We start from the raw sequence: 144,179 nt of genomic DNA on the forward strand, positions 1-144,179 counted from the left end.
ATTCAGAAATGCAGTGAGAATGAAATGGACCAAAGAGAAGTAGTTATCCCAAAACAAACAAGCAGAAAACATTTTTTAAAAGGAATCCAAGTGCTTGTGTAACTTTTTGTCAGCTGATAAATGTTAAAAAAAAAAAGCAAGCTTTCAGTTCTCCTAGGACCAAGCATTCATTTTCCCCTAAAGTCTTGCATCTCACAACAGTTGTTAAATGCCTGTTACAAGCATAAATATCATCTCAACTTCTTGTTTCTTCTCTTTCAACAAAGTTTCTGAAATGGACAACTGATAAATAAATAATTATTCAAACAGCAATCCAGGATAAAAGGTGCACTCCTTAAGTATTCCAGGAAGTTATACTATTAAAACCTTTTAGTTTATGTGTCATTCATCCCTGGTCTCTTTCAGTTTTACATAAATACTTAATCCTTCTAATCCCCTGAGTTTTATACTACAGCAGAGCAAAACAAGTGTTTGCCAGGGCCATCTAACAAGCAGCAATTAATTCAGCATCATATTAAAATGCACATTGTGTTATTGTAAGTTGTCACTTTCTGCACTCATGACAGTTTCACAGGGGAGTTGAGTGTTTTTTCTTGTAGTGACTGTATAGACCTCAGTATATATACATATTCACCAATATTTGTCTTGCTTCTTTAACCAGAAACCGAAATGTTCTTTTGTTATACAGACCTCAGTGAAACATGCAGGGGTGGGCAATTCCGGTCCTCGAGGGCTGCAAACCAGTCGGGTTTTCAGGATACCCCTAATGAATATGCATGAGAGAGACCTGCATACACACTGCCTCAGTTGTATGCAAATCTATTTCATGCATATTCATTAGGGGTATCCTGAAAACCCGACTGGTTTGCGGCCCTCGAGGACCGGACTTGCCCACCCCTGACATAGACAGTCCAAAAAGGCTGCTGCTCAGTAGCATCATCTAGGCGAAGCAGTGTTTGAGGACATTTTTTTGCTTTTTCCTTTCTTTTTTTTTTTTTTTTAACCTTTTCCAATGGCCAAAAGGTAAGGCAAAAGCAGGATTTACTCTTCAAAACCACAGGCCTCAAATCCTTCTGCATCAGTCCCCTTTGAAAATCAGCAGCAACAAAACGTGCCTGCTAAAAGCATCCCACTACTTTGCACCCACTATCTGTGAACGCAGCTAAGAGGAGGTGCAATAGCATTCATCCTTTTGAAATGTTGACTCCGCATGCTATATTGCTTCTCCAACCTAAATATACCCCTGGGAATGCCTCTTATGAGTACGCGTCCTTCTTCTCAGGCCAAGGAAGACAATTGTCAGCCAGCTCATTCTACTTGGGTAAATGGTTTTGAGAATTGTGCTCTAATTTATTTTCCCCTGGAAAGTGTCACTTTTCTTTACTGTTAAATAATCTGAATGTTTTGGTCAAATCCCTTCAACCCTCTTCATTCCTTTCTTCCAGTAAGTGTAATTTGCATGCCTTTCACCTTTCTATGTAGGGTAAAAGGCATTTTTGAATCTTTTGTGAATAACCTTATCTGGTTGATTGGAAGCACAATGTTTTTATACATAAATCTTTAGCATAATAAATCTCATGTCATTTTGCACTATGAAATTGTACTTCTCACTGTGTTAAAACCACAACCAAACAAGCCAGTCCTTAAACTATGCATGCTCCATAGAATCACTGATCTTTAGTACAATATATTGTAAAATCCTGTCACATCGTTGAATTGCACTTTACTTAAGTTGTTGTGGTAGGGAAGGGAAAATAAAAATCAATACTTTATGCCATTTCGGAAATTATGTGAGACATGAATTGTTTCAAAATGTCTGACTAATGCTACTAAAATTGTTTGTCACTCTACAAAATAACCCCATGCCTAATGTAGTGGCTACTTTTTGTAGAGTGGAACATTATTTCTACATCTTTTGTGCTCAGATAATCAATGAGTCAAGCTAAGCTATCTAAACACTGAATAAAAACATTGTACAATGGGCTCTTCCAGTTGCTCAGTAGTAGTGCTATACCATGCAAAGCAGAGGATCTGGGTTTGATTCCTGGGTCCAGTGTTCTGCATCCCCGAGGGACGCTGTGGGGGCAAAATTCATCACTCCAGAGGAGGGGGGGTGTCCAAGTCAAGGGACAATGTTAATGCCTAATGGCTAGACTTATAGTCCCCAATTGCAGCTCCAGTGCATTAGTGCAAAGACTGTTGCGGCAATGACAGGGCTAAATCAATTGAGAATAGGATATACAATGGGGGAAAGCCTGATGTAGTAGTGAATGAATATTCATGTCACCAAAGCCTGACAGAGGTCAGTTCTAACTGAGAAGGATGCCCAAAGGAAAAGGATGAAACTGTTAGGCCAAAAAAATATTGTACAAAATAGAAACGGTATCTATGATTTGTGCATCCTTTTAGAACTTCTATACTTTATTATGCTCAACATTATTGCCAAATACTTATTATGCAATTTACCTGAAAAAAAAAAAAGAAAGGATTCTATGTTAACTGCAGTATACCATCTATGAATCTATATCTGAGGTCCCCAAACTTGATCCTCAAGGGTCATAACCCAGGCAGGTTTTCTGGAATAATACAATGAATATGCAGAGATCAATTTGCATACAATGGAAGCAGTGAATCCTTTGAGATCCCAGGGTTTGGGGGGAGAGGAAACCTCAAAGAGATTCAAGCATGAGGAGGTCATATACCTCACTCATAACACCTGCAAGGTTATCCCTCACTCACCATAAAGCCACCATGAGCAGACTGTTATGTAGGAATATAGGCTAGTTTGCAAATGCTAGTTTGGAAAATGAGAAATTCCCTTTAATTCATGACATCATTAGTGAACAACAGCTAGATATTCTAGAATTAACTGAAACCTGGCTTGAGACTGGAGGAGTCCTACCACACAAGTTATGCCCAGCTGGCTTTTCCATTGAACAGGGGTGACTGGCTCTGGTCCTTAAGAGCCACAAGCAAGCCTGGGGTTCAGAACATAAAGATATGCCATACTGGGTCAGACCAAGCATCCCATCAAGCCCAGTACCCCGTTTCCATCAGTGGCCAATCCAAGTCATAAGTACCTGACAAATACACAAACATTAGGCAGATCACAAGCTACTTCTGCTTTTTAATTACCATCATAGCAGTTTATGGATTTCTCCAATAGGAACTTATCCAAACCTTTTTTAAACCCAGTTACACTAACTGCTATAACCACATGCTCTGGCAATGAATTCCAGAGCTTAACTATAGAATGAAAAAGAATTTGTTTTAAATGAGTTACTGGCTAACCTCATGGAGTTCCCCCTGGTCCTATTATGCAAGAGAGTAAATAAATGATTTACATTAACTTGTTCAAGTCCTTTCATGAATTTGTAGACCTCTATCACATCCCCCCTCAGTCGTCTCTTCTCCAAAATGAACAGCCCTAACTTCTTTAGCCTTTCCTCATAGGGCAGCCGTTCCATGCCCCTTATCATTTTGGTCGTCCTTCTCTGCACTTTCTCCAGTGCAGGTATATCCTTTTTGAGATGTGGTGACCAGAATTGTACACAATTCAAGGTGCGGTCTCACCATGGAGCAATACAGAGGCATTATGACATCCTCCATTTTATTTTCCATTCCCTTCTTAATAATTCCTAATATTCTGATTGCTTTTTTGTTTGTAATTATTTGTATTGAGTTGCTGATGCAGACAATACAAATTAAACCATGACCGTAAACCAATTGTACAGTAGCCCTGGTCCTTCCTTCGAATTGCTGAATGAAAGGAATAATACAAAATATAACATATAGCAACTGCTAGTTTGCAATGAGTGCTCTACAACTGACAGCTTAGTTTGGAAGTTTGCTTGTAATGTAACATTTCTCAAGGAATCTTAACACAATAATCATATGGGACCACAAAATATTGACAACTTATGTTTGTTATAGCTCTATCGCCCCTTTTATTCATTTATGCATTCCCTTCCCCCTTGGCTTGGATCCAGATTGAAATGAAAATTAAATATTAAATATTAAGTGATCTTGTGTCTACATCAAATGGCAGTGAGTGTAAAAATATTGTCCATGTGGCATTGAGTTGCAATTGCTTTTTCTATGAGCTGGATGGTATAGAATTTCTTTCCAATAAGTATAAATCCAACATGGTGTTGTTATGCGCCCCGCCCACAGCCATCCCGTGCACGGGACCGCTCACCTTCGGGGTTCCACAGCAGGTCCCAGTTTAGTCTCCCTCGTGTACCTAGCTAGTTCAGCTAGGCCCTAGCGTCCCGCAGCGGCAGTCACCGGGCCTATGGCTGTGCGCCAGGCCTCACACCGAGCCTCGGTGTCCTCAGCATCCCAGGCCACACCACTAGGCACTCGCGCACAGACTAGCCACTCTGATGTAGGCTCCAGGGCAGAGCCTATTTCCGCTGCGCACCCTGATTGAGTTCCTGTTAAAAGGAAGTACCTGGCCTCACTTCCTTGCCTTGGCAATCTGGTCGGTTTGTTCCTGAGATTGCCCTTGTTCGTGTATCTTGCTTGCTTGTCCCTAGTCTCGTTCCACGATCCTTATGTTCCAGTTCTGTTCCTGCTTCCTATCCTGCTTGTGCCTACTTCCGTCTGTTCATCTCCCTGGTCTTACCCCGGACTAAATAACTGGTAAAGACCTCAGCTTGTTCTTGACCTGCCTACCTGCCTGATGCCTGCCTAAGACCTCAGCCTTTTCTTGATCTTGTCTGACCTCCGGCTCCTGACCCTTGCTTCATTGACCACTTCTCGGACTGACCTCTAGTTTCTGACCTTTGCCTGCCTGACCTTGTCCATTGATTCTGGCTCTGTCCCTAGCCTTGTCATCACCATCACTATACTGGTTCTCTCTGCTTCAACATGTGTCCAACCTCTAACCCGATAGTGCTCCCCTAGTCTCAGTGGACACACCGGACTTCCACTCTCCCAGGAGACCCTGCGAGACCCACCTAAGTCCAAGCGGTCTGGGTCCCTATGGGCTCCTCCCGGGGGACCTTAGGCTTCCAGTGGTGAAGCTCTACACTGCCTCTGTCTCCTTCCATATTCCGCCTCCTGGGGCAGTCCCCGCACTGTTCCAGGACTAAGGGTCCACCCCCGAGTGCAACAGGTTGCCAAGGCCATGGACTTGGAGGAGTCTCCCGCCTCCAGGGCCCTACCAGGACTGGCAGCTACAGTAAAGCAACATCACTAAGCCTTGGAGGCTTCTTCGGTACTATGCTTCCTAAAGCAACTCTGGCACTACCTGCACCTCCTAGATACAATGGGGACCCATGTTCCTGTTGTGGCTTCCTTAATCAATGTTTTATGCAAGTTGCACTCCAACCTTCTTTGTTTTTGAAGGAGATCACCAAAGTCACCTTCATCTTGTCCCGGTTGGAAGGCCCTGGCATGGGCCTCTCCCTTATGGGAATGTTCTGATCCCATTCTCTCCAAAATGTCTGACTTCATTGCTCTCTTAAAACAGACCTTTGGAGACCCTGGTCAGATGACTATCGCCAGTCATAGTTTACTCCACCTTCACCAAGGGTCAAGAACCGTCTCTGAATATACAGTGGAGTTCTGAACATTAGCCTCAGAACTTGGGTGGCAAGAAAATTGCTTACAAGCCATCTTCCTAGATGGACTCTCATCTGCTCTAAAGGATGAGCTCTCCATCCAGGAGACTCCCACATCTCTAGAGGACTTGATCTCCCTTGCCGGAAGGATCGATCATCGCCTCCGGCAAAGACGCCTAGAAGTAAAGGATTCATGTTCTTCTCCAGTACACCCTGCAAGTGCATCCTGTACTCCAGCAAAGAATACGGCCCCACCACCTTCCTCCAAGATGGAACCCATGGAAGTGAATCGGGGACGGTTGTCTCCAATGGAACATATCCACCATAGAAAAGAATGGCTTTGCCTTTACTGTGGCACTTCTGGACATCGTCTGCAGTCCTGCCCGGTTCGTCCGGGAAACTGCAATGCCTGAGCCCAGCAGGGGTCCCGAGCTTGGGCGCAACTGTTTCTGGCCCTCAAATTTTGCTCCGTGTGTCCCTGGGCATCAAGGCCCACACATTCGCCACCACTGCTCTCATCAATACCAGAGCGAGTGGCAATTTCATTATGGATGATATCGTTAAACTTCTGGAAATACTTCTTCAACCTTTAGAGGTGAGTCTTTGTATTGCCTCCATCCAAGGAGAACATCTGCCCAGTCTAATTACCCATCGGACCGTGGCCATTCACCTTACAGTGGGTACCCTCCATGAAGAAGAGACATCTTTCTAAGTGTTGAAACACTCAACACATTTGGAAATTCTGGGGCTACCCTGGCTCCAGGCCCACAAACCTCAGTTCGATTGGCAATCCCTGCAGTTGGCACAGTGGGGTCCCAAATGTCAAACCACTTGTCTTCTCCCGGTGTCACCTGTGATATCGGTTTTGAAATCCATAACTCTTCCTGGTCTGCCTCCACAGTATGCCGAGTTCAGTGATGTATTCTCGAAACAGAAAGCAGACACACTGCCTCCGTTATGTAACTTCAACTGTCCGATTGAACTTCTACCAGGCATGATACCTCCCAAAGGCAGAGAACTTATCCCTTGTCACATCCTGAGACCCAGGCCATGTCGGATTATATAAAAGAAAATTTGGAGTTTATCCGACTCTCTGACTCTCCTGCAGGAGTGGGGTTCTTCTTCGTAAAGAAAAAAGATGGTGGACTATGTCCCTGCATCGATTACCAGGATCTCAATGCTATAACGTGCAAGGACCGTTACCTGCTACCCCTTATCAGTGAATTATTCGACCACCTTGAAGGCGTCCGAGTATTCTACAAGTTGGATTTGAGAGGTGCGTACAATTTAGTACGTATCCAACCTGATGACATTTGGAAGATGGCATTCAATACTAGAGATTAGAGATGTGAATCGTTTTCCATATCGTCTTAACGATAGAAATCGTGTGGCAGGAGAAGAAAATCGTGTTTGGCACGATTATTTCGTTGAAAAATCGTTAAAAATCGTTTTTTCCGATTAGTGCGCACTAACTCGAGTTACTGCGCACTAACTCCCCGTTAGTGCGCACTAACTCGATTTAGTGCGCACTAACTGAAAATGATACAAATAAACACTTTCCAGGTCACTGAAGGTCAGTTAGGAATGAATATGTGTTCCTATTGGCTGGCATCCCTCTTATCTATTGATGTTACCAAGGTTACCGCTGAGGTGATGGTTGGGGGGATGGGAAATGGAACTGGAAACTCATGAACACCAACAGAAAATGAAACAAAGTGTTCACACTTCCCAGGTCAGTAAAGGTCACTTAGGAATGAATATGTATTCCTATTGGCTGGCTGTGCTCTTATCTATTGATGTTACCAAGGTTACCACTGAGGTAATGGTTGGGGGGATGTGAAATGGAAACAGTTGGAAGCTTGACATGTGATGATCAGCACTCACGTGACTAGAACTTCTTTGTTTATTATTTTTGTTAGCAGACACGTGCATGTTGAATTTGCCAATCACTGTGCATTTTAGAAAGGTGGTCCTGGCTGGAACTGTACACAGTTCAAATATATGTAATTGATTGTTGGTAAGTGTATTTTTTTAAGTAGCCACACTGGCACAAGTATGTTTACTTTTCCTCCTACTTAACTCACTAGCTCAGCTTTGTAAGAAGGGCTTCTCTGCTTGTGTGTTGTTTTTGTTTGGTGTGAGGAGAGCAGAAACATCAGATCTTTATTCAATCTACTACAGTCATCTCTTATATTAACCTACTCAATTTTTTTAAAATGATTTGTTATATCACTGAATTAATAATTCATTATTATTAGGTGGTGGTGAATGTCTGACTAAGCTACTTGGCTAGTGTAACTGGTGAGGCTAGTGGCAGTTTAGCAGAATTATAATTTATTTGTATTAGTACTGCAGCATTAATATATTCAAGCCTAGGTAGGCAGCCAGTGCACTACTCCTGCAGTCACCTCATTGCTTCCTGTGCATTGCATTATAATATGCGCACACACTGACTCCAGCTTGGGTGGGGACAAGGCAGGTCTCCTTTACTGCACACACTGACTCCAGTTTGGTGATAAGGCAGGTCTCTAGAGATGTGAATCTCCATTTGCGCAAAAGGGCGCCGCCCGTAGACAACACGATTCGACTGCAGGAGGTCGTTCCGGACCCCTGCTGGGCTTTTGGCAAGTCTTGTGGGGGTCAGGAGGCCCCCCCCCAAGCTGGCCAAAAGTCCCTGGGGGTCCAGCGGGGGTCCGGGAGCGATCTCCTGGCGCGAATTGTTTTTTCATAAGGAAAATGGCGCCGGCCATAGCAGGGTGGGTTTTAGGGTTGCTTTAGCGTGCCGGTTTCCCCGCCCTCCCCCCCAATGGACCCCAGGTAATATAAGGCACTTTGGGGGGGTTCGGGAGGGTGGGGGATTTATTTTAAAGGGTCGGGGTGGGTTTTAGGGTTGCTTTAGCGTGCCGGTTTCCCCGCCCTGCCCCCCACTGGACCCCAGGTAATTTAAGGCACTTTGGGGGGGTTCGGGAGGGTGGGGGATTTATTTTCAAGGGTCGGGGTGTTGTGATCTTCCGGCACACAGTGCCCTAACCCTGGCAGGAGGGTGGGGGATTTATTTTAAAGGGTCAGGGTGGGTTTTAGGGTTGCTTTAGCGTGCCGGTTTCCCCGCCCTGCCCCCCACTGGACCCCAGGTAATTTAAGGCACTTTGGGGGGGGTTCGGGAGGGTGGGGGATTTATTTTCAAGGGTCGGGGTGTTGTGATCTTCCTGCACACAGTGCCCTAACCCTGGCAGGAGGGTGGGGGATTTATTTTAAAGGGTCTGGGTGGGTTTTAGGGTTGCTTTAGCGTGCCGGTTTCCCCGCCCTGCCCCCCACTGGACCCCAGGTAATTTAAGGCACTTTGGGGGGGTTCGGGAGGGTGGGGGATTTATTTTCAAGGGTCGGGGTGTTGTGATCTTCCTGCACACAGTGCCCTAACCCTGGCAGGAGGGTGGGGGATTTATTTTAAAGGGTCAGGGTGGGTTTTAGGGTTGCTTTAGCGTGCCGGTTTCCCCGCCCTACCCCCCACTGGACCCCAGGTAATTTAAGGCACTTTGGGGGGTTCGGGAGGGTGGGGGATTTATTTTAAAGGGTCGGGGTGGGTTTTAGGGTTGCTTTAGCATGCCGGTTTCCCCGCCCTCCCCCCCAATGGACCCCAGGTAATATAAGGCACTTTGGGGGGGTTCGGGAGGGTGGGGGATTTATTTTAAAGGGTCGGGGTGGGTTTTAGGGTTGCTTTAGCGTGCCGGTTTCCCCGCCCTGCCCCCCACTGGACCCCAGATAATTTAAGGCACTTTGGGGGGGTTCGGGAGGGTGGGGGATTTATTTTCAAGGGTCGGGGTGTTGTGATCTTCCTGCACACAGTGCCCTAACCCTGGCAGGAGGGTGGGGGATTTATTTTAAAGGGTCAGGGTGGGTTTTAGGGTTGCTTTAGCGTGCCGGTTTCCCCGCCCTGCCCCCCACTGGACCACAGGTAATTTAAGGCACTTTGGGGGGGGTTCGGGAGGGTGGGGGATTTATTTTAAAGGGTCAGGGTGGGTTTTAGGGTTGTTTTTAGTGTGCCGGTTTTCCCGTCCTCCCCTTCCCCTCCCCCTTCCCCCGATTTACGATTTTTTAGATGATAAATCGGAGGAATTGTTATTGTGTCGTGGCTCTAACGATTTTTGACGATTTAAAATATATAGGACGATATTTTAAATCATCAAAAAAACGATTCACATCCCTACGAGGTCTCCTTTACTGCACACACTGACTCAAGCTTGGGGACAAGGCAGGTCTCCTTTACAGCACACACTAACTCCATCTTGTGGAAAAGGCAGGTCTCCTTTACTGCAGACACTGACTCCAGCTTGTTGAAAAGGCAGGTCTCCTTTATATATTTAATCTTATCAATCAATCAGTGGACTGTATTAGCTGCAGCTGGTGATTGATTAAATAAATACTGAAATATCAGTCTACTAAACTAGTGTGTCGTCTTACACTAGACACTAGCCAGCCACTACCCCTGTGTTGGTGCTGGACTTGCACGTGAGCCTTAAATTTATAAACAAATTGTTTGTGTTAGTAGTGCAAGTATAAGTAAATATAATATTATGGGGTAGCCTAGTGTCATTGGCTAGTGGCTGGCTACTAGCCACGCAAGTGAGCCACTAGTCAGATTATCACACAGTGACCTGTCACTGACTGACGAAGTCACTCCCTAACTATTTAACCCTTCTTTATATCTTATCTATTATGTGCTGCTCACTCAGTACACTGCTGTGCCAGCTTACTTGTTGGTACTGGACTGGACTTGCAGCCATAATGTTTTAAAATGTTTGCTGGTAAGAAGAAGAGTGCTACTGGAAAGAAAATTCCAGTCATTAGGAAAAAACTGTGATTTGATGATACCCCTTCTACTTCAGCAAATGTAAAGGAGCAAGGTAACTTGCAGGACAAGGAAGGAGCAAAATCTGGAAAGGTGAAAGTGAAATCTGTGCAGCAGCAGCAAAGTTTATTGATGGATGAAGTGCTACAGAAAGTGCTGAATAGAGAATCAGAGGACTCTGAGTCTGAGGAGGAGGATGACAATGATGATATTCAGGATGAGGAGAAGAACACCACCAATGACAGTGATAGTAGTGATGATGAATCAGATGATGGTAGTCCGATTGTCAAAAAAACCACTGTCAGTGCCAGTAGTATCCTCTCTATTCCTAAACCAGTTGAAAATTTGCAGGTTACTACAACACCAACTTCTGCTACTTCTACTCCTAGTACTTCTACTCCTACTCTGATGACAACACTGACAAGAAATGTCCAGCCTAGAGTAAGGGACAGTAGAAAAACATCAAAGGTTTGGAATCATTTTAATGTTACTGATGATTGGAGATGTGCTCAATGTATCCATTGTAAAAGGATGGTGAGCCGTGGAAGAACTCTTGGACATCTTACTACCACCAACATGAAATATCACCTGGAAAGAGAACATAGAGCACTGTTGCTTGCAGAAGAAGCTGCAGGGAAGCCACAGAAGGAAATTACATCAGAAGATTGTGTGTATGTGAAGCAGAAGCAGTCTTCTCCTTCTCCTCTTCCACGGCAGCAGCGGCAAGCTACTGTTGAGGAGATGGGGTGGTGTCCTTCTTCCATTTCATGGACTAGGAAGCAAGTAGTATCCAAAGTGTTGACACGACAAATTGCTGTAATGATTGCTGTGGATGATCAGCCACTGCAGATTGTAGAGAATGAGGGATTTAAGCAGCTGATGCATCTTGTAGCCCCTGAGTACAAAATTCCATCAAGAACTACATTTACCCGTCAGGTGATTCCTTCCCTGTACTCACAATGTCGTGCTGAAATGCAGATTGTGATGGCAAGGGCAAAGGGAAGGAGCATACATCTCACCACTGATCTTTGGACTAGTAAGAATGCAACACATGCATATTTGTCTCTAACAGCGCATTGGTGGCAGCTGGATGAGGCATTAACTGACAGCAGAAGCACAAGCAGTGGCAGTAGCACCAGCAGCTCCAAAAAGCTTTCTCCAGGATACCGGTGGGCTTTACTGCATGCTCAAGTGCTAGACAAGAGACATACTTCTGAAAATATCCTACAGACAATTCAGGGGATGATGGAAGGATGGAAAGGGCTACTTAGAAGCAGTGATATGGAATGTTTAAATGGATATATCATTACTGACAATGCTGCCAATATGAGTAAGGCTCTGGAGGATGGTGGATTCAAAGGCATCCGATACTTTGCACATACACTGCACCTGGTAGTGAGGGATGCGTTGGGGCTAGGTGCCAAGGAAGTGCAAGGTACTAGTCGTCAAGCCCTGAAGCGGTTGATTGAAAAGTGCCGCAAAATAACTGGGCATTTCAATCGCAGTGTGAAAAGTGGGAAGGAACTCAGAGAAAAACAAAAAGCAGTTAGGGCACCATTGCATAACCTTGTTCAGGATGTGCCTACCAGATGGAATTCCACCTATCTTATGTTGGAGAGGTTGTCTGAACAACAGACACCTCTGCATGACTTGGCAATGGAATCTGAAATTGGATTGGAAAATCCACTTGGATGTCAGGACTGGACAAACATTGCACAGATGGTGTATGTCCTCAAGCCTTTCAAAGAATATGATGAACTGAGTGCAGCTACAGCCACGTTAGGTGATATCATTCCTGTAATATATGATCTGGAGCAGGTATTACAGGAATTTCTGCATCAGACAGATTTGTCGAAGGAAGTGTTGCAGCTTGTGAGATGCTTACAAGAGCAAGTACAGAAAAGGTTGAAACCTCTAATGGAAAAGGATAGCTATATGTTAGCTACTATGTGTGACCCACGTGTGAAAGGCAGTATTGCTCTCAAGTGCAATACTCTTGCATCCTGGACAAATAAGTTGATTCAAATGGTTGAAAAGATTTCAACTCCTCCCACTCCATCCTGCTCAGCTGCTTCCAGTTCCACCAGCTGCTTCCCTCCCATGATGACAACCCATTCTCCTCCCAAATTTCATGCAACTGGTGCTATTTCAAAAGCAAGAGCAAGATGTGTCAGATTTGAGACTGGTGGTGCTGCTAACCAGCAGCAATACCTGCAAGATAAGGTTGCAAAAATTCATGTGAAGGCTTTTCTCTCTGAGCAAGTTCAGAGCATGGAGTCAGATCCTCTGAGATATTGGGCAGAAAAAGCTTCAATGTGGCCTTATCTTTCCATAGTAGCACAACACTTTCTTTTCTGCCCAACCACCAGTGTGCAAAGTGAAAGAGTATTTTCATTGACAGGGAACATTGTGAGTCCACACCGTGCACGTTTGAATCCAGACTTAGTTGAGGAATTGGTTTTCATCAAAATGAACCTTCCGCTGCTTGATAATGTGAAAATTTGCTGTGACTGGGAGGAGGAGTGAGTCTCTTGTCTAGGATGGGGATGCAAGGTCGTTTGGGAACACAGCAGGGTGGAGCATTCAGCAGTAGCACTGCCTCATGATAGAACTGACCCTGCCTCTTCAACTCAGGTGTCTGCTGTGCTGTTATCATCTATCTTGTCAGCTTGATGAATAAGGACTTTGTACGTGCAAGCAAGAAACCTAAGTTTGTGTCTATCAACTGTGTGCGCTTATTTAGCAGCAGTTAGAGAACAGGCAGTTAAAGTATTTTTGAGTTTTGAACATAGTCGCTCTAAGCAGTTAATGTATATGTGATAGGGGCATGGTTTATTTTTCAGGCTGAGACAGTTTATAGCTCAGCTTACCAAACCAGTCCTGGGGATTCCACAGCCAGTTGGATTTTTAGAATATCCTCAAAAAATTATGCATGAGATACATTTGCATATCATGGGGACTCAGTATATGCAAATTTACATCATGCATAAAATCCGGCTTAGTGAGTGGTTATTTATTTGGAAAACCCTGGTTTATAGGGACCAATTTGTCTCACTCTCTATAATAAAGCCTGACCACGTAAGTTAGTGCCTAAATCAAAACCATCTCCAGTTGTGTCATGAGTTACTTAACCTCCCTGTGGTCAGTAAAAGGTTTCTCTGGCCGAGATTTAATTATTTCTCCCTGCGGAGCAGATACATGTTAAGTTGAATTTTCAAGTTGCATTAATAAAAAACAGCATTTACGTGTGTAAATAAATAGCATATACTTCTTTATATACTTAGTACAACATGAGTAAATCTACACGTGTGAAAAAAAGGGATGGTCTAGGTGTTCCCAAGTGGAGGCCAACATTTATGTATGTTAGTTGCTATTTTATAAGAGATTTACTGTATGTGTAGATTTGGCAGCTTTATATTTACTCTCGCTCTTTATCTGGAGTAAGTGATAGTATAAGAAGTCTTAACAGTCAAATCATGACTATGTCGTGGTCTGGGAGAAATGGGGGAAGCTGAGGCTGATCTTGATGAGTTGCAGATGGACTGGAGTGGAAACTGAAAGACTAATTGATAACACTGGTAATTTTATTGCTGTGTGCATGTTAGAAAATCTGTTGACTATAAATCCCAATTTATAATAATTTTAATAATTCAGTCCACTAATATTTCTCAAATTTAAAACATTTTATTAACTACAAAACTATAAACGAAATTAAATAACACTGTTATAAAAATATAACTTTACAATGACAACATACCAAAAAAAAAATTATGTGTTAGCACCCAGTACTCAAGGATGTGGAGAGGAGAATGGCAACCCGAGAGGAGGATCCTGCTCTGGAGCAGAGGGCAGTGGCATCTCCTCCTCATGAGGCATCTCATGAGGATGAGATACCTGTGCCCTCCGCTCCTGAAAGGCCTCCTCCATGGCTGACAGCCTCCTCTGCACATCCTTGACATCTGCCCTGATGCTGTTTACTCCCTGCAGGATCTCCTTCAGTATGCCAAACTGCGCATGTGCAGTGCATACGCAGCTTGGAGGAGATCCTGCAGGGAGTAAAGCAGCAGTGCTGGTGCTGGTGCTGCTGGGCCCGGCTGTGGCTGCCTCCATCCTTTGGGCACTGGCAGTGGCACTGGTGGCTGTGGCTGCCTCTTCTTGCCCTGTAAAGAAATGTAAAAAAATCTACATAAGATATAGAACAGGGGTGGGCAGTTATGGTCCTCGAGGGCCACAAACCAGTATTGTACACACCAGCAAGTTTATAATATTAAAATACATTCAACCCCTTAGTTTACTAAATTGCAGGGTTTTGGAAAAATGAGTTTATAGTCTACAACCTCGGAGAGGGAGAGTGGAGGGATATCATTCTAGATAATTAGAGATAATATTATATAAATATATAACATAACATACATCTATCCCACCCTATATAACTGACTGATCACAAACAATAATTTTGATTTTCTGCCTCAGACAGATACTAGACAAACTACTACTACTAGTACTACAACATACGTACTGGCCCTGTGGCCCAAAATACAAGCCATTAAGCCCGTACACACGTGCTACATTAAAAAAAAATGTTTTTCAGTTCATTTTTTAACATGACACTCTTCTACAGTTCTTCTTCCTCACTCATCCTCTTTCTCCCACTGCCTCCCTCCCCTCTCACAGTGACTAATACCCCCTTCCCTCAGTCTCACATTTATCCCCCATTCACATTTGCAGCATGTTGGTCAATGGTCAGGGCTCAATTATCTAATAATATAATACCTGGCCCACCAGTGACGGTTCCCTCCGTCCTCCTCTGCTGACAGCCACTGGGCCCAGGAAGCCCTGCCTCGTCCCTGCTGGTGTGTGGTTCTGTACGAAGACACAGATCAAATTTCAGAGAACAACAGTTTAAAATTAAAAAAAAAGGAATTGGAACTGACACAAACAATATTAAACACAAATTCCATTACAATTAATTGAATAATATTTGTGTACTTGTGGAGTATTCTCAAACAACCTACCAGGCGAAGGACGCGCTAAAGTCAGGCGGACCTCCTCAAGCCAATCACCCTCGTGAAGTCTCAGATGCCGACCTGAGAATTAGAGGTAGAAAGGAAATAGAATAACATTAATTGATTAATAAATTAATTACAAACACAACATGCCCTACTAGGTTATTTTTTTATGCAATATATAAAATTTAGTAATAAAAAAATACTTAGCTATCTTTTAATGTGGCATTCAAAATTCCCAAATACAAATCCCATCATTTCGAAATGATAAATAAATATAAATAAATATAATACACCACTAACATTATCTCTCACCTTTCTTCTTGAGATCTTCGATCTCACACGGGTAAGAGGCTCTCCGGCAGAACTCCTCCTGGAGAGCCACCCAGGCTGCAGTCTCCCTTTGAAGGTTAGGCCTGCTGCCTGAGGGGGTGTAGAGATGCTCCTCATCCAGGAGGAGTAGCCGGGCTAGGAGGTCCACATCTGCCTGTGTGAACCGTGGCTTCCGGGACCTAGCATCACGATCGGCCTTTGAGGAGGACGGTTGGGCTGACTCCCTATCACGATCCATCTACAATGAGAAAATAAAAAAGAAGATGAAAAAAAGTAAGTTCAGAAGCTCAGAATGCAAAGGGCTGAAGTATCCCACCCTTCACATCCCCCACTGCTGGTATATGGGAGAGAGAAGGGGAAGGGGAGGGGGTGGGGGGAGGTGAAGGGGCAAGCAGCCCCACTCCCTGTGAGGGATGGGAAGGGAGAGACAGCCCCACTCCCTGGGAGGGATGGGAAGGGAGAGACAGCCCCTGAATGCAGGGGCTGTCTCTCCCTTCCCATCCCTCCCTCCCCTCCCCCCCCCCCCACCACTCACCCACACACTATTCACTAGCTGGGACATGGGGGAAGTCAGGAGTGAGGGTCAGGCAGCTCCCCCCTGTCTGTGAAGCCAGCCTCTCACTAGTAATGCAGGGAGGGAGCTGTCTCAGACTTCACCATCCTCCCCCCCCCCCTCACCCACACACCATTCACTAGCTGGGACATGGGGGAAGTCAGGAGTGAGGGTCAGGCAGCTCCCCCCTGTCTGTGAAGCCAGCCTCTCACTAGTAATGCAGGGAGGGAGCTGTCTCAGACTTCACCATCCTCCCCCCCCCCTCACCCACACACCATTCACTAGCTGGGACATGGGGGAAGTCAGGAGTGAGGGTCAGGCAGCTCCCCCCTGTCTGTGAAGCCAGCCTCTCACTAGTAATGCAGGGAGGGAGCTGTCTCAGACTTCACCATCCTCCTCCCCCCCCCCCCTCACCCACACACCATTCACTAGCTGGGACATGGGGGAAGTCAGGAGTGAGGGTCAGGCAGCTCCCCCCTGTCTGTGAAGCCAGCCTCTCACTAGTAATGCAGGGAGGGAGCTGTCTCAGACTTCACCATCCTCCTCCCCCCCCCCCTCACCCACACACCATTCACTAGCTGGGACATGGGGGAAGTCAGGAGTGAGGGTCAGGCAGCTCCCCCCTGTCTGTGAAGCCAGCCTCTCACTAGTAATGCAGGGAGGGAGCTGTCTCAGACTTCACCATCCTCCCCCCCCCCCCCCCTCACCCACACACCATTCACTAGCTGGGACATGGGGGAAGTCAGGAGTGAGGGTCAGGCAGCTCCCCCCTGTCTGTGAAGCCAGCCTCTCACTAGTAATGCAGGGAGGGAGCTGTCTCAGACTTCACCATCCTCCTCCCCCCCCCTCACCCACACACCATTCACTAGCTGGGACATGGGGGAAGTCAGGAGTGAGGGTCAGGCAGCTCCCCCCTGTCTGTGAAGCCAGCCTCTCACTAGTAATGCAGGGAGGGAGCTGTCTCAGACTGGTATCAGGGTTAGGGCACTGTGTGCAGGAAGATCACAACACTCCTGGTATTAATAGGGATAGGGCACTGTAAGAGATGACTGTAGTAGATTGAATAAAGATCTGATGTTTCTGCTCTCCTCACACCAAACAAAAACAACACACAAGCAGAGAAGCCCTTCTTACAAAGCTGAGCTAGTGAGTTAAGTAGGAGGAAAAGTAAACATACTTGTGCCAGTGTGGCTACTTAAAAAATACACTTACCAACAATCAATTACATATATTTGAACTGTGTACAGTTCCAGCCAGGACCACCTTTCTAAAATGCACAGTGATTGGCAAATTCAACATGCACTAGCATTTCAGGTGCCTGCTAACAAAAATAATAAACAAACAAGTTCTAGCCACGTGAGTGCTGATCATTACATTACTTTTTTTGTCAAGCTTCCAACCCTTTCCATTTCACATCCCCCCAACCATTACCTCAGTGTTAGCCTTGGTAACATCAATAGATAAGAGCACAGCCAGCCAATAGGAATACATACATACATATTCATTCCTAATTGTCCTTTACTGACCTGGGAAGTGTGAACACTTTGTTTCATTTTCTGTTGGTGTTCGTTAGTTTCCAGTTCCATTTCCCATCCCCCCAACCATCACCTCAGTGGTAACCTTGGTAACATCAATAGATAAGAGGGCAGCCAGCCAATAGGAACACATATTCATTCCTAACTGACCTTCAGTGACCTGGAAAGTGTTTATTTGTATCATTTTCAGTTAGTGCGCACTAAATCGAGTTAGTGCGCACTAACACGATTTAACAATTTTTAACGATAAATCGTTAGAATTTCTATTGTATCGTGTTCTATAACGATTTAAGACGATATTAACATTATCGGACGATAATTTTAATCGTTGAAAAACGATTCACATCCCTACTAGAGATGGCCACTATGAATACGTAGTCATGCCCTTTCGGCTATGTAATGCTCCTGCAGTCTTTCAGCACCTCATGAATGAGATCTTTAGGGATCTTCTGTACAACTTTGTTGTTGTCTATCTTGATGACATTTTGATATACTCTAAGGACATTGAGAGTCACCGCGAACATGTTCGCATTGTCCTCCAGCAATTGAGAGAGAACCACCTGTACACTAAACTGGAGAAATGTTTGTTTAAAGGCACCCATCTACCTTTCCTAGGATATATAATATCTGACCGTGGGTTTTCAATGGACCCCGAAAAAGTCCAAGGGATCCGCGACTGGCCCCAGCCAGTCAGTCTTCGAGCTTTGCAATGGTTCCTGGGCTTCTCTAACTATTATCAGTTTCATTGCCAACCATGGTTGCCCCCCTCACAGCTATGATTAGGAAAGGGGCCAACACCCGAGTTTGGACACCTCGAGCCATTGCGGCCTTCCAGAGGCTCAAAGAAGCCTTCAGCTCCAGTCTGTGTCTCCATCACCCAGATCCCAAACAGCCATTTGTGGTGGAAGTGGATGCCTCAGCAATTGGTGCTAGATACAATTGGTGCTAGATACAATTGGTGCTAGATACAATGGGGACCCATGTTCCTGTTGTGGCTTCCTTAATCAATGCTTTATGCAAGTTGCACTCCAACCTTCTTTGTTTTTGAAGGAGATCACCAAAGTCACCTTCATCTTGTCCCGGTTGGAAGGCTATGTAATGCCTGCCGCCTGCCTAAGACCTCAGCCTGTTCCTTGATCTCGTTTGACCTCCGGCTCCTGACCCTTGCTTCATTGCCCACTCTTCGGACTGACCTTGCATGGCTGTACAACTTATTCTTGGATTTTGGGATTGATCAACCAAACCTAATTTAGCTTTTTGAAAACAACCAAGAGTGTATCAAAATGGCAGACCCAAAACAAATTAGGCCAAACATGAAACAGACATAAAATTCACAATGTGAGGACATGTGTGAAAAGTGTCTAGTTATGCTGAAATTCTGCCCCACAGAGAACATGGTGGCAGATATATTAACTAAGGTACTGATTTTAAAAAGCATTTACATGCTTAAAATTGGATCGTATATATGTAAATATACTTTACACATGTAAGTGGGCTTTTGAAAATTGATACAATATATTCCATTGAATTGTCCATAGGATTTTCATGTGCAAGTGCACTTTACATGCGTAAATGGCTTTTATTTGATTACTACAATAGTATGTTACATTTACCGGTATGTGTCTAACTCCTTTTAAAATTACCCTTTTTGTTTACAGATTTTTTAGGTGGGAGCTGACACAAGAAGTTGTGTCATTACTAAGAACCTCTGGACTGGCATCTAGTGGAGGGACTGTAATACAGGAGAACTATTTTCAAAGCGAGCAATGGCATTAAGTACTCGCATGGCTGAGTTTTGTATTATCTAAAGAGTTTTTAAAGCAAACACGGGTAGACCAAGATATTCATATTTACAATAGTTGAGTTTTGATAAAACAAGAGACTTTAAAATTGTGCAAAAATCTGTAGATATTAAAAAAGGTGGTTTACAGAGAAGTTTAAAAAAGGATCTTCATGCAAGAGATTTGATTTGCACATGAAAAGATAAATCTGTGTTAACTGGAACTGCCAGGTTTCTAAACTCGTTAATGGAAAGAATATTGCAATTGTCAAGTTGGCAAGAAGGGTCTTAAATGCAGTGGAGATCTACCTAACAGACAGCACTAACTAAAAAAATGATTTTTCATGAAAAAAAAAAAGACCCGAACCGCAGAAAAACGACATTTCCTGCGACGGCCGAAAAACGAAGAACGACACAAACAAAAAACGATTCACATTGCCACATTTATTTGTACACGTTTACACCTGCTAATTGACTCATGCAAATGAAATTGGACTTGTCTATTGTTTGCAGTTTTTGCTTGGGAGGAGTGAGTGAACTGGTTGAGGTTCAGGATGAAATGCTAAAGGGCCTAGTTAAACTGGTAAAGGTATTGGCAAACGTGATTTTCAAAACATGTATAAATTGGAATTATTATGTATACTTGTTATATTTTTATGTACCTAAAGGATACATGCATATGGTAATAAAATAGGTAAAGTTTGTGATTTCTTGCATTGAAAATATTCGAGTGCATTGAAACATGCACATGTACTTTTGGATGCACAGTTTTTAAAATACCAGCATAAATCTCTGCATGTCCACTTAAATTAATAAATGCTATACCAAAGATAGGTTTGAATGTTAGTCTCCATTTGATGATTTCAGTTTTGGAAACATCGTGAATTAATTTGTTGGGTTTTTTTTAGCCAGGATCTGATAACATTTGATAACACTCCAGTGGATAGCTACCATTCTCAAGTCATTCAATACTGAAGAAGAAATAGAGAAACAAAACTGAATATCATCTACATTTAAGGCCAAATTTTCAAAGGCCTGCACACACAAATACCAGCAGTTACACGTGTGGCTGGGCCCTGCACATGCCACATACATTTTCTAAAGTGCCCGGCCACCCGCGTAACCACCGATATGCGCACAAGTGCCGGACCCTAAAAAAGGGGGCAGGCTGGGAAGCGTGGTGTGGGCGGGCAGGGGCGGGGCAGGTTGGGAAGGAAGCTGGCCAGGACAGCGGCCTTTAGCTGCTGTCCTGAGGAAGCATGCGCCAGCCAGCTGCCGGTGCTTGAAACTACTTCTGCTCCAGAGAAGCAGTAAGTAGTGAAATAAAAATATTTAGGTTAGGTAGATAGTGGTTAGGGTTCAGGGTGGACAGGGGAAAGTGAAGGAAGGTTGGGTGGGGAGGGGTTAGGGAACTGGGGGAGGCCCGATTGCATTGTCGCGCATAGTTTACAAAATCCTCCCCGCGCATGTGAGTTGTGGGCTGTCCGCACGTGCTCCTTTTAAAATCAACTCCATAGTCTATAATAAAGGCCTAAACCTGCCAGGAGTTTGTAGGTAGGGTTAATATAGTTATTAGTGATGTGCATTTGTTTAAAATGAATGGTTAAAAAAAGCAATTAATTAGACCATTTTTGTTTCATTTGTGATGCCCCAAAACAAATGGAGGATATTCATTAAATTAAACGAAAAACTTTCACCTCATTTGTCTGTTTACAATTTAAGGACATGGCCCATTTAAAGTTGCTGCTGTGAGACTGGTAACCATAGCAGTAAATCAAGGCCTGTGGAAGCTGGAGCCAAGATGGGAGTAGGCAAGTGGAAGAATGGAGGATCAATTAAGGTAAGCATTTTTTTTAAGTAGCCTATAGCTGGCATCTGGATCAAGTGACAGTGATATCCTCCCACTGCAAGATCTGAGCAGAAGCTTTATTGAAAAGAAATTTGTGAAAAATATCTAGGCATATTTGCAGCAATGACTTTTGTCGTTATGCAGGGTTTTTTTTGGGAATAAGCTATAAAATCAGTACACTAGGATTAAGTCTCAAGAGCTATTACCTGCTATTTGGATTCATTTACAAATTAAAGTTTTTTAAATTTGACTACCTTTATTAACTTCGACAATCTTCACTTTATGATATTCTCCATTTTTTCCCTACTCCTTTCCAAAACATTTATAACATTCTATTTGCTTTTTTCACAGTTACAGTACACTGAGCTGAGGATTTTAACATATTCCTCACGATGACTCCAAGATCCTTTTCCTGTTTATTGACTGCTAATAAAGAACCAGAATTGTGTTTGTGTACCTATAGTTTGGATTATTTTTTCCTATGTGCATCACATTGTACTTGTCCACTTTAAATTTCATCTGAAATTTACATACCCAGTTGTCTGGCAAGGTCTTTCTGCAGTCACTCACAGTTCACTCATGTTTTAACAAACTTTGAATAATTTTGTGTCTGAAAAGTTCATCACTTCACTCATTTACCCTTTTCCAAATCATTTATATTAATGTTGAATAGCATCAGCCTCAGTGTAAATCCCTGGTGCATTCCACTATTCACTTCTCTGAAAATGACTGCTCCTATGAATTAATCAATTACCAGCTTTCAGTAGAATATTATCTCATATCATGATTTTCTAATTTTGTAAGGGGTATTTTTATGAGAGGCTACCAAATACTTCTAAAACTCTTGATGCACTATAGAAATATAGAAACATAGAAATGACAGCAGAAGAGGACTAATTTGTTCCATCCAGTCTGCCCAGTAAGCTTATGGTATTTTCTGCAATGTTGTGTAGGTTACTCTAATCTGTTTTCCAGACCATAAAAGTCAGGGCCCTCGTTGATTGCTGTTGAATCCAATTCCCCATTATGCCTTGCCATAGAAGCAGAGAGCAATGTTTGAGTTGCATCAAAGTATCAGTCTTATTGGTTAAGGGTAGTAACCGCCACATCAGCAAGTTCCCCCCATATATTGACAGGTAGGAGTGGGAGCCTTGAAAAATTTCATGCCTGTTTTGTTTTTGTTCCAGTGTTGGGCCATTTTCATTGCTTTTTAAATTTCCATGTGTTGTTTTTATTTCTAAAAAAAATAATGATAAAAAATCAGACACCCCCCCCCCCCCCCGATCCAAAATGGCACCGAAGGGAGAGGTCAGCGTTTTGTAAGGTCCTCTTTTTCGATTATTAACCCTCGATTTAAAAAACAAAAAACATGCTGCATACGAAGAGGAAGGGTAGGGTACGGCCAGATACCTCTGCACCACCTGTATTGACCCCTTCCCAGCCTACAATAGAGGGTTTTTTTGCGCCGGCTACAGTCGCGACACCCGGTGAGGAGTCCGCGGAGTGTCTAGGATTAGAACACATCCAGGCACTCATAGATGAATAAACATCCCTGAGCCCGGGAGCACCTGAAACATCCTTCCCCTCCTCCCCCCGTTCCAAGGTAAAACGTGAGACCTGGCTGGAGAACCAAGGCAGAGCTTGGCCGGAGGGGATCCGTCAGAGGAGGTGGGAACCGTAATGTGGACTTAGCTGCAGCAGCTCAGACTCTGGCAAGAAGCACAGAGAGCAGCATGGAGGTTGCGAGTTTAGGATGGACAGAGAAGATCATGCCGGGACCGAGCAGACAGACTAACATACAGATGAGAACTCGGTAAACGAATCCAGATGGATAGAAGTTTGCTGAGAGAGTGGGATAAGACAGCCTTACTTTGCAGAAATTATCCAAACCGAAGGTGATTACTTTGGACACAATATGGAGTGCATTGGTGACATTAGAAAATTCAATTTCTTCGATAGCTGCTGCTATCAACAATTCAGAGTTCCATTCAAAGAAATGAACCAATGGTAAAGACGCATGAATCTAAAATTAGAAAATAACTGGTCAAATAACATCAATAAAGGAAGTACAAACAAAACTGATACAAGGAGATAACATTAATACGAAAAGAATTGAAAATCTTGAGGATAAGCTAAGATATCTGAATCTTAGAATACTAAATTTTCCAAGGGTTAAGTTGTTGCCTTTAAAGGATCAATTGAAAGAGTATCTTACTGATGTTCTTTTAATACCTATAGAAGCTGAACCACCTGTTTCAAAGATTTATTTTGCCTCTATACCAAGGAACCAGAAAAATTTACTTTCGACACCGCAAATGCAGAATATTGAATCTGATTTAACAGCTTTTTTGGAAACCTCATTAGAAGATCAACCTGAATTTTGTGGGACCTTGTTGGTATCCCTTATCTTTCCTACCGATAGAGATACAATTCTGAGACTGTTTCTTCGTAACAGAAACAAGTTATACTACGGACAGAAAGTCTGGATATATCCTGATATTACAAGAGCAACACAGATCCGTAGAAAATGTTTCCTAGGAATGGCTCAGGAAGTTAGGCAAAGGGGTGGCCAAATAAATATCAGATATCCTTGTAAATGTTTGATACATGTAGAGAATGTTAAATGTATATTCTTTGAACCGACACAATTGCAAAATTTGTTGGATAACTGCATAGTTATCCAACAAGTATTACCTGACATTCAGGAGAGGTATAAGAGATAAAGAATGGTAATTCCTCCCTAAATTCTTTATATAAACTTCTTATATGGAAGTGTTCTAGCAATATTCTTGGATCTCCCAATTACTTTATGACATTACCAGCAGAAAAAGTATGTTTATTGTAAAACTAAGATGTCAGGAAAAAATGTTTTTTTTCTTTGTTACATGTATTTACCTAAATACCAGTGATGTGAGATAACTGTGTTTGATGTTACTTTTCTGTTTGTAATTTTTGAGAAAATGAATCAATAAAGAATTGAAACACAAAATCAGAGCCCCCACCACCAGCAGATCCCCCCTCCCAACTCCCCAGAACTCATCACAAACACTCGGTGGTCTAGTGTGGGTCTGGCAGCTTTTTCTCACTGCTGGGCTAGTCGCTGCCCTCATTCAAAATGGTGCTGGCTGACCTTTGCTCTTAACTTGTGATGGGCTAGTGGGCAGCCCCCATTACATGGTAGAGAAATAGATGGGCTGCGCCATTTTTCAAAATGGCACCAGCCATCCTTTGCCCCTACCATGTGTCAGGGACTGCCCAATGGCACCGGGGACATGGGCGGGACATGGCCATTCCGGTTCTTTAATCTGAAATCTGCACGTTATGTATTTACATATATATATGCGCACAGCCATATAAATTTCTGCGCAGCCAAACTATTTTATACCATGCAGGTATGTATGCGCATATGTACACATTTATGTTATAAAATAGGGATGGGCATGGTTTTAAAAGTAAAGTGCAAAATGCAGCAAATAAGGCTAATTCATTTCATTCGGGGGGTCCTGAAATGAATCGGGGGCACCCTGAATGAAATGAACCTTATTCGTTCATTTCATTTTAAACAACTGCATCGGGCCTAGGTCTAGGAGCAAAGCTGGGGACTTGCCTTTAGCATAGGCCAAGGCTCAAAGCAGGGGCCATGGCCTGTGCCCTAGGGGGGGATTTTAAATGGGTTACATGCGTAACCCATTAAAACCCGCTCCTGTGCACACCAAACCTATTTTGCATAGGCCTGGCGATACGTGAAAGCCCCGGGATTTTGCATAGCCCCTGGCGATGCATGCTGCCCGCCCATGTTATAAAATCAGGTGTAGATTTGTGCGTGCCAGGTTATGCGCACAAATCTACGCCAGCGCGTAATTCTTAACATTCGGCCCTAGGTGAGGCCCTGGCTTTGGACCTAGACTGAGGTGCTGGCATTGTGCTTGGGTATAAGCCGAGGCCCAAAGCAAGGACCATGGCTGACTCCGCCGAAAAAAAAAAAAAAAAAGATTCATTGGGTATCCTTCAAAGACTGGATTCTGACACTAGGGCCTCAGTCTAGGGAATGGCCCAGGCCCAGGCATGATTCTGTGACCTGACTGGGAGGCCAGGTTCTGATGCCGCAGCTTAGGCCCGGACCTAAGCCCAACACCGTGACCTATCCAGATGACGGTCCTGATGACAGGACCTCAGCCCCAGACAAAGACCTGATGCCGCGACCTGACTTGGAGGCTGAGTCCCGATGCTGGGGTCTCAGCTCAACACTGCGACCTAGCCTAGAAGCAAGGTCCTGATGCTGGGACCTCGGCCTGGACCTAGGCCCATCATTATGACCCAACCTGGAGGCCAGGTCCAGATGCCGATGCCTAGGCCCAGATCCAGGCCCAATGCTAGGGCTTCAGCCAGAAGGCTGGGTCCCGACGCCCAGGCCTCAAAGATCCTCTTTATGCGTCCTCTTCTTTTTTCTTCCCAAAACACAATGATGGTGTCCATTGAGGTTGGCCTAGTCCACCAGACTGGGTAAGTAGGATCCAGGGGAATCCTTGCCCAGGCATTTTTCCAGGAGAGTAGGAGGGAGGGCTTGTTTTCATTTTTTGGCTGTTTTTATTTTTAATTGCTTGATTCGTTTTTTTCAACAAATGAAACAAATCAAGTAATCCACAAACCGAAATTCATGGGGAAAAAAATCTCCTGAAACCAAACAGAAAACCTAAAACAAATTTTTTATCTCTGCCCATTCCTATTATAAAATGGATGAGTCTCTGCACATGTGCGCCTACGCACCAGTATTAAAGATACCGTCACTATGCACAAAATACCAGGGCCCCTTTCCTAAAATAAACAGGGATTGGCGAATTAAAAAAATGCACTTGCTGAGCATATACTTTCACTTACTGTGTCGTATATTGGTTCCTGCATTTCTGCGCAGTAACTCAAAAATTTGGAATAAGAATAAAATTAGGATTTAGAACTAAATTTCAGGGATTTTTCCTTCATTTTCTGGGTACCACGAAATGAGATGAAATAGACAATTTTGTTGCAATTGTTTATTTTGTAATAATCAACTGCCCTGTTTTCTGGCTTGCCCTTATCAACATGCTTATTTGCTTTTAAAATCATTATAATTGTTGGATAACACAAGACTTAACTTTGCTAAATCCATAGCAATTCTTCTCCATTAAATCACGTGTATCCATATACCCAATTATTTTATTCTTAAGCATAGCGTCTATTATTTTGCTTGGCACTGATGTCAGGCTCACTTGTTTGTAGTTTCCTGGATCATCCCTGGAGCCATTTTTTAATATTAAAAACAAAGATTAAACAAATAAGAATGTTGCCCAAAGGGATGGTAACTTTCAAACCGGCACTCGGTCACACATGGGCATGCATGCATCGGCCCACGCCCAGGGATGCAGATATTTTATAAGTTGCTCACTTATATGTGTGCATGTTATAAAATAGCTTGGCTACATGCACGTGTGCCAAATTTTAAATGGGCGTGCCATGTATGTACCAATGCCGCTTCTACCGCTCAAATCGGGGAATTTTAAAAGGGGTGCCTGTTGCCGTTATTCCCAGTTTTACCAGTTTATCCCCAGTTCACCATAGATCCTCCAACCCCACCTAGTTTAATAGCCTTCACCTCCCCCCCCCCCCAGTTATCCCTGACCCTTCAAAACCCACAGATCTGCCTATTTTTCTTTATTTTTTAACTTGCACATCATCCATGGCAGAAGTAGTTATATGGAAGGGGGGTGCCGGATCACGTAATTATTTATGTGCACAAAACCCCCTTGTCTTGTCTAGACCATGCCCATGACCTGCCCCTTTTTGAAAACTTCTGAGATATGCACGCTCCTGGAGGTACACGTGGATTTCGGGAGCTTTTAAAATCTCTGCGCGTGCTCCCAACAAATTCACGCATCCCCTAATTAATACACGCATCAAGCCTTTAAAATTGACCTATAAATTCATATCATTCTTATTAGATTATCAGTTATTCATACTTCATTGATTTGGCTGACAAAATAAATTCACCACTAAAAACACTGCCATCCAAATGAATTTGTTTCAAAAAATTAAAGCCTCCATTATCCTAATATAACAGTTCTTGGGTCAGTGATGGCTTTTCTGCCTTAAGATTTTAACTATATTTTGGTCTTAGCTTCAATGATAGTTGTCACACAGCTTTTGAAGCCTGGCGACTGAACTCATTCTGTCACAGCAGAAAAGTTGATATTTCACACTAGAATGCTAACTGCACTTCAAGGACAAGTCATCTGATCAAAGGGTATTGCAAATCTTCATGGAAGATGACAGATGGGAAATGGTAGTGTTATTTATGTGAATAACTATTACAGATTTAAGATGCTCTTCTGAGCTATTTCACTCTTACTTGCTCACCTTTTAAACAACCCCTAATTCTCTGCATTGCTGTTGTCATCCAAATGGCATAATATGGGTTGTATGTTCATGTGATAAACACCCTGTGTGCTCATGCTCATATTTTTGGTGTGATCTTTTTGTGCTAGACATTTTCTCTTCTTTTACATTGTATGCTAGGCATATTATGGAAGGCATTGATGAATTTCATGCCAAAATGTTGAATAATTGCAAATTTTCAGGTAAAAAAACACAATCACAAAAATGCATACCAATACACCTTGGTAAATTAATTTTAGTTGTGTGTGATGGATTCTTTATCCAAAGGTTTGTATGCAAGAGCAAACAATTGTATACAACTGCCACGGAACAAGAATGAACAGTCCATAAAACAAATATCATAAAAAGAATGGCACAAGCCATAAGAAGAGCCAAGAATCCATAAAAATGTGTATTTGCCAACACGGCGCAGAAGAAAATATTGAAGTAACAAAAAGATTACTTTGTGGAAACAGGGAAAGATTAAAAGACTGCAAACTAATACCAAATAATAGAAGTGAAAACAAAACATACATCTGGGTGTTATTCTGTGGTAGATAAAGCATGCCCAAATAACAAAATTGAAGGGCTACTGTCCTCACTCAATACAATCAAACATACACAATATGTGAGGATTAATTATGTCTTAACATTTCATCCGTTTGTTTTTCACCTTCAGAAATTGGTATCAGACTGCGTGCTCAATCGCTAAGGCTCTTGCCCTATACAGGGCTACAACCTCTTTCATGATGGCAATGGCACTAGAATAGTAATTTTTTTTTTTTTTTTTAGCGCAAAACTTACAGCGCACATGCGCTCAATATATATTCACCACCACTTCCTTATTTTTAAACCTCCCCCTATCTTCAACAACTTTACTGTTTCCATTTCAATAAAATTCCTTTCAAACATTTTTAGCCCCAAGTGTGGCTAATCTTTATGCAGGGTGGTTTGAAGAGCAGTGGTTGAAAGTTAGTCCTTATTTTAATAATATCTTGTTCTGGCGACGCTTTATTGACGATATTATTATTGTTTGGTCTGGAGGAGCAGCATTGTTTGAAAATGTCATCGACTGGCTTAATTCGTGTGACCCCGCTCTCCAGTTTACTCACACTTTTGGAGATAAGGAAGTATCCTTTTTGGATATTTTGGTAACCATTAGATCGGATGAATTTTTCTTTTCAATCTACAGAAAGCCAACGGACAGGAATGCGTTGCTAGAATATTCAAGTCATCACCCGCAACAATTAATTCATAGCATACCTTTTGGACAATTTTTAAGGTTGAGAAGGTTATGCTCAACAACAGCGGAATTTAAGGTTCGTTCTAAGGAGATGAGAGAGAAGTTCTTGAATAGAGGTTACCCAGAGAAAGTAATTAGGAAAGCGTGGAAAAGAGCCAGATGGAACAACAGAGAGCTCCTGTTAACCCCCAAGTGAAATAAAAAAAGAGTAAATTAACTTGCGTATTGCCTTATTCTGCTGGTATAAGGAAGGTGGTAGATAGCATCAAAAAGCACTGGCACATCCTACAGGTCCACCAGGTATTTGCTGAACGGCCATGGGTGGCGTTCACAAGAGGCAATAACATTAAGGATCGAGTAGTTCATTCTATGTTTAAAACATTTCAAGCACAGGAGAGTATAACATTGGGTCATTTCCCATGTGGTGCATGCACCGTGTGTGAGAATGCTTGTTCTAATATAAGCATTCCAATAGAGAAACTACGTTTTTATAAACCTCGGGTAAGGTCGACCTGTATCACTCAAGGAGTGGTTTATGCTATATGGTGTCCCTGCGCATTGGTGTATATAGGGAAAACAGTAAGAAGCCTCAAAACACGTTTGATTGAGCACAGGAGTGCTTTAAAATGTATGAGGTTAGAAGCACCAATGGTGCAACATTGCATCGAACAAAATCATTGTTTTAGTAGTATGAGATGTACAGTGCTAGAAGTGTTGAAGCAGGATATACGGGGAGGTGATTTCAATTTAAAATTACTACAACAAGAACAAAGGTGGATTTTTAAGTTGCGGACCATGGAGCCATCAGGCTTAAATAAGGAGGTAGACTGGTCAGTCTTTATGTAGGCAGTGAGTGCCGATACGAACTGGTAGCAGGCTCTCTTGATTATTTGAGAATTAAGGGCAGGAGGGAACTATAAACATTGAAATGTTTTAGAATTCAGGGTAGGAGGTAACTTTAAACATAGGAATGTTTTAGAAAAGCTCTCCAGAATGCTAGTGCACTCTGAACACAAGAGATTGGCTGGAACTTGAAAGTTTTTCTCTGATTGGTGAGATACTGAAGACAGGGGGAGGTTTAAAAACCAGGAAGTAATGGTCAGTACATACTGAGCATTTGTGCTGAAAGTTTTGTGCTGTGGGGAAGGAACCGGTAATGGTCAGTAAAACGAGTAAGTACCGCTGTGTTGAGCATCTTATGTCTAATAATGTTTGAAAGGAGTTTTATTGAAATGGAAACAGTAAAGTTGTTGAAGATAGGGGGAGGCTTAAAAATAAGGAAGTGGTGGTGAATATATATTGAGCGCATGTGCGCTGTAAGCTTTGCGCTAAAAAAAAAAAAAAATTACTATTCTAGTGCCATTGCCATCATGAAAGAGGTTGTAGCCCTGTATAGGGCAAGAGCCTAAGCGATTGAGCACGCAGTCTGATACCAATTTCTGAAGGTGAAAAACAAACGGATGAAATGTTAAGACATAATTAATCCTCACGTATTGTGTATGTTTGTAGATAAAGCATGAACATAAAAGTAGCCTGCTAATTCTATGAGACTTTAAAAAGGAGTGTGGGATTTGGAAGCAGGGGAGCGGGTAGTTATGCACCAGGAGACCAAGGCAAATGGAAAATGTGGAACTAAACACCCTGGATGCTTTCAAAAGTGAAGGCAAGAAGTTTTAATCTTCAGTATTTGACCGGGATCAAGTGCAGGGAGAAGAAATGAGAATAAGGAGGCAGATGAAAGAGAAGTCATGTAGTAGTGTTCTGAAGGAGCGAAGGTTACTTGATGTCCCCCAGTGTCTGAGAAGCATGGTATGGCAGCACCCATGCTATGGAATCCACTTCCTGAGAGTTTGCTTCTTACCACATGTACAAAGACTTTTGGATCAAGGTATAAAATCTTTCCTGTTTACACAGGAATTTCTATGATTTGGAGCTGTTGTAATGCAGCTGAGCAGATCTGATGCTTGTAATTAGTGATTGCCTCTATTGTTGTTTTATTATACACAACGTAGAGCTTCAGCAATAGGCAACTTAGAAATGCAGTATATAAATGTAGAGAAGAATTTGACAAACCAGTGAGTAATCTTGTTTGGAAAAGAAAACTACATGCAAGCATCAAATTTGAGAGAGAAACAGATTTTAATAATGCTATGAAAGTGAATAGAACACAAATTGGAAATGAGAATAGTAAGAGAAAAGGCAGGGGGTCTAATAGGGAATGCACTGAACATTTTTTTCATTTTGTTTTTTGTTTGTTGTTTGCTTCATTTCATCAACAGTATTTAAAAAGAATCAATCAATCAACAAATAAAAACAAAAAAACAAGAAAAATTAAAAATGTCAGGTCCGCTTCCCCTTTGTCAATGCTTTTGCAGCCATCACTAAAGCCCAAACAGAGTTCCCCTACCAGATTCCCCCAATCACTTATTCATCTGCAGGAGTAAGGGAGAGGAGGAATGCTCAGTTGCTCCTGCCATACCAAGTATCTATTTCATAATGACATCAGTGACCTCTGAGGCAGGCATAATTTTGTTGTACAGAGGTACCTCTGGATTTTAAAAGCCCTGCTCGCGTAAATCCGCCCGGATTTACGCGAGCAGGGCCTTGTGCGCCTATTTTGCATAGGACGCTGGCGCGCACAGAGCCCCGGGACGCGCGTAGGTCCCGGGGTTTTTTGAAGGGGGCGTGTCGGGGATGCGGCGTTTCAGGGGTGGGGGCGTGGCGCCGGCCTGGGGGCGTGGTCCAGGCCTCCGGACCAGCCCCCGGGTAGGAAGACGGCGCGCCAGCAGTCCGCTGGTGCGCGTAGATTTACGTCTGCTTCTCGCAGGCGTAAATCTAGGGACAAAGGAAAGGGGGGGGGGGGGGTTTAGATAGGGCCGGGGGGGGGGGTGGGTTAGGTAGAAGAAGGTGAGGGGAGGGTGAAAGAAAGTTCCCTCCAAGGCCGCTCCAATTTCGGAGCGGCCTCGGAGGGAACGGAGGCAGGCTGCGCGGCTCGGTGCGCCCAGGCTGCCCAAAATCGGATACTGCTTTACCATATTAGAGCAATTGTTGGTGACAAAAAACCCTGCATTAAGACTGCTGGCATTTTCATCCAGTTGCCAGCCCTCCAGCATTTGTCTAATAGCTGCCAAAATATCAGCAGAGTTAATAGAACCATCCGCCAGGTGAGTGTGCAGTACAGTCCATGTGTCCTGTTGCTCCAGCCCCTGTGGTGCTGCTGCCTGCCTCTTCCTCAGCCAGGTCCCACCAATGTACCATCAAAGAGAGGAAGGAGTGTGAGGTGTTTGTGGATCTCCAGATGTTGCTTGTGAAATGCACACTGCTCCCCTGTGCCTTCACTAACAGCACCTGCTATGGCAATGCTCATTCAAATTGAGGATAACCTTTCTGCTGAAAGTGTTCCTGGAGCAGCAGGAAAAGCCTGAGACCCATGTTGTCCACAACATGCAGGGGCTGATCGTCTAAAGCTATCATCTCAACAATAGTCCTAGTCATCACTTTGGATTCTGCTTGCCTCTTTCCCTGTGACAGTGCCACCAAAAACCACCCCATTTCCTCCATTGTGGGCTTAGATATAGATGGGTACTGCTGCTGCCAGCCTGCTACCTGACAGCTTTAGGAACACTCATCCCATTTTTAAATATTTGTGTCCTCTAGCTAGCAGAAGTGGCCTCCTGACTACTGCTACTACCATCCCCAGGTGCATCCATTGCTCCTACCATGTGACAGGGGCTGACCAATGGCTTCGGTAGCCCCTGTGACATAGAAGGCCAAAGACTGTGGTGTGGAAGCAAGTAAAAGAATGACTCACCCAAGCCGCAGAATGTTCGAAGAGAATCGCTGACGCTTATAGGTGGTCAGCTCCACTCTTTAGACCCTGTCAAAAGGTATGGCTAAGTACCAAGCACATTAGACTGCGACTCCCTCACATCGTCTGGCACCAAAATATATTGGACATTTTCCCATCCACCGGAGAGTGGGAGCAGTTACCTACCAGCTACAGTTGCCACAATCCATGGGTATCCACAATACCTTCCACGTTTCTCTGCTGAAGCCACTCGTGCTCTCCTGGCCTTCCCGCAAAGATCCTCCTCTGCCACAAGTGTCCACTGAGACAGATCACACTCTCCAGGTAAAAGAGGTCCTCGACGTACGTGCGCACACGGACTGCCCGGCCCCTTAAAGGGCCAGGGGCGGATCCCAGCTCCTCGGCGCGTCCTGATTAATCTCAGCATAAAAGGAAGTTCCTGCTATCACTTTCTTGCCTTGGCAATCGGGTTGATCACATTGTGATTTCTAGTTTGCCTCTGCATTTCTAGTCTGTGTTCCAGTCTCGTTCCAGCATCTTTCTGTTCCAGCATCCTTCTGTCTCCTCGTCTCCCCAGGTAATACCTCTCGGACTGTCTTCTTGGTACTGACCTCGGCCTGTTCTTGACTACATTGTTCACTTCCTTCCTCTGACCTTCTGCCTGTTTCTACGACCATATCTACTCGCTGCCTGGAACTGACCCCTGCCTGAACTCGACTACGTCTGACTGCTTCCTGGAACCTGACCTCTGCTTTGGCTGACTATCCACGAACTGATCACTAGCACTGACCACGGTACCTTGACTCTGGCCTTGATCCTTGCCATACATTCAGAGAATCTTTTGGCCTTCTTAGGCACCCGGACGTCTGGCCTGAACATCGACTGCGCACCCTTGATCATGGTGGCACACCTCTGAACTTTCTCTCCAGGAGATCCTGAGAGGCCCACCTAAGACCAGGCGGCCCGGGTAACCAAGAGCTCAATCCGAGGGAACCCCGGGTTGCTAGTGGTAAAGCTCCAGCTATAGCCTCTGTCTCCTCTTGTGCTCTGCCTCCTGGTGGAAGGCACTGTCTGGGTCCGACCAGGGAGCCTACTAATCCTGCACTAGGCCATGGGTCTGCCTCCCGGCGCAACATAAATAGCTTTTTAGGAATTTTTCTTTTACACTTGTTTTTTTGTTTTAGTTTTCAATAATCAACACAGTCATCTTTAAAAATGGTATTTATGAAGTCATTTGAAAAGTCCAAAACTCAAATTCAGCTTTGGCTACATTTTCATGGAAAATACTTCTCTTTCTAAAAATTCAACATGATCCCTGCCAACAAAATTCTTTCTCAAAATGATCTTGACATTTTGACATTAGTCTGTATCTGGAGCTCTTCAAACACTTTTTTTAAATAAGCAGGGGCTTCACACACCTGACCAACTGACTGCAATACTGAAAAGATAGATATCACTTTTGAACGTATGGGAATTTTTTAATTTTATGGTCATATGATCAAAACATTAAATGAATGTAAGCTACAGCTCTTTAAATCTTCTTTGTGATCATATGGTCAGCCTCCTCCAACCAGCTTTTGCTGAAGTTCTTTAAATCTCTGTAACTAAAACGTTAATGGAAACATCATTCCTATTTCTCAATCAATGAAAAAAATATTCATAAAGAAGGAAAAATCATTCATAAAAATTAAGAAAATAATTGCTAGGGATGTGGATTTGTTTGAAACAAATGGGTAAAGTAACAAATGATTATTTTTTGTTTCATTTGTGGAACCCTGAAACAAATGGAGTGGTCCCAAGAATGAAACAAAAAATATTTGTCTCATTTGTTTAAGTTTCCTATTCAAGTCTATGGCCCTCTGAAGTCTGGGACACAAGGACCACAGGAAATCTATTCCTGAAAGACATGAGAGAGGGACAAAAAAAATAGCATGGCATTTCCATCAAGCCTTGAAGGTGGGCAACTTCTCCAAGAAAAACAGGAAGAATTCAGGATGACTCACAAACATAGAATTCAAGATGTTTGTCCCCACTGGAATTCCACCTATCTAGTGCTGCAGAGGATAGTGGAGCAGCAGAAACCCTTTCATGAAGCAGAGACAGGTGTTGATTGCCTCCCCCTCCTGCTAGGACATAATGATAGAGTAGTGATGAGGCAGCTAGTACAAATCCTGAAACCCTTCAAGGAGGCCACAGAGGATCTGAGCTCCAGAAGTGCCAGTCTAGGTAGGTTCATCCCCAGAAAAAAATATTCTGGAGGAAGAGTTAGTGTTTCCATGAGCCAGAGGGGGAAAAGGCAGCTGGTGGTAGAAGAGAGACTGAAAGCGCTAACAGAAATCAATGCATATATGCCTGCTAGACTTTGATATCCATGGATGAAAAGGGAGTCTTTCCCTTCACTCACAGCATCTCACATTCATGAAGGTAGCTAGGATGTGTGAACAGGAGTGCCAGAAGCAGAGGTACACTGGTGATGAAACACAGGAAAGAGTGGCCACCTTTGAGAGCAGTATAAGCAGGAGTAGCACCCTGTCAGCTAACATTTCCTCCCCCATCACAATATGACAATGCCACATTGCCTGCAAATAACCATCTCTCCTGACACAAACCACAGCTAATGTAGCAGGTAAGAGAAACCCTCCGATCACCCCAGCTAAGAATACTATCTTTCTGAATCCATAAGAACATAGTTGCCGTACTGGGTCAGACTGAGGGTCCATCAAGCTAAGCATCCTGTTTCCAACAGTGGTCAATCCAGGTTTCAAGTACCTGGCAAGTACCCAAACATTAAGTAGATCCCATGCTACTAATGCCAGTAATAGCAGTGGCTATTCCTTAAGTCAAGTTGATTGATAGAGGTTTATGAACTTCTCCTCCAGGAACTTATTCAAACCTTTTCTAAACCCAGCTACTCTAACTGCCCTAACCACATCATCTGGCAACTAATTCCAGAGCTCAATTGTGTGTTGAGTGAAAAAGAATGTTCTCCGATTAGTCTTAGATGTGCTACTTGCTTTCTTCATGAAGTGCCCCCTAGTCCTTCTATTATCTGAAAGAGTAAATAACCAATTCACATTTACCCGTCTAGTCCTCTCATGATTTTATAGACCTCTATCATAACCCCCCACCCCCAGCCATCTCTTCTCCAAGCTGAACTGCCCTAACCTCTTCAGCCTTTCCTCATAGGGGAGCTGTTCCATTCCCTTTATCATTTTGGTCGCCCTTCTCTGTTCTTTCTCCAGTGCAACTATATCTTTTTTGAGAAATGGTGACCAGAATTGCCCACAGTACTCAAGGTGGAGGCACACCATTAAGCAACACATTATGATATTCTCTGTTTTATTCAGCATTCCTTCCTAATTATTCCTAACATTTTGTTTGCTTTTTTTTAACCAATACAGTTCACTATGACACCTATATCTTTTTCCTGGGTGGTAACTCCTAATATGAAACCATGAAGGACAAGGACACATTTGCGCTAGCATATTGGGCATACATGTACTCAGTTTGGCCAGACCTAGTGAAGCTGGCTCTGCAATATCTTTTTTTTTTTTTTTGCCCACCAACCAGTGTGCCTAGTGAATGTGTCTTCTCACTGCCAAAGGATATCGTGAGCCTTCATTGCTCAAAGCTGGGACTAGAGTTGATGGAAAAGCTGATCTTTTTTTTTTTTTTTAATAAATCTGCCTTTTCTTGGGTTTCCAGATTCTCTATGTAAGTGGCAAGATGACTGAATGCACTCTGCTTACCTACCATGCCAGAGGTTTACCACCTTAGAGGTATTGTTGCCACATGCCTACCTGCCATGGCCCTCATATCTCACCTTAGGAGTCTTGCTGCTACATGCGTATCTGCCGTGCCCCGATATACCATCTTAGGGGGCTTGCTCCTACTATACCTACTTATCATACATAGCAAGTAACAGTATAGTAGTTTTGGTGGCTCTGTGTTGTTCGTTCGATCTCATCCTAGTTCTCCCACCCTATTTGGATACTGATTATACAAGTGTATTGCTCTCAGAAAAAACATGTGAGAAAAAGAAAAAATATTCTCCTCCCAACCCATCTCTTTTTATTGTTTTCCTTCTTGCTATCAAGGCCTGTCTAGCTTGCAATTAACTGTACTCCATGACTCGGTGGTTTAGACATCTTTGGGATGCACCGCACTTTACACCGTGTTGGTTTACACATCTTTGTGCTGTTTATGATGTACCAAAACCCCACACCTTGGTGATTTATATAGCTTTGTGCTGTTTGTGATTCACCACACTGCATGCCCTGTAGGAAGAAACACCTTTGATTCCCTGCTCTGTTCGCTTTGGGGGTTTTGATGCCTTTGTTCTGTTTGTGATTCTCTGTACACTAGAGATGTGAATCGTGTCATCGATCGTCTTAACGATCGATTTCGGCTGGGAGGGGGAGGGAATCGTATCGTCGCCGTCTGGGTTTTTAAAATATCGTTAAAATCGTGAACCGGCACACTAAAACACCCTAAAACCCACCCCGACCCTTTAAAATAAATCCTCCACCCTCCCGAACCCCCCCAAATGCCTTAAATTACCTAGGGTCCAGCGGGGGTCCGGAACGACCTCCTACAGTCGATCTCCTGCCGGCGCCATTTTCCATACGGAAAAACGATTTGCGGCAGGAGATCGCTCCCGGACCCCCGCTGGACCCCCAGGGACTTTTGGCCAGCTTGGGGAGGGCCTTCTGACCCCCACAATACTTGCCAAAAGTCCAGCGGGGGTCCGGAACGACCTCCTGCAGTCGAATCGTGTTGTCTACGGCCAGCGCCATTTTGCGCCGCCATTTTGCACCACCATTTTGAAAATGGCGCCTGCTGAAGACAACACGATTCGACTGCAGGAGGTCGTTCCGGACCCCCGCTGGACCCCAGGTAATTTAAGGCATTTTGGGGGGGGGGTTCGGGAGGGTGGGGGATTTATTTTAAAGGGTCGGGGTGGGTTTTAGGGTGTTTTAGTGTGCCGGTTTTCCCGCCCTCCCCCTTCCCCCGATTTACGATTTTTTGACGATAAATTGGGGGAATTGTTATTGTATCGCGGCTCTAACGATTTTTGACGATTTAAAATATATCGGACGATATTTTAAATCGTCAAAAAACGATTCACATCCCTACTGTACACTAACGGGAAAATTTACAAAGCTGCGTGCGGACATCCATGTGCGCGTGGTTCCTGGTGCACATACATAGACGTGTCGATTTTACATCAGTGCGGGCATGTGCGCGTGGGTGCCAACTTCCGGATGCAGGGGGGGATTTTGTTATACACGTGCAGCGCCGAGAGCAACACTTTCCCCATTTCCGTCACGGACCTATCCTACATATTTTTGTGTTACAACTTACCTGCTCCTCTGAGCAGAAGTAAGTAGCGAGCACTGGCCAACTGCTGATGCACACCACTAGGGCCAGGCTGGCCCTCACCCCATCCCTTTACCCAACCCACCTAGATCCCACTCCTGGCCCTCCCCTTTTTAAAAGCTTGGCACTTCCATGCCTACCAGGAGATACGCAGGGGGCCAGGCCGCTTGGAAATTGAGCTTGGTGCGCATGTGTCCTGGTCTCATGCATATCTCCCAGGATTTGTGCACTCTGAGCTTTTAAAATATGCCCCTAAGCCTTTGGAGTTTGGATGCCTTGTGCTATTTTCTATTCCCCATATTCTACACCTTGTGGGTTTTACTGCCACTCTGCCTTTCTGACATGCCCTTTATGTTCCCCCTTGGCGGTCTTATTGACACTCCTTCTAGCTGCCATGCAACTGATGACCCATCTTGGGAGTCTCCAATCAGCTTGGCTACCATATCCTAGAAGTTTTACCTTTGGAGGCTTTTCTGTCACTTAGACTTGATGCCATACCCCAGATTTTCATCTTGCGGGGTTTTGCTGCCAAATTACAGATGCTACAACTACACTCTACATTGATACCATACCCCTCATTGGGGCCTTTCTACCACTCGGCCTTGCTGCCGTACCCAGACTCTTCACCTTGATGAGTTCATGTCACTATAGATGGCTGCTTTTCACCAATCATGGTGTCTTGGAGTCATTATCCCATGCTTAGTGCTGCTTTGTCCCTCTATCAGTGAATGGGTTTTATTTCTGCCACATTTACTGCTTTGTTCCCCGTTCATGGTGACCTTAGGCATTCATGCCACTTTTGGTGCCACTTAGCCCCTCTTGTTCATGCCACTGTTATGGGGGCCTTCATTTTTTTGAGCCTTAACACTCTGATGATGCCTTGGAGAGTTCCTGCTATTGCTGGTTCCCTTTTGCTCCTTTACAGTGCCTTAGGCTATTCATTGCCACTTTTGGTGCCACTTTGCCACAGTCTTTGCACGTTGACATTCTCTTCCCCCTTCTGATGTTTTCATTAGAATTGATTAGAAAGCCCAAACATTGAAGCTCAAAGTAGGCTGTGTTGCTTCCTCCATTGACTTTTAGGAAATGGAAAAAAAAAATGAAATTGTAATTAAACAAACTGAGATGACCTACCAAATAAATAAATGAACCAAAATGAAAATGTTGCCTCTGCACATCCCTTATTGCCCAATCTCCCTGTTTAAACCAGGCAGAGATATGGGGTTTACATAAAAAAAATCACTCTTCTTGTATTAGCTTTTTTTACTGCACACATCACCTCCGAGAGTGTCGAGAGTTCTATATGGTCTAATATGGTATAACATAAACCAGTGAATATATGTCCTTTCTGAGCATTCCAGAATCAATGTCAATGCTTGATCATATGGATTCTATATGTTGCGTTTTGCCAACATCTAGAAAGGCACATGGTCATATAGCCACATATGTCACACTTGCCATCTAGCAAGCACACTGAAACTTTAAATGAATGGGAGCTCATTCAAGAAATTGAATGATGGAACCACCAAAAGTTTGCAGACAAACTGAGCACCATCCACAAGGAACAAATCCTAGCGCCTGTGATTGACAAGCTGCTTCGTTCTGATGGAAAATTACACAGAATGTACCAATGTGTCTCGTAAGTTCTTTCCTCTCCGAAAGGCAAAAATAGGTTGTGAATCAAAAACTTGACCATTTTGCACTCCAATCAACATTATAAATCAGGCGATGCACATTTTGTGCCTGATCCTAAAATGGAAAGATGCACATAATTTGAAATACAATGGTAATTTATGTACTTTACTCAAGATAGCGCCTTTGAACCATATTTTTTTTTTTTATATAGGATGTGATTATTTTTACTCATGTTCCTTGATGGTTAACTTTCTGCCAAAAATATTTTGTAGGGCAATCAAAGCCTTTCAGAGGAATGAAATTCCAATTATAGATCTCAGTAATCAAAAAGCAATTTAAAAACAATTGACTCTCAAACCTGTATTAGTGATTACAAATCACAGTACTGGAAAACAGGATTTTTATCTGTAGTACAGTTAAATAGTGCGCTGCTGGTATGTGGCATGAGTCAACACTAATAACAGCATAACAAAGCTGAAGTGTTCAAATGATCAGGTAATCAGGATGGCAAAAATGATTTCCAGTGCTTTACCAGGCAATGTAGTACATAATATTGACTCTTGACAAGATGCAGCATGACTGTTCCTGTACATTGACAGATAATAATGATTTACAATATCCTAAAAAATACATAATATCCATTCACTAAAGATAAAATCAACAGTGACATCCATGTATAGGTCAAACTTTGACTTTATAACATTAAATGTATATGAAATGCAGATTATAAGGATTAATTTTGGGTCTAGTCAGGTGAAGTAGTAGCAAATACTATGCACTGTCATTCAGAGAACTGGGATTAATGCTTAGGTCAAACTTTTAATCCCCAGGCCAATTGAGGATGGGGATGCTGCAGAGAGTGTCCACAGGCCATGCAGAAGAGAGTCTGATGTGTTGCTCACTGGGAACCCCTAGTGGCCAGATTGAGGGTCCATGTTAGCCAGGCTCCAAAGGAAATCATGATCTGTGGCCCTTGTTTGAGTACTGTCATCACAGTGGCTCAGCTGACCTGCTGTGAAGAGATAATAGGGAGAAAAGCCATGGGTAGTTGCAAAAGAAAGTGCACTGTAGTCAAATTGAGCTGGAAACCTAAAGGAAAAGGAGGAACCTACTGGGCCAAAAAAATAAAATGGATATCAATTTTTTTTCTACAGGCAAGAATTATACATTAATAGAATATGAAGAAAGGAGTCTATAGAATATAAAACATTATGTATATAAAATATAGAATTATTTCTGTGTTTACCATTGTTTTCTTATCTACTGTAATAAGAAGAACTGCATGTTGTAGAAATTTCTGACAAGATAGGTATAGATAAAATAAATAGCAAATGATATGTTTCTTGAGTATAAATATAGTAAACTCTTTAGTTTGATATGATATATTATAGATGTAACTCAATTTTTTAAGCAGGATATAAATATTTTGTAATACTGTAATATGTTTCCTAGGTAAGATACCACATTTTCCTTGACTCAGTTCATACATCATCTGAATGGAATTATCAAGAAGGTATGCCAAAATCCTAGGGATGTGAATTCATTTGGAAAATGGGTAATCTCAAAGACCTTTTCCAAACTAAATGAATGGATAGGTCTCCGAAAATTTTAATTTACATTCCCATAATCAACACAAGTTTACCAGAATGCCAGCAAGTCTTACTCTGTAGCAAGATAACAATTGCCATTAGTAATGCTTTTAATCACACTAACCAGTTTCCTATTAAATAATTAAAACATAGAAACATGAAGGCAGAAAAATTACATATGGACTATCTAGTCTGCCTATCTGCCCAGTTAATTTAGCTTTATAATTTCTTTCACTCCCTTAGAGATCCCTTGTACTTATCCCATGCTTTGTTGAATTCAGATATACTGATTTTGTCTCCGCCACCTCTACTGGGAGATTGTTCCATGCATGCAGCAACTTCTCTGTAAAGAAATATATCTACCCCCTTTTAACCTCATCCCATGACCCCTCATTCCTTTGAGATATTTAAATGTCTCTATCATTCAGTATCTTCTCTATCTCACCTTTCCTATAGGGTGCACGTTTAGATCTTTAAGTCTATCCCCATATGCTTTAGAACAAAATACCATTGACCATTTTAGTAGCCAACCTCTGGACTGACTCCATCCCATTTACCGTATGTCCTTCTGAAAGTGCGGTCTCCAGAATTGTAGACAGAGTTCCAAATGAGGTCATCACCCCCCTTTTCTGCTGACCATTCCTCTCCCTATAATTTAAAAAAAGCTTCTAATTATATTTGACTTACCTTGTGATAGATCTCCTGATGTTTACTTATTACTAAGGCTTGGTTGAAAGATTTGGACACTGAATTTTTAAATCAGTTATGCCCTCTAGATTATTCTCTGAACTTGTAGCCATATATAAATGGATGTGGTTATGACACTAATTGCATTTAAAAAGTCATTGCAATTTTCATCTACATCTGTTGATATCACCTCACCTTATGAGATCTTACTACTGTCCTCTCAAACATCTGACTGACTGCCCAACTGGTCTACTTTCCTACAACTCCTCCCCTTTGGTTGAGTTGTTAGTTGAGCTGCAATTTTTTTTTTTTACGTCTACTATTGTACTGGGTGACTTCAATCTGTCCTTTACCATCCTCCCATAAGGCATTTTTAGACTCTGTCTCCCTTAGAGTGGGTGCAAATCATTAATTCCCCAATCCATAAACATGGCCATACTTTGGATTTAATTTGTATTAATTCTTCTTTTTTTCACATATAGTTCTCATGACAATTCAATTTAAAGCATTCCCTGATGAGATCAATACCTGTTACTACTGAATGTTACACTACCTTTTAATGATAAATAGTTAACTCAGTATCTCAAACAGTTTTCAATCGGGGGCATTTTGAACCTGACTAGTTAAAGGACAATCTGCATCTCCATCTCGCTGGGTCAAATGTTAATTATTTATCTTTGGCTACTGACTGGGATTAAGCAATAAAAAAAATCTGCTAATGTTAGTCCCTTTAAGAATGTGTAACCAATGTGTATGTAGAAGATGGTACATGGTAGGGATGTGAATCGTTTTTTGACGATTTAAAATATCGTCAGATATATTTTAAATCGTCAAAAACCATTAGGGCCAAGATACAATACCAATTCCCCCGATTTATCGTCAAAAAATCGTAAATCGGGGGAAGAGGGAGGGCAGGAAAACCGGCACACTAAAACCCCCTAAAACCCCCCCCAATGCCTTAAATTACCCTGGGTAGAGCGGCGGTCCGTAGCTAAATCGGGGGAAGGGGGAGGGCAGGAAAACCGGCACACTAAAACCCACCCCCGACCCTTTAAATTAAATCCCCCACCCTCCTGAACCCCCCCCCCATGCCTTAAATTACCCTGGGTAGAGCGGCGGTCCGAAACGGCCTCCTGCTATTGAATCGTGTTGTCTTCAGCCGGCGCCATTTTGCAAAATGGCGGCGGCCATAGACCAACATGATTCGACTGCAGGAGGTCGTTCCAGACCCCCGCTAGACTTTTGGCAAGTCTTGTGGGGGTCAGGAGGCCCCCCCAAGCTGGCCAAAAGTTCCTGGGGGTCCAGCGGGGGTCTGGGAGTGATTTCCTGCCGCAAATCGTTTTCCGTACGGAAAATGGCGCCGGCAGGAGATCGACTGCAGGAGGTCGTTCAGCGGGGGGTCCGTAACCCTCGCTGAACGACCTCCTGCAGTCGATCTCCTGCCGCGAATCGTTTTCCGTACGGAAAATGGCGCCGATTCCCTCCCCCTCCCAGACGAAATCGATCGTTAAGACGATCGAGGACACGATTCACATCTCTAGTACATGGTATACATCTGAACTGCAGAATGTAAAACATACCTTACAACAGCTTGAATGCTACTGGAAAAAAAACTACCCTATGTCAAACCACTATGACTTCCACTGTTCATTTTTAGCCTCCTACTGCTCATTAATCAATCGGACAAAAAAATGCCTATTTTTCCTGCAAGATTCAAGCTTCCTGGAATAATGCCCATGAGCTCTTTACAACAGAAAAGCACCTCACTGTAGCGAACAACCAGAATTCAACCTCAGTTCTGAATTGATGTGAAGATCTTGCATCTTTCTTCTCTAATTGTGTAGCTGATAGCTGTAAAAAATGTATTCCTTATTTTACCAGACCTACTAATGAGAGGTGGATGGGATGAAAACAGAACTATTCTCGCAAGTAACTGAAAATGAAATTCAGCAAGTCATTCTTCATCCTGCCCCTTGAACCCTTGTGCCAAAGTTCTGTTAAAAGCGATCAGTGAAGACATTAGTAGACCTACCCATTTTCCTGAAAAAAAGCATCTGTTCACCCAATATTAAAAAAAAAAAGCTTATGCAAACCTTTCTGATTTTATTAATTTCCATCTTATTTCTCTCAAAAGTTGTTTATTTAAGAGTTTTTATATACCGCGGCACTTTTGGAACATCACACCGGTTTACAATAATACTTAATGCAGCAATGAGCTTTACAAGAAACATGTGAATGAAATAGCAACATTTAACTGGTTTATATTAAAAGTTATGCAAATTATAGATCACACTTTTGATCAGCAATAGTTTTTTTTTTACAGGATTTTTCAGCACTGTTTTAGAGTTTTGATACTATAGGGCACAGTTTTGATACTGGAACAAATTATATGATGGTTCTGTTGCATTCAACACCTTAAATAATTGGATTCTTCTTTCTCATCTGGCCAACAAAGAAATATCTGGAGGTGTATGGCCTGGTTTGACTTGTATCTCACTGATCATAAGCAGCCAGTTAGAACTCCATTTGCAGTTTCCTCAAGGCATATACTTTCTAAAGGTGACCCTCAAAGTTTAGCCTTGTCTGCTGTTTTATTTAATATTTATTTGACTCCAATGTGCAAATTACTTTCCAGCTTGTGGGTATGTTACAAACTTTACATAGGTGGCATTCAATTTTTTTCTACTAACTAACTATGTCTTCCTGGTTTGCTACCTTTAAATTTGTTTCTGTCTTTCTGCCGTTAAGCAATCGTTACATCTCAACAAGCTTGCTCTCAGTGTAAACAAGTCTAAAATTATCATACTAAGTATATTTTCCCCCTTTCATGCCCCATCTGTTTTTAGATTTGAATACTGTGAATTACCAGTCTTAGGGAAGTTCAGAATCTTGGTGACATCCTAGATGCCAACTATCTATGCACGTTAAATTTGTATGCTCCACAGATTAAAACCTCTTCTTGTCCTTAGTGATTTCTGCACAGGGCTCCAGTCCCTTGTGTTCTCTGGTCTTTACTGTAATTCACCCTATACTGGTCTCCTGCCATTAGCTTCCTATCCAAAGAAGGATTCAGTTTAAAATTATCATGATAATCCATAATGTTATGATTGATGGCCCGTGTGGCAAGGCTGCGGACCACCACTCTCACCTACCTCCCAGATGCTGGCCTGGCCCCTCCTCAATGTGGCTGTCTGCTACGTGCCCCCTTTTCCTTGGCCCAGGGCCCCGCTCCTCTATGTCACTGTCACGCAGCTGCAGCCTGGCACGGCTAGTGGCAGGATGCCAGGCCTAGCCTGCGTTCTGTGACCTGATCACCAGCCCCTCCTAGGCGCGTGCTTGGCCGATTCTCCCACATTTAGAGGGCCAGTGGTGAGAACAACCAGGCGGCGCTCTCTGATGTCACCCAGCCAGCCTTGAAAAGGTTGAGGCTGAATCCTATCCAGTGCCTCAGTAATAGGTCATCTTACTTAGAGAAGTTCTTTGCCGCCACATTCCTGATTCTTGGTCCTGGTTCCTGTTCCTGCTGTGTGTTCCTGGGGTCCTGTGTCTTGTTCCTTTTCCTGTTTGGCAAACCAATTCATCACGAGTTCTGGTCTTCATGGCCAGTCTCCCCTTGACTGTCTTCAGCAACTCCTGTGGTCCTCTGTCTTTTTCTTCATTCTCTATCCCCCTGGATTGGATTTCTGCTTGACCCTCAGACTGGACCTTGACATTGCTTGATTACTGTCTGCCATTGACCACTGCCCTCTCTCCATCTCTGAACTCCACCTGCCTGAACCACTGCCTAGACCACAACACTCTCTGACTGCCTCCAACCATAGCTTGAACTTGACTGTCCCTGACTGCTGCCTCCTCTAATTGTTGCTTGCCCTGACTTTGCTTACTTCTCTGTGCTGGCCTGCAACGTCTTCCGCGCAATGGATCATCACCCTCACAGAGGCCTGCACCTAAGACCAGCCGGCCCTGGCACCCGAGGGTTCAACCTAAGGGGAACGTGGGCTGGTATTGGCGAAGCTCCAGTAGGGCTCTGCTCCAGCCATCTCTGCCTGCTGACAGTGGGAACCTGCAGGGCTACTCCCTGCAGGTTGCACCAACTCCGCCTTGGCCCAAGGGTCCCCATCCGTAACATATAAATCACTAAATAATATTTTGTCACCAAACTGCAGATTATGACAAACTCTCAAGCATTCAAAAAGGCATTAAAAACTTTCCTTTTTAGTCATGCCAAATGAGTTCCATAATTTGAGTGAGTCCAGTGACCTGGATATGGGGATTAAAATTTGTACATCATCGGCATATATATAAAACTTAAGATTTAGATTTGAGAGTACATGGCAGAGAGGGAGTATGTAGATGTTAAACAAGGTGGGCGATAAGGAGGAACCCTGAGGAACTCCGAATGGGGCATTTGTTTGAGAGGATTCCTTGTTGTTGATTTTAACCTTATAGCTTCTATTGCTAAGGAAGGAGTCGAACCATCTGAGAGCTGATCCAGTAATACCTTTATCTGACAGCCGGTTTAGTAGGGTATTGTGATTTACGGTATCAAAAGCTGCGGAGATGTCAAGAAGGGCTAGAAGGAATGATTGACCTTTATCAAAGCCGATGTGAATTTGATCAAGGAGAGAGATGAGGAGGGTTTCTGTGTTGTGTTCTTTCCGGAAGCCGTATTGTGAATGGTGTAGTATGCTATGGTCCTCCAGGTAGTCTGAAAGCTGCTTATTTACAATTTTCTCCATGATCTTGGCTATGTTTGTGGGGTTCTCTTATTGTTTTGGGGGAGGGCAGGAAAAACGGCACACAAAAATAACCCCTAAACCCACCCCGACTCTTTAAAACTAATCCCTTAGCTTCCCCCCACCCTCCTGACCCCCCAAAAAACTTTTTACAGGTACCTGGTGGTCCAGTGGGGGTCCCGGGAGCGATCTCCTGCTCCCGGGCCGTCGGCTGCCACTAATCAAAATAGCGCCGATGGCCCTTTGCCCTTACCATGTGACAGGGTATCCGTGCCATTGGCCGGCCCCTGTCACATGGTAGGAGCCCTGGATGGCCGGCACCATTTTTAAAGATGGCACCGGCCATGCAGTGCTCTGTGATTTCGATCTTTAAAATAGTTTCCACTATTTTTCCCACTACTGAAGTCAGGCTCACTGGTCTATAGTTTTCTGAATCACCCCTGGAACCCTTTTTAAATATTGGGGTTACATTGGCTACCTCTAGCCTTCAGGTGCAATGGATGATTTTAATAGGTTACACATTTTACTAATAGATATGAAATTTTATGTTTTAATTCCTTCAGAACTCTAGGATGCATATCATCCAGTGCAGGTGATTTACTTTTTAGTTTGTCAATCTGGTCTACTATATCTTCCAGGTTCACATTGATTTGGTTCAGTTCATCTGAATTATATCACCCTTGAAAACCATCTCTGGAACTTGTATCTCCCCAAAATCCTCATTAGTAAACACAGAAGCAAAGAATTAATTTAGTCTTTCTGCAATGACCTTATCGTCCCTAAAAGTACCTTTAACTCCTTGGTCATTAACGGTCCAACCAACTCCCTCACAGGTTTCTTGCTTCAGATATATTTTTAAACGTTTTTACTAGGAGAACATAAGAACATAAGAAAATGCCATACTGGGTCAGACCAAGGGTCCATCAAGCCCAGCATCCTGTTTCCAACCGTGGCCAATCCAGGCCATAAGAACCTGGCAAGTACCCAAAAACTAAGTCTATTCCATGTAACCATTGCTAATGGCAGTGGCTATTCTCTAAGTGAACTTAATAGCAGGTAATGGACTTCTCCTCCAAGAACTTATCCAATCCTTTTTTAAACACAGCTATACTAACTGCACTAACCACATTCTCTGGCAACAAATTCCAGAGTTTAATTGTGCGTTGAGTAAAAAAAGAACTTTCTCCAATTAGTTTTAAATATGCCCCATGCTAACTTCATTGAGTGCCCCCTAGTTTTTCTACTATCCGAAAGAGTAAATAACCGATTCACATCTACCCGTTCTAGACCTCTCATGATTTTAAACACCTCTATCATATCCCCCCTCAGTCGTCTCTTCTCCAAGCTGAAAAGTCCTAACCTCTTTAGTCTTTCCTCATAGGGGAGTTGTTCCATTCCCCTTATCATTTTGGTAGCCCTTCTCTGTACCTTCTCCATCGCAATTATATCTTTTTTGAGATGCGGTGACCAGAATTGTACACAGTATTCAAGGTGCGGTCTCACCATGGAGCGATATAGAGGCATTATGACATTTTCCGTTTTATTCACCATTCCTTTTCTAATAATTCCCAACATTGTTTGCTTTTTTGACTGCCGCAGCACACTGCACCGACGATTTCAATGTGTTATCCACTATGACACCTAGATCTCTTTCTTGGGTTGTAGCACCTAATATGGAACCCAACATTGCGTAATTATAGCATGGGTTATTTTTCCCTATATGCATCACCTTGCACTTATCCACATTAAATTTCATCTGCCATTTGGATGCCCAATTTTCCAGTCTCACAAGGTCTTCCTGCAATTTATCACAATCTGCTTGTGATTTAACTACTCTGAACAATTTTGTGTCATCTGCAAATTTGATTATCTCACTCGTCGTATTTCTTTCCAGATCATTTATAAATATATTGAACAGTAAGGGTCCCAAAACAGATCCCTGAGGCACTCCACGATCCCTGAGGCCTCAATAGCCAACTTCATTTCAAATTCTCTCTTTGCCTGTCTTATCATATTCTACTCCACCACACATTTCTGGAGTGTGGGGAGTTATACATCTTTTAATGTTTAAACATATTGAAGAAAACATTAACTCACAGACAGCGATATGCAACATGTTGTGACCCTTATACATGCCACATACAACATATATTTTCATAATTTCTCCTTCCTTCCCATTCCTGCCCCACTTCCCAACTCCAAACCCCCCCCCCCCCCCCATACCAGCTGCTAAACCATTACATTTGAGAGGAAAGGGCATTTGAGATGCAAACAGCAAAGTAAAACAACATACAGCATAGAAGACATCAATTCAGAGCACTAACAATAATACTTTTTCATATGGCAAACCCCACTCCCTAAATTAATATAGCTGCAAAGCTGACTCAAAGACACATCGTTTAACACTGTACTTTGGTCCTTAACAGGCAAGTTTTGAAGATTTGCATTCCAAATCCAGAAAGATCGATCGGCACTTAAGCAACTAATCAGTCGCTATTTTTTCCATTAACATTAAATTATGAAAGACATTCCTCCATCTCCAAAAAAGGAGCTTTCTCATCTTTCCACAGCATGAAAATATTGTTTTTCCCTAGCAAACAAGCATTTAGCACTAATAACCTATTACTTTTACCTTGAATTTGGAATGAGGTGGGGCCTTCAAATAAGACTACGTCTGGTAGGAAAGAGATATTTTGCACAAGAATTTGCTCAGAGAAAGCTTTAATTCCATCCCAAAATTACTTCACGTGTCCATCCCAAAATCACATGTCCATAAAACATGACCTAACATCCCTCGATCCTTCTTGCATTTTCAACACACATTGGTGCCCACAAAGCACTATAAGCTCTAGTAGGAGATATACAGGCCCTTTTTAAAAATTTGAATTGCATTTCTCTCAACTCCATGTTTAAAACTAGCATTCAATTGACCCTCTGTAAGCGCCATTGGTAACTCACTATTCTATTTAGAGGGCAGAGAATCGAATGCCAAGGGTGAGCAAATACCCAACAAAGCCTTATATAACCTAGAAAGCTGTATTCACTTGTAGCTTCATTCTGAAAGAAATCATCCACTTGGTCACTAAAAACTCCTGAGAGGATATCAGTCCTAATCTATGAACATAGTGATGAAGCTGCAAACAGGCTAAATTATCCTTAGGCATTAAATCATATTCATGCCACAGCACTTGAAAGGATAACATCCACCACCTGCCGAAGCTGGGTGATACCTTTAGTAGGGATGTGCAGAAGAAAAAAATTTGGTTTGTTTTTCATTTCACTGGAATCCAATTCATTTCATTAGTTTCATAGCAAAAAAAAAACCCAATTCGTTTATTAGTTTCATTCATTTTTTCTTTGCCATTAAAGTCAATGGGGGAAGTATTTGCAGCCTATTTTTGGCTGCAGATTTGGGGTTTCCTTTTTAATTTGGATGAAACTTCTGGGCAGCAATCATCAGAATGGGAAAAGAGCTCCAAGGTACTTAGACTGTGGCAAAGTGGCATGAATAGCCAAAGGCACCGTAAAGGGGCAAATGGGTGAAAGGAGTGGCAAGAGTGCATTAACAGAGGTGCAAAGCTACAGTGAGAGTGTTAAATCATGCCACAGCTTCAAAAGAGAGCACCAATAACAGTTGCATGAACCCTCGAAGGAAGCACAAGAGGCAAAGTGGCAAGACAAGTGGCATCAACATCCTACAGCACAATGAAGGGGGAACATAGCAAGCAGAAAGGGTATCAGAAAAAAACACAAGGCACCGATAAAGGGAAAAAGCAGCAGAAAGACTAGCATCAACACACTGAGGAACCATGATAGTGGCAAGAACACCACAAGAAGTAGTCATCTGGTGTTTGGCAGCAAGGCAGAATGGCAGAAAGTTGATAGGGGCAAGAAGGGCTGGCTGAGTGGAGGTAGTCCAGTCCCTGTGGTGTTGATAGGGGTAAGATAAGAACATAAGAAAATACCATACTGGGTCAGACCAAGGGTCCATCAAGCCCAGCATCCTGTTTCCAACAGTGGCCAATCCAAGCCATAAGAACCTGGCAAGTACCCAAAAACTAAGTCTAAGATAGGCTGGCAGAGTGGAGGTAGTCTGGTCCCTATGGTTTTGATAGGTGCAAGACAGGCTGGCAGAATAGACATAGTCTAGTCCCTGTGGTTTTGATAGGGTAAGACAGGCTGGCAAAGATCTAGGTGTCATAGTGGATAACACATTGAAATTGTCGGTACAGAGTGCTGCGGCAGTCAAAAAAGCAAACAGAATGTTGGGAATTATTAGAAAGGGAATGGTGAATAAAACGGAAAATGTCATAATGCCTCTGTATCGCTCCATGGTGAGACCGCACCTTGAATACTGTGTACAATTCTGGTCGCCACATCTCAAAAAAGATATAATTGCGATGGAGAAGGTACAGAGAAGGGCTACCAAAATGATAAGGGGAATGGAACAACTCCCCTATGAGGAAAGACTAAAGAGGTTAGGACTTTTCAGCTTGGAGAAGAGATGACTGAGGGGGGATATGATAGAGGTGTTTAAAATCATGAGAGGTCTAGAACGGGTAGATGTGAATCGGTTATTTACTCTTTTGGATAGTAGAAAGACTAGGGGGCACTCAATGAAGTTAGCATGGGGCACATTTAAAACTAATCGGAGAAAGTTCTTTTTCACTCAACGCACAATTAAACTCTGGAATTTGTTGCCAGAGGATGTGTTTAGTGTAGTTAGTATAGCTGTGTTTAAAAAAGGATTGGATAAGTCCATTACCTGCTATTAAGTTCACTTAGAGAATAGCCACTGCCATTAGCAATGGTAACATGGAACAGACTTAGTTTTTGGGTACTTACCAGGTTCTTATGGCCTGGATTGGCCACTGTTGGAAACAGGATGCTGGGCTTGATGGACCCTTGGTCTGACCCAGTATGGCATTTTCTTATGTTCTTATGTAGGTAGTCTGTGCTGCTGTTAGGGGCATGACAGGTTGGAAGAGTGGAGGTAGTCTGGACCCTGTGGTTTTGATAGGGGCAAGACAGGCTGGCAGAGGAGAGTTAGTCTGGACCCTGTGGTTTTGATAGGGGCAAGACAGGCTGGCAGAGCGGAGGTAGTCAGGTTGCTGTGGTGCTGATAGGAGAAAGACAGGCTGGCAGAGTGGTGGCTCCATTGGCATCTAGTGAGCTCTTGCTGGTCTTTGAAAATCTGGGGGGAAATAGCAGATATACAAACGAGAACTTTGAAGGCCGAAGTGGAGAAGGTTTCCATCTGAACAGTGGTTCAACATGGGTCAGTGGGTACTAAGAGATAGGCGAGCCCCAGACTAAACAAGGAAAGGGAGCCGGCACCACATCTTTTTCCTCTCTGACTACAACCTCAGATCAGTTGTGGCGACCCACTGAATTGACAGAAGGGCACCACGATGAAGATGATCTTGTTCCATCTCTTCGTCATTTAGTTGATTATTTTCAAAAACACTAGCATTTCCATCAATTCTGGTGCCACTGGTTGGTGAACATGACAGATATCGCTGAGCCACTTTGGTTAGGTGTGGCCAGACAATAGACTTGTGTGCCCAATATGTCAGTGGATCTGTCTCCATGTCCTCTGTGGGCTCTGTGAGATACCGTGTCACTGACATTTGTGCTGGTGTCTCCTTTGCTTGGGTGGACTGAGAGTCCTTCTTGCCAGCTGCTTTCACTCTAGCCTGTGCCAGAAGAGATGCTTTTTTAGGGACAACATGGCTTTGGTGTACTGAAGTTGAGGAGGAAGTACTTGCTGTTGCTGACAGTGCTGCTCCTGCTTGGGCTTGTACTACTCTCTGAAGTGCCTGCTGTTTCCTCCACTGCTTCATGCCTAATCTGTCTCTACCTATTGTGCTCCTCTTCACAGACCTTTCCTAACAGAATGTTCTTCACAAATGTGAGACAATCGGACTCTAGGGTGAGTTTCCCTTTCACACAGGGATCACAGACTGTGGCAAACATGTATGTGTCATGTTTTGTTAAAGGTCCTAATCTCTCTTGCTCCCATTTCTGCAAAAAGTCCAGACAACGCAACACCTCTGCTGTCATTCCCTCTTCCTGTTTAAAGCCCTCCAAATTTTCCTCCAGAATATTAACTATAGGGATGACGTAAGCCAAGGTGGTGCTTCTAGAACTCAGCTCCTCCGTGGCATCCTTGAAGGGCTGCAGGATTTTTACCAGCTGTCTCATGAATAACCAATCATGATGCCCTAGGGGGCTCTGCACACCTATGTCCATTTCCACAGAAATTTCATGAAGTGTTATCTGCTGCTCCACTAACGTCTGCAGGATCATGTAGGTGGAATTCCACTAAGTGCCAAAGTCTTGAATGAGATGCTTGTGAGGCATCCCCAAATCAATCTGATTTTGTTGGAGAACCTGCCCCGCCTTCACACTTCTGTGGAAGAACCCTGCTATGTTCCTGCACTTATGTATTAAGTCCTGTAGGTATTCATTCTCTTGGTGCTTGGACTCCAACCCCAGAGCTGTCTGCACTACCAGGTGCAGAGTGTGCAAACATTGGATGTTCTGAAAGCCCCCGTTGGATATTGCCTTTATCATGTTTGCACCATTGTCTGTGACAAAGAACCCTGCCTGAAGATTCCTGACTCTCTGGTCTAGCTGCCAGCCCACCAGCATCTGTTTGATGGATGCTAGAATATTGGCTGAGGTATGGGCCTTTTCCATCAGGTGGGTGTGCAATAAAGCCCACCTTCTCCCTGATACTTGTTCACTAATAGAGCTGCTGTCTGCCCCTGCCTCAACCAGGTCCCACCAGTGTTCTGTCATTGAGAGGTAAGTGTGTGAAGCATTCATGGCCATCCAGATATTGTAGGTGAAATGCACACTCCCCTCTGCCTTAGCTAACAGAGCTTGGATGCGACTGCGACACTGGTTGTACAGGCTGTGGATGACCTTTCTGCTAAATGTGGTTCTGGAGGGGACTTTGTAATTTGGAACTAAGACCTTCAGCAAATGCTTGAAACCCACATTCTCCACTATCTGCAGGGGCTGGTCATCAAGGGCAATCATTTCCCCTATGCTCCTTGTTACAAATTTTGAGGCTGCCTGCCTCCTTCCCTAAGATAGCGCTACTGAACACCATCCCATTTCCTCCATGATGGGTTGTCGCTTCTGATGCATGGTAAGGGACTGCTGGCCTGCCACCTGACTGCTGGAAGGGGTTGAGGGTGAGCCGGTGATGAGATTGGCTGGCTGCCCGCGTTGCCGCAGGTAAGGAGGGCCCGTTGGAGCGGAGGGCTGGAGGGTAGAGCTTCGCGATCGGCGGGGGAGCCCATTGGGGGGAAGGGTGAGTTTAAAGGGCCTTACCCCGACGGGCTTTCAGCGCCGATTGCGAATACTATCCGAAGATCTGCGAGCTTAGAGAGATAGCTCCTCCCCGTAATGACTGGATGATGTCAACCAGGACAGCATGGCTAAATAAGCCTGTTTACTGATTGAAAAAGGTGCACACACGCAAGAATATGCAAACTCAAGAGTATACAATACTTGCAGCGTTGCACATAGATGTGAACAAGTAAAAAACAGAGTGGTTTAGAGGCCTTTCAAGGTGGGGTTCACACACAAGTTTCAATTTTGTAAGCAGTATACATTCATATGGAATATACTTTTATACCTGCTAAATGACTTGCATAATTGAAATCACACTTGTCTTTTTTCTGTAGGGTTTTTTTTCTTAAGGTGGGGGCTGATCTAAGTGAACTGGTGAGGGCTCAGGTTGAGCTGCTGAAGGATGTAGTTGAATTGGTGAAGGTCTGGGTAAACTGGTGGAGATATTGCTTAACTGGTGTTTCCAAATACGTGTGCAAGTATTTTCAGAAAAGGAGTGTGCGCATACTTTATAAAATATCTGGTCCCCGCCGTAAATTCTGGATTATGCATGCATTGTTATAATTATTATGTGCAGAACTTTATAAAATGAATAGAGGAAGGATGGGTGTTTCTGCTTTACAAATCTATGCATGTACTGAAGCACATTTGCATTCTTTGTGGGGCAAAAATATGCTATGCAGATTATAGAACATTAGCATAAACCTATGCAGGCCTACTTACATGCACAACTGGTGTTTTACTGATTGTTTTGAAAGTTGGGCTTTATACATGCATATCATATTTCAGTTGTGAACAACTAATCTTGATTTGCTTTTCAATCTGTGACAACTTGAACAGGCAATTATCTTTATTAGGTATTATCACCCAACACGCTGACAAATGCTTTCTATTTTATAATAACTGTGCTAAGCAGCAGGAAAACACTGTGAACTAATTAGAATTTAGATATATTCAGCATTATCTTTGTTGGAGCAGTGCATGGCTGCATTAAAATGTATAACATGTATTTTATAAGTTATAAGCTAGCATCCTTGGAAATTAAAGTGATTTATCTTAATATTCTATTGTGTCAACATTGCATTCTATAAACTGATGTATTAACACATTTATGTCAGAATATTTTTCTGAACTTATCTGGAGATAATGCACCAATGTTTTAAGGTCTGTATACCATAAATGAGATAATATTTAATGTCACAGGCTGCTCTTTCTGGGGTTAGAGCCTTCGCTAAATCTTTCCATGTGAGAGCGATCAAGTCCTGTTTAACACAGCTTATACTTCTAGAGATAGGTTAATCATGCAGTATCCAAGTGCAAAAATCAATTGCACAGTTCCAAATTATAGTCCATTTTCAAACTGAGCTTCAGATCCCCTTCACACCACAAGGTTCGACTGAATCTGACTGTTGCCCAACTGAGAAAAGACACATTTCTTGAAAAATACTTTCTCTGCTGGAGGCAGAATGGCAACTCAATATAGATTGTCTTCCTTTCTTACAGCTCAAAACCTAAAAATATCTATGCTGCATCTGAAGTATTTTCCATACAAGAGAAACAGTTTCCTCAGTAAGTCTCTATATTGCAGCTTTATCAAAGTTTATAATAGATTAATGTGCATGGTGGTCATGTAGGGGTATATTTTTATATCATGTCATAGAACACTCTACCCACAATCTGGTGAAGCAAAACTTAGTTTACTAAATGTTGTAAATATATGGATAATAAATCAGCAAAGTAATATCAACATTGAATACAGTATCACAGTAAGCTGTACATAAATCAATACAAGTAAATAGGAGACAGACAGAAATAAAGATAGAACATTAATCAAAGAATAATAAAGAACAAAAGGACGAACACCTCCCTTATATGCCCTCCTTTATATAAGCTAGCATTCATAGGAGATCTGGAGGACTTTTGAGCCTGGGGATTCTGAAGAAAGAACCAGCTAACCGTTCTCTGTTCTTCCTCAGCTCATCCAATTAAAATAAGCAAATACTATGTCTTATATATACCTCTTTGCAAGTTAGGTGCTTCAATTTGCACTTTTATCCAGGAAGGTATTTCAGTACCAGTTCTTTGATCTCCCATTTGGTAAAGAACATCAATTGTTTAACTTATTAGTGTTATGAGAACCGGCCATGGAAGGTGGCGTCCGGCTCCCTCCACCTACTGTTCTCGTGCCGGTGTCCTGGCCGGTCCAAGGACCCTGGTGGCGGCAGGGAGCCGTGGTAGACGTGCTCTGCTGCTTGGGCCCCGCACCGGATTTCCTCCAATGCAGCCTTCTTGGCGCACCCAAGCCCGTCCAGTTCCTTCTGCCTCCCGGCTGCCTTAGGCGCACGCACACGCCTCTGAACTACATTTAAAAGGACCACGAAAGGAGGTGCCCTGGCTCCTCCCTCCTGACCCCAGCCTATATTAAGGGAAGGTCTGCCCCAGACCTTGCCTTGGCTTCCTTTGGCTCCCGTTCCAGTTCCTGGAGGTTCTTGTTTCTGCATTCTGACCCGTTGGACTTGTGACCCACTCTTGATTCTGGACTACGAGATTTGCTGCCTGCCCTGACCCACGCTTGACCCTGGACTACGAGATTCGCTGCCTGCCTTGACCCACGCTTGACCCCGGACTACGAGATTTGCTGCCTGCCCTGACCCACGCTACTACGAGACTCACCACCTGCCCTGATTCATGCTTGTATCTGGACCACGTGCTTTGCTGCCTGCCATCGCCATGCCATACCAGGCCTTCAAGACTTTACCGACCCAAGACCCCACATAAGTCCAGCTGGCCCAAGGGCTCAACCTGAGGGGAACGAGGACTAGCAGTGGTGAAGCTCCAGTGGGGTCTCAGCCTCGCTCTAGCCTCGCTAGCTGACGGTGGGGACCTGTGGGTCTCCTCCCCATAGATAGCGCCAACTCCCCCTCAGTCCAAGGATCCACATTCCTAACTATTAGCTCATGGATACTAGTATTTAGAATTTGATCTTCCCAAGTGATAAGAAATACTAAATGTCATGGCCTTTGATGTTCCCAATGATACCAAATGTCCCTTGGCGGCCAGTCCTACTCTTTATTAGCACATTGGTGCCAGGAAGTCTCAGGAATGAGGGAAGAAATGATAATAGTGTCATGCCTATACCAGCCCTGCACGGAAATCACATGCACTATATTGATTCATACTTATCAATCGTTGGAGTCTGTTCTGATCCATAGCTGTCCATTCACGTTACAAAGTCTTCCGAAGATCTAACTAGTTTGCCTAAAGTTATCCTTACACAATTATCCTAATAATAAACAGCGCATCCCACAGTAGCCTAAACAGCCTTTCTGGCTATCAACTCCCACCATTGTTTGTGATGTGAGTTCATTTTATTTCAAAGCTGTATGGAAAAACTGTTCTCAATACAGCAGGGCTGCAAGTCTCTCAGTATATTCCATGCCTTCCACATCTCCCTGGGATGGAAGATCCTGCAAATCTCTGTCCATGTACTTGAACTGTTTCAGACTGCTTCCCCATCACCGCCTCCATTTCTTTTTCTGCCCAATACTTCACAATGCTTTCCCGCTGCTTAGCACCGTTATTATAAAATAGAAAGCATTTGTCAGCGTGTTGGGTGATAATGCCTAATAATGATAATTGCCTGTTCAAGTTGTCACAGATTGAGAAGCAAATCAAGATTAGTTGTTCACAATTGAAATATGATATGCATTTTAAAAGCCCAACTTTCATAACTGCCCACAATACACCATTTGTGCATGTAGGTGGGCCTGCATAGGTTTTTGCTAATAGTCTATAAACCGTGTGGCGTATTTTTGCCCACCAAAGCATGCAAGTATGCTTCAGTACATGCATAGATTTGTAATGCAGAAACACCCATCCTTCCTCTACTCATTTTATAATGTTCTGCACACAATCGCCCAAATTTTAAAAGCCCGGCGCGCATAAGATTGGGGGGTTATTCGTGTGGCCGGGCCTTGTGCAACCACATACATTTTACAAAGGACCCACTCTTCACTACTCTCTTGAAATGCTCCTGGTGGCTGTACTTCCCTGCTCTTGGCCTGCCCATTCCAGATCAAGTGATCAAGTCACTCCTACCTAGTTTTTGGGAAAGGTAGTTTCTACTGGTAGTTCTAATGTCTTATGTGTATCCTTAAAGAAACATTTACTTTGTAGATAACTTTTCTGTTTTTCTTTTTGTTCCCTTGGGGAAAACCTGTGATAAGATCACTGGCACCCCATCACACTATTAAAGAAGCTTAGACAGAGACTGGTTTTGCAATAATGTCAAAATGTGTCTTGGACTTGTGACATTTAGCTATAAAAGAAAACTATATCAGTTTAGTGGCATGTCTCAATCTAGTTATTTGGAGTAAGTGAACATGTTGAAAGCTGAGACTACTAAACTGAATGTCCTATCCTGAATTTGGATGAGAACATTTCCCCACAAATTTTTGGCAGATTTCTTTCTAACCCATCTCCCATCACAATCTATGCTTTTGAGACCAGCTTAAAAGTTACCTAATTTGTCTCAGAACAACTGGCTTGTTCGTCAACGCAAGTTTGGCAAAGAAATTGAGCCAGACTCAGTAAGAGTTTGTTTTTTTTTTCCTTATTTGGAGGGTAAAAAGCTGTGCAGTTTTATGTGCATATGTGATGTTTGAAAATTGCCCCAGCATTTTGCTGTATAACCCAGTTTTGTGCATACCAGATCTAGGCATTCCAGGGGGCAGGAATAAAGTAGAGTTATTTATGGTTTTGAAAGCATGTGCATAAGTTACCATTTATAACTTATGCTGTGCTTGGAGAAGGCATAAGTTTGTATGTTTTAATATGTGCACCTATTTAGTCAATCACCACCTTTTTCAAAGTGAACTGACATACATAAGTTCACTTTAAAAATACTTGGTAACGTCTGCATGTACAATGTGCAGATAGATTCTACCACTATGCAGGCTGTTTGCAATTACCCACTTTATGTCTGTGGGAAAAATATTTAGTACATCCATCCCAAAGATAGATGGGAAAATGTATTAGAATCTTGGCATCTCTCCCTTGAAACTTGATTTTTGTAGTGAGGTTATTGCACACATCTTAATTGTCTTCTTGGGTCACTTCCATCCACATTTGTGGTGGATCACAATTGGAGATCCAAATTAAACTGTAGTGTCAGTAATGGCTTTTTTAAAGCTAGGATGAAGTCAGGTTTAATTACAGGTACTGTATGTACAGACATTTTTATGTTAATTTTATTTTCCATTTTTCTGTTATTTGTTTAATTTCTGTCCATTTATGTAAAATTAAAAGCAAACAATTGACATTATTAATGAAGAAATAAAAAAAAAAATACATCGGGTCTCCATCAATGCGGGAAAATAATTTAAAAAAAAATCATTCCTGGTCCTCCCCCTATCCCTTGGGACCATATTAAACTCTTCATTGCTTGACATTTTCTTCACAGAGCAGCAATGATCTCCGGTTGCTCCTGGCCTAGTGGTGAGTCAGTTAGAAACGGCACTGAAAGACTGAGGCCAGCGCCTTTGTGTATTTTTTTTCCCATACAGAATGGCACTGGCCTGGATTTTGTACAGTAGCAATTAGTTCCCTAGGGCAGGAGCAACTGGTGATCTCCTCTACCCTATAAAGAACCTTCCAAACAATGAAGAGGGTAAGGTGGCTGACAGGATCAGAGAGCAGGTAATTGGGAAAAGCTGGGAGTCATTTTTTCAGAAAGTTTTCCAGTGGTGTTGGCCTCATTTTCTTTCAATGAAACTAATGAAAACAAATGATGCAGAATGGATGATACAAATGTGCATTACTCTGAAATGAAATGGTACATTTTAGTGAAATGTCCCGTTTGTTTCAATTTGTTTTAAAAAGTAAAGACAAATGAATGAAAAGAAACAAAACTGCATGCTTTTCTTTTGTTTCTTTTTAAAAGTTAAATGGGAAATGTCCCCTTTCTTTTCAAAACTAATGCACATTCCTAGAATTAATAGGTTGTATAAAGATTACACATTTTCATTTTGTTTAATTGAGAGGGGGTTATGGCCAAATTTCATTTCATTGGGATGGGCTTTTGCAATCGTTTTTTTTTTTTTTTTTTTAAATTTTGGCAACTAGCACACACTATTTCTGAATAGTATGCATTATTTGCAATTAGCATGCACTATTCAGAAGTGCGTGCAAGTTCCCAAAATGAAAAACCAGAAAATGTTCAGGTTTTTTTGGAGGCACCAGGGATTTGTTTTATTTGAAATGAACCAAATCAGGAATGTTTTTCTTGGTCCAGTTTCCTTATTTATTTCAAATGAATGCATATACCTAAAATCCATGGTTGTATCTGGACCGAGGTACCAGTGGCTATAATATAACAATCCCATGTGGTGCTTTTTTATGATCTATAAGGTCTTCTAAACGATATCACTCAACTCTAGTGATAGCATCCTTTCCTAGAGATGGGCAAGGTCAATTAAATTTTAATGTAACTACGTGACATGCTTCAAAAAAGAGAAGACTATGATCTAATGATATAAAGGAGACACTATAGATCAGGGTTTCCTAAACTCAATCTTTGAGGGCCACATCCCTGTTATATTTTCAATTGGTTTGCATACCGTGAAGGTAGTACATGCAAATATACATCATGCATATTCATTGTGGAATTCCTGAAAATCCAGTTTGGCTGTGGCCCACTAGTTTGGGGACCCTTGCTGTAGATCATTAGGTACACCATACTTATAACGTTTTAGCATTCAAACTTTATAAAAACAGCATATCGTACTAGCAATATGTTAAATCAGTTTCAAAACAACAAAAAATACTACTATGTGCTCCCCACACTAGTTCTGTTATACCTCCAAAACATAGATTTCTGTCTGGTAGTGTCAGTCCCTGAAGCACCCCCTCTCACTCAGGAGAGACTATGTCCATTAATCCTGTCATATCTTGAAGCTCTGACTAGACTTAACCCTCAAAACCTCAATCCAGGACTGATCCCAGCTCTTCCTGCCAGTTATATAATTAAACTGCTATACAGCAGTGGAATCAGCACTGCTCATTGACTCGATGGAAACCCATATCTGATGATTTACTTATTGCTGTGGAAGGACTTAATTTTTTAGCTGTTTAAGATGCATTACTCTATGCTGAATAATGAAATTTCTACTGACTTCCATATTCAAAGCCGTTTATCCAGATTACTTTTCAGTTACTCAGACAAAAACCTTTAATTGAATATTTCCCCCTCTTTGACTGGCTACATTTTCTCAGAGTAAAATTTAGGGAAAAACAAGAGGGGGGTGGTGTTCTAGGGTGGGGATTAAGTTTAGCCAGGTAGCTCCGATAGTGAGCGCTACCTGGCAAAAATTACATAGGTAGATCTCATTGAGAAAAAAATGATGTCTTAAAGATACCTGGTTAAGTTTGCTTGGGAAATTGTCGACAAGTATATTCAATGATGGATGTACCTGGGTTAGTCCTGCTGAATCTTTTGCTTACAGTTACCTGGGTAAAATCCTGTTCAGCACTGAATATGGCTTGTGAAAATATATGCTAATAACATACAATGCTTTGTTCACCTGCCAGACATGTATATCATTTACTGCATGCTCCGTTATTTCTAATAGGTGTTCTCAATGGCAAGGCTCACATTGTTTACAGCTGGTGCGAGAGTTGATGCAAAAGTTGGTCTTTCTTAAAATTAACACAAACCTAAGGAAACACAACTTACTTCATTTCACGTGTACATTTATAATACAAAATTTCTTTTTATAAACAACATATTAATACTCTTTTACCCCACTTAAAATGCAAACACATCCAATCTGTATAATATCAAACCCACATCATTCACACCATACACACACCAATTGTCATAAAAATCCAACAAAACAGGATCCTATTTGTTTCGCCTCAATTGGTTTCCTCAGGGAATTTCTCTTGAAACATCCACATTTCCATTAATTCACAAATATCTGGTCTATCTAATGAGTTCTACAACATAATTCTTCCCGTATCAACCGCTTCGGTGTCGATATCATTTAAATTCTCTTCAAACACATTTCCGCACACAACTCACTTTAATCCCTCATAGTTCTCTATATATTTCTAATAAGACCCCCACTTCAACTATTACAGTAATGGTACTGCAAATTTCTCCAGCCTGACCATCACAAAGAACACTGTCAACATTAAACAAAAAATATATATCCATTACAACTCTATTAGTCTTTTGGCATATACTTCATCTAAATATTCAACAATCATAAAATCTTATACTTACCCTCATCAAATTCTTTCTCACACCAGTATTTTGCGGTGTTAATTCCCTCTCCAACCTACCGGTTCCACTTTAACACAGAACTGGCTATTCAACCAACACTATTGTATGTGACCTCCTCCTGTCCCCATATCAATATACACGCTCAACTCCTTCTTCGGTCACCCTTCTATATTTAAAACTTTTTTTTCCAAAATTCTTATCTTTACAGTCTTTAAAATATGTATCACATTTCAACTTACAACTAAATTACCGTAAAATGTAGCTCTGTGGACAGTGTTCAGTTTGTCCACTGGCATTAAGTGGCTCAGCATTTGTGAATTCCTGTATGGGTCAGGTTTATAAACTGAGAGGAAAATATAGCTGCAGGAATATGCAGGTGGTTTATGCTGTGATATGTCCTTGTGATTATATTGATATAGGGTACACTAAATGGATGGTTAGTGTACGTATCCGAGAACATTTGAATTGTATTAGAACCAATAAAATACAGGCTCCATTGGTAGAGCATTGGCTTCAGATGGCCTATGTTGAAGATGATTTAAAATGTTTTGTCTTGCATCAGGAACATAATAGGTGTGGGGGTGATGTCACAAAAAACTTATTTTAAAAGAGCAGAGGTTCATTTTTGAGTGGCAAACTCTTGTGTCTAATGGATTAAACAGGGAAATCGAATGGCGGGCATTGTGTCGTGGTTATTGAAGAGTGTTTAAGAGTGACAATGTATTAAGGGTTTTGAGGCATAACCTATCTAATCGTTTTGAAACAAAGGTAGCAAATTAGCTGAGCATGCAGGTAGGGAGTTGAAAGAGAATTTCAGTGGTGACAATGCATTATGGTTCTGATGCTTAATTGTCTGATTAGGTTTAAAACCAGGAGTAAAGAGACAGAGTACACAGGCGCGGCGTTCTGGAAATGGACTCGGTGAAGCAAGAGCCACTAGGATTGTTTGAATCACTTACACCCATAGATGGAGTGAATGGCTGGGTCGAGGGTCCCACATTGAAAATTAAAGAAAAACCTAAACTTTTGTTTTTATTTTGTTTCATTTTAAAAACATAGGCCATCTGGCTTCTCTGGTCTGCTCATTCACACCGACTACTCATCTCTACAATGCCTACCTCTCTCTCAGAGATCCCCTGTGCTTATCCCATGTGTTCCTGAACTCTGATACTTTCCTTGTCCTCACTACCTCCGCTGGGAGGCTGTTCCATTTTCAAAATGAAAAGAAATAAAATACTTAATTTCTAATTCTCATTCAAAGTTTTCATTTTGTTTCAAATAAAAGAGCATCTCTAACGCAGAATAAGAAAGATCCTTTTCAAAACAGAACCTGTAATGCACATTTATTTGTATTAATAATAGATATAATTTGCATTGCATATGGTGGCATATTTTTTCCCTTTGGATGGAATTTACTTTGCACTAAACATGTTATCTGCTATATGTTGCCCACTGATAATGAAGAACCATTTCCATTTAAAATTCATATAAAATTCATTATATTAGTATCAAATGTTTTAGATGAAGGAAGCAGCTATAAGCTGTTCAACTGTTTCAGTACAAAGCACTCCAGATTAAGCACATTTACAATTGAACAGCAGCTGGCATTTTAATAAAGAAGTGACATTTTTTGCAGTCAGCATACTTTGAATAGAAAACAGTCAGTCATACAGAAAACCGAGTTTTATCTGCTGTTTAGCGTGAATCTTATGGTCAGAAAGTTAATAGGCCTGTGTACCAAACCACGTTAACATTCTCCCTCTAACGCCAAGGAACTTCTGGGTCTAAAAACAGACAGGAATGATCCCCAGTCACTCCTGCCACATTGGTGCCACAATTCAAAGTGGTGCCAGCTGACCCATGGCTACTTTTTGCCTCTCACAATTGGGGTAAAGGGGAACCTTGAGTCAGAAAGCACATTTTGGGCTATGGTGCTAGCATGACAGGAGCAACTTGGGATAGTTTGTGCCTGCTTTGTGACCCAGAGACTTCTTGAGGTAAGGGGAAAGGCCATGCTGGTTGAGCATGGGAGGTTGTATTGGGGAGGGGAATACATTTTATGTTTGAGTGGGGGTAGGGTTTGCAGACAAGGCAAGGTTGGGAAACCACTTACAAAAATACTGATTGTCAAACGATATTACAGTCTCTCTCCCAAGGTGAAGACTTTGTTGGATGTCCTCAGAATAGAAATGTGGGTCTTACTCACAGTTCTCTTCTTCAGTCGTCTCAATAGGATTTTTCTAGTAAAAGTCCAGTAGCAGGGACTACAGCAGCTCTCTACAGATATTCCCACTTCAGGCAGGAAGGATGGCCAAAAACTTTCTCCTGGGAACTCAGAGGCAATCCACACAAATGAAGAAAAATGTGGACTCCTCCTGCAGCAGATCACCAATTGGAATCTTCCTTACCTCCTTATCTAACCTAACCAGTGAATTTCCCAAATTCCTCCAGCCAGGGCTGTCACAGGAAAAAAAAACTCTAAAAGGCAAAAACATCAAAAAACCTTAATCAAAAATAGAACCAGCACCCAGAAAGCCACTGTTCCCCTTCCCACTAAGGTACTGGGCCCATGCCAGTACCCAAGCAGGGGAACAACTGCAGACAAACACTCCTGCTCTCTCTAACCCTTAACCAGAATGCCACACAGTGCAATGCTCTGCCTGCTTTTATAAGCAGCAGGGGGCTGGCCATTCCAGCAACCTCACTGGAGGAGCTGTTCAGAAAAGGAGTGACCCTCCCTCCACCAACTTTCCTATCCTAGCTGACAGGGTTCAGGACTAGGACCTTATTGTGATGATCCCAAAGGGTTATCACACAGAATACTGAAGGTAGGGAGAAATCTCAATGTATCAACAAAATATTCACCCACTATGAAACTGAAAAGGCAATTGGGATAAATAAGTAGGATGTATGTATATGTCAACAATTCACTATTAAAGAGGCTGCCTAGGAAGCCAAATACATTATATATGATTCTTATTATCCATGTACCAATTTGAAAAATCATGCTGGTGATATCAGTCCCCAATGAAAAACATAAATAAACTACAGGAAGCATGCATACTGAGGCAAAAAAGACAAAAATGTTTGCCCACAATTTTAATCTCTACCTTGTCTCATATATTCTATGTAACACTTATTTAACCCAAACGCACAAAATTCACTGAGAAAACCCCCCATTATTCATAGACACATACTAAGTTGGTATGGTTCTACATGTCAACAAGAACTCATTACCATTAATGCATTCATTATTCTCTGTCCTTCTCTCAGAGCAATCCTTTCCATTTAAGGACAACATATTCGTTTGTTCATTCTTTCATATGTATAACCCAACTATTCTACTGGAGTGCGCAAAGTGGGAAACAATCAAAGATTCACTACACCCTGGCAAAAAGCACCTTTTCCATACGCACACCCTGTAATCCTTTACCCAGCTGTTACTATCATGAGATCTCCAGCTCACAACTGCGTTCCATACATCTTGAGGCAATAAGGCTAGGGAAACTTGACAATAGGGGCATGCATTTGTTTAAATGAATCAGGTAGCTTTGTTTTGGTTTGAAAATGATAGCAAATATGCACTGCTCCAAAACTCAACAAAACATTTGATTTCTCATTAAAGTCTATGAGACAAGCAAAACAGCAGGTGTTTTTTCCTCCTCAAGGCAACTAGCAAATCAATGATGTCATATGACCCTATACTGACCACAGCTGTAGCAGGAAGGGACAGGAAAGAAGCCAGGAAGCAGGACCAATCAAGGTGAATGTTTTTTTTTTAACTAGTCTATTCTTGCTTGTATCTCTATAGATTGACAATGACATATGGTTTTTTTTTTAATTTTACTAGCTGAAAGTGAAAGATAGAAACTGCCCCTTTTAGTTGTATATCTCTGAGATCTGAAGAAAAATTGAAAAAAGAGTGAGAAAACATTGAGGAACTAGAAAAAATTAAAACTGAGGTGGCTATCATTCAGCACATACCAGTTCTCAGTTATGCTTTATTACCATTGTGACTCTTTTTCTTACATTTGGATAGTCTTTTTTGTAGCAATTTTCAAAACTACTCATATTGGCACAAAATCCATGGGTGCTTTTACATGCAGTCTGTGTACAATTTCTCCACAGGAAAATTATCCACACAGATGCTTTTTGTCCTGAAACTTTTTCTGTAGAAAATAATGTACATTGTTGCAATTCCAACCTAACTCATTCTCCAAGTCCACCTATGTTTCTATGTCTAAAAGTATTTATTTATTTATTTAAATACTTTTATAGACCGATATTCGTAAGAACATCATATCGGTTTACATTAAAACTTGGGGGAAACAGAGATACACTTAACAGGGAGTAAAAAAACTGGGAGGAGGGAGCAAAAAAGACCAAAGGAACATTGCAGGATTAAATGGTAACAAGGTGTCAACAAAAGAGGATAGGGATTGAAAGGGGCAGTTAAAACTAGGAGGTGGATAAAAGGTTTGGAGGGTATCGTATGACTATGGGCATGCAGCGAGGGAGTTAGATGCTAAGGAATTTATGGGTGGGGGTAGGGGAGGGGGGGGCAATGGTGGAAGAAAATTTAGAGTGCAAGGGATGGGGGGGGGGGGGGGAGCGGAGAGGAGATATTTATTCCGGGAATACTTTTTTAAATAGCCATGTCTTTAGTTATTTTTTAAATTTTTGTGAGCATGGCTATAGACGAAGGTCTGATGGCCTAGAATTGCCTACCGCCTGCTCTTTTATGGAGAGCAGGCGGTAGGTTTTTGGAGAGGGGGTTTGTAGTGTACCTCGGTATGATTTTCTGGTGGGGCAGTTGGAAGAAAGAAGGCATAGGGAGTTGCCAAGCCAGTGTTTATTGCAGTTGTGAATAGTTTTGTGTATAATGGAGAGATTTTTGTAAAGGATACAGGAGGATATAGGGAGCCAATGAAGTTCCTTGAGGATGGGGGTAATGTGATATGATTTGCGGGTGTTGGTAAGTATTCTAGCTGTAGCATTTTGCAGGATTTGAAGTGGCCTGGTTGTGGATTCTGGAAGGCCGAGGAGCAAAGAATTACAGTAGTCAATTTTTGATAGTATGGTGGCCTGTAGTACAGTGCGGTAATCACTGAGATGGAGGAGAGATTTACATTTTTTAAGGGTTTTAAATAGGATTCCCTTATGGTTGTGTTAATAAATTTCTTTAGGTTAATGTGGTTATCGATGATGACAGTTACGCTTCGAACATTTTCCTTGAATGAGGTTGGGGGGGGGAGGGGGGAAGGGATTGCCGGGAAGCAAAGGCGTAGTGTTATTGGGTGGTGAGATGATGATTTCAGTTTTTGCAGGATTTAATGCAAGGTGGAGATTGTTTAGGAGTTGGTTTATCTCACTGTGGCAGTTTTCCCAGGTCTTGAATGCATTGGAGAGTGAGCAATTGATAATATCAGCTAGGGATTTGGCGATGGTGCTTGGGATAGCTAGTAGGGCTTTGGTGGGGATTGTATCGAATGGGTGAGAGGATGGATTTAGTTTCTTTAGGATGGATTCAATTTCAGTTGCAGAGGTGTCTAGGGTTGCTTTCAATTTATTAGGAGGAGTGTATGTGAGGGGAGTGGGTGCAGAGAAGTGTTGCAAGATTTTTGCGATTTTATCTTGGAAGAATTGGGCATGTTCCTCGCACTTGGTGTTGGTCATTATCGGGGGTGGATAGGGGTAGCATTTTGGTGAGGTCTGCTACGTATGTGAATAAGGCTTTCAGGTTATATTGGTAGTCATGAGTTTTTAGTGCATAGTAATCACGCTTTGTCTTGTTGATGGTGGTTCTGTAGTTGAGTAAGGTGGATTTTAATGAAGCTTAGGGATGTGAATCGTTTATCCGATTGACAATATCGGATGATATTTTCAATCTCGTCAGATATCGGGGGGTCCCTGATAGTGATAGGAAACCCCTCAATTAATTCTGTGGGTTCTCTTATCGTTATGGGGGGGCAGGAAGAAAGGGCACTTACAAAAACATAGCCTGACCCTTTAAAATTATTTCTTTAGTATCCCCCCACCCTCCGAACCCCTCCAAAAAATTTTTAAGTACCTGGTGGTCCAGGGAGCATTCTCCCACTCTCAGTAAACAAAATGGTGCTGATGGTCCTTTGTCTGTGTATCTGTGCCATTTTGAGAGAGAGAGAGAGACTGGCCATAATGTCATCCCCTTAGGTAGGTATTTTTATCCCTATGGTAGGCCCACCTAGTAACTCACGGTGAGGTTTAGGTATTAGTGTAGGGGGTTAGGGGCCTCTTTGACATTCAACGTGAGACGTACGAACAGAACAGTGGTCTCCTGTGAAGATTTGATGGCCTTCGGAGTGCGGAAACTCACCCAAAGATGAGATTTGTGCAATGTTCTCTCTACCTAGCTTGATGGACTCTCTACCTGGGTAACAGGATGGCTATAGAGTTGCTAAAGAAAAGTCACTCAAGGCAGTATGTTCCATTCTCAGCTCTCATTTTATCAATAATCGTAAAGTCCAGGCTGAGAAAATTCAGATTTCAAACTATCAGAAGAAGTTGGACGTTTGTGAAGCTAAGACTGAAAAACTTCAGCTTGATAAAGTCTCCTTAATTAATGACAATTTTATATTATATTTATTTATTTATTTTTAATTTTTATAGACCGAAGTTCTTGTAGGAACTACAAATCAATCCGGTTCACATACAACTTTTAAATGCCCAAAAAGAGTAGTGGGCTTTACATAGAACAGATGAACAATAAAACAGGTAACAATAGAACAACAACAATAATGATGGAACAAATAGAATAGATAACCAATTAAACATAGTATTATGGTAATAAATATTATATAGAAAATAAATATAAAAGAGATAGAGTAAATGAAGTGTGAGTACAGTATAAATACAAAAGATGAAAGACTCAAAAATTAAGGTACAGTTGAAAAAATCCTAATAGGAAAAACAGTGAGATAACCCATGATTAGGGTTAAAAGACTTGATTAGGTAGCATTAGATGTCTGGGAAGGCTTGACGGAAGAGCCATGTTTTTAGCTTTTTTTTGAACTCCTGATGACTTGGTTCTAGTCTTAGATCTGGGGGGAGTGCATTCCATTGGTGGGGTCCTCCTGAAGATAGTGCTCTTTTGCTCAGTGATGATTTTACCTGTGGGGCTTGCAATGTGCCCTTGTATGCGCTTCTAATTGGTCTGGATGAAGTATGAGGTTGGAGTTGGGTGCTTAACTTGATCGGAGCAAGATTGTATGTTGCTTTGTGAATAATTGTGAGCACTTTATAGAGGATCCTGTGGTTGATAGGAAGCCAATGTAGGTTACGAAGGATTGGAGTGATGTGATCTCTTTTATTAGAGTTTGTAAGTATTCTGGCAGCGGCGTTTTGAACCATTTGTAAGGGTTTGATGGTATTTGATAGGGATGTGAATCGTTTTCCATATCGTCTTAACGATAGAAATCGTGTGGCAGGGCAAGAAAATCGTCTTAGGCACGATTTTTTAGTTAAAAAATCGTTAAAAATCGTTTTTTCCGATTAGTGCGCACTAACTCGACTTAGTGCGCACTAACTGAAAATGATACAATTTGACACTTTTCAGGTCAGTTAAGGTCAGTTTAGGAATGAATATGTATTCCTATTGGCTGCCCTCTTATTTATTCATGTTACCAAGTTTCCTACTGACAGTATATGGGGGATGGGAAATGGAAACAGTTGGTAGCTTGACAAAACAAGTAATGTGATCAGTCAATGTGACTAGAACTTGTGCCCTAACCCTGATACCAGGGGTATTGTGATCTTCCTGCACACAGTGCCCTATCCCTATTAATACCAGGAGTGTTGTGATCTTCCTGCACACAGTGCCCTATCCCTAATACCAGGGGTGTTGTGATCTTCCTGCACACAGTGCCCTATTCCTGATACTGGGGGTGTTGTGATCTTCCTGCACACAGTGCCCTATTCCTGATACCGGGGGTGTTGTGATCTTCTTGCACACATCCCGGTATCAGGGAAAGGGCACTGCATGCAGGAAGATCACAACACTCCTGGTATTAATAGGGATAGGGCACTGCATGCAGGAAGATCACAACACTCCTGGTATTAATAGGGATAGGGCACTGCATGCAGGAAGATCACAACACCCCTGGTATCAGGGATAGGGCACTGTGTGCAGGAAGATCACAATACCCCGGAGGAGTGAGGGTCAGGCAGCTCCCCCCTGTCTGTGAAGCCAGCCTCTCACTAGTAATGCAGGGAGGGAGCTGTCTCAGACTTCACCATCCTCCCCCCCCCCCTCACCCACACACCATTCACTAGCTGGGACATGGGGGAAGTCAGGAGTCTGGGTCAGGCAGCTCCCCCCTGTCTGTGAAGCCAGCCTCTCACTAGTAATGCAGGGAGGGAGCTGTCTCAGACTTCACCATCCTCCCCCCCCCCCTCACCCACACACCATTCACTAGCTGGGACATGGGGGAAGTCAGGAGTGAGGGTCAGGCAGCTCCCCCCTGTCTGTGAAGCCAGCCTCTCACTAGTAATGCAGGGAGGGAGCTGTCTCAGACTTCACCATCCTCCCCCCCCCTCACCCACACACCATTCACTAGCTGGGACATGGGGGAAGTCAGGAGTGAGGGTCAGGCAGCTCCCCCCTGTCTGTGAAGCCAGCCTCTCACTAGTAATGCAGGGAGGGAGCTGTCTCAGACTTCACCATCCTCCCCCCCCCCTCACCCACACACCATTCACTAGCTGGGACATGGGGGAAGTCAGGAGTGAGGGTCAGGCAGCTCCCCCCTGTCTGTGAAGCCAGCCTCTCACTAGTAATGCAGGGAGGGAGCTGTCTCAGACTTCACCATCCTCCCCCCCCCCCCCCTCACCCACACACCATTCACTAGCTGGGACATGGGGGAAGTCAGGAGTGAGGGTCAGGCAGCTCCCCCCTGTCTGTGAAGCCAGCCTCTCACTAGTAATGCAGGGAGAGAGCTGTCTCAGACTTCACCATCCTCCCCCCCCCCTCACCCACACACCATTCACTAGCTGGGACATGGGGGGAGTCAGGAGTGAGGGTCAGGCAGCTCCCCCCTGTCTGTGAAGCCAGCCTCTCACTAGTAATGCAGGGAGGGAGCTGTCTCAGACTTCACCATCCTCCCCCCCCCCCTCACCCACACACCATTCACTAGCTGGGACATGGGGGAAGTCAGGAGTGAGGGTCAGGCAGCTCCCCCCTGTCTGTGAAGCCAGCCTCTCACTAGTAATGCAGGGAGGGAGCTGTCTCAGACTTCACCATCCTCCCCCCCCCCCCCTCACCCACACACCATTCACTAGCTGGGACATGGGGGAAGTCAGGAGTGAGGGTCAGGCAGCTCCCCCCTGTCTGTGAAGCCAGCCTCTCACTAGTAATGCAGGGAGGGAGCTGTCTCAGACTGGTATCAGGGTTAGGGCACTGTGTGCAGGAAGATCACAACACTCCTGGTATTAATAGGGATAGGGCACTGTAAGAGATGACTGTAGTAGATTGAATAAAGATCTGATGTTTCTGCTCTCCTCACACCAAACAAAAACAACACACAAGCAGAGAAGCCCTTCTTACAAAGCTGAGCTAGTGAGTTAAGTAGGAGGACAAGTAAACATACTTGTGCCAGTGTGGCTACTTAAAAAATACACTTACCAACAATCAATTACATATATTTGAACTGTGTACAGTTCCAGCCAGGACCACCTTTCTAAAATGCACAGTGATTGGCAAATTCAACATGCACTAGCATTTCAGGTGCCTGCTAACAAAAATAATAAACAAACAAGTTCTAGTCACGTGAGTGCTGATCATTACATTACTTTTTTTGTCAAGCTTCCAACTGTTTCCATTTCACATCCCCCCAACCATTACCTCAGTATTAGCCTTGGTAACATCAATAGATAAGAGCACAGCCAGCCAATAGGAATACATACATACATATTCATTCCTAAGTGACCTTTACTGACCTGGGAAGTGTGAACACTTTGTTTCATTTTCTGTTGGTGTTCGTTAGTTTTCAGTTCCATTTCCCATCCCCCCAACCATCACCTCAGTGGTAACCTTGGTAACATCAATAGATAAGAGGGCAGCCAGCCAATAGGAACACATATTCATTCCTAACTGACCTTCAGTGACCTGGAAAGTGTTTATTTGTATCATTTTCAGTTAGTGCGCACTAAATCGAGTTAGTGCGCACTAACACGATTTAACGATTTTTAACGATAAATCGTTAGAATTTCTATTGTATCGTGTTCTATAACGATTTAAGACGATATAAACATTATCGGACGATAATTTTAATCGTTGAAAAACGATTCACATCCCTAGTATTTGATGGTATTTGATGGTATTATATGGTATTTGATATTTGATGGTATTATATGGTATTATATTTGATATTTGATGGTATTTGATGGTATTATATAACGAAGTGGATTATCTTGAAAATATTATCGTGGAAGAATTTACATTTGATTATTTTTGCTAAGATGAATAATGTCTCTCCAAATGAACTATTTAAGAAATATCTTTGAAGTTTTAAAAATACCACCTAATGTCCTCTCTCTGTTCCCCAGGGCATCTGTTTGCTATCAGTGAAGAAGGAAGTCAAATTTGAGGACAAGCAGGAGCTGTCACCAATTTCTTCAGTTTAGATTTGACAACTTTTCTGGAAAGTGCCGGCTATCCCTACAACTTTCATTGTTAATTTTGAGTTGGAACCTAGTAAGGTTGGGGTTTTAAGATGATTCTTTAATTTTAGTAAAGTACTATTTGAAAATATGAACACATTTTTACAGATTTGGCAAAGGCCACACAACAAAAGGAGACAATTTCCTATTTTGAGGCCTAGAGATTTCCACGTTTGGGTATTGATTTTCCTGAGGTTTTCTTGCAAATTATTTATTTACAATGTTAAGTATGTATTTTTTGATCTGACACTATTAACTACCATTCCTACTAAATTTTCTCCTCAGGGTAGTGCTGTGGATGCTTCCCACTGATGAAATAAGCATTTTATTACTGACAGCCAGTAGAAAGAAAACTGTATATTAGGAGCAATTCAGATTATCATAACAGTGTAAGGCAAAGCCAGAGTTCAAGAATTTTTCAGTTTTGCAATAGATTATACACATCACCTCCCCTAAACCTACTCACCAATGGGTTAACTTCTTTGTAAGCATGGCATTTTCCTAATGGTTTAGTACTATTATCTCATATTTGCTAGTAAAACTGCATTCTTGTAAATCATCTGATTACTTGTAAGGGATTCCATGTAAGCCCCGAAGACAGAAGTAAAATTTAATGCTAACCTTTGGCATATTTAGCATTCTGGCTAACGTTTAGCATACATTTAGCATTCTTTGACTATTTCCAAAAGTTTGATCAATCTTATTAAGCTGCTGTAATCTTTCTGCTTCTTCACTGACATACACTGGTCTGTCTCTTAAAAAGCTCATTAAAGCACCTTTTATAATAGGTTAGCAGAGTCTTTGGGATAACATCTATGATCCCTAGGAATCTCCTGCATCAGTTTGATGTCATGGTAGGTGTCATGATGGCATTATCACATGGGTGTGTGTGTTCCTTTATTCCCTAAATTTAAGGATTTTTGTGTATAGAGTACTTATAATATTTAATCTGATCATTTTTCTTTAATTACGTATGTCATTTCATCACCTTTTCCTAACAAAATAATTATTGGTTCTAATTTTCATAATGATGAATAAAAAGCTTAAAAATATATTGAAAGGATGAAAACTTTGTCCTTGTTTTCAACCTATTTAATGCAACCTATCATGTGCCCAACTTTGGTTCTCCCTGGAGCTGAGGCTCCAGGGAGGAAGACTAAGAACCAATGTCAGGAAGTATTTCTTCACGGAAAGGGTGGTGGATACCTGGAATGCCCTTCCGGAGGAAGTGGTGAAGTCTAAAACTGTGAACGACTTCAAAAAGGCATGGGATAAACACTGTGGATCCATAAAGTCTAGAGGGCGTGAATAAAGAGGAGGCATTCAAACACTGCATGGAGCGGCAGTAGCCACAGAGGCATTCACGGAGCGGGATTCCAGTGGCCAGTAGTTAGTGTTCTACCTTCACGGAGTGGAAGGATGGAGGGCTGCTATCTCCAAAAAATAAAAAAATAAAAACAGGGGTGGGTAAGGGTGTGGCCTGCTTGTTACAGCGGTTGCTACCCCTAATTGAGCTGGACATTCACTTGGATGCAGATACGGCGCTGCTCTCTAAATTGGTGGAGGGGAATTAGGGCTGGAGGGTACTGGAAGCCAATAGTAACAGGTGGGAGAGAAAAAAAAAGGGGGAAAAAATGGATAAAGTGCGTAGCTTGCTGGGCAGACTGGATGGGCCGTTTGGTCTTCTTCTGCCGTCATTTCTATGTTTCTATACTCCTTATCAGTTTGTTATTGACTGACTAATATACTTAGTAGGTTTACCAGATGACTCCAAGTCATCAGAGACAGGCTAAGGGTTAAAGTGGGAGTGACTAAGCTGGCTTCTGTAAATCCTAATCCCTGGCTTTTTCATGCCTAGCATTAGGAAGCACCACTTCGTTCAATGTAAATAGGCCACAGGGGAGTTTAGGATCCCCAAACCAGGTGATAATAAAGAACTAAGCAACAGTGGTGTCTTATATATGAGAGATTTATTAGAGCAGTCCATTCAAGTACATATAAACTTAGTGCTTGCACTTCCCAAATCCTTCCCTTAAAAGTCCTATCAGGAAGTCTCTATTCATTTTATCCCAAGTCTACTTTCAGCCTTGTGAGTAAAAGAACATCCTTAAAAAATCACCTCTCGCTCTCTTTTTTGCAGACGATAAACAGCTCAGAAATCACAATCTCGAGGATCCGGCCTTGGGGGAGGAGCCAAGATGGCAGCAAGTTGGTAGCTCAGCTCACTTCACCCGGAGTTTGGCTCATTCTTCTTTTTCGATATGACCCCTAAACGTAAGAGGAAGGTGTGAGTGTTTCCCTCGGTGCCGCCTTTTCCACCCGGGCAGAGAACTAGTATCCCTGAGCTGACCGCACCCCTGCCACCAGGAGTGGCAAACCCCACTGACAAATGCGGGATAGCAGTCACCGCTTTGTCTGGGGAGATCTCCTTAAGCCCTCCTGCTCTAAGAATGCCACCATTGTTTTCCCCTGCGCTGCCCTCAGAATCGGCAATAACGGGCCTGTTTTTGCCTAATACGGGACCTGCAATTGAGGGAGTTGCTTCAGAGAGTATGGCTGGATATTCATACTCAATGGCACTAAGTGGAGGTTCGGAGGCTGCCACTGTTTCTGGTTCTGCTCATAACAGGAATATAATTCTAAACACACTGATCATTCAACTAGGATTCAAAGTTTGGAATAAAAAGTTGAAGAAGTTCAGAAGATCCAGTTATCAATAATCCAGGATTGCATGGCTATGAATAGGAAAGTTGAATTTGTGGAGAACCATCTTAGATGTTTAAACTTAAGAATATTAAACTTTCCAAAGATAATGGAAGAACAGCCTCATGTAACATTACATGAATATATGACTTAGATATTAAAAACTCCTGCTGATGATATTCCTTCATTTAATGTTATACTTTCTACTGAGGTCAAGATTAAGAGAAGTCCAAACACAACAGGTTGATTTTGAAAATTTAATGCAGTTCCTGGAATCCTCTACTACAGAGATTTTGGAAAGATCAATGCTCCTGGTTTCATTTATTTACGAGAAGGACATTGGTTTAGTAATGCATAATTATTTTCAAAATATGGGAATTAATTTTATGGGTCAGTTTGTCCAAATTTTTCCAGATTTAGCAAAAGCCACTCAGGAGAGGAGGAAAGATTTTTTGTCATGACAAGAAGCCCAATTTTGGGAGCATCCTTTTAACTAAGATATCAATCCAGATATATCATTAAGTTAAATAATGATACATTTATATTCTTTGTTCCAGGCATAACTTGCGCGCGACGGCCAGCTGCCGGCGCGCTGTCCCCCGGCACAGCTGCTGTGCCAGTCTCGGGACCGCCCCGGACCGGCACCCCACCCCCAGCCCTGCCCCATTCCCGCCCCTTTTTCAAAGCCCCGGGACATATGCGCTTCCCGGGGCTTGCACACATCACAGAGCCTATGCAAAATAGGCTTGGCGCACGCAGGAGCAGATTTTCAGGATTACGCGTGTAATCCTTTGAAAATCTGCCCCACTGTGAACATCTTTTTGTCTGCAGTGAGGGAGGGAGGGACAATATTCAGGTATTTTTATATGGGTAAATGCATGCTTACCCACATGATTATTACCCCACTAGATGTATTAAGGTAGTCTTGAAACAACATGGTCATATTTTCCGATTACCCCAGCATATTTCACATAACCTTGTTATTTAACCATGTTATTTTTCTCATTAACCCTCATGTTATTTTACCAACTGCTATTGTATTTTATTTATTGTCATTTTTTATTGCCATTTTTCATTGATATTTATTATTGTTTATTTATTAATTATTTATTAATTGTTATTGTATTTATTTTCATCTATTAATTGTTATTTATTAATTGTTAGCATTGTTATATATATATATTTTTTTCTGTTTCTTGGATTAACTATGTTCATTGTAAACCGCTAACTTGAAGCGATAGTTACTGTTCATTGTAAACCGGGGTGATATGTATATTATACAGGAACCTTCGATATATAAATCCGTAAATAAATAAATAAATAAATATATTGTTAATTCAATAAATATGCATCATCCTGAGACAAGCTTCTTTTCTAAAGCAGAATGGGTGGAAAACCAACCGGGATCACCCCTGCCCCTTTCACCTTAAAACTAGTACTATGGAAGGGATAAGAGCCTGGTGGGGGTGACCACAGATGGCGGGGGCCATGGGAATGTGTTATTTTTAACATTTCACAGCAAATAGTACATGCTATTTGCTAATTTATTTTATTTATTTATTTGAGTTTTTTCTATACCGGCATTCACGGAGTTCGTATCATGTCGGTTTACATAAAACAAGGGGTGATCAATAAATTATAAACGTACATAACTATAACATGAGAGTATACATTTGCAAAATATAACAAATTATAACAAGTGTGCAGAAAAAGCAGTTACAATAAAACAAGGATGGTTCTAACTGGGAGTTGAAGAAGAGGATGATAGAAGTTTAACAAGAAGTTTAACAAGAAATAGAAAGTGCAGTGGTTGGTAAGTCTGTATCAGTTTACTGGGTGATCTAATATCTCACACTATTTACTGAATGGAAACCCCCTCAAACTTCAAGTTTTTACAGAACTTTTAGAAATTTGTATCACTTGAAGCAAACTGAACCAGAAATGGAGTTTTCATTTTGAATTGCACATTTGTTTCAAATGAATGTACATCCTGAGCTTCTATATGCTTTTCATAGAAATAGCAGCCTGCAATGCTAATCAGTCTGTAGGTATCTCATTTTGATATTGATCCCTTTTTTGAAAATGAGTACTGCATGTTTCCTTTGTAAGTTCCGAGGACTCTTTCTTCCTGGAATATAAAATACAGTGATCAAGCAGCCACATCACTTATTTTAAATAGTAAAATTATATCCTATAATTTACAGTCATCCACAAGCATTAAAAATTAGTAATATAACAAAATATATCCAGCAATAAATTGTAAAGACATTTATAATGTACACAATAGTCAGAGATGAGGGCTTGGAGAATGTATGTGATGCTAGTCTATCAAGTATGGGAGCCTGATGACATTTCATTAAAACAATAGCAAGTCCCAGAGGGCTGGATTTACTAAGCTTCTTTCTTTTTCCCATTAACACAGGGTGGGAAAGAAGACAGTGATTCAGAATATACAATCCTCTTTGCAGTGATACAGTTAGTTCTCATCCTGTACACCATGTTGTGCAGTCAATGGTGGATTCTTGGAAAAATATACACAGAGGGGTAGATTTTAAAAGGTGCGTGCGTCCATGTGCACGCACTTCCCGGCATACACACGTGGACGCACCGATTTTATAACATGCATGCGCCGGCGCATACATGTAATAAAATCTGCATGCATATGTGTGGGCAGCGCGTGCAGGGGGGTGGGGGTGGACTTTTGCTGAGCATAGAGGAATAGGAATGGCAAATTTGGTTGTAACCCTGAGGTCTTTGAAGGAGAAGAAGGATTTTTGCTGTGGATTGCAGTGGAGAAGTAGGAACTGTGACCATTCTGGAAGGATGGGGGCCCCCCCCCCCCTGGTATCCAGAAGAGCTGGGTCATTTTTTTCTTTTTGCCCATGTGATCAAGAAAGCAAAGTTTAGAGAATTGTATTTTGGAATCTTATACCGGAGACAACAAAGAAGACAGGTTAGACTCTGGTTTTGGAGACATCTGAACAAATTTGGATTTGGAGTACAAGTTGAGAGTTTTGACCAATGTTTTTGGATTTTTGTAGTTGTCTTTCTTTTTGCTCGCTAAGTGCTAGGACCAGCAGCAAACCCTACAAGCAAGGGAGTTTTTCCTATGGAAAATGGTGCAAGAGAGTCTAGAAGTTAAGTAAAACCTGCTAAGGACAAACTATAATCTTTTTTATGTTTTATGTAGGGACTACTGGCTTGGATTACTTTATTTGAGTTGTAGTAAAGACTTTCATTTGAAAACCAACCTGGACGCCCATTTGGTTTTTTCCTACTATTTCCCAGTGCTCTAGTTGGAAGGAGGGAGCTTGCAGTGAGCACAGGCTTCATCCTATGGTTCCCTTTCTTAAGGGGCATCCTTGCCAAAAGAGGATAAATTGGATAATGACTGACAGCGCCAAGGGCTCTGGAGATTAACTTCATCCCCCCTCCAATCCGGACTCAGACCCAGATCCGTGTCATTCTTTAATGGTGTTCACAGCTCAAGACAGGTGCTGGCTACACGTACTAGAGATACACAGGAGAACAATTGTATTTTGGTTTGTTTTTCTCATTTGGGGAAGAGGACTTTCAGATATGTTTCATTTCATGGTTATTTTAATTTGGTATATTGGCTAAAACACCCCCCCACACACACACACACACAAATACACAAACCACATTCCTCTGAAGGCCCCTGGCCTGGTTCCTAATTACCCCATCAGGGGTTTTCAAGACATAAAGAGGCTGGAGCAAGCTCCAATTTTTCCTGCCCCTCCAGCTCAATATTCAATATGGTACCGTTTGCATGGTCAGCCAGTGCCAACTTGGCACTGGCCGGCTCTGAGACTGCACAGTTCATACAGAAGTCATCTTCATTAATATAGTAATTTAGAGAAGTATCAGTTCTGCATATCAAAGTGACAAAGCACTGACAAGAATGTATCCTAATACATGGACCTCTATGAGTTATCTTAATCATAGACATTGGGTACTTGTGCTAATTATTATTTAAGAAATTCCATTATATGTAAATGAAAACGTACGCTAAATACTAAGCTAAGAGATAGAAAAGTAATGAAAGGATACAGAGAGATGTTGCAGTATACAGAAATTCAGAGAAAACCCTTTCATAGGATTTACAGTGTGATGATAACCTTCCATCACAAATTAAAGAGTAAAGTGCATATTACCTCATGCATCCCCTGCTTACTATACACAGTATACATTTTCACACTCCTCCCATCTCTCTCTGTACAAAATAATGTGCATTCACCTAAGCCTCCTTTGCTTGTTAAACAGTCCTGACCTTTTCCTTCTCTTAGTGGAGTGCACTGTCTACTTTCACCTAATCATAGTTTTTAATGTCGTGTACAATGTCCAATTAAGGAGCGGACTGGGAGGGAACTTCCCTACCCCCCTACCTAACCTTCCCGCCCTGTAAACCCTACCTATTCTTTTTTTTTTTGTTTTATTACTTACTTCAGGGCCCGACCTGAAGTATATTGCACATGCTGGGAGCCAAGTCTGTGAGACAGCAAGCAATGGTGCTGTCCCGGCCCGCCCGTCAGAGGCCCGGCACTAATGCTCTTACTGGCATTTACGCACTTGGCCAGGCCTTGCTCGCATCAGGCAAATCTTCAAAGGGACCCGGCCACGTGCATAAATGCTGGAATTTACAAGCATAGGGCTTTTAAAATCCACCCTATATTGAGCCATAGTGAAGGAGGGCAATTTTAAGACAAGCAGTTTATGAATTGCTATTTACCTGTGTTAATTAGTTTGAAAATTGTCCTCCCTACATAATCATCCTCTATTAATTCAGAATTCCTTGTTATTCATCCTGCACCTACCATGAAAATATTCTTTGTGTCAAATCGAGCTTATGAATAGTATTCCACAATAGAATATTATTTTAATTCCGTACATATTAAATAAATTGATATTACATTTATTGGTATCACCAAGTTACATTGCAATTTAAATCTGTCGCTACACAGTAAAAAACCTTCACATATAATACTGCCTGTTATCACATGGTCACTTCAATCAGAAAATATTCTTCAGTTGTATAATTAATCCTGAATTTTTTTATTTCTTGTTACTTTGGACTAGATTTTAATATTACTTTAATTATGTTAGATATTTGTAACTATGTTCAACTTCTAAATTAGTCAAACATGGGAATTATACAGTAAACTAACCATTGTCAAATTGTTTACACATTAATTTTAGAGATAACTAAGGGACATTGAAGAGGTCAAGGACCCACAGAACTCAAAGAAGAAATGAATTAGACTCATTATTTTTAATGCAATTCTCTAAGGCCTCCACATTTATTCTACGAGGAAAAAGCCATTTATATGCAAAACTAGAAGCTAAAAACAGGGCTTTATATTCAGTGAACAAAAAAGGCAAGGAAGGGATAGAATGATAGAGAGATAGGTAGAGAGAGAACGATAGTGAACTATGACAAGGTATATCTATACATTCAGGGCTTATGAAGCAATGAGGCTAAAATACTTTTTTACATTCAAGAAATTAGAACTTGGTTGACAAATAATAGATGGTCTTTGAATTTAAAAAAGAACTGAGATTCTCAGGATTTGTTCATCCTTACCATATGACCTTCGCATATTATAAGGGGAAAATGTTTGTCCTAGTGTTCAGACTAAAGCATGTAATCTGGAAGATATGTATAGATTCTAGTTTAACATTCACTCTATCAGGACAGTGGCTTGAAATACCTTTTTAAAGTTTCTTCTGATCAGGAGACTGAAATATTTGCTTCCACCTGATGTCTGTAGTCCAGACTACCGTAATGTCCAGCCTGGACTACTGTAACATCGTATTGGTAGGTTCTCTCTCAGCCCTCAATGAAAGTCCTTCAGCTAATGCTGAATGCAGGAACCATACTGGGTCATACTGGGTTAGACCAAGGGTCCATCAAGCCCAGCATCCTGTTTCCAACAGTGGCCAATCCAGGCCACAAGAACCTGGCAAGTACCCAAAAACTAAGTCTATTCCATGTTACCATTGCTAATGGCAGTGGCTATTCTCTAGGTGAACTTAATAGCAGGTAATGGACTTCTCCTCCAAGAACTTATCCAATCCTTTTTTAAACACAGCTATACTAACTGCACTAGCCACATCCTCTGGCAACAAATTCCAGAGTTTAATTGTGCATTGAGTAAAGAACGTTCTCTGATTAGTTTTAAATGTGCCCCATGCTAACTTCATGGACTGCCCCCTAGTCTTTCTACTATCCGAAAGAGTAAATAACCGATTCACATCTACCCGTTCTAGACCTCTCATGATTTTAAACACCTCTATCATATCCCCCCTCAGTCGTCTCTTCCCCAAGCTGAAAAGTCCTAACCTCTTTAGTCTTTCCTCATAGGGGAGTTGTTCCATTCCCCTTATTTTGGTAGCCCTTCTCTGTACCTTCTCCATTGCAATTATATCTTTTTTGAGATGCGGCGACCAGAATTGTACACAGTATTCAAGGTGCGGTCTCACCATGGAGCGATACAGAGGCATTATGACATTTTCCGTTTTATTCACCCTTCCCTTTCTAATAATACCCAACATTCTGTTTGCTTTTTTGACTGCCGCAGCACACTGAACCGACAATTTCAATGTGTTATCCACTATGACACCTAGATCTCTTTCTTGGGTTGTAGCACCTAATATGGAACCCAACAATGTGTAATTATAGCATGGGTTACTTTTCCCTATATGCCAGAGCACATTAACCTACTCTTGGATAGATTGCACTTGTTACCTATTTGTCTATGGGTCAGATTTAAACTACTAGGCTGTGCAGGGCAAAATCCTTATGTATTTGAAATTATTGCTTAAAGAATATGTATCAGAATGGCTTCTTCATGCTACAGAAAAATCTATTTCTCTGATTATCTCAAAAAGAGGTGTGTGAATGAGACTAGACAAAGGTCTTTTTTGATCGCTGGGCCAAAATGTTCAATTTACTCCCAGTTGATCACAGAGAAGAGAGATTATCTGTCATTTAGAAAGAAGATAGTTTTTAATTGGAAGCTTTTTCTCAATGAACTTGATGTTTACTTATAGCACACATCTATTGATGAGCAGTTTTCTGGGTTATTTATGACTCTATTTTTGAAAACACTAATTTGCAGTTTTGTGTGTTGTTGGTTGGTTTGTTTTTCACTTTGATTTTGTTTTTCTGTATTCCATAGAGAAAACTTTACTTGGATCTGAGAAATAAAAATGTACACTAACGGCTGAATTTTAAAATGGCCACGGGTATAAAAAATGGGGGTTACGCATATGGACATGCCTTGTGCATACCGCATGTATTTTTAAAGGGGCCACGCACGTAACCCCATTACACACAAGTGTCGGGCCCAGAGAAAAGGGTGGTCCAGGGATGAGTGGAGGAAGCCGGTACAGCCACCATTTACCGCTGTGCCGGGAAAGCGCACCTGGTAGGCTGCCGGCGAGCACAAGTGGCTACTACTCCTGAAGAGGAGCAAGAGGTAAAATTAAAAATTAGGGGTTAGATAGGATAGGGATAGGAGGGGGAGCAGAGGGGGAAGAGGGAGGAAGGTCATTTAGGTGGGTTAAAAATTTCCCTCCTAGTCTGCTCCTTAATTGGAGCAGACTGGGAGGGGAGATGCCTGATATCGTCGCTGCGCAGAGGTTGTATAATTTCTCCCCCCTTGAGTATGCCACCCGCACATACACGTGCAGATTATAAAATCTGGTGAGCGTCCATGTGTGCGCACCAGGAAGCATGCGCACATGGATGCACAGCGCAGAGTGGAAAATCTATTCCTAAATAAATACCTTGGAGTTAGCTCGGCACTGAGAGAACACAGTAGAACTAAATCATTAATATGCCAATTCTCAAAAGGTTTATCCAACAAATCTTGGAATTTAGCCAGTTAAATGCCTGATATTGAAAATGTGCCTCCTGTGAACTCATTAAATCTCTCTGCCCAAATTCACAGGATGCAGTCACAAAAGGAGCATTCCCTGAGGTGTCCCTGGGATGGGATTTCAATTTAACCAGACAGTGTAGATTTTCAAGACAAATCAATAAACTTTAGCTGTACAATTCTGGTTGCACAAATACTTGGCCTAAATCTACCCAGATAAACTTTCCAGGTCATTTTTCAAAATGCAATGGGCCATTATTGCAGGCTATAGGGCATTATCACACACAATAACGCCATAACGCACATAACTACTGCATTGCAATGTTAGAATGTAAATGAGGGAAAGGGGAAGGGTTTGGGTGGGGTTTAGTAAAATGAGGAGCCGATAGCGCTGCAGGCGATAATGTTTTGCACATTATTGCTGGCAGTAGTGCAGGAAATATCTACACCTTTTCTACTGTTGCTATGGGGGCAAAAGGGTTTAACGCAGCTGCAACCATGGCCTGCGATACCGCACCACCACGATGCAGCCAGCTATACGCTTTCGCCCCGCCCCTTTTTTTTTTTTACCGCGGACGATCATTTCACTATAATTATAGCAAAATGATAAATCTAGGCCTTTGCCTAAATTTAGAACTTTTGTCACAAACTTAGCTGGTTAGGTTTGGCTGAAAGTTTTGCAAAAATAATTGGGCAAACATTTTCCAGTTATTTTTGTTGAAAATTGACCCTTAAATGACATACTAAAAGATTTTACGTATGAACTTTAAAATTATCATCAGATATATTACAGGGATAACTAAGCCTTTTGTTAGGAAAGTAAATAAAGGCGAAGAGGGAAAAGAGTCCATTATGGTTTTTGAAGTAGCTGAAATGGTAAAGAAAAAAAGGTTAGCATTCATAAAGTACAAGAGATCGCACAAAGAGTCTGGGAAAGTGGTCAGAAACGAAAAGATGTAAATGGAGAAAACAATGGGGCAGATTTTTAAAAAGTACGCTGGATTTTATAAGATACGCGCGTATCTTATAAAATCTGTGGTCGGCGCGCGCAAGGGGGTGCATATTTGTGCAACCTGTGCGCGCCGAGCCCAGCGCGAGCAGCATGTTCCCACCCACCCCTTACCTGAAAGCAGGCGTAACTTTGCACGCGTCGCCGGCAGCCCCACTCCGTCCTCCGGTCCCGGGGGCTGGTCCTGAGGCCTCAACCACGCCCCCGGGCCCACCCCTGAAATGCCGGGGCAAGCCCCCTCCCGCCCCTTTTCGAAAGCCCCGGGACTTACGCGCGCCGGCGGCCTATGCAAAATAGGCCGCCGGCGCGCACGGGCCTTTTAAAATCCACCCCAATATAGAACATGATAAAATGGACAAAACTATATTTTAGATTTGTTAGTGATAGAAGGAATTGCAAAAGTAACATTGTTCAACTCAGAGATGAAGGAGAGGAATATTTATTTTTATTTATTTGAAGAATTTTTTATACCGATATTAGTAGGGATATCATATCGGTTTACATCATAACTAAAGAGTGGAAAATACAATGAACAGGTATTGGGGAGAGGGCTCACAGAGGAACAAGTAAGAGTAAAGATTAGAGAAGAACAAAATGACGGGCTGCTCAGAAGATGAGTGAGAGCCGTTAAACAATAATATAATAGTGTAGCAGTTGTGCCCAGAACTTTGTACAAGGTTTAGTCAGTACTAATAAAAGGGGGGGGGGGGCAGGGGGAGGCGTTATTGGGGTAAGCTTGCTTGAAAAGCCAGGTTTTCACATTGGCCCTGAATTTAGAAGAGCAAGTCTCGAGCCGGAGGTTAGAGGGTAATGAGTTCCAGAGTGTGGGTCCGGCAATGGAGAGGGCTCGATCCCTCATGGAGGTGAGGTGTTCCTTTTTTAGGGAAGGCACGTGGAGGGTCCCATTGTTGGAGGCTCTGGTGGAATGGTTAGATCGTATAGGACGGAAGGGCTCATCAAGCCAATTTGAGTTGTGGGAGTATATGGATTTGTGAATCACGGTCAGGGTTTTATAGAGGATGCACGAGGGGATCGGAAGCCAGTGCAAGTTTTTCAGGATGGGGGTGATGTGGTCATATTTACGGGCATTAGAGATAGTTCTCACTACAGCATTCTGTAGCATTTGGAGAGGTTTTGAGTAGGGGAGACCTAGGAAGAGGGCATTGCAGTATTCCATTTTTGTTGAGAGGGTGGCTTGAATGATGGTGCGGAAATCAGCAGCGTGAAGTAAGGGTTTTAGTTTTTTATCACATTGAGTTTGAAAAAGCCTTCCTTAAGGATCAGGTTGATGTGTTTTTTCAGGTTCAGTTGTTGGTCAATCTGAACCCCAAGGTTTCTTGCACAGGGCTGTGTAAGAAAGGCATTATAGGCAGGGTCATTTCAAGTGCGGGTTTGGGGGGTGAGTGTTGTAAAATAAGAAGCAGTTCTGTTTTAGAAGTGTTTAAGGTGAGATGAAGGTCATTGAGGAGTAGGGATGTGAATCGTTTTAGGACGATTAAAATTATCGTCCGATAATTTTAATATCGTCTTAAACCGTTATGGAACACAATACAATAGAGATTCTAACGATTTATCGTTATAAATCGTTAGAATCGTGAGCCGGCACACTAAAACCCCCTAAAACCCACCCCCGACCCTTTAAATTAAATCCCCCACCCTCCCGAACCCCCCCCCCCAAATGACTTAAATAACCTGCGGGTCCAGCGGCGGTCCGGAACGGCAGCGGTCCGGAACGGGCTCCTGCTACTGAATCTTGTTGTCTTCGGCCGGCGCCATTTTCCAAAATGGCGCCGAAAAATGGCGGCGGCCATAGACTAACACGATTGGACGGCAGGAGGTCCTTCCGGACCCCCGCTGGACTTTTGGCAAGTCTTGTGGGGGTCAGGAGGCCCCCCCCAAGCTGGCCAAAAGTTCCTGGAGGTCCAGCGGGGGTCAGGGAGCGATTTCCCGCCGCGAATCGTTTTCGTATGGAAAATGGCGCCGGCAGGAGATCGACTGCAGGAGGTCGTTCAGCGAGGGTTCCGGCGCCTCGCTGAACGACCTCCTGCAGTCGATCTCCTGCCGGCGCCATTTTCCGTACGAAAACGATTCGCGGCGGGAAATCGCTCCCTGACCCCCGCTGGACCTCCAGGAACTTTTGGCCAGCTTGGGGGGGGCCTCCTGACCCCCACAAGACTTGCCAAAAGTCCAGCGGGGGTCCGGAAGGACCTCCTGCCGTCCAATCGTGTTCGTCTATGGCCGCCGCCATTTTTCGGCGCCATTTTGGAAAATGGCGCCGGCCGAAGACAACAAGATTCAGTAGCAGGAGCCCGTTCCGGACCGCTGCCGTTCCGGACCGCCGCTGGACCCGCAGGTTATTTAAGTCATTTGGGGGGGGGGTTCGGGAGGGTGGGGGATTTAATTTAAAGGGTCGGGGGTGGGTTTTAGGGGGTTTTAATGTGCCGGTTTTGCGATTTTACGTTTTTTCGATTTTTTTACGATTTTTCACGATTTTTCACGATATTTTACCCCCCCAAACGGCAACAATACGATTCCCTCCCCCTCCCAGCCGAAATCGATCGTTAAGACGATCGAGGACACGATTCACATCTCTATTGAGGAGTGCGTTGATGGAGTCGAGGCAGTTTTTCCAGAAGTCAAGGGCGTTGGTCATGGAATCCTGGATGGGTATGATGATTTGCACGTCGTCAGCATATAGGTAGAATTTGAGGCCGAGGTCTGATAGGAGTTGTAGAGGCTGATAGGAGTTGTACAGGAATATGTAGAGGCTGATGAGGAAAACACAAAATTTCTTCACAAATCTTTGTTTGTATTCACTGTGGAAGGACCACATAAAGGGGCAGATTTTCAAAGGGTTACGCGCGTAACCCTGAAAACCCGCTCCTGCGCGCACCAAGGCTATTTTGCACAGGCTCGGCAATGTGCGCAAGCCCCGGGATGCGTGTATGTCCCAGGGCTTGAAAATGGGGGTGGGCATGGGTGGAGGTAGTATGGGGGTGGGGTGGGGGCGGGCACAGAGCCATTTGCCATTTTGCTTGGGATCGCAGGCCGGCCGTTGCCAGTGCGTACAACCTACACCTGGCAGACACAACTTAAAAGTTAAAGGTAAGGGGGGGGGGGGGGGGGTTAGGTAGGGCTTGGGGGTGGGTTAGGTAGGGGAAGCTGGGGGGGGGGGGTGGGGGTGGAAGGAAAGTTCCTTCCGAGGCCGCTCTGATGCACTGTACAGAAAGGCAGGGTAGTTGCATGGTTGTGCTTCCCCAGCCAAATACAACTCTGTTCTCATGGGGGTGAAACTGGCCTGGGTGGCTGGCTGCAAGGTCCCCCATATGTCCCCACCCCACTGGCTGGAGATCTGATGGGGAGGAATGAGGAATGCAACCACCTTTGGGAGGGTGACTACCCTTGGGAAGCCCCATTCCTGACCCTCTTGCTGTGCTGTTGTTCACTGGATTGCTGAAGCCTCCTGGTGGGTCCCTTGAAGGGAAATGGGACCGTTGACCAAAAACCCCTGAGGTGCCTGGCCCTGTGGCCCCCAGGGGTTTTTGGACAGCAGAATAGCCTACGATTCCTCCTTAGCTGAGACTGTGCAGTCAGGATCACCCCATGGGGCCGGGTGGCAAGCCGTAGTGCTTGGTTTGCAGCCATGTGGCATGGCTGTGGAATTAAGAGTCTTGAAAGGGCCACAACTCTGATCCCCTTCCTACCTCTGGAAGACTAGATTGGGTGGGTTTCAGCACCCCCAATGCATCATACCCGATAGAGGAGAGGGATGTTTGGGTTAAACCTGTGAGAATATAGTCAGCCCCTAATTCTCATTCCCCACCCTACCACTGGTCATGATAGCCTCCAGCGGAAGGGGTTCTGCTCTCAGGGGTTTATAATTTCAGGTGTGAATAGCAGAAATATCAAGCTAGAAAAGTCTAATATGTTGTGATATATTTAAAGCTGATGTCTTGTCTAGCAGTTCAGAAGCCAGTTTATGATACCTCTCCATTTTTGGGACAGTTATACTGATTTATAAGGATAGACAATAGCATTTTTGGGTACAAATGTTATTGCCAAGTCTCCTTGTCATTTACTTTTTCCTACAATTTAATTTAATTTAAATTTTGGGTGAATAGCTTTTTTGCTTCCTAAAATATCTTTTAATAGTAATTGTATTACTCACCTTTGACATTTTGATCTAAGAGAATTTAACATTTTTTTGGCAAACTACATATTTAAGAAAAAATGGACACTAATGTTACCTTAACGCCAGAGAAGAATGTGAGAAACTTTTCATGTAAATCATAAATTGAAATTCTAACAAAATAAAACAGCAAATAAGAAAATTACCAGATTACTTTACAAGAGAATGCAATTTCCAGATTTTCATGTTTACTGATGGAGGTGAACAATATGCACATATTTATAAAGGATCATCATGTAGAACTCTTTGTTTTGTTTTCTAAACCAATTGTATTTATTTTATTAAGGAATCATGTTGTATGATGGATACCTAGATATATATTATTCAATAATTGCAGGCTTCAGATCTGTACTCTTTGAAAGCTTCCTTTGCTCTTTGTTAAAATTGCTTTGTTTGATCACACCTTTTCAATAAACATTTAGCAATACTCAAAGAGTTGTACACCAAGAAGATGGACCATATAAAACCATCCAAATTTACTTTGGCTATGGTGTGGTTGATGCAGTCTAGCAGGTGAACCTACTAGGCCCATGCCAATAGCTGTCAGGCATGCCCTTACTGGGACTGGAATTGGAAATTTACCTGTACCAGTCCCATTCCCTGTGGGTTGAGCCCTTGGGTTCCGGAGCTGGCAAGGCTAAGGTGAGTGTCCCTTAAAGAGTGATCAGAGAGAGAGCCCTGATATGGACAGTGGTCAGAGCAGGCAGCAAGCAAATGATACCCTGGTCCAGGCCAAGAATCGAGGCAGGCAGCAAGCAGACTATGTCTGGGTCCAGGTCAAGGCAGGCAGCGAGCAGACAATATCTGGCTCCAGGCCAAGGATCAGGGCAGGCAGCAATCCAAGACAGAGATCAAAACTGGAGAATCAGGCCAAGACAGACAAGATGGACAAAGATAAAACACTGAGGGACAATACAGGGAAGACTGGACAAGACAAGGCAAGATGCCAAGGACCAGGACAAGGCAGGAGGAAGACAAAGGCAAGGAAGGCAGAACAAGGGCACAAACCAGGCATGGTAAAAACAGCAGCAACAAGAAGCATGAACTGTGACAGCAAGACGAGAAACAACAACAGTGAGATGAGACACTAGAACTAGCAAATTTAATCTTCTTTGAAGAGCCAAAAAGCAGAATAGAAAAATCAGATTAAAAAAAACACACACAGGCAGACCTGTTGCTGAAGCATTGGAAGGAAGCACGGCTGGGCCTTAAGGACCCAGCCGCCCTGACATCATCATCTGGTGCCATCAGTGATTTCCTGCTGCAGGGCCTTTCAATCTAGAGCAGTAGTGTGTACATGCCTAAGGCTGGCATGAGAAACAGAAGGAATGGTGTTATGGTAGCATTCCTGCTGCTGAGGAACTTAATGGCATCTGGGGGTGAGTGGGCTGATCATGGGGTCGTCCCAAGATCTGCCCATCATTTCAAGTAGTAACAGAGAGGATTCTAAATCACATACTAATGGAAGATTTCTATTCTTGCAGACAGTTTTAACATACCTGGATTATACAATTTATAGTAATCTTCTGCAGAGTTTGTTGGAGTTTTTTACTTTTTTGATTTGCCTTATCCAAAGAGGTAATGCTGTAAGCAAGATACAGTATATTCCACAGTGCTCATTATATTGCAGTTTCTGTCATTCCAACTTTTATTATGTGATAGAATAATATAGCAGAACAGGTAACAAGTCTCATGGGTATAAAAGTCACATGATCCTAATTAATTTCTAATAAAAGCTGAAATCACTAAAACTAAGATTCAGTAGGGTTCTTAACTATTTCTCAGCTATGAAAACATTGCTGCATTTCTAGAACATTGGTTCTCAACCTTTTTCCCATCGTGACACACCTGATGTACAACAATCACACATGTGACTCACGTCTCACTACAAAATCCACAATTGCAGTTTCATTATGATCTAATACTCCAGGTGCAGGCTTAAAAATAAATGTGTTTATAGACAGTTATGACAAAATTCTTTATTTAAACAAATTGCTTAGCTCAGCTATTTGTTCCACAGTAATATTCTTTGCAAATTTGGCCTAATGATGAAGACCCTAATACACCGAGAATCTTTTCTATTCTAAATTTCACAGTTGATTACAATTATTTTTAAAAAATAACTAATTCATGCAGAATATACGATTTTCCACTTTTTTGTTGTCTTGTCTTTTGTGGCTTGTACCAGAAGATCAGTAGGAGCTCTGTTACGATTCAATGAATCGGTGAACCCTTGGGACGCTGTGCCGGGGATCGCGTGCCGACAGTCGGCCGGCGAGTCGGCCCTGGGGCTGAAGTACATTTTGAAATAAAAGAAAAAACAAGAAAAAGGTAGGGAGACAAATTACTCTTCAGTCACAGGGTGGATAGGAGGAGAGAGCTAAGGTGGAAGAATTTGAAATGCGGTGCATAAGCTGTGGAGGGCGAGAAGTTTCTGGCAGAGAACAACGTGACTTAACCTCCATGAGGAAAAGGAATTCCACAGGGGTACAGACTGAGCTCAAATGTTGTACAGGCTTTATGGGAGCAATTTCCAAACCTTTTATATACATAAACCCAGTTTTATGCTCATAAATTTCTGAATTAGAATAGCCTGGGACTTTGTATGCAGAGAGGTGTTATGGAGGGTGGAGTTGGGACTTTAAAAAGTATGAGCCTTAGGGTATATGACTATGTTGCAGGGAGCAAACTGCATTTTGGATTCTGTATGGATGTAAATTCCAAGAGTGACGGGGAAGAGAATAACAGTGGAGATATCTTACCTCCTCCTGGCCAGGATCGATAGGCAGACTATAAAATGCTAACAGAGATTAGGCAGGTTAATAGAACTGGCAACACAATAATAATTGGAGAATTAAATTATCCAAAGATTGCAGCGCTCCATGAAGGGTGGATTACACAAAGATAATATTGTTCTTTATGAATAGAGATTCCTGGGGTTCTGGTGCTCTATATTCTACTTAAAATTCACAAGACACTGGATTGGCCTTCAGGCTGTCCAATTATTTCAGCAACAGGTTCTTTTTCAGAACCCATGTCAGTACTTGTAGACAAATGCATATGAAAATGTGTTCTATGCCTTCTATCTTATATTAGAGATTTATCTGTCATTATAATGATGTTGAAATCATATAATGGCCTATATGAAAATCTTTAGTTAATATAGATATTGTGATATTCTATTACTGTATGCTAACAGCCCCCAAATTGGGGTGCTTTGGGTGTTACATAAAGTTTTATAAAGTAGATCAGGCCATATTAGAGTTCCCATTCAATTTTTATGCAAATTGGTGTCCTGTTTCTTTAAACAAGACAAGTTTTTCATCAATTAAGGTACCGCAATGAGTGGCACGATGGCTCCCCACATGGCCATCTTTTATGCTCCGTTTAAAAAACATATTATACTGTAGCAGAGATTTATTGTTGTTGTTCAATATTATGGACAGGCGGGGTTAGAATGCTACCAATGTTTTTAAAAATGCCTCAGAGATTATGATAAAAACTTGTATTTCGCTTACTCAGCCAGTCAGATACATTTTTGGATATTACCATAACTTTAAATGTGGATATTTTGTTTTCTATTTATAGGAAAAAGACTGAAATGGTTTATTAAAATATTCAGGCTGTCATTCCCAGAAATTTGAAGATAATTTACCCTTTAGACAGTTCCTGTATTTACATAGGCTATTTTCACCCACTGTTGTGGCTGAGATCAAAGAGAGATTTATTCTTGAACTGTTATTAAAAAGATTTACACGGGGTCACAGTGGTCAAATAAAGACCTCTTGTTTCAACCACATCTTCCAAAGCCACAGTTGATTTTTGTTTTACGATAATCCCCACACATTTATTTGATTCAATAGAGCATTAGAAAGCATTGATCAAATTGGCAAGCTTTATTCAGTTTTTCAGTCTTTACCATTCTTTGCACCAATAAGAGCTCATAATGGGGTAGGTTTTCAGAGGTAAGCGCAGGCATACATATGCACATGCTACCCGGTTCACACACATGTACACCCGATTTTATAAAACCGGGGGTTGGCGCGTGCAATTGTGCACCTTGTGCACGCCAATCCGCGCTGCCATCCCCTGTTCCCTCCCAGGCCACGGAGGGAACTTCCCTAACTTCTCTTCCCCTACCTCCCCCACCCTTTCCCCCTTACCTTTTTCTATGTTTTTTCTTTTATTTCAAAATGTACTTCAACCCTGGGCCTGAAGTAAGTTGCGCACACCAGCCGGCTGCCGGCACGCGATCCCCGGCACAGTGGCAAATGGCCGCTGTGCCTGGAGCCTCTGACCCCGCCCTGCCTCGCCCCGCCCCCTTTTTGCAAGCACCTGGGACTTACACATGCGTAACCTTTTGAAAATCCGGCCCTATGTGTGTAACAACTGGAGTGGTGCTCATGCAATCTTTTCTATGTGGGCTTTAATAATGTGAATGATGGATCAATGTAGCTGTGCTCGACTTAACGAATACAGAAGCGCCTTTAGTTCAACATTGTTTGGCTGCTTAACATGTATTTGAGGATTTAAGATGTTTCTGTGCTCAATAAACCCCATGAAAATATCTGTGGTGGTAATTATGATCTTGTTTTGCCCTGGTACGAACAAAAATGGATTTATTCTTTACATACAGTACAGTCTTATGATCTCAATAAGGAAGAAATTGGATTATTGTTTGTAATATTTTAAACATTATTGAGCTTGTAATGTCTTAGTTTTCTTAGGTGAAAATTTTTAAATTCCTGCCATAGCTTTTTACTTTTTATTGATGAGTAGTAATTGAGTTTCTATTGGTGGTTTTACCATCTGTCCCCCGCCCCCCCCCCCCCCCACCACCACCCAATTGATTTAGGAACCATTGATACCTTAGCTATTGTGTTTGTCACATTCTTCGAAAGGAAAACAAAATCTCTTTACAAAACTCTCAGCTGTCCATGCCACCTAATCCTTCTTCAGTACCCCATGACAAAGTTTTGAACATGTTTCTTCAGATGGTATCATTCAGTTCACCAATAATACTACATGTTCTGTGGTTCTCTGTGCAACTGCTCTTTTGAAATGCAGTCATAATGAAATAGCTTCTATCATAACAAACATTACTAATCTTTCTCTTTCCACTAGTACTTTATCTGCTTGTCTAAACTATTCCTCAGTTACCCCATATTTATGAACAGTTCATTAGATTCCTCTGAATTGTCAAACTATCATCCAGTTTCTATACTTCCTTTTTTCACTAAATTGATTGAATCCTCTGTATTGAAACAGCACACCCAGTTTTTCAATCTTTGTCCAGCACAATTCAGCTATCCTAATACCAAACCTTTATCTGTCTAGTCTTGACAATATACACTAGGGATGTGAATCGTTTTTCAACGATTAAAATTATCGTCCGATAATGTTTATATCGTCTTAAATCGTTATAGAACACGATACAATAGAAAGTCTAACGATTTATCGTTAAAAATCGTTAAATCGTGTTAGTGCGCACTAACTCGAGTTAGTGCGCACTAACTCCCCGTTAGTGCGCACTAACTCGATTTAGTGCGCACTAACTGAAAATGATACAAATAAACACTTTCCAGGTCACTGAAGGTCAGTTAGGAATGAATATGTGTTCCTATTGGCTGGCTGCCCTCTTATCTATTGATATTACCAAGGTTACCACTGAGGTGATGGTTGGGGGGATGGGAAATGGAACTGGAAACTAACGAACACCAACAGAAAATGAAACAAAGTGTTCACACTTCCCAGGTCAGTAAAGGTCACTTAGGAATGAATATGTATGTATGTATTCCTATTGGCTGGCTGTGCTCTTATCTATTGATGTTACCAATATGGTTGGGGGGATGTGAAATGGAAACAGTTGGAAGCTTGACAAAAAAAGTAATGTAATGATCAGCACTCACGTGACTAGAACTTGTTTGTTTATTATTTTGTTAGCAGGCACCTGAAATGCTAGTGCATGTTGAATTTGCCAATCACTGTGCATTTTAGAAAGGTGGTCCTGGCTGGAACTGTACACAGTTCAAATATATGTAATTGATTGTTGGTAAGTGTATTTTTTAAGTAGCCACACTGGCACCAGTATGTTTACTTTTCCTCCTACTTAACTCACTAGCTCAGCTTTGTAAGAAGGGCTTCTCTGCTTGTGTGTTGTTTTTGTTTGGTGTGAGGAGAGCAGAAACATCAGATCTTTATTCAATCTACTACAGTCATCTCTTACAGTGCCCTATCCCTATTAATACCAGGAGTGTTGTGATCTTCCTGCACACAGTGCCCTAACCCTGATACCAGTCTGAGACAGCTCCCTCCCTGCATTACTAGTGAGAGGCTGGCTTCACAGACAGGGGGGAGCTGCCTGACCCTCACTCCTGACTTCCCCCATGTCCCAGCTAGTGAATGGTGCGTGGGTGAGGGGGGGGGGGAGGATGGTGAAGTCTGAGACAGCTCCCTCCCTGCATTACTAGTGAGAGGCTGGCTTCACAGACAGGGGGGAGCTGCCTGACCCTCACTCCTGACTTCCCCCATGTCCCAGCTAGTGAATGGTGTGTGGGTGAGGGGGGGGGGAGGATGGTGAAGTCTGAGACAGCTCCCTCCCTGCATTACTAGTGAGAGGCTGGCTTCACAGACAGGGGGGAGCTGCCTGACCCTCACTCCTGACTGCCCCCATGTCCCAGCTAGTGAATGGTGTGTGGGTGAGGGGGGGGGGGAGGATGGTGAAGTCTGAGACAGCTCCCTCCCTGCATTACTAGTGAGAGGCTGGCTTCGCAGACAGGGGGGAGCTGCCTGACCCTCACTCCTGACTTCCCCCATGTCCCAGCTAGTGAATGGTGTGTGGGTGAGGGGGGGGGAGGATGGTGAAGTCTGAGACAGCTCCCTCCCCGCATTACTAGTGAGAGGCTGGCTTCACAGACAGGGGGGAGCTGCCTGTCCCTCACTCCTGACTTCCCCCATGTCCCAGCTAGTGAATGGTGTGTGGGTGAGGGGGGGGGGTGGATGGTGAAGTCTGAGACAGCTCCCTCCCTGCATTACTAGTGAGAGGCTGGCTTCACAGACAGGGGGGAGCTGCCTGACCCTCACTCCTGACTTCCCCCATGTCCCAGCTAGTGAATGGTGTGTGGGTGAGGGGGGGGGGGGAGGATGGTGAAGTCTGAGACAGCTCCCTCCCTGCATTACTAGTGAGAGGCTGGCTTCGCAGACAGGGGGGAGCTGCCTGACCCTCACTCCTGACTTCCCCCATGTCCCAGCTAGTGAATGGTGTGTGGGTGAGGGGGGGGGGGGAGGATGGTGAAGTCTGAGACAGCTCCCTCCCTGCATTACTAGTGAGAGGCTGGCTTCGCAGACAGGGGGGAGCTGCCTGACCCTCACTCCTGACTTCCCCCATGTCCCAGCTAGTGAATGGTGTGTGGGTGAGGGGGGGGAGGATGGTGAAGTCTGAGACAGCTCCCTCCCCGCATTACTAGTGAGAGGCTGGCTTCACAGACAGGGGGGAGCTGCCTGTCCCTCACTCCTGACTTCCCCCATGTCCCAGCTAGTGAATGGTGTGTGGGTGAGGGGGGGGGGTGGATGGTGAAGTCTGAGACAGCTCCCTCCCTGCATTACTAGTGAGAGGCTGGCTTCACAGACAGGGGGGAGCTGCCTGACCCTCACTCCTGACTTCCCCCATGTCCCAGCTAGTGAATGGTGTGTGGGTGAGGGGGGGGGGGGAGGATGGTGAAGTCTGAGACAGCTCCCTCCCTGCATTACTAGTGAGAGGCTGGCTTCGCAGACAGGGGGGAGCTGCCTGACCCTCACTCCTGACTTCCCCCATGTCCCAGCTAGTGAATGGTGTGTGGGTGAGGGGGGGGGGAGGATGGTGAAGTCTGAGACAGCTCCCTCCCTGCATTACTAGTGAGAGGCTGGCTTCACAGACAGGGGGGAGCTGCCTGACCCTCACTCCTCCGGGGTATTGTGATCTTCCTGCACACAGTGCCCTATCCCTGATACCAGGGGTGTTGTGATCTTCCTGCATGCAGTGCCCTATCCCTATTAATACCAGGAGTGTTGTGATCATCCTGCATGCAGTGCCCTATCCCTATTAATACCAGGAGTGTTGTGATCTTCCTGCATGCAGTGCCCTATCCCTGATATCGGGATGTGTGCAAGAAGATCACAACACCCCCGGTATCAGGAATAGGGCACTGTGTGCAGGAAGATCACAACACCCCCAGTATCAGGAATAGGGCACTGTGTGCAGGAAGATCACAACACCCCTGGTATTAGGGATAGGGCACTGTGTGCAGGAAGATCACAACACTCCTGGTATTAATAGGGATAGGGCACTGTGTGCAGGAAGATCACAATACCCCTGGTATCAGGGTTAGGGCACAAGTTCTAGTCACATTGACTGATCACATTACTTGTTTTGTCAAGCTACCAACTGTTTCCATTTCCCATCCCCCATATACTGTCAGTAGGAAACTTGGTAACATGAATAAATAAGAGGGCAGCCAATAGGAATACATATTCATTCCTAAACTGACCTTAACTGACCTGAAAAGTGTCAAATTGTATCATTTTCAGTTAGTGCGCACTAACTCCCAGTTAGTGCGCACTAACTCCCGTTAGTGCGCACTAACTCGAGTTAGTGCGCACTAATCGGAAAAAACGATTTTTAACGATTTTTTAACTAAAAAATCATGCCTAAGACGATTTTCTTGCCCTGCCACACAATTTCTATCGTTAAGACGATATGGAAAACGATTCACATCCCTAATATACACCACGATTTTGATTCAGGTATCCGTTATGATCTCTTTCTTTTGGATATTTCCTCAGCTTTTGACACCCTGGATCACACTATCCTATTTCCTCATCTTTCTGAAGTGGGTATTTCTGGCTCTGTTTTTTGGGGGTTTTCTTCTTAAATTTCTGGTCACGCTCAGCAGATTAAATTTAATGGAACCTCTCAGCTTGGGTCCCGATTACCTCTGGGTGCCCCAAGGGTATGTGTCATTTGTCACATGCTTTAATGTCTACCTAACTCCTATCTGTGTTTCTTTCCACTGTATTCAACATGATCGGCTACTAGCCTCTATCTGTCTCTATCTATTCATTTCTGGATTTCTGCTAATTGTCTTTCTTTGAAACTTAAAAAAATATATATATAATTTCTGGGACACCATCTCCCTTTCACTATACCTGATTCTGTTCAGCCCTTGGGCAATACCATTTAGGTCTCCTCTATTCTTGGTGTCCTTTTTTACACAACTCTTTTTATGTCATCACAAATCAAATCAGTAGTTAAGAACTCCTTCTACAAGTTAAGGATGTGGAGACATTTGAAACCCATATTCCTATGTCACAATTTTCCATCAATTGAATATTGTAACTCTCCCTAGGCTGTTCTCCCTCAGAATTCTCTCTGCACACTACAAATAATTCAGAATACCACAGCATGTTTGCTCACTTACACACTTTTATGTCACCATATCACATCAGTTTAGAAAAACTTGCACTGGCTACCAATTTTGGCTTGCATCAAATATAAAATTGTCATCTCTATTCACAATCTATTCCGCAACTTTAAATCTCTCTGGATTAGTTCCATATTACAAATTCACATGCTGGCCAGAAAACTTAGATCCTCAAGTCAGTTCCTATTAGATATTCCCCCTCCCAAAGCTACATGAACAGTCCTTCTCCAGATATGGTCCCATCCTCTAGAATTCTCTTGCTTTCTCTGACTCATGCAGGATGAAACGTTACTTAAAAAGGAATTAAAAATTAATGTGTTTGTTGAAGCATTTCAATGATATCCTCTCCAGTCTTATTTTCATCATTTTACTGTCCTCTGGCTTAATTTTGTCTTGTAGATAATCATGTTTTATTCATTTTACTATAGCTTATATTAGTTTCTCTGCTCTGCAGGATTAATTTTGTCTCACTGAAATAATGTGTTGCTTTTATGATATTATGTGTGTTTGCCTTGTTTTGGTTGCTTGTTTCCTTTTATGAATGTTTTTATTTTTCCCACTCCAAAGTTTGGAGGGCAAAGTAATAAGTACTTCTAAATATATAAAAAGATAGATAGATAGAACTTTGGACAGAGATGAGATTTACAACATAGTATTTGTTCCATCATGTTCTGAAAGACTATTTGGTCCCATAAGTAAACATTCTAAGATAATGTGTGCTATACTTTGTTTAAGCACAAATGTTTATGAATTTTTTACTGATATAGATTTATCTTTCCTTTTCAGTGATATTTAATGCTGGCCGGAATCAAGCATTTAGATGATGGAACACCATCAGTGTGGAGTGATCTGCACCATAAGAACATAAGGGGGGAGCCCGTGGAGAGAGTGAGAGTGGGAGGCACCAAATTCATACCTGCACCAGGTGAGAGAACCCCCCTGGAATATCTTTGTGGACGCCCTCAGAACAGCTCGGGAGGCCAGGCCAACCCATTGGGCGTGAGAGGAGGTTGCGCTGAGTGACGTTGGAGGAGAGCATCTGCCCAAATAAAATTGAGAGGCAGATGGTGCCCCACCGCCATTGGCATGCTGCGTGCTACGTAAGGGGCATGCGGCTTGGTCCGGCGAAGGCTTGAAGGCTGCCTCTCCTTCTGACTTGGACTAGGATCCCCCAACAAGATCTCATCTCTATTAATATTGGCAGTATACAGAAGTGTGAGTAGAAGAGTTCAACTTGTTTCTAATTGTTTTCCTTTTTCTGATTGTTGATTACAATGCCGCATACAAAGCGGAAAGGCAAGGTCAGGCAAGAAGCCTCGACCCATGCCAGACCAAGCCCAATACAAACAATGTTGACAAGCTTTTACTCAATGTCAGAGAATTTGACCCCAGAGAGTCCCGTTACAGTAGTTGAAGGAGAGCAAGCTTCACTACTGTTGGGAGATGTCAATCTCAGTCCCGAGGCCCCAACAACACTTGCACCACCGAAGAGTATTACAGCCACCACTGATCCTGGCTCTGCTGTTATACGGACGCCTTTTATTCAGTCGAGTTTGTTTGAGGAGGAACATGATGTGGGAGTATATCTCGATGAGGTTAGAGTTCAGGAACCTCTTCCCCCCGCAGATGGTGCCTTTAGTTGGCGAGCGTTGGATTGCAGCCGACGGAAGATCTGAATCACCTGGAGGAAGTGTGTCTACTCCCCCCTCAGGGAACAACATCAGGCAAGAACTATTTAATTTTCAATCCTTACCTTCTATGCCTATGGCAAAAAATGTGACTATGGAAATGTTGTGGCAAGCTATAAATTTGTTGCAAAATAATATAATGAAATTGAATACAAATATAAAAGAAGTGCAAAATGTTTTGTTAAATTTGAACCCTATGGTTACTAATTTTGAGGTGGCCTTGACAAAAGTAGAGGAGAATATAACCTCCATTAAGAATGTTCAGACTTCTATAATACAAGGGGAATCAATGTTATCAAAAAAAAGTTGAGATTTTAGAAAATTATGTTAGATATACAAATCTAAGAATTGTTAACTTTCCAAAGTGTAAGATGGTTTCGTCAAAAGAATAATTGAAAAACTATTTTCTTGAAATATTATTATTGTCACCTGAGAATCTCCCATTGATTATTAATGCGTACTTTATAAATGGGAGAAACCAAGGTATAATATCTGATCAAGTAGTACAGGAAACCTCATTAAATGTTACCGACGATAGAAACATCTTTTAGTTCCCAGGTTGAGAAGAGAGGAACTATTTTGGTAAAATTTGCCCTTTCTTCAGATAGGGACAAAGTGTTGTGGGAGTCTGAGTTTAGTGGACCCTTGGGCCGACCTGCTGGAGACTGGGAATAGATGGTCAATGTCTCTAATGAATAGCAGGCCGGGAGGCAGATGTTCAGGTGGGAGGTAGATGCTTTTCACCCTGGAAGCTGGTACTCCCCTGGGAGGAGCCCGTAGGGGCCCAACCGCTGGGACTTAGGTGGCTTCACCCTTGGAAGCTGAAGCCCCCCCGGGAGGAGCCCGTAGGGGCCCAGCCGCTGGGACTTAGGCGGGTTGTGGATCAGGACAGGTAACTGGAACCAGACTAGGACAGTAGCAATACTGTAACTGGGTTCAGGTCCTGGAACCAGGCAGGAACTATAGGAAGACTCGGGTACTGGAACCAGGCAGGAACTGTAGTAGGATGACTCGGGTACTGGAACCAGGCAGGAACTGTAGTAGGATGACTCGGGTACTGGAACCAGGCAGGATCTGTAGCAGGTAAACAGGAACCAGGCAGGAACTGTAGCAAGACTTGGTTACTGGAACCTGGCAGGGACTGTAGCAGGTAAACAGGAACCAGGCAGGTACTGTAGCAAGACTCGGGTACTGGAACCAGGCAGGAACTGTAGCAGGTAAACAGGAACCAGGCAGGAACTGTAGCAAGACTTGGTTACTGGAACCTGGCAGGGACTGTAGCAGGTAAACAGGAACCAGGCAGGTACTGTAGCAAGACTCGGGTACTGGAACCAGGCAGGAACTGTAGCAGGTAAACAGGAACCAAACAGGTACTGTAGCAGGCAGGCAGGAACCAAGCAGGTATTGTAGCAGGCAGGCAGGAACCGAGCAGGGACTGTAGCACGAATGGAGCGATGAAGCCAAGCAAGTCACTCCGGGGCACAGCGCAACAGGAAACCGGGAAGCTAACCCGTTGCAAGGTGAGGACTGGATGGCCGCGGCCGGCTTATCAAGGCCGCGGCGACTGACGTCAGGAACTGGGAGGAGTCACCACTGGTGGGAAACGGGCTAGAAAGATGCCCAAGTGGCATGCGCGCACGCCTAGGAGCAGGGCGTCCTCAGGCACCTTCGCGGCAGCGCAGCCCCAGTGGGGACGCCGCCCAACAGGCCGCAAGCCAGGGCTCCGGAGGCGGGAACAGGTCCGGGAACAAGGAGTTAAGGGCCTGACCGCGGTGCTCATGGCCAGGACCGCAACACAAAGTGTTAAAATTATTTATGTTAAAAAGAACCTCTCTATCTGGGACAAAAAAATTGGATCTATCCAGATGTTGCTAAAGAAACACAAGCAAGAAGAAAAAGATTTATAACATTAGCCAATTTAGCAAGAACATTTGGTATTCAAATTGTAATAAGATTTCCCTGTAAATGCGTTATGCGTATAGATGGAATAAGGGATGCATATTATGATCCAGAACATTTAGAAAGGCTCCTGGAAGAACGCAGGAACCAGACGGGAGGAGAGCGGTACCTAAACCCATGTATAGTTGGAAATAAATATTATATCTGCAGACTTCTGTAATAATAATTGGTATACATTTTTTTCTTTTTTAATTGCTCAAATGTGCTCCCAATTAGTTTGGTAATAAGGAAACTAAGTTTAATAAGAGGTTTTTGTTTTCTTGGGATATGTATATTTAAAATATTAATGAAGAACCTGTTTCCTATAAGAATATTCAATATAAAATTGAAATAATGTAATATTGAATTGTTATTTACTTGATTGTAAATTAAAATTCATAAATAAATAATAAAAAAAAGAACATAAGGCTTGCCTTACTGAGTCAGACAAAGGGTCCATCATGTCCTGTATCCTGTTTCCCACAGCGGCCAAGCTAGGTCATAAGTACCTGGCAGGAATCCAAAGGAGTAGATAGGAGTAGATAGATCCCAAGATCCCAAGAATATCCCAAGAATAAGCAGTAGATTTCTGCAACTCTACCTTAATAATTGTTAATGGACTTTTCTTCCAGGAACTTGTCCAAACCTTTTTTAAATGCAGCTATACTAATAGCTTTCACCATATCCTCTGGCAATGAATTCCAGAGATTAATTATTGAGTAAAAAATATTGTCTCTTATTAGTTTTAAATATGTTACCCAGTAACTTCACTGTGTGTCACCTAGCCTTCATACTTTTCGAAAGAGTAAACAACTGATTAACATTTACTTGTTCCATTCCACTCATTATTTTATAGACCTCTAACATAGTCTATCATAATCTCCCCTCAGCTGTCTCTTCTCCAAGCTGAAGAGACCTAACCTCTTTAGCCTTTCTTCATAGGGGAATTGATCCATCCCCTATATGATTTTGGTTGCCCTTTTCTAATTCTGCTATATCTTTCTTGAGATGTGATGACCAGAACTGAACACTATACTCAAGATGATGTCACACAGAGGAGTGATGCAGAGGCATTATGATAGTCTCTATTTTATTCTCCGTTCCTTTTCTAATAATCCCTAACATTCTATTTTCTTTCTTGGCTGCTGCTGAACACTGCGTAGAAGATTTCAACATAATTTCAATAATGACACCTATTTTCAATAATGGCATTTGAAGATTATATATATGATAGTGAAGTCCATTTACTGAGGAGCGTGGAACTTCATGACAATTTGATAAGTATTATATTTACAGAAGTTATATGGACATTAATATTTTTAGGTGAAAATAAAAATTCAAAATAGAAAGGGCTATGTAAAAGGATAGCGCAGGAATGAACAGTAAGTTATTTTAATTAATTATTGCTTGCCGATGATGTCTAAAGACCACTGCAGGCACAAGAAAACAGATACATCATTAAGCACTTTGGGGTAGATTTTCAAAGCAGCGCGCGGGTGTACATGTGCGGGCGTTACCCGGTGTGCACACATGTACGCCTGATTTTATAACTTGCGTGCGCAGGCGCGAGCAAGTTATAAAATCAGGGGTTGGTGCGCACAAGGGGGTGCACAATTTTGCACCTTGTGCGTGCTGAGCCGCGCTGCCTTCCCCAGTTCCCTCCCCCCTAACCTAACCTTCCCACCCCTTCCCCTAACCATTCCCCCACCTAAGCCTACTCTAACCCCCCTCAAAATTGTTATCAAACCTTTTGCACCTGCCTGGAGGCAGGAGCATGTGGCGTGCGCCGGCAACCTGCCGGCATGCGATCCTCTGACACAGTGGCAATGGCCGCTGTGTTAGAGGCATCTGGCCCAATCCCCGCCCACCCCCAGACCGTCCCGCCCCTGGACCATCCCTTTTTGCAAGCTTCGGGACTTACACGCATCCTGGGGCTTTACACGCATCGCCGGGCCTTTTTAAAACTAAGCCTGGTGCATGTAACCCCCCTACATAAGAACATAAGAACATCAAGTCCAGCATCCTGTATCCAACAGAGGCCAAACCAGGCCACAAGAACCTGGAAATTACCTAAACATTAAGAAGATCCCATGCTACTGATGCAATTAATAGCAGTGGCTATTCCCTAAGTAAAATTGATTAATAGCACTTAGTTTATTTTAAATTGTTACCGTACTATGATGGCACATGAGTAATTTGTAATCTATACCACCCATATTTCTCTTTATCGTGCCCTTCTGTAAACCGTTGTGATGGTTATTTAACTTAAAGATGGTATAGAAAAGTGTTTAAATAAATAATGGACTTCTCCTCCAAGAACTTATCCAAACCTTTTTTGAACCCAGCTACACTAACTGCACTAACCACATCCTCTGGCAACAAATTCCAGAGCTTAACTGTGCGCTGAGTGAAAAAGAATTTTCTCCGATTTAGTCTTAAAAGTGTTACTTGCTAACTTCATGGAATGCCCCCTAGTCCTTCTATTATTCGAAAGTATGAATAACTGATTCACATCTACTCGTTCAAGACCTCATGATCTTAAAGACCTCTATCATATCCCCCCTCAGGCGTCTCTTCTCCAAGCTGAACAGCCCTAACCTCTACAGCCTTTCCTTATAGGGGAGCTGTTCCATCCACTTTATCATTTTGGTTGCCCTTCTCTGTACCTTCTCCATTGGAACTATATCTTTTTTGAGATGTGGCAACCAATATTGTACACAGTATTCAAGGTGTGGTCTCACCATGGAGCGATATAGAGGCATTATGGCATTTTCCGTTTTATTAACAATTCCCTTCCTAATAATTCCTGACATTCTGTTTGCTTTTTTGACTGCTGCAGCACACTGAGCTGACAATTTTAAAGTATTATCCACTATGGATCTGAATCAGGCTTCGGACGATTGAAAATATCGTCGATATTTTCAAAATCGTCAGAAATCGGGGGCTCCCCCAAAACGATACGAAAACCCCACGATATTGATCGTGGGGGTTCCCTTATTTTGGGGGAAGGCGGGAAAAACCGGCACACAAAAATAACCCCTAAACCCTTTAAAACTAACCCCTTAGCTTCCCACACCCTCCCGACACCCCCAAAAACTTCCCACTCCCGGGAGCAATCTCCTGCTCCGGGCCGTCCTCCCGCTCCCAGTCCGTCAGCTGCCACTAATCAAAATGGCGCCGATGGCCCTTTGCCCTTACCATGTGACAGGGTATCCATGCCATTGGCCGGACCCTGTCACATGGTAGGAGCACTGGATGGCCGGCGGCATCTTGTGCTCCTACCATGTGACAGGGGCTGACCAATGGCACCGGTAGCCCCTGTGACATAGTAAGGGCAAAGGCTACCTAACCATCTACAGTTATCCATCAACTCTACGCTTAACCTTCAAATCCCATTTAAAAAACATACCTCCGTCAGACCGATTAGAGAGTCCTACAGAGATTCACTACAGGTTCCACCTTCCAAAACCTCTCAGCATATAATTCTGAGACAGGGCATTCTCCACGGCAGGACCCACTCTATGGAACTCCATCCCACCAGATCTGAGACAGGAACCCTGCCTTCCAACATTTAGGAAAAGACTTAAAACCTGGTTATTTATGAAAGCCTTTGCAGACGCCAACTGAAACTTTATTCACCTTTAAACAACTCTGATCACCCAACAGGGTAATCAACAACTTAGCCAATTCCATAACTTTACAATCTACTCTTAATTGGCAAGTTTTCTCTCTTTGTTAAATTACTATTGCCTCTTCACCAGTCCAAGTTGTATTTTGTCCCTGTTTTATTGTAACTGCTACTTCACTTTCAGCACCTGTTAATGTTCTTATTATATTCCTTTTGTCACAACTTGTTAATTGTATACCAGCATGATGCGATTCCCATCGCGAATGCCGGTATAGAAAAACTCAAAATAAATACATAAATAAATACAGGCGCCATTTTGATTACTGGCAGCCGATGGCCCGAGTGCAGGAGATCATTCACGGACCCCTGCTGGACCACCAGGGGCTTTTGGCAAGTCTTGGGGGACCCTCCTGACCCCCACAAGACTTGCCAAAAGTCCAGCGGGGGTCCGGGAGCGACTTCCTGCACTCGGACTGTCGGCTGCCAGTATTCAAAATGGCACCGATAGCCTTTGCCCTTACTATGTCACAGGGGCTACCGGTGCCATTGGTCAGCCTCTGTCACATGGTAGGAGCACAAGATGGCACCGGCCATCCAGTGCTCCTACCATGTGACAGGGTCCGGCTAATGGCCGGATACCCTCTCACATGGTAAGGGCAAAGGGCCATTGGCGCCATTTTGATTAGTGGCAGCCGATGTCCCGGAGCGGGAGATTGCTCCCGGGACCCCCACTGGACCACCAGGTACCTGTAAAACGTTTTTTGGGGGAGTCGGGAGGGTGGGGGAAGCTAAGGGGTTCGTTTTAAAGGGTCGGGGAGGGTTTTTTATTTATCGGCTCGGGCGCAGCCGATAAACAAAACCGCGATCGGGCCCGATGCAAAAAAACCCACATGTGAATTGGAACCGGAATCCGAACTGATTCCGGTTCCGATTCACATCTCTATTATCCACTATGATGCCTAGATCTTTTTCCTGGGTGGTTGTTCCTAATATGGAACCTAACATTATGTAACTACAGCAAGGATTATTTTTCCCTATATGCAACACCTTGCACTTGTCCACATTAAATTTCATCTGCCATTTGGATGCCCAATCTTCCAGTCTTGCAAGGTCCTCCTGTAGTGTATCACAATCTGCTTGTGATTTAACTACTTTGAATAATTTTGTATCATCTACAAATTTGATAACCTCACTCATCGTATTCCTTTCCAGATCATTTATATATATATTGAAAAGCACCGGTCCAAGTACAGATCCCTGCGGCAATCCACTGTTTACTCTTTTCCACTGAGAAAATTGACCATTTAATCCTACTCTCTATTTCATTTCTTTTAACCAGTTTGTAATCCACGAAAGGACATTGCCTCTTATCCCATGACTTTTTAGTTTTCTTAGTAGCTTCTCATGAGGGACTTTGTGAAATGCCTTCTGAAAATCCAAATACACTACAACTACCAGGTCACCTTTATCCACATATTTATTAACCCCTTCAAAAAAATGAAGCAGATTTGTTAGGCAAGACTTCCCTGGATTTACGCGTGTAGGGCTTTTAAGATCTGGCCCTTTATTTACCTAATAGCTCTTCTATAGTTACTCTACAATGTGCATGCTGCACCTTATTTTTGTTTTTCAGTTGTTTTTATAATGGAGTGCTATGCTTCCATTTTTAGCTGTATTATTCGACTAATTGTTTAAAAATATCAGTTTGGAAGCCCAGATAAAATATATTCTAGGCATTAAATAATGTTGAAGAAATACAATCAGCATGGTTAAATGATGAGTTGAAAGAGACCATTAATGGACTTTGCTTCCAGGAACCTGTGCAAACCCCTTTTAAATCAAGCTATGTGTGTTAGGAACATGGCCTTCAGGCCCTGTTAGAAGAGCAGAGGTGCAGTCCCATATCAAGGGAGGATGTGAGCCCTTGGACATATCGCAAAAGGTGAGCAGGTATGACCATGGGTGGAGCAGGAGCAAGGCTGGACTGAAAACAAGGTGAGGAATATCCGGAACAGGAACAAGTTAGGCTCCACCCTCCACTGGACCTACACGCACCAATGAGACCCAGCAACGCAATGCTGGTCGCAAGAGTAGCCCTCCGGCCACTCGATAGCCCTTCCGTACCTGCTGCTTGGGAACGATGAGTGCATGAGGCCAGATGGAGGCTGAGGGCAGGAACAAGAAGACTCAAATGAAGACTTGGATACTCAGAGGACTCAGACAAGGACTCAGGATACTCGGACTCAGACAAGTATTCAGGTTACTTAGAAGACTCGGACAAGGATTCAGGTTACTTGGTCTCAGGCAAGGATTCAGGACTCAGGTGAAAGTACTGGGTGAGAACTGCATCGCAGCCCACCCTACACAGCCACCCATGGCTGGTTGTGGACCACGCTGAATGCAAAGCAGACTCCAGATGAGGCAATGGACCTTTAAGCCAGGACATGATGAAGATTCAGTAGAGGTCTGTACCGGGCCATGCCCTACACAGCCACCTGTGGCTGGTCACGGACCACACTGACGCGGAGCAGGTTGTGGCAGAGTCTTAGGCATGGACAGATGCAGGCACAAGGGACTCAAAAGACCGGGACAATATTCAAGACTCGGGATACTCAGAATCAAGGCATTAAAAACAGGAGTCTTCTGGAGGCTTGCGCTGCAGATGAGAAGAAGGCCTTGTACCACGAGGCACCCTACACAGCCCCCATGGACTGGTCACGGTCCACAACAGTGGCAAACCAGGAGATGTGGACAGACAAGGGACCTGGGAACTGGACGAAGAGTTGAAGTTGAGATGTACGGAGTCAGGACAGGAACATTAGACATCAGGAAAATGGAACATGGCACCTTAGGACATCTGGACACGGAACATCTGGATATCAGGACATCAGGAGAACTGGACATCTGGAACATCAGGAACATGGAACAAATGACTAGGGAGCTCCAATGAGGGACGAGACGAGGAACATCAGGATGACGAAGTTCAGGAACACGAAGAACATGGAATGAAGATCCATCAAGGCACAGGAAGACCACAGAGGACCTGGATCCAAAGAAGACCTCAGACGCTGTGAATACTGGATCCGAAGGCCCTGCCGAACAGAAGCAGGGCCCTTTTATAGGACTGAAGCAGGAAAGGATGACATCACTGCTGTGGTCCGCAGGGCTTTTCCCACCACTGGCCCTCTGGTGAAGCTGAAAGGCTGAAGACATCAGCAACATCCCTACCATGTGGAAGGCCTAACAGGAAGGGGCTCCCTGCTACAAGGAAGATGGACAGGCAGGCACCAGCTGAGATGTCTTTCCTGCCGCTCAAGGACCCCGGCAGCGTCTCGAGCCACGAAGGAAGAATGCATTGGGCTGGATGGTGGCGCTAGGACTGTGGAGGCACCGACAAGGCGGCAGGCTCTGTGCCATGCAAAGATGGCGGCGGAAGCCTGCCACCAGAGGTAAAGGATTGCCTGTGACTTTCTTGGTGAGGAACTGCAATGACAGAGATTCTTGTAGCTGAAGACATGGCGAAGAAGGTCAAAGATCCAGGCAAGAGATAGACAAACACTGGAAACATAAAACAAGCAAGATCCAGGATTTGTAGGACAGCAAGGCTTGCATCTCATGTTCTAGTAGTCAAGGTGGCAGGAATTGAAGACAAGGAGTCCAGATTGATCGGAAAGCACAGATGAATGGTAGCATCTTGGAGTAAGGACCTGTTCTTGATTCAATTTAGTCAGAACAAGAGTAGAAAGCAGACAAGCATCATCTTCACGGTGGTAACATTAGTGAAGGCAGATCAGGCATCAAGCTGGATTCTATAGATGAGAAGATGGATCTCCAGGAGAGTAAGTAGATGAACTTACAAGTGCCACTTGCTCTTGGATAGGCAGTGATACTAGGAGGACTTGGATGGAACCAGGAAGTCCATGAACTCAGAGGGTGGAAAGTTGGTCCTGGAGGCAATTTTACTTTTCAAATAAGATTGGTTCATAGCTGAAGAAGGCAAGTGCGAAGAAGCCCAAGGTTGCTGATTCCAGGCTTTACAAGGCCAGATGATGAGAGAAGTTTATTTAACTTGGTAAAGGAGAGAATTGCATCTTAGGAAAATCCATATGATAATACAGGCTCCCATAAGGTGGTGAAGTAGTTCCCAAGAGGAGCTTGGTAGTAAATAGATGTCGCTGTGGTACTTTATACAAGGTACTGATTTGTTGAAGGACATTTCCCAGATGAGAGCAAGGATAAAATATCTCTCAGGTTTGAGTCAAAGAGCCACTTAGGGTAGATGAAGCTTCAGGAGACAGGGCTCGAAGACAGCAAAGGATTCCAATGGTACCTAAAGCGAATTCCCACTGATGGATGGTTGAAATGCAGCAGATGTGAACATTCTTGCAGAGGCAACTCACTGGTGGAAGACACAGAGAAGCCGGCAAATACTTAGTTATCTTGTAGAGCCATTCGATAGCTTTCTGGGGTGATGGACTGAAGATAGCTTCCAGTAATACAAAGGATGGAAACCTCTGGAGAGGATGAACATAGGCATTTTCATAGACCCAAAAACAGCAGGGTAGAATCATCATGTGGTTCCCAAGGAAGACAGGGTCCCTCCAGGAGAATTAACAGCAAGGCAATGCAGGCATACCAGACAAACTGGAAGATGGTAGTTGCAGTCCTTTAGCCTGGCAGCAAGACAGTATAGAAGAGCGGATGGCAAGGAATCAGGATCTCCCAAATCATGATTCTAGTGGCTCAGAATGTTGCGTGAAGGATGCTGAAGGACAAATGGTGGCGAGTTCTGGATGCAGGGTAATTCACAATAATGATGATATGGGCTAGAATTCCATTTGCACAGAGCAAGAGCTGGATTGAGACTATAGATCTAATGCAACTCATCACACTGAGTTCAAGGTGGAGGAGATAACACAAGGTGACATCCAGAAGTGGAATCAGTTAAGCAGAGATGAAGTCTTGGCTGTGGATGGTCCCAAAGCAAGCAACAGGACTGAGCAAGCAGGGACTGAGTGGAAAGCGATGAGATGGAGCCAGGTCTAGGGTGCAGGCACCCCCCCTGCAGGTCATACAAACCCAAAGACACAGAGTTGTAGTGGAGTACACTCTGATTAGTGGTGTACTCCCTGCAACTTAAAGATACTTGGCGTTAGAGGTACTTGATACTGGATGTGGAACCTGGGCGCAGGCGCCTCCTGCAACTCATAGGAACCCAGGGAGATGAGACATCACAGTGGAAAGATTGGAGATGAACCCTGGAACAGTGGCAGGCACCTCCTGCAGATCGAGAGGGTTCCAGGACCGGACTGGGAGAGCTGGATGAGGGCGCCTCCTGCAGGTCGTGGAATCCAGACAGCTGAAGAGGAGAGAGACAAGAAACAAAAGATAAAACAAATTGGCTAGGAACAAGGAATTAAATGTCCAGGAAACTGGGAGCAAAATTTCTGGGTAGAAACAGGTTATCAGATTGTCCGGGAACTTAAGGCAAAAATTCTGGGCAAAATCAAGGCTAACAAAACTGTCCAAAAACTGAGCCCTACATGGGCACAGCTCACTGAGCTCATGGTCTTCGGATCCTGTTAGGAGTGTGGACTTCAGGCCATCTTAGGAGCGTGGAGAGGTCCCATCTCAAGGAAGGATGTGAGCCCTTGGATCACGATGCAGCTCAGGGAGGAGCCCCAAGACACACCGCGAGAGGTGAGCAGGTACGAGCACGAATGGATCAGGAGCAAGGCTGGACTGAAGACAAGGCGAGGAATATCTGGATCAGGAACAAGGCAGGCTCAGCCCTCCACTGGACCTACACACACCAATGAGACCCAGCAATGCAATGCTGGTCTCGAGAGTAGCCCTCCGGCCACTCGATAGCCTTTCCGGACCTGCCGCTTGGGAACGACAAGCACATAAGGCCAGACAGAGGCTGAGGGCAGGAACAAGAAGACTCAAATGAAGACTTGGATATTCAGAAGATTCAGGCAAAGTCTTGGATACTCAGAGGACTCAGGCAAGGATTCAGGATACTCGGAGGACTCAGACAAGGATTCAGGTTACTCTGACTTGGAAAAGGATTCAGGACTCAATCGAAAGTACTGGGTGAGAACTCCATCGCAGCGTGCCCTACACAGCCACACATAGCTGGTTGTGGTCCATGCTGAACATGAAACAGACTCCAGATGAGGCAATGGAACTTGAAGCCAGGACATGACGAAGATTCAATAGAGGCCTGCACCGGGACGCGTCCTACACAGCCGCAAAGGAAGGAGGCATTAAGCTGGACGGCAGTGCTAGGACAGCGGAGGCACTGACAATGCGGTGGCCTCTGGGCCGCGTGAAGATCACGTCGGTGGCAGCCTGCTGCCAGAGGTAAGGGATTGCCTATGGCTAGGCCCACAGGCAAAATCCCAACAATTTGATACCTTAACCATAACATCCGGCAACAAATTTCACAACTTGACTGTGCTTAACTGCATTATTTATGGTAGCGGGGGCTTCTTTTTTCTCTGCAAGTTGACCAGGGGACCTTCTGCTTGCCACTGCATAGCACTAGTTGCATCTGCCTTCCATTTTTTGAAAGAAGTCTTTTGTCTTTAACAGTTAACCAGGTAGACTTAGGAAAGGTCACCTTTTATATCTGGGCATGAGCAATACAGAATGGATCTATTCTTTGAGATCTACCAGGTAATGCCTAGTGACCAGAATTGGCCACTGTCGGACACAGTACTCTGGGGTTAATAGATCTTTCCTCTAGACCAGAGATGGCCAACTGCGGTCCTTGACAGCTACAAACAGGACAGGTTTTCAGGATATCCACAGTGAATATGCATGAGATAGATTTGCATGCACTGCCTCTATTCTATGGAAAGCTATCTTATGCATATTAGAAACATAGAAATGACGGCAGAAGAAGACCAAACGGCCCATCCAGTCTGCCCAGCAAGCTTCACATTTTTTTCTCATACTTATCTGTTTCTCTTAGCTCCTTGGTTCTATTTCCCTTCCACCCCCACCATTAATGTAGAGAGCAGTGATGGAGCTGCAACCAAGTGAAATATCAAGCTTGATTAGTTATGGGTAGTAGGGGAAGTAACCACCGCAATAAGCAAGCTACACCCATGCTTATTTGTTTTACCCAGACTATGTTATTCAGCCCTTATTGGGTTTTTTTCTTCTCCCCTGCCGTTAAAGCAGAGAGCTATGCTGGATATGCGTGAAGTATCAGTTTTTCTTCTCCCCTGCCGTTGAAGCAGGATATGCATTGAAAGTGAAGTATCAGGCTTATTTGGTTTGGGGTAGTAACCGCCGTAACAAGCCAGCTACTCCCCGCTTTGTGAGTGCGAATCCTTTTTTCTTCTCCCCTGCTGTTGAAGCAGGGAGCTATGCTGGATATGCGTGAAGTATCAGTTTTTCTTCTCCCCTGCCGTTGAAGCAGGATATGCATTGAAAGTGAAGTATCAGGCTTATTTAGTTTGGGGTAGTAACCGCCGTAACAAGCCAGCTACTCCCCGCTTTGTGAGTGCGAATCCTTTTTTCTTCTCCCCTGCTGTTGAAGCAGAGAGCTATGCTGGATATGCGTGAAGTATCAGTTTTTCTTCTCCCCTGCCGTTGAAGCAGAGAGCTATGCTGGATATGTGTGATGTATCAGTTTTTCTTCTCCCCTGCCGTTGAAGCAGAGAGCTATGCTGGATATGCGTGAAGTATCAGTTTTTCTTCTCCCCTGCCGTTGAAGCAGAGAGCTATGCTGGATATGCGTGATGTATCAGTTTTTCTTCTCCCCTGCCGTTGAAGCAGAGAGCTATGCTGGATATGCGTGAAGTATCAGTTTTTCTTCTCCCCTGCCGTTGAAGCAGAGAGCTATGCTGGATATGCGTGAAGTATCAGTTTTTTTGGTTGTTCTAAAAACCTGGCCTGTTTGTGACTCTCAAAGACCAGAATTAGCCACCCTTGCTCTAGCCCAACAAAGCACATCTTGTGTTCTTAACTCTATCTATCTATCCATTTGTATAAGCCTAGGGAGTCTTCTTTCTGTGTGTTTAGGCATTAATCAGTGTTTTCTTCCAGTCCTCAAGAGTTGTAAAGGGGTTGGGTTTTCAGGTTTTCCCTAATAAATATACATGAGATAGATTTGCATGTAGTCTGCCTCAATTGTATACAAATATCTCATGAAAATTCATTAGGGATATCCTGAAAATATGAGCTATTTACAGTCCTCATGTACTGAACTGAATACCACTGGCTTAGGTTATCCCACCCTCTCTCATTATAGGATGATGGACGGGCCTGGCTAATTCGTCTGTTTGTATTCCAGGAGACAATAGTGCTGTCTTCTTGTTGATGAGGGGAAGGAATTTGCCAAAACTCACAAAGTTCTAACCTACCTATGCTTGTGACTAGCAGTTCACATTTCACATGATCTTCCAGATATGTATCTAAACTAGATGACATTTATCTGTAATTTAATACCGATTTGAAGGGGACGCAATTAAATTTCAGTCACCTCATATCTCTATAAAATGTTTATTTTATTTTCTTCTGTTCATTCTTAAAATTAGAAGAAACTTTTATTTTATATGAAAACACTGTATTAAACGATATACGTGAAATAATGTTATTTCTATTCTCTGATTCTCATGAAGAATTTAAGAAACTGAACTTTTTTGAGTGACTTGAAGTAGCAAGAAAATACTTGTATTGACATGTTGTGTTTTAAGCTGACTGGAAGCTGAAAGGAATACAATCATGTCCTTTTTAGCAGAAGAGTAGGAAAAAAACAAAACAATTTTGATCATAGTCTGATTGTTTTGATGTTGATAGAATCACTGTTGGCAGTTATAACTAGCTTTCTTTGCAATCGCCCAGTAAAATCCCCCAGTAAAATGTTCCAAGCCATCGCTTTTGCCTTGTGCTATGGCATGCTCATTTACAGATGGGTCTTCTTTTCAAAGCATTGTGGAATATTTGATTTTCTGTTATTTCTTTTCACATCGGCACTAAGTCAGCATGACTTCTGGAACAACACATGCCAGCTCCATGCTACAAGGCTGAAAATATAACGTAGAAAAATATCATTGCGACATATGGACTAGGAATCATGAATTGTTTTCATGATTTGAATGGAAGATGATTATAGGGGAAGGCTAATGAACCTGCCAATAATGATACTGTTGATAAGGAATATTTTGTGACAATATGTTGTTGCTCATCTTTTCATGAAAGCTTTCATTGTCAGAGTTATTGCAAATAAATATATATTTGTCAAGTTATCTTGTGCAAAAAAGGTTAAAACTAGTATTACAATAACTAAGAGCTATGGCAAATGCTAAAAATAAAATTTAAACCAGTTTCTCAATTATTATATGCTTCTATGGGGTTCAAAAATTAGTTTGCAAGGTATGACTACCCCAGTTTTCACAGTTCTCATTTTTAGATGTTTACATTTTTGTATATCCATCTACAAGATATTAATAATCAAACTATGTCCAAAATTGTTATTTTATTTGCTAAAATGGGCATCATACAATCACTTTAAAATTGTAGAGTTCAAATTCTACTTGTTCTTTCTTGTAGAAACTGTAGCAGATGGCAAGATATTAAACTGGCTTGAAGAATTTCTCTCTGTAGATCTCTTTCCCTAGCAGTGAACTGAATATTGCTTACCTATACTCTGCAGTCTCAGCATGTTTTAGGCTAATCAGATTATGGCATGCCAGCCCTGACCTTCAGTGACTGACATACCAGGGCAGGAGTAGATTCAAGAATCCAGTTGTTGATAAAAAGGTTCTTGTCTTCAGATTAGAATTTCTGAGGTCAGAGTTTACATGGCATGCAAGAGGATGTCTAGATTTCTATTGTGAACTGACACTACCCTGGAGCATGCAATTCAGGAGCCTGTCAGGATGAAGAAAGCATGTCAGGCAGTTTTATGGCCACTGACGTATCCCTAAAATACAGGATATTCCTCTTGTAAAAAGAAAAGAAAAAACATATTAAATTTTATGGAGGTCCATATTCCAAAGCATTTAGCTGGTTAATTCAGAAGTTATCCAGCTAAATGAATATTTGGGCAACTAGCTAAATTTAAGCCAGCTAATGTTAGGAGGTTAGAATTTAGCTAGATAAGTTAGGGCATTCTGGGGTGTAACTGAGAGGACTTGAGTTAACCAGCTAATTCTAAAATTTAAGCTAGATGATTTAGCCAGTTAAGTTTGGTCAGGGCAAAGTGCTGTCCTAAAGTTAGCCAGCTAACTTTAAGATAGCCGGCTATTCAATAATGTGGATGCAGTATTGAATATACGTCCAAAGTTAGCTGAATAAGTTTATCTCAGCAACCTTGCTCTTCAGACTGTGTCTGAATATGGACTTATAATCATTTTTAAAAGGCTGACCTTTCTCTGCTTCCCCTCAATTCTTGAAGTCTCATCAATGGCAGTGATGGTAGACCAGCAGTGTGGTGACACAGGAAGTACGCACTCAGTCTCTGTGGCTGCTCCTCCCCCTCATCTCCTATGCTTACCAATTACAAAGAAAACATATACCATGAGGAACGAGTACTCATTGTGTGCCTGCTCTTTTGGACTGCCAATATTCTGTTCACTTCCAAAACTTGAAGAACCTGAATGAGAAAAGGAGGATCGGAGAAGGAACTGGGGACTGGGTGGGTGATAAAAATTTGAGGTAGATGGAGAAGATGGTGTGGGTCCTGAAGAGATAAGTGGGAAGGGTGGGCGTGAAGGAGAGGATCCAAGGGCAGAGAGAGATTAAGAGAACCCTGACTAAGGGAGAAAGAGATGGAAAGAAACTGTTGACACATAAGTAGGAGAGAAAGGGAGGATCCTAGGTTGGGAGGGGGAGAGGAAGAGGAGGAAATGGAAAGGAACTTAAGAAGGAGATAGGGGATCAGTTTAAAGGGGATAGGAGATAAATAGGTTTTTAAAGGAGAATAAGGGAAGATAGAGAAGAATTAAAGAGGGGGAGGAGAGAGCAAGAAAGACAAATGAGAAGGTATGTAGAAAGTAACCCATGAGGGTGCAGATAGGAATGAATCAGGAAGAAGCAGATGTGGGTGGGTCGGGAGATCAGTAGAGTGAGAGAGTAGAGTGAGAGAAGTAGGGGGATGATGATGATACACAACATTATCTGTAACCACTCCCCCCCCCCCTTTAAAATCCTAGCTATGTCTATATACATGATGCATGGAGTTCAGATGTTTTTTCTCTGTAGAGCCAGATTGACAAAATAGGGTGATTGTGTGTTCTGTTCTTGCTTAGGCAGGATCTGAGACATCTTCTTTAAATCATAGGACTGTCCAATATAAGTAGGATATCTGACTAGATGACAGTAAATTAGAGAAATGTGTAGTTCTTCCATGACTTGCACTCTACTGCAGTGGTCTGCTATCCAGAACTCTATGATTTATAGACAAGAAGCTGCTGTGCTCCTCTACTGCTCCAATAACCTCCTCCTCCTTCTATCTCAAAAGTGATAGAGACAGGTAGATGAGCTTTGTACATTGTATGCTTGACCTAGCTTGATAGCAGCTAGGTAGAGAGTGCATCAAGTTAGATCAAGGGTACATGGTACAAATCTCATCTTTGTGTACCTTTCATCATACCAAATCATATCAAATCTTCACTGGTATCTACTGAACTGTTCATATCTCTGACTGAGCATGTAAAACTGTCCCCCAAAACCTAGGCCACCACCAAAACCTCACTCCAAGTTACTAGCTACCCCTCTTAGAGTGGTATAAAAAATTGACAAATATGTGTGCCTCCCTAGAGGCGCTCTCTCTCTCTCTCTCTCTCTCTCTCTCTCTCTCTCTCACACTCACTCACTCTTGGATTTGCAATAAAAATCACAAATCCTGTTTCAGGCATAACACCAGGAAAAAAGGTGCAGTTAAATCCATTGATAGTGTGCATTTATGCTTGTGACCTGTTATCACAAGTGTTAGGACCAAGGCCCTATTGTGATTTGATGAATGACCCCCATAGTAAGATAGGATGTGGTAGCAGAGGAAGAGGCATCCAGTCTTCCCATTTATACCTATTTTGTTATGCCCACCGGCCGCAGCCACCTCTGGCCAGCTCAACTCACTTCATGTCATGGTGGCCCTTTACTCCCGGTACCATCGCGGAAATAGCCAGTTGCTGCTGCCACATTTCTCCTGTCTCCCTATGCTACATGTGGAGGCTGGGATGCCGCCGAGCAGAGTTCTGTCCCTGGGCCTCCCAAGGCGCACCCGAGCACCATCTGTCCTTCTTCTTTTAAAGGGCCAATGGTGGGAACTTCAGGCTCGTCCCTGGCTGATGACATCACTGGCCTGGGATACTTAAAGACTACCTCCATCCACCACTAACCAACTTGGCAGTGAGTTCCCTGGTTCCTAGCTGGTGCTTGCTCCAGTACTCCAGACCTGTTGTTCCTGCTCTTCGGATCCCTGCTCTGCTCGCTGGTATCCTCTCTCTGTGCTTCTACATCTTGGACCCTGTCTCTGCACTTCCCGCTCCTCGGGGCCTGGCTCAGCGCTTCTACATCTGGTACCCTGTCTCCGCACTTCCCGCTCCTTGGGACCAGCCTCAGCCCTTCTACATCAGGGATCCTGCCTCAGTGCTTCCTCTCTTCAGGACCTGGCTCAGTGCTGCTACATCACGAGACCCTATCACGACGCTTCTGCCCCTTGGGGCCTGGGTCAGAGCTTCTACGTCTCTACACTTTTGCTCTGGACTTGTCTCAGTGCTTCTACATTACAGGACTGGGTCTCGGTGTCCCCGCTCCCCAGGGCACCTCTCAGTGCTTCTACATCACAGGTTCCTGTTACTGCACTGCCGTCCCTCAGGCAGTCCCTCTGTGCTACTTCTCTACTCGAACTTGCTCCAGCGGTCTCCCTGCTCTAGCTCTGCTTCAGCATACCACTATATAAGCCTCCACTCCTGCACTTCCTCTCCTTGGAGCCAATCCCACGTGGTCCTGTTCTGCTGTCTTCGGAACTCCTGTAGCACCTCACCCCTTGAGGCCTACTCTCCCTCTCTCTTCGAGAGTTCCTTGGTCTTGGACTGAACCTAACATCTCCGACACTTTCTGCTTCCAGCCACTTACCCCCTCCAAGTCCAGCCACACAGAGTTGCACCTGGCACTTGGCCCAAGAGCTCAACCTGCGGGAACGAGAGCCGGTATTGGCGAAATTCCTGTCTGCCTCTATTCCCGGCCAGCCTCGCCTCCCAACAGTGGGGACCTGCGGGGCTCAACCCTGCAGTTAGTGCCAACCCCACCTCAGGGCAAGGGTCCACAATTCCTAACATTTATTTATTAAATTTTCAATAATTACACAAAGCAAAACATTTGGAAACTATACAAGTCATCAAATCAATAAAGAATAAAATAGCTAAATCTTATCAAACTTAGATCATATAACCAGCTGAAAGAAAAGAAGCAGAAAATAGAATAGGAGAACAAAAAAAAAATACATTTAGGAAATTATATAGCATGCTTAATGCAAATATCCTCTATGTCTCATATTAGGAACATAAGATGATATTAAGTATTCACTTACAAGAAAATTTCAGTTGAAGACCCTTCTATATCCACAACCTTTTGTTTTCTTGCCAAAAATAATTTACGGCAGTGCTGTATCCCTAGTTACATCAGGAGAAATGGAAATTTTTGACCATAAAAAATATTCTTTTAAATTAAGAAAGAGTTTCAATACAAATTATCAGATTTCTTTGAGAACTCCACCAAAAGAGTAGCTCTGTCTTTTATAGAAAAATCAGAGTTCTCCAAGAATCCTGTGAAGTCAAAAGAATCTTCTTTAGTGACACTTTCCACTGCCTCAGAGAAAACAGACAAATAATGGGTTGGATTTTCAAAAGGTTACACACTTAACCGGGTTTACGCATGCCGGGCCTATTTTCAAAAGGCTCGGCAACTCGCGTAAAACCTCGGGATGCGTGTAAGTCCTGGGGCTTGCAAAAAGGAGCAGAGAAGGGGACAGGGTGGGGTGGTCCAGGGTCAGTGGCTCCTGCAAAGCGGCCATTTGCCGCTGTGCCGGGGATGGCGTGCCATCAGTCGGCCGGCATGCACAACTTACTTCAGCCCCAGGGCTGAAGTAAGTTTTAAAACAACAAAAAAAAGAAGAGAATTAGGGGGGAAAGGGTGGGGGAGGGAGGGAGGGGAAGGGAGGAGAAGATGGGGTTGGGGGGTAGGGATCAGGGGAAGGCAGCATGGGCTCGGCATGCACAAGGTTTATTTATCTATTTATTTATTTATTTGGTCAATTTTATATACTGACATTCATATTAATTTCAAGTCGGTTTACAATAACAAAAATTCAGCATTACCAATTAACAAAATTACAATTAAACCTACCATATTACATGAACATCAGTCTTAAACTAAAACATAATAAAATACCATTAATCAGTAATTCTAAAATAAAATAAAATATATATCATACCTTATTACTAAAAATATTACTTATCCATAGAATTAACCTTAAATAACTCCTATAATAAACTAAAATTTAATCACATTATTTAAAAAAAATAAAATAAAACAACCTTAAAAATATATAGTCGTTAATATACTAGGATTAGTAAATAAGTAAATATTCAGGAAGGGGAGTCCATGTATAAATGTTAATTAGCTTGATTAAACACCTGCTCAAATAGTTATGTTTTTATCAGTTTCTTAAAGCTATTAATATTTGCCTCTGTACGAATATCAAGGGGCAGTGAATTCCACATCTTGGGCCCAGCCAGAGACATTGACCTCTCCCTCACTGAACCAATATGGGCTAATTTTGGTGATGGTATTGCCGATAAAGCTTGACCAAGTGATCTCAGGTTGTGCACCCATTGCGTGCGCCAACTCCCAATTTTATAACATGCACGTGCCTGCATGTGCATGTTATAAAATCGGGCATACATGTGTGCGCGCTGGGTAGCATGTGCTCATGTATTCCTGTGCATACTTTTGAAAATCTACCCCAATATATTTAACAATTGAAAGAGTTGCCTCCTTTGAAATACCATGATCTTGAAAGAATCTCCAAAAGAGGAACATCTAGAGAAATTCAACAACCTTAAATTATCTCTTCTAACATAATTACCAAGATTTTCTAATATTCTTTGTAGGTTAATATTATTTCTCATCACATTAGCACTTTGCTCTAAAGCAAACAAAATATTCCACTAGAACAATCAGTTTCTCAGCATGCTTCTGAATTTTTTAAGATGGATCATTAAGTATCACAGACATGTTCCCCATTCAATCAATTCAGCCTAGAGTCAAGCATGGATGACAGGGTGGTTTCCAACTTCATGAAGGCAACCCATAGGGAATCCAGCAATATTATGGCAGGCTTTTCCAGATGACTTAGAGGAATAGAGGAGCCAAAGAAATTCAGATGGGTTGCCCCACTTTTGACAATGGGAGCAGAACCAGCAGCCTTTCCAGCAAATCTAGTTGACTTGGGGACCTAACCCTAGTGGGATGTCCATCAGAGCAAGAGAACAGAACCAGAAGGTCCAAGCTTTGCAGCATCCGAAACACCTTGGCTAGTAAATTGAAAAACGTCCAACGTAGAGGACGTTTTGAAACGTAGAGGAGACAGAAGAGGAATGAGATGGGAAGATTTTCACACAGTCTTTCCTGTTTTTTCCCATCATAAGAGATTTTAATCAATAAAAACAATATGTTGGAAGGCCAACTGCAAAGTGTGCAAAGTGGCACACTTCTTTGGCACACTGCTGCATGCCGCACTTTGGGCTCTCCCTTCTCCCAGCAGCTTCAGATGTATTCAGCGGTGGCAGGTGGCACAGAATGGAATGCTGTGCTGGGAGATGACCAGCACACTCTGCCCACTATATCAACTTTCTTAACCAGCCTTCCTTAAGGTAGGGCTGGCAGACTAGCAACAGTCTCCCTATCTGTCATTCATATCTTCAGACACTATCACATTTTAACAAAGTTGGTGCTCTTGAAGGTCTTGGACTTTGACATTTGTATAAGCCCTCTCTGTTTTGTCTCTATCTGATGATGACTGATAACCATTTGCTTGAACATTAGAAATAATTTCTCATTCTGCACTGGCACAACACTTTGTATGGTTACTTTTGGTTTACCCAGGATGGCCATGCAATGCATTGGCTGATGATGCTCTGCAGCACATACATCCTACATCAGGCATAGAGTTAGTTCCACTGCATTCATCCAGCAGTAGAATAATACTCATTGTTTCCCCCTTGGAGATAATATGGCTTGTTTTTCCTCTACAGAAGGAGGTCAGTGATGACAATTGTTGTGGATTGTTGGACACTTCTTCATAACTTTTGCACAACAATGGGACACTCCCAGAAGCTTTAGATAGTTCCTAGGTTCAATTACCAAAGAGTGATGGATCTATTGGAATGGCAGGAGCTCATGAGATGGAGCCAGCTCTTTTATCTTATGCCCAGCAGGGGCTAGAAGGAGGCTCATCCTGATCTCCTTATCAGCCATCTTGGAGGCAACCATATGGAAGAAATGCAGTAGTCTGATGCTGGTAAACTCCATCAAGGATGTCTTGGCATTATTATCTGTTGATAAGCATAGCACATACATTAGTTGGTCAAATGTCATATCTCTTTGCCAATGACTTGGCAAAGGGGTTGTGTCTGGCAAATGTAAGCAGACAGGTTGACAAAACCATATGTCTCTGTGGGATGTGGAGGGCTCCATATTCACAATGAGTGGGCAGCTCTGCCTTGTCTGAGCTTTTTGGGCCCAGACAAGGATGCCTATTGGATATTTTTAATTTATTTGTTTAGAATTTTATATTTTGCTTTTCGCACTTTTTTCAGCACTTCAAAGCGGATTGCATACAAGGTACTGTAGGTATTTTCCTATCCCCAGAAGGCTTACAATCTAAGGGGCGGATTTTAAAACCCCCTGCGTGTGTAAATCCTTCCAGATTTACGCACGCAGGGCCCTCGCGCGCCGGCGCGCCTATTTTGCATAGGCCGCCGGTGCGCACAGAGCCCCGGGATGCATGTAAGTCCTGGGGCTTCCTGTCGGGGGCGTGGCGGGGGTGGGGCGGGATGACGCAGCGTTTAGGGGGCGGGGCGCGGCATTCCGGGGGTGGCGACGTGGGCATGGTTTCGGCCCGGGGGCATTCTGGGGGCGTGGTCGCGGCCTCTGGAACAGCCCCCGGGACCGGACCACGGAGAGGGGCAGCCGGCCAACGTGCGCAAAGTTAAGAGGGGGGTTTAGATAGGGCCGGGGGGGTGGGTTAGGTAGGGGAAGGGAGGGGAAGGTTGGGGGAGGGCGACGGAAAGTTCCCTCCGAGGCCGCTCCGATTTCGGAGCGGCCTCGGAGGGAACAGCAGCACGCGCTGGGCTCGGCGCATGCAGGATGCACAAATGTGCACCCCCTTGTGCGCGCCGACCCCGGATTTTATTGATAAACGAGCTACCTTATTGATTTCTTTTGCATTTATATCAGATAAGGAAAATGTATTAAAAAAAATTTTCGAAATAGAGAGAAAAATTGTTATGGGCAAAAAGTCTGGATCTATCCAGATTTTGTTAAATCCACACAATTAAGGAGGAAGAAGTTCCTAACCTATAGGAAAAGAGTAATTGAGGGGGGAGGACAATTCCTGTTAAAATATCCATGTAAATGTTTTGTTAAATTTAAGGGTAACAATTATGTGTTTACAACTCCGGAACATCTTGGTTCACTGCTGGGAAATGAAAGTCAGGCAAAGGAAAGCAAATGAGGAGGGTTACCTACAGTTTCCTATTGTTTAGTAATTGATTTTGTGGAATGCTCCATATAGTTTACTACTCCTGAATTTCCTATTTGTTCAATACAGAAAAATGATGGTATTTAAACTGGAAGTTGTTAAATTTCTGATTTGGATAATTTTTCCTTTTGATCTGTATTGTTTCTTGTTACAAGATGTCTTTTATGTAACTAATTGTTTAATAATTGATAAAGAATTTTAAAAAAATGCAGTATTCCTTAACTATTTATGTTTTTATTTGAATATTGTGATGTTTTATCTCTTTCTACATCGGTAAAGATCACACTCACATAAAATTCAGAACCTTTGTAATTTTTCTCAGGTAAGTTTCTAAACGTATTTTAACATTGTATATTATTTGATTTTAATTGTTCCTTCACTTTTTCTATCACCCTCTTTTCTCTTTCTCAAGTTATTGGTGTTTTTTATTTTTTTAGCAGTGAGTTAACACATGTTGCTTTTGTCTGTGTTTATTTGTGTACACACACTTTTTTGTAGTTTGTGAGCGCAGCTGATGATTGTAGTTAGCACTCAAAGGGACTGCTACTTTTCTGGACTGTTGAGAAGCTTTAGGTGCTAGATATAAAAGCTTGCTTTTACTACTTGGTTAAAATATGGATCTTACTCTTGACCTTGACATCCTGTCATCTTAGGTTCTTCTTCCTAGTATCCTAAACAAAACAATAAAAGAGACTGTCTGCCTGTCCCCATCAATCTTCCAGTAACTATTGTACTGAGTTTCCTAGTACGTCATCATGTCTTATTGTACTGTGTTGTACTAACTAACAAATAAAAGGTTAATTGGAATTACTCTATTCTATTCCATAATAAGAGATGGGATAATGCAAAGTGAGAGAAATAAGATGAGATAGCTGGTTGAGAGACTGAAAATGATTAAAACAGAATCACTCCAGGCTTTCACACTTATGCATCTATGTACTTGCTTAAAGTGAAGATTACCTCTGTTTCTTCATCACCAACTCCAGCACTGAGAGAGAACATAGCCAAGAGCCAGCATTCTTGTGCATTTATAATATCTATTATAATGATACTTTCAAGAATTTTTTAGGATAATCCCAAGGCACTTCTTTTTTTCTGTGACACGTTCTTCAGGATTAGTTAACCTTTCTTATTTTGTACTTATAATTAGGGAATCATTGTTTAGTATAGCTCTCACCATAAATTAGCCAATTATCAGAAACCTTTCTTCATATATAACCTTTAGTTAAACTTAAAGTCTAAGCAACAGCGTTTCTTCATTGTGATGGGTGCAGTGGATGTTCCTTTTTAAGGCAAACATATTGGACTAAACCTTTCCTACGTATAGGGTCTTTACCTTTTATGGTTTATAAGGATATTTGAAACTCTGAATTTTGATAAGAATAGGATTTGACTCAATTGGTTTAAAAGTTACCTATTGATCCGAACTTATCAGATCAATATTGGTTCACATTCCTCAGCTCCATACATAATTCATTCTGGTGTCCCCCAAGGATCTTCATTATCACCTATTCTCTTTAACATTTACCTAATTCCATTATGTCACATTCTTTCAGCTTTGGATGTCCAATTCAAAATATATGCTGACGATATACAGTTTTCAGTTCCTTATAAAAACTCTTGGTCAGAAACTTTATCCACTGTAGCCTTATCCATAAATATTATAGACAAGTGGCTATCTCATAGCCACTTAAAATTGAATCCCCAAAAACCAGAAATTCTATTCCTCAGCTCAATTACTGACCCATCCAATGGTCCCCCCCTCATATCTACTATTCAACTGTATCTCTATACCGATCCTTACAAAAGCCCATAATTTAGGAGTTTTACTTAACTCCAACTTGTCATTGTGCCAGCACATTTCCTTAACAGTTAGAAATTCTTTTTACAAATTACATCTCTTAAAACGCCTACATCCACTTCTATTCTATTGGGATTTCCGCTCTGTCAAGCTTTATTATTTTATTTATTTATTTATTTACAATCTTTTCTATACCGGCATTTAGAAATGCACCATCACAACGGTTTACAAAGAGGCACGTAAAAATAAGTTTGGTTTAAAATTTATCTAACAAAGTACCAGTAAATTTTCAGTTACATGTTTTCATAATATAGGGTATATGATAAGTGATCTGGATTTTTTCCATTTATATGATTAATAGAATAACCATACAAGTATTATACTTTATACTGCAATTAAACGGGCAACATTAATTTTTTTTCAGTCCATTTTCGAACACAGCACCCTTCTACACTTTTTCTCCCTCACACCCCCTTCCCCTCGTTCACTCACCCCTTCCCTCCACTCAGTCTTACTCACCCTCTGCCTCCCTCTCCTCACTCTCGCCTCCCTCCCCTTCCCTCAGTCACTCCCCACCCTCTCTCAATCCCATCCCCTCTCCGTCAGCCCTCCTCCACTCCCTTTTTCTCTGCTCCACAACTTCTTACCCTTCCACTTACATCCCTCTCTCACCTCTCCCTCATTCTCCCTCTCTCCTCCCTCCCTCTCCCTTTCCTCGCTACTGGCCGCTGTCGCCACCGCTGTTCGCCGCCATGTTGATATCCAGCTGACGCTCGCCGCTGCCACTCCTCGTCGATGCCGCCATGTTGATATCCAGCTGACGCTCGCTGAGACCAACGTGCTTGCCCGCACATGCGCAATAGAGCTGCTCTCTACTGCGCATTTGCGGCACGTCGGTCAAGCTTCGTTTATTAGGATAGATTCCCTCTTATCTTCCCTTTCCTTTCCCTTTCACCTTTTCCACATCTACTTCCATCTCCCTCAGTCCTACTCCTCTTCCTTTTTTTTTCTTCAGCAAAACTTCTGAGTCATTCCACTTCCATTCACTGTCATCTTCTGTTTCTTTCCTCTGAGACCTAATCCACAACCCCTTCCTGCTTTCTCAACCCTTCTAAACTGTTTTTGTTTTGACTATCACCCAGGGGCATGCGTTGGGGGGGGGGGGAAGGGGACTAAAGCAGTGCATAAACTTAATTACTTGCAGGGATCACGGTTCTCGCTGTGGCTGTCATTTTTTTCCAGCCTTCTGATGCATGTGCTGGCGGTGGCGGTGTCATTTAGGGCCACAGAATGCAGAAACAGATCGCATGAGGCAGCCCCGTAACTCATGCAGAGTTAGAGCATGGAGAAAGCGATGCGGCAGGGCACGTCAGCCAGAGGTCTCTTATCGTGCGAGGCGGCAGCATAACTCAGGAAGAGTTAGAGCAGGGAGGAATTGAACGCGCGACGCGGGCACAGAGTCAGAGCAGGAATTTCTCCCTGCGAGAACCGGGATCCCTGCAAGTAAGTAAGTTTATGCACTGCTTTAGTCCCCTTCCCCCCCCACCCCGCACATGCCCCTGGGTGATAGTCAAAACAAAAACAGTTTAGAATGGTTGAGAAAGTGGGAAGGGGTTGTGGATTAGGTCTCAGAAGAATTTCTCCCTGCTCTGACTCTGTGCCCGTGTTGCGCGTTCGATTTCTCCCTCCTCTGACTCTTCCTGAGTTATGCTGCTGCCTCGCGCGATGAGAGACCTCTGATGTGCTCTGCCTGAGCTCTCTGTGCCACACATGCGCAGTAGAGCTGCTCTCTACTGCGCATTTGCGGCACGTCGGTCAAGCTTCGTTTATCTAGTTAGATTTAATTATGAGAAAAATAATAAAGTATGCAATTATGCTATTAGGTGACTTTGTGCTGTGTGTAGGTGTTCTTTTGCTTGTTCATTTGTACTTCTTATTCTCCGTTCTCACTGTAAAAAGCTTTTTTGAAAAGCCATGTTTTTAAACTTTTTTTTGAAGAGTTTTAAATCTCTCAGTAATCTTGTTTTGAGTGGCATTGTGTTCCATAATAGGGCCGACTAAGGATAGTGCTCTCTCTCTAACTTGGGTCAGTTTTGCTGACTTGACCGAGGGGATTGTTAGAGCTTTATTGGCTGATCTGAGGTTTCTCTGGGGGACATGTAAACATAGCACTGTGTTTAGCCAAACAGCTTTTTCATCGTTGATTAGTTTGTGAATTGTGCATAGTGTTTTATATTGCACTCTTTTTTTCTATTGGCAGCCAGTGTAATTCGGCAAGTGTTTGAGTGATGTGATCTCTTTTGCTTTTTCCAGTAAACATTCTGGTGGCTGAGTTCTGTAAGATTTGTAGTGGTCTTAATGTTGAATATGGTAATCCTAGGAATAGTGTGTTACAGTAGTCTGTGCTAGTGAATATAAGTGCTTGCAGAACTGTTTGAAAGTGTGCTTGGGTTAATATGGGTTTTTAGCCTCCTGAGGACCATTAGTTTGGCTTAGCCTTCTCTCAGTGATATATGTTGCTTAAGGATGAGTTCCATATCAATTATTACTCCTAGGTTTCGAGCTTTCTCGACTAGCTCCACTTTCTGAACATTTTAAAAGTTTAATAGGGTTCTGAATCAATTCAATGTTTTTTCGTTCTAGGTGTATAAATTCTGTTTTTTCGATGTTAATTACTAGCTTCATTTGGTTTAGTAGTTTAATTATATCTAGGTACATCATTGCTAGGTTTAATGTTTTTTCAATTGTTTCATCTACTGGTAGAATTAGTTGAATGTCGTCAGCGTATATGTAATGTATGATACCTAGTCCTGCCAGGAGGTGGCATAGAGGCAGCATGTAAATGTTAAATAGTGTCACCAATAGTGCTGAGCCCTGGGGTACCCCTGTTTTTAGCTTGATTTTGTCTGATATTGTGTTTTTTATCTGTACTCGAAAAAAATCTATTGTTTAGGTAGGATCTGAACCATTTTGTAATCCTATTTCTTCTAGCCTTTTTAGTAATATGATATGGTTTACTGTGTCAAATGTTGCTGACAAGTCTAATATCATAATGTAATGTTTTCCGCTATCACATCCTTGTAGTACATTATCTGTTAGAGATTAATACTGTTTTGGTGCTATAATGTTTTCTGAAGCCATGTTGTGAGGGATAAAGTATGTTATTGTTGTCTAGATATTCTGCTAGTTGTTTTTGTACCATTTTTTCTATTAATTTAGCAACTTGACCACTGTAATGGCCTTTACTTAGGACTACCGGACTCGGCAATCAAGCCCTTACAACTAATACAAAACTCAGCTGCCCATATCCTAACTGGCTCACCTGTCAAAAACCACATTTCTCCCATATTATACACTTTATTTTGACTGCCTATCAAATTTCAAATACAGTATAAAATCCTGACCATTGTACATTCACTATTATATAATCCATCCTCATTCTCGCTTTGCACTATTCTTCAAATTTACAAACCATCCAGACATTTAAGGTCTCTGAACAAAAAGCTATGAGATATTCCATCAGTACGCCTAGCATGTTTAAATATTACAAGAAACAGAGCATTCACAGTAGCCGGCCCACAAATATGGAACTCATTACCTACACCAATTCATCAGATTTCAAACCCAAAAGAATTCAAGAAATCATTAAAAACCTATCTTTTCTCAAAAGCATTTGCCATTCCAAATACAGATCTATTGTAACCTTAACACATCCATAATTTTTATTTTGTACTCCAAAGTTATGTGGAACTGATCTGTTTTATCTCTTGTTAAGTTAGTTATTATTTAAAAATTTTGTTTTACAACTTTTAATCTTTATTATAATTCAAGATTTTTATTTTTTCTATTTTTTTCATTTTTGTTTGTTTATGAACATTTTACACAGTTTTGATGAATATTTTATTGTTAGACAGTACATAAATAATTTAAAAAGTAAATAAATATATAAGTACATTTTTATTACACACTCCCTGGTCTTTTTTCAAATAAGCTAAAACAGCTGATTTAAATCACCACAAATCAGTTGTCTTTAATTTTAATTTATCTAACCTCATCAATTCAGGAAAGATATAGAAATCACACTCATATATTACTCACATTTGCATTTGATGGCTTTTACTATTTTTCCTAGACAGAAATGATTTTGCTATTTTCATTAGGCTTCAGAGTAGAACTTTGAGACAACACGTCTATTCTCTGAAACTGCAACGGAACTTCTCTTCAGCATTCTAAAACTGTCACCGCCTTTCTCTGACAGGAGGAATCCTTGCTTGTATGATGTCAGAGATAAAAATAATTCCTATCCCAATCTACCTCCCAGTAAATCATTAATAATTTAGAAGCTAACTTTGAAAGGAGAACCCAGGGGCACATGCATACAGTGCTAATCTCAGCCTTTCCACCGGTTGAAATGAAATTGTAACATTCCCAAACACAACTGAAGCTTGAGTAAACGGTTCTCCTTGGCAGGATTCTTCAATGATGTGAGGTAAATGCCAAACACAGCCCATGCTTTAGAAGATAATGTATCCCTGCAAGAAGCTCAACATCAGGGATAAAGCCCTTCCCTCTACTTTCATGTTCCAGATCCTGGCAGGACTTATCCAACAGCTTTCACCTGTCCAGCACAAATACAGTCTCTGGCTTCTGCAACAGAGCTTAACTCTGCTTGTTTCAAACACAGAATCTGGCTTCTGTCACAGGCCTTGACTCTCTTTCTAGCCGAGACCCAAAATATATTTCCAGGCACTGCATCTAGTACCTTGGGCTTGGTTTGCTTACCCAATTACAGCTACTACCAACCACATCAGTTTTGTCTACTAGACTCTAACCTGTATGGCTTTAGCAGTCCAGGTCTCCTTGAGGGGGTTTCCACCATTTCTCTCCTTCAGCCATTGGCTCTGGGTCTGGCTCAGGATACTCCAACACTTCCACTTCCACTATGTCTCCTTCTGCCTCTAGTAGGGCTCCTTCCTGTCCGGCCCCTTCTTCAGGCCACTTCCCCCTCTCCTCCCAGTACACTTCTGTGTTCCCTCCTTCTTGATGTGACATCTGTGAAGTCACTCCCCCTTTGCAAGCAAACTTTCCCCCTCTAGCTGGTCTTCTAGGTGAGGAAGATTTTTTCCAAACCTGAGAATTTCTTGGCTCTGAAGTTTCCTCCAAGATTTTCATTCTCGCCCAGATTCTCCTCCTGGTTTCCTCACCCAGTCCCTCTCGCGGTACATGGTAACCATCATATACCTCCCCCACTTTATTTCTTCTCCTAGTGCTCCCCTTGATAAGTAGTCAGCATTTTCCAACTCTATGCTGAACCTCAAAATCATATATTTGTAATGCCAGATACCAGCCGTGCATTTGTATCCTTCATACTGTTCAACTTTTCAGGAGGCAAGGTCTGTAACCAGTGTGAAATGTCTCCCTAGCAGATAATATTTCATTGACTCAATGGCTCACTTAATAGTCAAATATTCTTTTACTATTTTTGCATAGGTCTGCTTATTTTTAAATAGTTTACGGCTTAAGTATAAGACTGGGTGTTCTTCGTTCTGTACCACCTGGGACAACACTGCCCCCAGGCCTACTCATTTGGAGCAAAATGGGCTTTCCAAAATCAGCTCTATGTAACAACGGATGATGACATAGTTTTCCTTTAAGCTAATTAAATGTGGACTCACACTGGGGACCCCACTGTACCTGACTTTTTTTTCTTTCTGCAGCAAGTCTGTTGAAGGAGCAGTCAAGCTTGAAAAACTGGGAAATAAACTTACAATAGTACCCTGCAAAGCCCAGAAAAGCTTGGATTTGTTTTTTTGTTTCTGACACAGGGCCTTTTGTGATAGCCTCTACCGTCTGGACCAGAGGCTTTATCACCCCATTTCCCACAATATGTCCTGGATGTTGAACCTCTCACGGCTCTAGAGTGCATTTTTTTTTTGGATTAGCTTTCAATCCTGCCTGCCTCAGGGAATCCAGAATGGCCACTAGATGCTGAATGTCATCCCCTATGTTTTTGAATACACAACCACATCATCCAAATATGCAGTGGCAGAACCCCGGTAGGGCTGCGTTACTGTACACATGAGACGCTGAACTACTGGGGGAGTCCCATGAACACCAAATGGGAGTACTTTAAATTGATAGAGATCCTAAGGGGTGACAAATGCTTGCTTTTTTTTTTTTCCTTTGACACTTTTTCTAAAGGTGTATACCAATATCATTTTGATAGATCAAAAGTTGAAAGGTATTTAGACCCTCCCCAACTGTTCTAGGTCATTGATACAAGGCATGGGGTAAGCATCAAACCAGGAAATGGCACTAACTTTCCTAAAATTGTAAAAATGAGTGGAACCATCTGATTTTGGTAACAAAACAACTGAACTAGTTGATTCACTGTTTGATTCTTCAATTTACCCCTAACAAGAATTTCTTCAATCCACTCCCTTGTCTCCTGTCTTTGGCTTCTGTGATCCTTTAGGGTTTCTTCAAAATTACTTTCACTGGTATTGTAACAATCATACGCTGAACAAGTTTGGGCCACCCAGGCTTTAAGGTAAATACAACCCCAGCCCTCTCTATTAAGCTTCTTTCTGTCTCCTGGACAGGTTCTCTCGCAGCCTAATCTGGCTGGGCCCTGCAGGTTTCCAATCTCTGGACCCGGTTCATCCTTTCCCTCCCTTTGAGTGACAGTAGGGTTTCTTTCCAGGGTTTTAAAATGTTTAAATGATAAATCTGACTTTTCCTTCTTCCCTGCAGGACCTCATAGTCCAATTTCCCCAGCCACCTCTTTTCAAAAGGTCCCTTCCATTTTTTCAAAAGGTCCCTTCCATTTGGCCAGCAGCTTATTTGGTGAGATGGACATTAAGGCTAAAACCTTATCTCTAGGCTGGAAGTCTGTCTCCTTGGCCTCCTTGTCATAATACATTGTTTTTCTTGAGCTCCCAATGAATTAGCTTGAGCCACCTGTGATACTTTCTGTAGATGGCTCAATAAATCATTGATATAACTGATCACATTTACTTCCTGCTTCTCTTTCTTTTCCCACAGTTCCTGAACCATATCCAATATACCTCTTGGTTGTGTCCATACATCAATTCAAAGGGGGAAAAGCCTGTAGAGGTCTGTGATATCTCCCGGGCTGCAAAGAGTAAGAGAGGGTTTAATTGATCCCAATCCCCACCATCCCCCTGGATACACCATCTTAGCATGGCCTTTAAGGTTCATTTAAACCATTCCACCTGGCCATCAGTTTGGTTTTAATATGCTCCACCTCAAATATGGCCCACACCTGCTCTTGCAGCTTCAACATGAAATTAGTGCCTCTGCCAGTTAGGATTTCTCTAGGGAATCCATCCTGGCAAAATATTTCAATGAGTTCTGTTATTACCTGGGCTGAAGTGGAACATAATGGTACAGCCCAGGGGAACCTGGTGGCATAGTCTAACAATACCAGTATATATGATGGCTGTGAGTACTCTTCTCTAAGGGTCCAATTATATCCATGGTGACTCACCCACAGGGGGTCAATGATTACTGATAACAGAATCAAAGGACCCTTAGGGGTCATCTGGGGCAAAACTTTCTGACTCTTGGGGCAAGATGCACAAAACTCTCATACTACCTGATGTATTCCTGGCCAAAAGAACCTAGCTAGCAACTGGAGAAGCGTTCCTTGACCCCCTAAATGACCTGCATGAGCCAGCATTAAGATCCCTTTTTGAAAACAAATTGAAGCCAATTGCTGCTTTTGTTTCCTTGCCCCTCCGGCCCCCTTTGTATTCTGTATAGTAAGTCATCCTCCATCTCAAAATGGATGCTTCTTTGCCTTTCACAATGGTCTCATCCCTAATCTTTCCTATTACACTATCCGCCTTTCGTTCCTCCTGAAAATGGGGAAACATCTCAAGGACTTCCACACTTAACCCTTCAACTTCTGCAAGGATTTCAGGTAAGTTGCCCTGCAATGGTCCCACTTTCTTTTCAATCCTTCATTGTGACTGGGGTTTCTTGGGCCTTCCCTGGCTCACCCATTATGTCAGACCATGTAAGCTAACCTCCTCTCTCACCGCCTCAACCTAGGTAGAGACCCAGATCTCTTTAACTTGTAATTGCCCCTCCAACCCTCCTCAATCTCTTCCCAAAATTAGGGGGAAGGGCATCTTTTCCACCACCACCACCATCACCCATAATGGGACTTGTTGGTTCTCTCACTCAGTCATTATGTTATAACTTAGGTAGGACTATATGTCCCCATGTATACACTAGACTTTCACCCATCTATATCCTATCACTGACCATCTGCTCCTATCCACACCCTTTAATTCTCATCCAGGGGTCCGAATATAAGTGACCGATTACCCCCCATTTCCAGTATGGCTCTTAAACATTGGCTTTTTATTTTTACCATCTGAAGGAACATAGTTGTTCCTTCTGCCCCAGTGCTCCTAACCAGAGGGTTCCCTTCTGTATATGAGAACTCTCCTCCCTTTTTCCTTTTAAAAGTATTTAAGACAGCACTAAAAACGTGGCTGTATGTACAAGCATTTCAAGTAGAAGTCAGCCAGTAATTTTCATTGTCTATCATTTGTTGATGTTTTCTGTAAATTATTTTATGTTAATAGGCATGTTTTAATGTGATTATTTACTTTTTATGTTTATTTTATTTCTTTCTTTGTTTTATATTAATTTAGGTATGAAACCAATATATAGTTACTTGTGTGATTGGTTTAAAAATGTTATTGTATTTTATGATTTTAAATTATGAAACATTGTAAACCAGTTTGAAGGTATATACCAAAATCGGTATAGAAAATTAAGTAAATAAAAATAAACATGGGTTTGACCTTCCACTCTTTACATATCTCCTTCCCTTCCGCCATGTCTATATATCATTCACTGAAAGTGATCACTTCATTTAAATTAGCAGGCCCCTGCTGGCTTACCAAGACCAGCATCTTTCCCGAAATGATAGCTAAATATTGTTCCAAAATGATAGCTTCCAATATTTTCTGTTTCAACTTTTGCTGTGGCTCTAACCACCTATTTGCAAACTCTTACAGATGCTGGGCTACTGCCTGGGGTCCTTCTCCCTTCCCAAATTTCAGTTTCCTAAATCTCCTCCTGTAGCACTCAGCAGACAGGCCTAAATGATCCTCAATAGCCGCTTTTACCATATCATAGTTCTGGGCTTCTTCTCTACCCAAGGTCCAGTATGCGGCTTGCACTTCTCCAGGTAGAGGGCTAACCTGGTGGTTCAATGTTCCCAAGGCCAACCCTCTATTTCTGCCACCCTCTGAAAAGTAGTCAGAAAATCCTCAGGGTCATCCCCCTCAGTCATTTTGCTTAACTCTAGCCCTCAAACCAGGCCACGCCCACCTGATTCTTCAGACCTTGCCAGTCCTCCATCTTGCTCATAGCAATAGCATCACTGCTTTTGACGTTCTGATAAGTCTTTAGTCTCCCTGGACTGTTCCTCTATCAAGGAGATTAGTGGTTGTTGTTGTTGTGTTGTGTGGACCAACATCTGTTGTATCACACTATGCGTTGCTTCTTGCTGCTTTTGGATTTGTTCTGCCATCCATTTGACCATTGCTTCGGACGACATCGTGGACCTCAGAACAAAACAGAGAAAAAAAAAAAAAAGAAGAGTCATCACCATAGACTTTCCCTTTCCCAAGGCCCTTGCTGGCCTACCCCAACAGTCTCCTTTGATACCCCTTACCTCCGGGTATTTACTGTTAAGCCTTATTTTAATTTAGACTCCCGCTGCTAGATATCTCCCTAGTATCCACACCCACCAAAGAAACCTTAGATCTGTGAACAAAGGCCTGCTAACTATCCTATCTGTAAACTGCCCATTTAAGTCAAGTTAGAGAAAGATCCATTTCACTGGTCAGGCCCAAGCTATGGAATACATTACCCATGGATTTGAGATTGCAATCAGAATTTAAAACTTTTAAAAAAGACTGAAAAACATGGTTATTTGGCAACACCTATAAGAAAGGTGAATGAGAAAAGCCCAAACAGCCATTTTTTCTATTTCGATATTCATTTAACTGACTGTTTTGTCCGTTTTATTTAGTAAATTATGTATGAATACTAAATGTGCTATTTTACATTTTATGCTGGAATTTTGTTTATTATTACCTTTTACCTCTATTAATGCTAAATTTTTACTACCTTTAGCTCATTTAATGTAATTATTTATTCCATTTCTTTTAAATATGTAAACCATTGTGATGGCATGCCTGAACGCCGGTATAGAAAATTTGATAAGTAAATAAATAAATCCATACCCAATAGAATAAGGTACCCTTCCTTATTCCTTCTTGGGTTTTCTTTTCTCCAGAGGTTCACACGTTCCTTTGAGCTTTTTCCATGCATTGGATTTCCTCCAATCCCACTTCTAACTCCATTGTGTTGATCCCAGCCTTTCCATCGGTTGAAAGGACATTTTTCTGTTTTCCAATATAGCCGATGCTTGAGTAAATGGTTCACTTTGGCAAGATTCTTCAATGTAGTAAGGTAAACTCTAAACACAACCATGCTTTAGCAGATAAATTATCCTTGCAGGAAGCTCAGCATCAGGGTGTAAAGCCCTTCCCTCTACTTTAATGTTCCAGATCCTGGCAGGACTTATCCAATAACTTTCACCAGTCTCTGGCTGCTGTCACAGGGCTTAACTTTCTAGCTGAGACCCGAAATGCCTTTTCAAGTACTGCTTCTAGTGCCTTGGGCTTGGTTTAAAGAAACCAAGCCCCATCACCACCCACCGTAGCTTGTAGAGCGAAACCTATATCGTTTGCCTTGCCCAAATATAACTACTACCACCCATGGCAGTTTCGTCTACCAGACTCTAACCTGTATGGCTTTAGCAGTCCAGGTCTCCTTGAGGGGGTTTCCACCATTCCTCTCCCATTCCATTGGCTTTGGATCTGGCTCAGGATCCGGTGCCACCTTCAGCTCATCTGTATTTCCTACTGCCTTTACTAGGGATCCTTCCTGTTTCTGTATGCCCCCTTCTTCAGGCCACCCTCTCCTCTCCTCCCACTATACCTGGATGATATGACATCTGTGAAGTCACCCCCCCCCCCCTTTTTCTCTCCAAACCTCACCCGTCTTCTATGTAAGGAAGATTTTTTTCCAAACCTGCGGATTCCTTGGCTATGAAGGCTCCACCCAAGTTTTCCTTCTTGCCCAGATTCTCCTATTGGTTTCCTCACCCAATCTATCCCGGAGTACATGGTAACCATCACAAAACACAGGAATTTTAAATCATCTGTGGTATTGCACGCATACTTTTTAAAATACTCTAGGCATGCATATGCATGCTGCTACTTTTAAGTGACAATACAAGCAAACATAAATTGTGTATCTTCTATAGGAATTTGTTTGCTTTAATGTGCACAGGTACACAGATTTTAAAACATGCATTTATTTATTTATTTATTTTTTAATTTACAATCTTTTCTATACCGTCATTAAGTTATTTACCAACTCAACGGTTTACAAAAAAGCACATATAGTAAAAAATCGATAATACTTAACAGAAGTGCTAATAAATGTCAGGTAAAATATAATTCCAATGTAAAGACTATTTGATGAATGTCATATATTGTCTTTTTAATACGTCTCATGGTTTGATTACATGTAATTCATTCTTGCAACTCCAAGTTTTATCTACGATTATCAGTGAGAGTAAAATAATTAACAGGTGAGCACATGGTAACTAAGTGCTGGGAGCAGAAGTAAAATGCATGGCTAACAGCCTGATGCGTGCTCTAGCCACCTTATTTAAAATCCAGATTTATGCATGTAAATGTTGGCCCTCCCTTGAACCCCCCTGACATGCCCTAACTCTGCCCCTTTTTCTAACTCATTCGGTTGTTTTGCATGCACATATATGCATGGAATTGGGCCATTTTAAAATATGGATCGCTTGTGCTTTCCCCAGAGATTCTGGTATATGGGCCTTTTGACATGAGCAACATTTCTAAAATTCACTCCTAAGGTTCTAAACCCCTGGCCCCAGTTATAGTTAATACTAATAACTTTATACATGTTCTGAAATGAATATAATTATCCAAAAATTACTGTGCTTTGACAAATTAATGTATAATTACTCCAACATCATTCCATTGCTATAACGTCACTATGGTGATGGCTTTAGAATGCTACTTTTTTGAGTTGTGCTGAGCTGTTTGGACCTAATTTTCTAAGGTTTAGACAAGGAAAACTTGAAATTGATCACTAAAATCACTGGATCAGAGATAAACAGCAAATTTAAAATCCAAAAATGTTCCCAGTTAATTCTCACAGCGATGAGAGACTGTTCAATGATGTTTAATGTCACAAACATACTTCTTAAGTACTCACAAAACCCATAAAACTACCCAACTGCACTAATGCCCAAATTTCAAATTCCACCACATTTTTGGCCAAAATAAAAATGAAATAGGGATCCCGATTTCTTTCTCTACTATCCACGTACTTTGTTTATTAATTCTGAGCTGTTTTATATGTTTTTAACCCATAAAATGCTGGGTGGAAAATGGGAAGGTTTTAATAATTAAAACAAATTTGAACCAAGGCAGGGGCTTATTGGAGTTCCTTGACTTCTGGCCAGATATCCCCCTGTTGTTATTATATTTGATTTTTAGGCCTTTAAGGTGTTTGCATTCATTTTAACATCAACATTGTTGAATTCCATCCGGAGCTTTAAAAATTCACTGGTGTCCTCATACAACTCCCAAACCTCAAATCAGGGACTGTTTTATTGTATTTTTGTGTAATTCTGCTGTTTTTAACTCTTTTAATTTCTTTCTTGGCTGGGATAGCAAGAGCTCTGAGCAGCTGAAGAAGAACTGAAAGTCCACTTCAGTCTGTCTCTGATTGTGCCGAATAAATTTGCTGGTCACTGCAAGGATATAAACAGATAGTTCAGACAAGCAAGAGGAGACAGACAGTGAAAAGAGAGGCTGCAGAAAGAAATTGCCGAGAACCTGGAGCTGGCTGGAAGCCGTTTTGCTGAAAGAGATAGACAATGCTCCAGAATCTGGCAGTGGAGACCATTCAGCAACCTTGTGGGGGAAGCATGAATATTAACAAGGGGCAAATGTGATGGGGCAAATGCCGGTTGGTGTCATTTTGGAAAATGGCGTCAACAATGCCTGGAGCTAAGAGGTGTGCCGGGCCCACTCTTGACCTCCAATGCTACGTTTTAATATATGGGGTTCTGGGTGGTGGGGCAGGGAGTCCATGGACCAGAGTGTTATTTTTTTTGAAAGGGGAGTTCAGGGGAGGAGGTTGTGGAGGCAACCGGGGACCTACTACTTTGGAGGGGGGGGGGGGCCTGTGGTTGGAGCCGGGTGGGGGTATAATGCAAAGAGGGGACAGGGCATTGCTGTGTGATTTTAAAATCTCTTTTTTTTTTTTTACTTTTGTATTGCAGAGCCACCTTGACAGTCAGCGGACATATAGGCTCTTGGGGACACAGGGATGCACTTTAGTATCCTGATGCCCCCAGGAAAAAATAACTAGTATACACTCCTCTGATATGCAGTAAAATAGCATGGTTGACATTTTTCTGAATCAACAACATTATTTTATTTACTTTAATTGCTTATGCATTAGCTGCTTTGCATATATTAGTCATTTTATGTATGCAGATCAACTGATTTCTATGGGTAAGAAATCTTTGAAAATATCATGTGATAGCATGTAATGTGCATTGTTTATCACGAATTATAGTCATTATGCAGCTTATGAAATCTAGGCCCAGGTTGGCTATAAACTGCTTAAATGTTAGCCTTTGAATCCTCAGCCCCATAACATACCCTAGGGGTCAAAAGACATTTTTTTTTTTAAAATCCTCCCAGTTGCGTCAGCACAGAGCTTCAGTATTATCCGCCCCTTCTGAAAGTCAAGGACACCTCACCTAACTGAACCTCCTGTCGGTCAAGGAATCTTTAGCACTGCAGTACACCTCTGGAGAGGGGAGGAGGCACAACTGGATTAGTTTATGTGTGAGTAATACTGGGTCCAGGAAATAATAGTGAGATACCTTCAATGTGGTCAATGATCATTTAAAGGCATACAAGGCCTTGTTACCAGTAAATGTAAAAGCAATATTCATGGATGATTATTCTAAAAAAAAGAGGGCTGTGGTATAACTTTCGTATTGCTTATGGATATTAACATGAATGTTAGTACTATTTACATTTTTTATATAGCTCTGCAATAATACAAGCAGTGTTGTATTTCAGTATGTGTTTGCTGGTTTACGGGGACAGTTTCTCTCAGGAGCGTATTCACAGGGGGGGGGGGGGGGGGGGGGGGGAGGAATCCATTTCTACTCAGGTCACACACCTGGGTGGGGTTAATTATCTTTCACTTATTATATTGTTCCTTAATGGAAACTTTTGTAGGTCAGTGACTGCAGGCATTTATTTCTGAAAGCTTCAGCTTTGCCTTTGACAATAAATGTGATTATCATTCATATAAAATTTATGTGCATCTTGGTACCGCACACAATAGAGACAACACAGACAAATACAAAGAGAAACAGAGGAATGTAAGATGGGTCTGATTTACATACATATAAGGCTTGTAGAAAAAAAAAATTATTAAGACTCTATAGCCTACAAAAATCGCACCAATGACTGACGGATTTGATCGAACACTGTAACCACCACCACTCAACTGGCAGTACAATGGCATTAATGTGGGAAGAGCCAGACTAAACAGCATCTCCTCAACCATTAGGTTTTGGAATTGAAGCTTTACAGAAATAAAACCTAAAAATGATTTATTCATTTTTGTTTTTGTGTACCAGTTTGTTTGCTTTTTAATAACATCTCTACCAATTTTCGTGTTTGAAAATAATTGTTCCTTTTTCTATTTGTTGTCAAAAAGAGATGCTAGGATTATTTGTCCTTTTGTTCAGGGAAACATTGAAGAAATCAGAAAAAAAAATGAAACAAAGACAATCTTTTTTTTTGTTGTTGACAAGCCACATAGAATGAAATTTAAGTGTCAAGCATATTGCAAGTTTTAAGAACACTGTGTCACAGACAGATCTAAAGTCAAGAAAAAAATAATAGCAATGCATTATCTCAATTTAATCCCTGAAGAATAAGTGTTTTGCATTTATAAAACTTGAAACTTTCCTTTTCTATAAAGCCCTTTTAACTTGCGCACCATTTCTAGATGGAAGATGCATGATCAGCAGGACTGTTATTCTGGAAACGGATAAGCTGATCATCAGCTTTGTCTAGCACAATGCTCCAGGTTTTTTCAACAGGTCAAACAGTTTTACTTTAGAGTTTCATTCTATTTCAACTAGCTTCCTGCAATTTTAACTGAGCAATATGTAAGCCAACATCTGATAAGCCAGTTTTCAATTATCACTTGATTCAATCTGTTATCAACTACTTGTATTCATCAGAACTTAAGGTAAGTGATTAATCATAGCTATTTGTTACCATATATACGTAGATATAGATATATATAGATGGCTGGAGGTAAAAAATATTTTACATTTATCCCAAAAGTAGTCAAGGCACTCATCTTAGCAATCAAAAGATTTCAGTGTATTGTTTGCTTTCATTAGAAGTTCTTCTACTGAGCTGCCTAGCGGCTCCATGGCAGTGCTGCAGAGCCTGGATTTGATACTCAGCTCGAATCTCTCCCTCCCTGGGTTGGCTGGGGCTGGGGATGGTGTGGAGTCACCTTCACAGGCACCAAGGGGAAGAAGCCAGAGTCATATCACACAATGACAACGCTTAGTGGCCAGATTTCAGTACCCATGACTGCAGGGTTCCAAAAAGAGCCCAGGTGCATGGTCCCTGGCATAAGGACCTTCACTGTACGGACTGAACTGGCGTAAGCTGGGGAAAGAATAGGGAAATAATCCTCAAGTTGTGATGAATGAAAGCTCTGATTGAACAGAAACCCAAAGGAGCAGGAGGGAATTGCTGAGTTAAAAAAAATAGTTCTTCCTTCAGCCCCCTACCATGGTATTTTATAAAAATTCACAATAGTATCTGAAAAGGAAAGACAAATATCAAGGTAATCAACAAAATTAATTTAGAGTTTGTGTTTCATATTCTTATTTACAATAGTCAATAATTATTTTAAATCATGTATCCCAAACTGCTGCACAGAGATTGCATTAATAAATAGATAATTGTCTGGTATATTTAAAAGGTCTGCATGATTAACGTCCCACCTTACACCAGAATAAACCTCTACCAGAGCTACTCTACTACAACTAAAAAGCATGAATACAGCATACAGATCTGCTCAATCACAAGTAGGCTTGTCCAAAATCAAAGGTTTACATCTATATTATCCTATTTTGCTCAGTAATGCAAAATATATAAATAAGAAATAAAATATTTTTGAATAGGCAAGAACAATGATCTCTAAACAGGAGAGGGAATAGGTAATGAAGGGAATAAGTAATGAAGATGATCATCATCATATACAGTGCATGCTCTGTGTCACAAGTTTTAGTGGATAATCTTCCTATTCACCAAATTCCTTTCGGCATGAATTGAAGAACATAGATACTTTGTATTGTGATCCTCCACAGTGAGAGTGGACAGGCAGAAGGTGTGATAAATAATGCAGGTGTATTCAGGAGGTAAGGCATTCACATATTGCTTACACAAGGATAACTTTCAAATAACTGCGCATAGCAGCATACAAGCACATATATGGCTGGAGGTATTGTTACCATTCTATTTTATAACTTGCATGTATCTCATATTATAGATTATATTTCTTTACCTGTCAATATATGTGTGTATGTTTGCTTATGCGCAAACATAATGCAATGCATTCAAAGCACATGAGTTGAACATGTATACATTTTCTGCCTATTTTATAATATACACACATATTTTACATGCAAAAGTAATGTAGGACTTACTCATTTAAGTTGGACAATTTTAAAATATGTACGCTTAAATAAAATTAACCAGTTTTACCAATTAGTCCACCAGCTCACCTGGTCTTTCCTCAGTCATTGAGATCCTCCTGGTTCTCCAGCCTGAACTCCCCCCAGTTTACCCAGATCCAGTCAGTATTATCCAATAAATATTGAAATAACACTTACACCAGGTAATTAGCAGATATAGAAATGCATGAGTAAGATGCCAAATGTACGTGCATAAGTGTCTTAAAATAGCAATTTACGCGCTTAAGTGTTGGACCTCCCCTGGTATGCCCCATACCAACCCTTTTTTACATGTGTATATGTGTGCATTAATGTGAAAATACAAATATATTTTGTACTTTTATAAAATATGGACTATATGAGTAGAAGCTGCTTATGTGTGCATATACTAATTTTTACATGTGTAACATTTTGAAAATTCACCTATAAGAAGGGAACTTTCAAACAGCTCCAGAAGACCCCATATATACATGTCTATGGCTGTGTGGAGATCTACAACAGTATTTTTTTTAATTAATATTTTATTGAGTGTTACAGCAGGTTTCTCTAAAAATTGTGTCTTTTTAAAATGAGTCAGAGTCACTAGAACTGGTTTACTAATGTTTTAGACCTATTACATTGTACCTTCTTCCAAATGCCCGTGTTTTGTCAATCATTTTGTGTATAGTAATATCTGGAACCTTTATAGGTGATGATGATAACTTTCAGTAGATCAACAGAAGGGATGAAAGGGTATTAAGCAGAATACAGCTTTCTCCAGGATCAATACGGTTTCTAGAGCTCTCCCAAGCGGGTGGGAGCAAGGCAGAAGATTCCACCCTTGCCCCAGGTATTTATTATAGGCGTGTCCTAATCTTATTCATTTTATATTGCTGTTCCCATACTATAATCATTGTGAGATTGATCAGTAGACCTGGAAAACAGCATTTGAGAAAAGCGAATACAACTTTATATATATATATATATATATATATATATATATATATATATATATATATGTTTGTTTAAGAAGTTTAGAGAAAAGAGACACATATCCCTGTGTAAAGAATACCTTTGAAAATGTTATGTTTCTGCGGAGTAATCCTTCCCATTCTTAAACCAGTCTAAAATGTACAATAAGCAGGTATGAAATATGTTATTGACCAGTCTGGCAGGAGGTAATTTGTCAACCGCATGTTATCACTTAATGGGACGTAGTTAGCAGAAGTCAAAATCCCCATAGAAAATACTGACCTATATATCAGCTAACTCATGAAGATTTGCATTATTGGCTTTGGATTATCTTGTGATAATGTGGTCGATAATGTTCATCAGCACTTATAAATTGCTATACTAGAACCTGTAGTGTTACTAAATCTTACTAATCTTTGATGTTATAAATGCATGTGAGATAATTTAAATATATACTGTTATCCAAAATTCAACAAGATATGCTGTAAAAGCAGTGAAGAAATGGCATTATTAATAACAAAGCACTTTGAGAAATGGGAGGATAGACACCTATTAGCTAAATCATTTTGCAAACAAAAATTGCAGAATAATTTTTCTTCTTGATGTTTTTTTGCCTTATTGTGCTGTCTTGAGTGCTAGTGGCAGAAAGTAGAAGTTTACTGTGGAGCTAAGGCATGCACATGTTGTATTTCGGGCCCTCCCCCCCGTGTGAATTTCATTTTTTGATGGTTCGGGGGTTTTTTTTCGGGGCCCCGATTTTCAGGTTAGTGCACACTATCGGGAGTTAGTGCGCACTAACTCAAAAATGATTTTTTTCCAAAATTTCGGAAAAACTTCTATCATTTGTCGGTTCTCCTGAACCATTCTGAATTAGGC

The 144,179-nt window shown here is 42.4% G+C and overlaps 2 long non-coding RNA genes across 2 annotated transcripts; one reads left to right on the plus strand and one right to left on the minus strand.

Moving 5' to 3' along the window:
- Positions 1-15,238: 15,238 nt before the first annotated feature.
- LOC115093314 lies at positions 15,239-15,761 on the minus strand. Its single transcript, XR_003857284.1, has 3 exons — positions 15,735-15,761; positions 15,429-15,500; positions 15,239-15,276 (listed from the first exon to the last, which is right to left on the minus strand). It is a non-coding gene; the product is annotated as an uncharacterized LOC115093314 (long non-coding RNA).
- A 14,477-nt stretch (positions 15,762-30,238) lies between these two features.
- On the plus strand, positions 30,239-99,474 carry LOC115093315. The gene is made up of 6 exons (XR_003857285.1): positions 30,239-30,292; positions 66,272-66,366; positions 73,182-73,334; positions 75,436-75,569; positions 91,286-91,428; positions 99,342-99,474. It is a non-coding gene; the product is annotated as an uncharacterized LOC115093315 (long non-coding RNA).
- Positions 99,475-144,179: the final 44,705 nt, after the last annotated feature.

The sequence above is a fragment of the Rhinatrema bivittatum genome, chromosome 6 (genome assembly GCF_901001135.1).
Source record: "Rhinatrema bivittatum chromosome 6, aRhiBiv1.1, whole genome shotgun sequence".
NCBI lineage: Eukaryota > Metazoa > Chordata > Amphibia > Gymnophiona > Rhinatrematidae > Rhinatrema > Rhinatrema bivittatum.